The sequence below is a fragment of the Emydura macquarii genome, unplaced genomic scaffold (assembly GCF_026122565.2).
Source record: "Emydura macquarii macquarii isolate MOO-44397 ecotype Brisbane River unplaced genomic scaffold, CSIRO-AGI_Emac_v2 contig_1027, whole genome shotgun sequence".
In the NCBI taxonomy this organism is placed as follows: Eukaryota; Metazoa; Chordata; order Testudines; family Chelidae; genus Emydura; species Emydura macquarii.
The window spans coordinates 168,342-312,520 of NW_027131164.1; the positions used below are offsets into that span (position 1 = coordinate 168,342).

The 144,179-nt window shown below is 41.7% G+C and overlaps 1 protein-coding gene across 2 annotated transcripts; it reads right to left on the bottom strand.

Moving 5' to 3' along the window:
• Positions 1 to 8,059: 8,059 nt before the first annotated feature.
• On the bottom strand, positions 8,060 to 121,022 carry PTCHD4 (patched domain containing 4). 2 transcript variants are annotated; one of them, XM_067544852.1, is made up of 3 exons: positions 120,597 to 121,022; positions 82,157 to 82,637; positions 8,060 to 9,693 (listed from the first exon to the last, which is right to left on the bottom strand). In XM_067544852.1, the coding sequence occupies exons 1-3, from the start codon at positions 121,020 to 121,022 to the stop codon at positions 8,060 to 8,062; spliced, it is 2,541 nt and encodes an 846-aa protein (XP_067400953.1). The 2 variants fall into 2 exon arrangements, with proteins under 2 accessions (XP_067400953.1, XP_067400952.1); XM_067544851.1 differs by having other exon boundaries at positions 120,423 to 121,022.
• Between the last annotated feature and the right edge of the window lie 23,157 nt (positions 121,023 to 144,179).

The following is a 144,179-nucleotide window of genomic DNA, read 5'->3' on the forward strand; positions in this document are numbered from 1 at the left end:
GAACAGATTAGGAGGGCAATTTCAACTGCACGGAATGTAAAAAAATATCAGCGTCTCGTATTCTTCCATGTATTGGATCTGTCTTTCTGAGCTCCCCAGGTGAGTTGTCCTGTTAACATCAGGGATTCAGGAATTGGCTTGCAGGGAACAATTGATGCTATTTTACAGCTGTTTTCAGAATGAGGGATCGCCTCTGCTCGAAACGCTATAGCTGCACTGATGTCACTGTAGTACTTCAGCTAAACAACAAAAGCATCAAGGGCAGAACCTCACTGATCTCTGAAGTGTGAATTTCCTAGCCTGATTAAGACTAGGCACATGCCAACATTAATAAGCACTGGACATTTCTTTCACCTTCAAAATACATTAAATTCAAGAAACAAAGTTAATGAAATTGTGATTTTAGGTCTGCTCAGTTAGAACCCCCCTCCACCCAGCCCCAAATCAGGAAAAGCAAAAATTAAGGTTCTAAAACCTATGTTAATAAAGATGTAGGGCAAAATATTCAAAATTTGGGCCTAAATATATACATTATCACTGCTTTTAATGCTAATAAAAAGGTTTTTTAAAAGAAATGAACTTTCCCCTGCCATGTTTGCAACCAATAGTGTTCTGCTGAATTGTGCAAATACATGAACACCTGAAAGCACAGAAAAACACAAGTTTAGTTTACTAGGTTTTCTTCTCACTGTCTAAACTGATGGAAATTTTAAAATGAACAGACAGCATGAATAGCGAGAAGTAAAACAGATTTTTAACACAAATTGTTGAAAATTTAGCTATTTTGTCTAATCCTACGCTTACTGAAGACAATGATCAGGCCCAGATCTTCAAAAGTATTTAAGTTGGAGTTAAATGCCTAAATACCTTTTGAGGATCTGGACCCCATTGACTAATGGTGCAGGATCAATGCCTAATTGTATATGCCTTTGTTATTTGTAACTTCAGTGGGGAACCGTTTTCAGTTTATGGGAAATAATCTGTTTATCTATTTGTTTATTAGGGTGCTGTATTGGTCGCCATAGTCACATGGTAATATTTTTACTCCCTGATAGATGACACAACAGCAGTACAACTAATAACTGATAGTGACTACACACGGGAGGGTATGTTCATGGGTAACTGATTTTGGGGAAACACTGCAGGTTAAGGTGTTTATGTCCATCTATTTGCATTTGTTTTTTAAAACACATATAATTTTTACCCTTTCTGTGTCTCTCTAATTTTAATTATTTTACCAAATACACTATGTCTTGGAAAGACTGTATTATTCAATAAAAACATCTTATTTAATATTCCAATTCTCCGTTTCTTCAAACAGAAAGACACCTGGTATTAACAGACATTTCAGTTCTATTTTTATCAACAAGTTACCTATCCATATTGAATTTTGCATCAATTAATTATTTCTCTGCATTCCTAAAATAGAATGTAAAGAAAGAGAAAATACAATTCACAATTTTTTTGAAGGCAAATGTGGATCTCAGACTTAGGCAGTGCAGAAAACTGAAATCTCCTCCCGCAAAACCTATCTGATGAAGAGGGAATGTCAGGCATTGGGAGTCGCAAATATGAGTTATGGAGGAATGTGTAGCGGGAGTGGCTGGTATGAAGAGTACTCCAGTGATCCTCAGATGGCCTATGGTCCCTAGGATACAATAGCTGGATAAACTGGGTCCACTGGCTATAGTCAGCCAAAATTTCTGCTGACGTAAATTTGAAGTCAATGCAGCTGTGCCAGCTCACAGCAGCAGAACATTTGGCCCATTGGCTAATCGGATACTTTAACTGCTCAAGTTTTTAATATGCTAAGTAGTCTATTTTTAAAAAATGAGAAGTTACAGCTCCAACTCCCAGAAGAGAATGAAATAAAATTGATCAAATAAATGATATACCATCATCAATGCTAGGCTTATACCAAATGGCTTTTTTTTTTTTTTTTTGGACTGAGGCTTTTCCCCTGTTGAAGACCTTCGTCTTTTACAATTATTCCAATTAAAATTCCCATAGGGAGATTTAAATGGATGTATCCACAGATGCAGTTATGAATGTTTCATAGTTTGTCTCAGATGGCTCATACTAACTAGCTCTCAGCGCTTTTCCTCGGTAGGGCTCAAAACAATATAAAACAGAGGGCAGCATCATTATCCCCATTTTACAGACAGGGAAACTGAGGCATAGAGAGGGGAAATGACATGCCATAGGTCACCCAGGTCGCCTGAATTCCAGCTTAGTATTCTATTCACTAGGCCAGATTTCCCCTTCTTGACCAGCATACGTGTTATTAATTAATTAAGTAATTAATTATCCCACAAGAACCATGCCAAGCTTGTCATTGCTTTTGTATGCACAGGCCCAATAGAAGTCCATCAAGGGTGCATTATAATGCACACCCAGTACTGCAGAGCAGCAATTGCAGATGTCCGTTACAAACATTGAGGATACCATTATAAAGCACTGCCTTGGGCAGACACAGAGGAGTTAAAGTTAAAAAGCCCATTTCTGAGGTGGCATTCCTGCTTTTGTAGTTAAAGTTGTGTCTGCATTTCCATTACAAACCCCTGCTTCCAGAGACTATAAAACTGCTGTAAAAATGTTCTCAGGACAGAAACTTGACCCAAAATGTTCTAGCTGGATACAATTTTTTTTTCAGAAAACTTGAGGAAAAACCCACTGGTTTGTCTCTGAGATATGAAGATGCAGAAAAAATAGATGTTCGGAGGAGCAGGGGGACGGGAGGGAGGAGGGGGGGGGGGGGTTGTGCTTTTTAAAAACAAAACCCTTTTCTGTTTAAAGGGAATTTTGTAGCCTGTTGGACACTGATGTGAGCTAGTTACTTTGGGCCACATTCTGCCCATACATGCATCCACGCATCTCCCATTTACTGTGTACTGTGTACAAGAAAATTTAGCTCATTATTATTATTATTATTACTCTTTGAATTAGCATAGCACCTAGGTGCCCCAGTCATGGACCACATGCTAGGCACTGTCCAAACACACAACAAAAAAGACTGTCTTAGTGTTTTGAAATATGAACTGGAGCATTATGGCAGGGAGAAAGGGATGTGGTAAGGGAAAGAAGCCTAGCTGAAAAGGGAAAATGGCCTCTGGGAGAGGCCAGTAAAAACCTTTGCTTCTCCATTGAGGCGGTAGGGAGTAAATGGGAACACTTCTGTAGACATGTCAGTAGGGGGTCCTGGCTATAGCAAAGGGGAAAACAAAGAGAAAAAGCAACGATGAACTCCAGCACTCCTCACTCCCCCTTGACTACTAGAGTTAGGCTGCACACAGTTAGACTATTGGCCATAGCAGTAGATCTTTACACTGGAGCTAAAATCAGATTGATTCTGTAGTATAGTGGCAGCATTACTGTTCCATGGGGCATGTAAGTTTGGGTCTTGAGTTTGGTTCTTTGCTGCCTACTCCAGGAAGGGTAAGGGGTGTGTGTCATGAACAGGGGCACTCTCATGGGACAGTATGCTTCGCTTCCAGGGTGGGGCAGGGAGACTTTCACAGTGCTTCCTAGAACCTCCTTCTAACTGAGTGAAGTTTCAGAATCAACAAGCTCTAGGAGAAGCTGTATCCAGCCCTGTTTTCTATCAGGAGGGGTGGGATGTATAGGGGCTCTGATGTGGGAAATAGACGACATCTTGAAGGACACACCTAAAAAAAACCACAGACCCCCCCCTTGGTGAAGTGCTAAATGCTTCCTGCGAGCCGCTAAATGCTCTAAGTTCCAGATAACTTCAATGGGAGCTGCAAACACTCGGCATCTTGTACTTACTTTTCAGCACCCAAAAGAGTTCATGATGACGGTGCTTAAAATGGGGATTTACCACATACAAATGTGGCATATTCTGCTCTGCATGCCCAGTTTGATAGTATCCATAGGTACTCCTCTTAACATAGGGCGGAATGCTGGATGCCTTTTCCAAGAGTGTCCAAGATGGAGCAATAATGACATGTTCCTGTTGCAAAGGGACAATAGGCTGCAGAGAGTCCACATCGGATGGAGGACTCTGTCACCCTTGTTCTGCAGTGTTCCTCTATGTAGGACAATTTTGGGTGATGGATGAGCTGAGGGAAGAGGAGAAGATGCTTCTGTGCTCCCCAATTCTTGCGTAGCTCCTCTTTTCAAAATCTTCTTACTTTGGTGAGATGGATAGATCGGGATTTGGCTCCTATTCCCATTATATGAAGGTATTGCAGGACCTAGGTCATACTTCATATGACATTCTTCATACATGTTCTAGTTCATCCTTAAATGTAAATTACCTTCCTATTAATATTTTATTGTTTTGTGTCAGAGCCTTAACATTTTTTCAAAGCATTTGGTTTTGGGTGTGTGAAGACTATATTTCCCCCATCATCATGTTGTCTTTTAATTTCTTGGCACTGCATACCTATCTTTGCTCACTGAGGGCCTAACCTTGGTTGACCTTAGTACACACAGGAACATCAGTGGGACTTAGAAGCACTCAGGACCTTGCTGTGTCTTGAATGCGGGCCACCTAAAAATAATCAATCAGCAAACCCAACAACCTAGCATTATAATTAATAGTAATTTGCTAAAGTGAATAGTTCAGGAATTATACAAAGGGATATTTCAAATGGATTTTGAGTGGTTCCTCCTTAAAGACAATTGGCCAAATCTTTGTTCAATATGGCATAACTCCTCTGAAGTCGATGGAGTTATGCCTGAGTCACACTATGTAATTTAACAAAGAAGAGAATATGATACGGAGATGTAAAAATAGCAGACCAAATGATATAACTACTATACTGCACAAATGAACCTGGATAAGCATAAAAGGTTGGTGGGTAATTTCCTAAAGAGAAATAGTATGGAATAAAAAAGTGAGACCAGTATCCCTGAAAATGGTATCTTGAAAATCTGTTTAGTAGTAATTAATTTATGCATGCAAAATGCCATGCATTCTTACCTATTTTGGCCCTACAAATTGTTACTCTATTGAGTTATAATTTATAAAACAACTAGTTCTGGGCCTCAGATGTTAATCCCTTATTTCTAACCTAAATGATAAAGGATTAGATTAGCTGGAATGGGAAAGGTGCAATGGTTAATTACAAAATGAAAAATGTCCTCATCACAAATCCTTAACAGTTCTGCATAAATGCAGCAAGATGCTAGAGGCTAAAGTCTGATCTTAGCTACACTGGAGAATTTGTTCCTAAGTGTAAATGATGGAAAGACAAATTTCCAATGTTCTCTCCTTTTCTCTTCCACATGGTACCAAGAAATTTTTATGACCAAGCAAAATGTTATTCACTTTGATACAATGAATGCCACTTTGATACAATTAATTCTAAAAGGAGGGAATAATTAGGACTCTCTTCCTGACAACAGGGATGAATGCTAGTAGGTTTCACAAGGAGAGACCAGCATTGGTGGGGGGAGGGTTGCACATCAAAAAATGTTCCCCAAACTTCACAGTTGTGCTTTAGGGGTTCATGTTTAGTGGGGAAAGGTTGCCATGTGCTAGTGAATTTTCCTTTAAAGGGTGGAAACCAGATGTCTAAGGTACAGACTGAAGTCTGTAATGCCTTGCAATTAAAAATGGGTCCAAATCAAAACCCAAAACTGAATATCCCCCACCACGCAAACTATATCTTGGGCTAAAACCAAACCCTGGATCTAGGTGCCCCTGAACTTTGTATCTGGATTCAAACTTTGCAATTTGGAGCCATTTCTTTTTGTACTGTAAGGCCCACAATTCCTCAAGCGTTGTTGCAAGCAAGAATTGCTATTGTTGTAATGGGAGTTTTGTCTATGTATAGAACACAGTGGTTGGGCCAATTTTAACAAGTGGTAATGGAAACCTCAGAAAAACACAGAAGGGAAGGGGAAATTGCATTCCCTGGCAAGAGAAACAGTTAATGAACTTTCAGAGCCAGAGAACAGATGGCTTTTGGTGGGGTAAGTGGAATTTCCCTGGTTCCCCCTAACCATAAATCAGTGCAGGAAGGGAAGAGAGGCATCATGAAACAGAGAGAGAGCTCCTTGTAGACAACCTTCTAGAGAAATATACGACCACACGATCATCAGTCACTGTCTATGCAAATCGACTTTAAGATCTAGAGTAAGCCAACCACAAGCACAAATATGTACAAGAGTAGCACAGTTCTGGAGGTAAACAGCTCAGACATCTTTTAAAGGGATCTGCAAGTAACATACAGTAGACATAACAAACATTCCCTACTGCTATTTTGTTTATATAGTGTCCATGCGGATCCCATATATTCAGGAAGACATCACTCATTGATGAGACAAGCTGGGTGAGGTAATATCTTTTATTGGACCAACTTTTGTCAGTGAGAGAGAAAAGCTTTCAAGCTTACACAGAACTCTTAATCTTGTCTCTCTCACCAATAGAAGTTGGTCCAAGATAATATATTACCTTGCCCATGTTGTCTCTCTAATATCCTAGGACCGACATGGCTACACCAACACTGTATATCACTCATTTATGTGAGGCTAGACTGCATTCAAGAGTCTTTAAAGCAAACCCTTTTAAAACACTATTTAAGATGGGAGATGTATATGGCAGAACTGGGGACAGAATTTGGCCTTAAGTGTTAACTTAAAAACGGGCTCAGTCTCTTTTCGTTCTCTCTTGAGCTTCTAAGCTGTATAGTTTATAAAGCAGGGAAGGTCATTTTGTAATACTTTATGGCATAATTCTAGTGTCATGCAGTAAGTGCAGATTTACTGCCTTCTTCTATTAAATTTCAACAGCCATAACAAAGCTTGATGTTGCAGACATTCAATCAGACACACAAATATTTAGTAATAATAATAATCAACACTCCCTCAAGGAGCTGATCTGGGTCTTTACAGTTGGAGGTTCATTCAGTCTCACTCAAACATTAAAACATTCTTTTTTGCAGATGGCAAAAAGCATATTCTATTGATTGTTTCACTAACGGCGGCACTGAACCCCAGGCCTGTAGCATATTGCAGGGACTAGCAAACAGGTACCTTTGCACCATGAACCAAACATAGAAAGCTAATACAGTGCATTTTCCAGAACTGGTTCAGCCACAGCATGATCACATCACTGTGTCTAACAGTATGTGATCTGTTGTTACATCTAAAGCTCCTGCTTGATTAATATGGCATTTAATGTTAACACTGAGAACTTAGGAATCTAGAGGCTAACGCTGCAGTAATTACCATTGCAGTGTAATGGCTTGTGTTAGTTTTATGAGTGCTGTTAATAGAAGGGGAATTCCAGAATTCACAGGTATCACAATATATTTATATTAATAATGATCAGTTATGGGGTCCTTGATAACCACATTGGGGGAGAGGTCAAATGTCAGTTTTAAAGAAACCAAGCTTTGAGTTCCCAAATGGCCTACAATTATTTCCTCTTCTATATACCCATATATCCAGTACCTGTATTGCATGGCGTTATAGCTTTACCATATGAATTAATGATACTGTTTTAACTGTGGTATATTGTTATACACTGTATATTCAAGTTGGGAAGAACTTTGGCTTAGATTGATTTAAAATATCTACTTCCCAAGTGCATAGGTTTACTTTAACCAACCTGCTTAAGAAAACAAATATGAAAATTATGGCATTTTTACTCTCTCCTATTTTTCTTCTTCATTGTTTCTCATTTGAAACCTTGTTGCTTTTTCCTGGACAATTTTATCAAGTCTTTCTAGCTCACACTATTTTCTTCTTGGTAACGCTTTTTTCCCCCTCTCCCCGCACTTCAGTCTTACATGTGACAGATTGATCAACTGACATTTAGAGCTAGAGATCTGATATTCCAAACCACTTAATGGCCCATAGACTCTTCCTTAGTTGAGAATGAAAATTCAAAGAAAAATGTTTAGATTATTTTCATTTTTGTCACTTTGTTTAAAAGAGTTCACCTTGATGTGTCATGAAATACCCCTTCTTGGTCTTCCTTTTCCTTGTTACACCTGGCCAGCACAAGCAGCTGAGATCTTTGCTCTACTTTCCTTGCATCTCTATGCAACGCATTGTAATATATATTTATATATTTTTTCTAAGCCTTTCAGACTGCTGTTACATGCTCAGGATTCTCCTGAATCTCTATGCATTCAATCTCTTCCCGCTCCTTCCTTTTGGCCCGTTTCTTTTTCTTGTGGTGCTTTTTGGAGGGTGGGAAAAAAGTTAGGAAGACGGGTAAAATAACAAAACAGTGCAGTAATGTGCAACTGCTGGTGAGCAGCAAGCATTTGAACAGTGTGAAGGTCAAGTTTGAAGGCACAAAGAGAAGGGGGACCAATCCAATAAGAAAAGAAATAATATTTTGCAAAATGGCTGTCCCATGCTCTTGAAGGGAGTTTTTTATACACTGAGTTCGGGTGTGCTCAGTTGCTAGTACAAATGTGTAAAGCAGGGGTGCACAGTGATCTATCGCAAAATTCAAAGTGTAGATAAGGCACAGTATAGAAATACAATCCATGTCTACATTCCATAAAGTCATCAAGCCTAGGACACCAAGCTCTATTGAGGTGACACTGAGAATTAACCAGAGGTTTCCCAGAGGATGAATAACCAGGAAAAAGGTCAGTATTAACACCAGCAGGATGCCAAAGCCAGAAATCAGGACAGGCATAGTTATTGATAAACCATAGTGATCCATGAAAACAAAGGTAGGATTGAACACAATGAATTTGATGCTCTGTATTAGAGATAGTGGCCTTAACTTCTCCAGCAATTCCACCACCTCCCTTTGTGTGTTTTCACTAGTCCTGGCCACCAGATACATGCGGGAAGCAATGATGTTGTTCTCATCTCCAGCCTTGGAGAAAATGATGTCATTTTTGAAGTGCTGGAATTCTGTTTTTTTTAAAAAAGAGCTCTGGAGTATACTGATAAAGTCACTTTTGTTGGTGGTGCTGATGTTGCCAACTCTCAGGTACTGATAGTATTGTTCGATCCAGGACACTGTATTGAACCCATGGCTCAGTGTTTTTAAGTCTTCTTGCACAGTGCCATTCCAGTACTCAAGAGGTTCATAGATGTAGAATCCTATCACAGGACTGTAGTTACTGAAATACTTTTGCTGGATGAGGGCATAGGAGACGCTTGGAGACTCACTGGCTAGGAGGTTGATGATGTTGGCCCCATCACTGATCTGTAAGCACCCCATAAAGGAGAAAGAGGCATAAATGAGATACAGTATCACCACAAATGGCTTGACGTAGATGTTAGTAATCCACTCGTTGTAATGCTCTCGTAGAAAATGCTGGATGAAGTGATTCTGGTAGGGGTTGGTCTCATGGTGAGACGTGTGCTGATGGCCATCACTCATCATGGTTTGGAACCACACGGGTTTCCTCTCCAGGTATTCTGCTGAAGGGATTTTACAACAGAAGATACTGTGGTAACGGTTCTGCTCCAATTGTCCAGCGAAGACCAAGCAGGAGCCGAAAAAGGAGAAGATATAGAAGTAGTTCAACAGGATGGAGACACACATGTTCTGGCAGAAAACTTTCACAGCCTCAATGTTGGTGAAAGGGCTGGCACCCATGCCAAAGGCTATGAAGTACAAGGAGCTTGTCATTGTATAGGAAACCATGACATCGGAATAGGTATCTGCTACCCTATCCTTGAATGGAAGGTTCTCCCTGGTTCTGCGCCATCCTGAAAGAAGTTCAAACACTCCTTTGGTTCCATGACCTAAAATAATGACAATAACAATGGATAAACACAGGTTTCCACTTTTCATTCTGCAACATTAATATGAACTTTTGGCAACTACTTTTTACTAAACAGACTTTTTAAAAAACATTTTGATCATATTACTAGTTTTTACATGTAAAATTTTCAGATTTGTGTGTCTAAAGTGTGTCTAAAGCCCAGCACCTCAGATAGAACTTGATCCAATGTCCTTTGCAGTCAATGGAAAGACTCCCATTGACTTCAATGGGCATTGAATTGGGCTCAAAATGAAGCCACTTGTTTATCTGCCTAAATACGGAGTTAGGTTGCCTAACTGGAAGTATTTGAGTTTAAAAATGTTTTCTTAAATGATTAATATACTATATATAAAATTATTTCACTGTGGGAGAAAAGTGGGTCAACTAATATTGGGATTCATTATTTGTATCTTCCTTACTGTAGTCCCCTGCTAGTTCTTTAAAAACTGAAGGATAGATTGTGCTACACTTTCTCATACAAGCAGTAAGTTACTCCTCAAGTAGATGTAAACTAATTGGACTACTCAGTGTGAGTAAGGATGGGACAATCTGGGCCTTAGTGCTAGGTGAGGAGAAGAAATATTGGTATTGCCAAAAATATACAAGTTTGCAATAATTTATGTAATAATGTCCACAGCACTAATACGTGAAAAAGGAACTTTTAAAGTGTTATGCCTGAGTCTTCATACCATATGTAAATTGACATGATGATGAAAGATACATGTGCTAGACCATCATCCCACATCTGTTGTCTTGAAAACATACATTTTCTCCTTGCCTACACCTCTTTCTCTCTCTTGGACATCAGGGCCTGATCCTGTTAGGTAACAGGTGCCCTCAGTTCCCATGGGAGCTGATAGCACTCAGCACAGAGTAGGACGTACTCCGAACCTCACCAAAACAGGTTCTTATTTACTGTTCAATCACGGGCTGCATTTTGGGGTATATTTTGTATTGAACATGGAAGGCCACTCCCAAATGTGCTCCTGGCAGCCTCAATTACTTGGGTTCCAAAGCCATCAAATTATGGCACAGATGGTGTGGTATCAGCTAAGATTTAATTTCTGTTTTTAAATGACATCTTTGATGAAGCAGGTTAGAAAAAGATTTTTTTTCTCTGTGGAAATTTTCATCTTTTTGTTGAAAAATCAAAAACCTGAATGGCAAAAAGTTTTCATTTTTTGGATGAAAAGTGATGAAAATTCTAGCTAAAATTTGGGGGAAAAAAAGTCACTTTTGGAACTTTTGGTTTTCCAGCAGAAAAATGAACACTTTTCAGGGAAAGTAGACACTTCTTGTGAACATTTTGGTTGAGTCAAAAACTCAATTTTCTACTGAAAACAAGTTTTGATGGAAATTTTTTACCAGCAATTTTTAGCTGTCATTGTGGTGAAGAGAATCTTCCACACATAAATTGAATGTGCCAGTCTGAGAGTTTGGAATTAACTCCCATCAGAACTATGTACTATCACAAACCTCACTACCTTCTGTTCCAAGTGCCAGGTGCACGCCTTTGTCCTGCCTTCTCTAGTATAGACATAGAGCAGCGTGTTAGAAAAATAACACACAAAATCAAAACAGTACCAAAACAAAACATTCCTCCGCACATGCAATTGTCCCTTTGGGGAGAGGATGAGAGAGAATCAACCATATGTGACAGATGTGTAGTCATGGCAGAATGCACCACTGGAAAGTGTTCAGTTATGATGGTGAAGAAAGTGCTGTAAGAAATTATATAGAATTGAATACAATCCATATGGTCTCCTTGAGTATGCAAAAACCCTAAAACAATGAATGAGTCATGTTCCAATCTCACACACATTGGTTTCACAGCATTGTCACGCTATTTTAGTGATTATTCAACAAAAAATTTCACTTTGGTCAGAAAGCCACTTTTCATTGAACGTTTTGATGAAAAAATGTTGATTGGTTCAAGTGCTTGCTCATTGCTAACCCGGAGACACTGCACCTTTTCCATAATGTGGCTTCATGTTACAGCACACAAATATTTTTGGACTCTCTTACAACTAGCCATAGAGAAAAGGACGGTAGTTGCAACTCTGTCATGATCCTCCCCCCACTCCAACTTGAAAACCCATGTTCTAAACTGTCTGATGTCTTATATCAAGGCCCTAATCCAGTGGCCACTGATGTCAATCGAAATCCCCGTCATTGATTTCCTGAGGCTTTGAATCAGTAGACCAAAGAGTACTGTAGACCACGGAAGCAGACATACCATTAGACAGAGAAACAAAGGCGGAGATTGGATATCAGTGGAAATAGAATGTTGAGACATATACATATATATATTCATTGAGCATAATAAAGGAATTATATACAGCAAGACAGGAGGTAATGTCCTAGTAATTGTATCAGAAACGTGATGCTAGGGAGACCCACAATTTGTGACTGGATAACAAAGTTTGACAAAAAGTCTGTTGGTTTCATTTTTTTATTTAAATTGTTCGTATCCACACACTACTTATGGTGCCAAAAGCAGACTGTTGACAGCCATTCTGGGCAGAGAAAATTACAGCATAAAATTTCAAGTTCTGTGAATGTTACCCGCTTTACTGGTGTGCACTGCAAATCAGTGCCTTCAGTGATACATAAACATTTGGCCTTACAGAATTTTTCCGTTTAGAAAAAAATCTTTGTTGAAATGCTCCTCTCCTGTGAACTTGGATTTTGGTAACTGGGCAACTTTGCATTCCTGGATAAATTCAGGATAAGCCAGGTCAAATCCACAGGCTACTTATTACACACAAAGTCCATACAGTACCATAGCCAGCAAGCATAGTGGACCAGATTCTCAGGTAGTGAAAATCAGCAAAGCTCCATTGACTTGAATGAGACTTAATCATGTACTTAAAATTAAGCATGAGCACAAGCACTTTGCTGAATCTGGATGGGAGTATTCACATGCTTAGTCTTAGTGGTTTGCTGAATTAGGGCCTTAATGAACAATGGTTAAAAACTCCTTGCAGCTGACTGAGCTGAACATTAGCTTAATGATCATACTTCCCGTAGAGTAAATATAGGGTGAATCATTAACGAGTCATTTAAAAAATCTATCCAATCAGAGACTCAGAATGTTGCTGCCAGCAGTGTGGGAGACAGCAGCGAGATCCTAGTATGAGCATTAGTGTCAAAGTTCACCTTAAAGAAAACTTAGGGAGTAATTAAGGCTCTTGGAGGTGGAGCCACGATGGGGATGAGGAGGAGCTCCATCTGAGGGAGGGAGGTTGGTGATCAAAGTGTCAAAGGCCAAGAGCTGGTGTTAGGGGCTTTCAACAGAAAGACACCCTAGCAACTTCCGCGGCCTTTGGGGACGGGCCCAGTAACTCTAAGGTCTTGCTCACCAGAGGCCCCAGCTACATGCTTAGGAAAAGGGTGGTATGCAGTCTCCCAAGCACAGACCTCCACATGCTGTCTAGTGTGCAGGGGGAAGGTGGGCCATTGTTACCTACACTTCCCACAGTCTGCATTGACTGACTCCCCTCTAGTCCATTCCGGGCTTCCGGCCATGCTGGCTGCCCCCTCTGCAGACAGGCACTACAGGCAGTCACATTATAGTGGGCACATTAGAGGTACTAAGTATAAGAAAAGCCTTCCTCCCCCTCACATCACCCAAACGACGGTAAGCCATAATTGGGCACTCAGTGCACTGCAGACACTATTGCTTTGAACTGTTACACAAAGCAAACACACTGCATTTCCCTTTGACGCATCAAACTATTGTGCCCTTCCTCAGGCATCTCCGCTGCCTGCCAATTCATTGCAGGATCCAGTTCAAATTTCAAAATGGCCATCTTTGCTCTCCATACCACCTTACAGGCCCAGGCTAACCTCTTTCCTCACCCCCAGCCTGTTCTTATCTCCTGTCCTTAGTGGTTCTGAGCACACACAGAATCAGGTTCCCAAACTATATTTATTTCCATCCATTCTGCTCATCTGACAACTTCCTCCTCTCTGTCCTTTCCCACTATTTCTTCCTCCTTTGTGAAGGAGCCTTCTCCACTGCATCTTTGTCCATCTGGAACATCCTTCAAGTTTTCCCTGTCTCGCTGACCACCTTTGCTCTCTTATCTATGATACTTGATTTCCGCTATTAGCCTGATGACTGAATATTCTTAAATTTATTTCCCATATGCTATCTAGCAACTACCATTTCCAAAACACATACTTTGGTCTTATTGCTTTCTGGCTGCTCAACGAGAGCATCATTTATGCTATATAAGAAGAATAAATGAAGCTTGACTTCTTATCAGGTCATATAGCACAGCCAGGAGGCAAATGGATGGGAGACAGCAAAGGCCTTTGTGAAATCCAAACTTTTCTTCTTTTGTGTGAAATCTTTTGCCTTTTCATGGCACAAATTTTGACTTTGTGTGAAATTTTGATGAAATGGCTATTTTTTCATCAAAGGCAAAAACCACTCCCCCAAAATCCTACACTGGCTAATTTCCAGAGCTGTGGTGGTTCAATCAGCCTCTGTTGTTTTTCCGGTAAAATGGCTTCATTGTTCTCCCCCATACTTAGCAAACATTCAATTTTGCTTTTATAATTCACATACGTGAGTGAAAGTTCAGGTGAAAATGAAGGGCATCTGGAATTTGTAATCACATGATTCTCAGCACAAATATTTTACATTCCTCCAGAAAGCTCTTTGCCACCACCAACTTCCAATAGAACATTGAGAGCTCATTTATGGATTCAATCTTGTAAGGTGCTGAGCACTCTGTCCTGATCCACCAAAATACTTAAGCATGCACTTATCTTTTACAGATTCATAGATTCCAGTACCGGAAGGGACTATTGTGATCTCTCTAGTCCAACCTCCTGTATAAGAGAGACCACAAAACGTCCCCAAAACAATTCCTAGACTATATCTTTTAGAAAAACATCCAATCTTGATTTGTAAATTGTCAGTCATGGAGAATCCACTACAACCCTTGGTAAGTTGTTCTAAGGGTTAATTATTCTCACTGTTAAAATTTACAATTCATTTCCAGTCCGAATTTGTCTTGCTTCACCTTCGAACCATTGGATTCTATTTTGGATTCGAATTTGTCTAGATTCAACTTGTAGCCAAAGGTGGCACGTGTGATGATTGTGAGTGGCATGCAGCACTGCTCCTGGCCCCAAGCAGCACAGCGCCACGTGGCAGCCACTCTCCTGTTCCAGACCCGCCCCTCCCTCTTCTACGTGGGCCCAGCAGTGCTCTGGCTGGAGCCGCGCCACTTCTGGAGCAAAGCAGGTAGGGGCGGGGGAGTGGCCGCTGCGTGGCATTGCTTGAGCCAGGGCCAGAGCCAGTGGCACGTTGACATGGCAGTTCAGCCTCCCGTCCTCTTCCTCGCCTTCTCCGCCCCCGTGCTGGGTGCATCTAGGGAGCCGCGGGGACCCCAGGCGTGCAGGAGCCAGGCAGCCTTTCCCCCGCCACTGGGCGGCCTGGGGGAATCTGTCCCTCTCACTCCTGCTCCCTGCCAGAGGGCCACCGGGGATGTCAGTGGGGGCAGCTCCTCAGAGGAGGCCCAGCCAACTCTCCCCCCAGGGTGGCCGCCACCGCACCCACCACCCTCACAGCAGGGAGAGAGGTGAAGAGCAGGAAATGGGCCCACAGACACCCCACTACCACTGCCGCCAAGGGAGAGTAGGAAATAGGCCCACAGACCCTGCTGCAGGGGAGGAGGGCACAAATTCAAATAGTGGCCCTCAGGCTGGACACCCCATAAGCCACTAGCCAGGGCACTGGGCCCAGGGCATATGGGAGAGGGGTGGGGGGTGGGGGGAGACTTGGCACGCCCCTTCCCAAGGTTGTTAAGCCCTCTGTTATACGTTTTCCTGCTAGAGTCTTTAATTGTTAAATATTTGTTCCCCAATTAGGTACATATAGACTGTAATCAAACCACCTTTTCCCTTTGCTTTTTTAAGTTAACTAGTTGCTCTCCTTGAGTCTAACACTATAAGGCATATTTTCTAAACATTTAATCATTCTTCTGGCTCTACTCTGAACCCTCTCCAATTCATCAACCATCCTTCTCAACACCAGAACTGGACACAGTATTCCAGAGGTGGTCACACCAGTGCCAAATAAAGAGGCAAAATAATCTTTCTATTCCTACATGGGAGTCCCCTGTTTATACATCCAAGGATCTTATTTATCCTTTTGGACACAGAATAGCACTGGTAACTCACGGTCAGCTAATTATCCATCACAATCCCCAAATCTTTTTCAGAGTCTCTTCTTCTCTGGATTGAGTCCACCATCAGATAGATTTGATCCACATTCTTTGTTCTGAGATGTATACATTTACCTGTATTCAAATGCCTATTGTTTGCTTAAGCCCACTTTACCAAGTAATCTAGATCACTCTATCAGTGAGCTGTCCTCTTCATTATTTACCACTCCCTCAATTTTCGTGACATCTGCACATTTTTTCAGTGATGATTTTATCTTTTCTTCTATGTCATTAAAAAAAAGTTCAATAGTGTAGGGCCAAAAACCAATCCCTGTGGGACTCCACTAAAAAAACACCCATTCGATGATGATTCCTTGTTTGCAATTTTGTTTTGAGACCCATCAGTTAGTTAGCTTTTAATCCATTTAATGTGTGCTATGTTAATTTTAAATCTTTCTAGTTTTTTAATCAAAATGTCAAATGCCTCACTAGTCTAAGTGTATTCCAACAACACTATTACCTTTATCGACCAAACTTGTAATCTAATAAAAAATATATGGTTAGTTTAACAGGATATGTTGATTGGCATTAATTAAATTACCCTTCTTTGATTCTTTATTAATTGAATCCTGTATCAGCTGCTCCATTACCTTGCCTGGGATCAATGTCAGATTGATAGGACTATAATTACCTGGGTCATCTTGTTTACTCTTTTGAAACATGGGCACAAAATTAGATTTCTTCCAGTTGCTGGGGCTTCCCCAATGTTCCAAGACTTATTCGTATTAATGGTCCAGTAAGATCCTCAATCAATCAGCTCTTTTGAAACTCTTGGATGCAAGTTATCTGGACTTGCTGGTTTAAAAATGTCTAACATTAGTAGCTTCTGTTTAACATCCTCCTGACATACCAGTGGAATGGAAAGAGTATTGTCATATGATTTGACTACATCCTGTTTTTCCCCAAATACAGAACAGAAATATGTATTAAACACTTCTATCTTTTCTGCATTATTATTGATAATTCTGTCATTTCCATTTAGTGATAAACCAATATCATTGTTGTATTCTTTTTGTTCCTAATATACTTTAAAAACTCCTTACTGTCCTTAACTCTGCTAGCCATAGAGTTATCTTTGTGTCCCTTTTCTTCCCTTCCCTTATTCACATTTTTCTTATTACATTCTGCCTCTCAGCTGATTTGGCTCATTGGTCTATAGGCAATTCAAGAATTTATTCTTTTCATGTCCTTTGGTTCCTTGATTTATTCTTGTTCTCAACATCTCGATTTTGTGTTGAGTGCTCATATCTTTCCTCTTTTTACCCCTCCTATTGTTATTAGTTTAACCCCCTCCTGACTACTCTAGATGGTCTGTCCCCAAGAAGATTGGTCCCCCTTCTGCTGAGGTGGAGGCTTTCCAAACTACATAGTCCCCTGTCCCCTTAGAAGGTGGACCAACTTTAGTAATCCTAACGTGGGTGTTTTGCTAATGGGGCTAGATTGCTCAGCAGCTTGGAGGGATGAGCCATGTATTGGCAGATATATGATAATCTATTTTTCAAATCTAATTTCTTATTGCAAGGACAACCCCACCTTCATTCTGTCATTAACCCTAGCCTTGAAGGCCAACTTGTCTCCTTTTTCCACAGGCACCTTAGATCTTCCTCCTACTTCTCCCCATCTACAACTTCTCATCAAAATATGTAAAGCCACACCACCCTAGTTTTCTTCAAGTCCCTTAAAAGCTACTCCTACCATGATCTGAACAAAGCACAACCATCTGTCATTAGCTAGGTTAGCAGCAGCCTGTGACTACTTTGCCCAATGAGATTACTTGTTTATGCAAACATACCCATATTTACTGTTACCTTGTCCCTCACCTCCCACTCTCTCATTTGTCTGTTTTTCCACTTGTTGCCTCTTGACATAATACATAGACTGCATGCTTTGTGGGGCAGAGGACTGTCTTTGCTTTACTCGTTTATACAGCACAAAGCACAATGAGGCCCTGATCCACGATTGAGGTCTCTAGATGCTACTGCAGTATAAATAATAATAATGAATGAAGTGAGATTAAACAGGATGAGAGAAAGAGAGACATTTCTACTAAATCCAGTCTTGTGGGGAGAAATAGAATATGACATTGTAATCTTTTAGATTAAGATCTAGTCTAGACTTGAAAAGATTTGATGATATAGCTAGACAAATATGGCTATACGGGCAAACCTTCCTAGTGGAGATGCAACTTATATTGGCAAGAGTCTTTTCAGCGGTATAGCTTATACCAGTTCTCTGACTGAAATAAGGTGGCAAAATTACTTTTCTGACAATATAGGGCAGTACCCAATTGCATCCACAGGATGGCTTTTGGTGGTATAGAAATGACTTTAAAAATCACATTCTTACTGCTATACCAGCAAAAGATACTTATGCAGACCTGGCTTTAGGGGCTCACTTCACTTTACAATCACCTCCACTACCCATCCCCATTCCATTGACTCCATCCCAGTAGATGCCAGTGGGAGGAGGAAACAAAAAATACTTTCTATATTGTGCATCCTTTTAATACTCCTTTAAGCAATTCACACAGCCCAAGGTGTCAACTGATTTCTAAGTGGCTAACAATTATTTTAGGTTTGCATCATGTAAGACCATTTTCCTCTATTTAAGCATTTGCACACAAGCAGCTCTTGAATACATTTTTGTACGAGTCATACGCCTCTCAGCAGGCATGCCCAGGGTTTTCATCTGATAATAAGAATTTTGTACTTGTAATAGCAATTTTCAGCTCTGTACTGCTTTGTGTAAGTATAAATTCCATAAGCCCATTAAAAAGGTATTAGTATCCTTGTTTTACAGGTGAGGACACCGAGTCAAAAGTTAAGTGACTTGCATACAGTGAGAAAGAGGCACTGATGGGATTAAAGCACAAAACCCATTCTGCCATATAATAGCTACAGGCGGGGGGACTTATTACTTATATCATAGGGTAGTAGTGTGAGATTGGGGCCTCACGGTGCTAATCACTGTACAGATGAATAATAAGATACAGTCCCGGACTTTAAGAGCTGAGCCTTTAAAGGACAGATGAAGGCAGGCAAAAGGAAATATTACTGCTCTCCCACCTCCATTTTACAGTTGGGAAATTGAAGTGACTTGGGCAAGATCACAAACGCAATGGTAAATATGAACCACAATATGCCACAGAGTGAGGAATGGAACCCAGTTCTCCTAGAGGCTCAGGCCTGTGCTTTAACCACAAGTTCAGCCTTCCTTTCTAAGGCGGCCTCCTGCACCCCTGGTTGCCCACTAGCAAGTGCAGTAAAACACCTCAATTTTATGACTGTAACTAAGAAGACATTTTGGACCATATGTACAACTGTAATTGTAAGCGACACTATGTAAAGTTCAGCCAAGACCCAATGATGGCATCCTGCTGAAATCATCATTACACTACAGACACTTTCCTTTCTCTCATTTGAGATTGCCCCAAATCCTCAAATGTATTTAGACTCCTAACTTCCATTGATTTCAATGGAAGTTAGAACCCTAAATACATTTGAGGATTGGGGTCCTTGTGACAACTTCAGGACTGAAAATAAGCAATATTTCTTATAAAAAATTATGACATAGGCTTTCAGATGCATTCCTCTCTTGATGGCGATGCAGGTAAGCTAACACCCACTAAAGCTAATTTATTTTTACAGGCACTCTGAGAAAGGCATTGTCCCCTCTGTGTCTCTCTTTCTTGAAAAGTATGCAGTACAGAATTGCTCTTTTAAGCTGCAAATCCCTATAATAAAAAAACGGCTAATTAAAAAGCTGGCTTCTATAACAGGAGTGTTAAATGAAGTACAGTGAAACATCATCCAGCAGAACTGCACATCTTTACTGAAGGGCACCTCCAGGGAAACCTGTCTCAGGACATTGATTTTGCTGTAGTTTAGCACTCTGGGCAAAAAAAACAAACCCTAAACTCATTTATTCCTAAAAGGTTTTCCTGCTGCCTTAACATACCTGTGCCAAACTACTAGCATTTTGCATGCCTGAACGAATGGTTTCCATCTCCTGCATTGTGTTCCAAGTCTCACAGGAGCCCCATTTTAAAAAAAATATCATGAAATGAATTGCTGTGCACTCTTTGACGAAAGGTGAGCAGTAGGGCTAGTGCTGTCATCTTTTTTTGGTTGTATTTATTTCTATTAGTGTTGATTTTTTCTGAAGTCTTTTAAACACAGCACAATGGGGCCTTGATCCTGATTTAATAATAGCAATAATCAATTCATTATAATCATAATGAATGATATCTGTGTCATATTAACATTTTGAAATATTTAATTCAGATGTTCAAAAGCAAATGTTAAATCAAAATCTTCACAATAAACCCAACTAAGGATTGAATGGGGGGAAAATGCAAGGAATCATCTCTCTTTTTATGTCTTTGCAATTGGCACAAGGCTCTAGACAATAATTTAGCAACTTTGATTTCAGATCTTTCCCTTATTATAACACCTACAGCGTCTTTTTGGAACTGCACGGCAATTGGCACTAGAACAAGCTTTAATGCTGGATTTGAACCAATAGTCTAGTAGCCCCCAGGCAAATATGTTACTAACAGAACCAGGCTGGCATTTTTCTGTGATCAAGCTTAGCTTGGCACTTTTTGTTTTAAAGTCACCTTTTGCAACCTTGTATTTTTGATGTTTTTCTTTTTTGGTCAATGGGTACTAAAATACCTAACAATAAAAATCACTCTAAGTTGGAACAGATCTAAATGTCAAGTATATAGCCAGATGGATTTGTTTAACAATTAACTTGTTACATGATTTACATTTGAATTAATATATACAGTTTGCAAACTGTATAGATCCTTTGAACACCACTTATTTTTCTGCAGTGGCTTAGCAATGATTAAACTCCTTTTTTCTTTTTCTCATCTATGCCTTTTGATTAACTTTGTAAACAAGGATTATACAAATAGAAATCATCATGGAATGATGCAGCTTTAAGTGACATATAGAGAAACGTGAGATGAATTTAGATCAAGTTACTAATGAATAAATTATTTATTCATTTATGCCAAAAACACTGGGTAGATTTGTGAAGCTGATTAAAAGAATGAAGCTGTTATTTACAAAATGGATCTATGACTAGAAAGATCAGGAGGAAGATTGGGAATATGAGGTTACCAATGGGGTCATAAGAAATGGGAGCATTTTAGTCAAGTGTTGAACTGATTTGTCCATGTAAAATAATTTGATGCAATCTCTAAACTTTGATCATAATTGAAGCAGAGGCTTTGGCTATTTACTGTTGTTCAGTTCTAGGAAGAGGAAGGCAAATTTGTGGGATTCAAAGAAAAGCAACAAAAATGATCAAGAGACCGGAGGAAAGATTACAAGGAGCAAGTATGTAGAGCTTGGCTGGAGGATGACTGAAATATTTGTTGGGTGCTGAAAAAGAGAACAGTCCAGACGTTTTTGAAGGGTGCAGTCACAGTGGAAGGGGAAGAATTGTTAGAATTACCCAGAGGGGAAGGGTATAACTAGGACCAATGGCATAAAATTAAGACAAGGGAAATTTTAACTGATATTCAGATTAAGCCTTCCAATAATGAGATCCATTCATCTCTGAAATAATCTCCCAGGAGAGGCTGAGGCTATCCCATTGCTTGAGTAATTTTAAGGTAGACTGACAATGCATTGTAGGGAACAATCTGCCATTGACAGGGAGATAGGTCGGATGACCTAACAGGTCTTTTCCAGCTCTGACTTCTATGGGCCAGATCCTCAGCAGGTGTAAATCAGCATACCTCCTGGGAGGTCAATGGAGCTGTCAATATAAACCAGCTGGACCGAGGTACTCCAGCTGAGGAGACGGCCCTATGACTCTATGAGTGTCTTGTTTTTGTTATTTTCATAATACATCTGTAAGCAGGGTCTGAGCATCCTGCTGAGCTGACTGGAGGGAGATGAACAGGTGTCAGGACCAGACTATATTTGCATGAACACACACCACCTGCTTAACATGATGAGACTGCTTTCCCCAAATGATCCCTTTGGCTGATGTTGAGTTACAGTCCCTTAGACTCTTCCTTCCTCTCACAAAGCCTGATCAAACCCTCCAATATAATATCAACTGCATAAAATGGGCTAGCTTCACTTATACTGCATGGCAAAACTCCTATGGCATTCAGTTGTGCCCAGCACTGGCTTTATAACCATGAGCTGTGTTGGCTTGTGTAAACCCAGCCTCCCCCCTTCCCTCCTTCCGCCCAGCCACACACACACACAGTCAAGTTAGCAGAATTTAGCAGCTCATTAATAGCTCAGTAATATGTATGAAACCTGACCATTAACAGTGTCTCCCAACAGGGGATAATTACGTTTTTGGCAGCACTCTACATCGTATATGAAAACTGTTTCTATTTTCTCTGAGGCCTCCCTCATTAGTGCAGTATCAGACTGGTTAGTTGTCCACCATTCTTATATTTCATTTTGAATGTGCACTTTCCTTCTGAGAAACATAACCCAGGGGGAAAAAGGAGGAGGGGGGAATAAGAGTTGGAGTGGGGATGCTATCACTTAATAGTTTCTCTCTGTATATCACAACAACCTATAACAGAATTTCCTTTGGGTTGGTCCACACACAGATTTTGGACCCGTATAAATATTTTGGTTAGGGGGGTGACTTTTTACTGACATACTATACTGGAACAATCCCTACTGTGGGTGTATTATACCAATATAAAGTATAACAGTATCGCTTTTCCCCCTTCCTGTACAGGAATAGCTATGTCAGTATAAAGCACCTTTACATTGATAGAACTGTTTCCACACTGGGGGGGGGGGTCTGATGTCGTTAAAACAGCATAACTTTCTAGCCGAGGCAAACCTTTAGGTTTAAAAATATTTAAAAATACTGAGAGTTGTGCAAGCTTAACAGTTGATTTGTCTAGGCCAGTGTTTCTCAACCTGGGGGTTTAGAGGGGTCGCAAGTGCAGAGCTGGTATTGGGGGTGGCAAGAGAGGCAATTGTCTGGAGCCACAGGGGCGCCATGAAACTAAGTTACATGCCTCAGCCCCATGGGGGTGGGACTCAGGCTTCAGGGGTACAGTAGTTTGGAAAGGTTAAGAACCACTGGTCTAGGCCTTGTAATGTTTGGGGTTGTTTGGATCTGGAATTTCAGTTCAGGCTCATCATCTCTTTCTTCCATTTAAAGAAACTATCAAGGAGGATATTTCCCCATGTAAAAAACCCTGTACAATGAAAAGAAATGAGGGGAATAAATTGTTAGACTCATAAACTTCTGTACTTTAAGGCCAGAAGGGACCATCATGATCGTCTAGTCTGACCTCCTGCAAATTGCAGGCCACAGAGCCCCACCCTCCCATTCCTGCAGTAAGTACATAACCTCTGGCTGAGTTATTCCACAAATATAGATTTAAATACTTCAAGTTACTGAGAATCCACCAATTAATTTAGTTGAAACCAGCAAGTGATCCATACCCAAGCTGCAGAAGAAGGCAACCCTCCCTGAAAACAATAACAAGCCAAGCTCTTTAAATCTCCTCTCATAAGGCAGGTTCTCCATTCCTCTGATTATCCTAGTAGCCCTTCTCTGCACCTGTTTCAGTTTGAATTCATCTTTCTTAAACACGGCAGACCAAAACTACACACAGTATCCCAAATGCGGTCTCATCAGTGCCTTGTACAATGGGAATAAGAATTCCTTTCTCTACTGGAAATACTTCGCCTGGTGGATCCTAGGATTTCATTAGTCTTTTTCACAGCTTCATCTCACTGGCACCTCATAGTCATCCTGTGATTGATCAATATATCCAGGTCTTTCTCCTCTTCTGTTGCTTCCAACTGGTAAATGCCCAACTTATAGCAAAAACCCTTGTTTTTAGGCCCTACGTGCATCACCTTGCACTTTGCTCTATTACATTTCATCCCATTTTGATTACTCTAATATTCCAGTCCTCTTCCATATTAGTGATACCTCCCAACCACAGATTTTATAAGCACATTTCCACATTTTGTGCCAACATCATTAATGAAAATGTTAAATAAAATCGGTCCCAAGGCCAACCTTGAGGAACTCGACTAGTAACCTCCCACCAGCCTGACACTTCTAGTGTAGTGTAGTGTTCTACACTTTTAGTGTAACCTGCTGTAGTCTCCCCTTTAACCTTTCCATTCTCGTGTTAATCCCCATCTTCTGCAATTTAACTAATAATTTCCCATGTGGAACCATATCAAATGCTTTACTGAAATCCAGATAGATTAGATCTACTGCATTTCCTTTGTCTAATCAGTTATCTTCACAAAGAAAAAGATCAGTTTGGTTTGTCATGACCTACCTTTTGTAAAACCAATTGCATTTCATCCCAATTATTATTTAACTCTATGTCTTTAAGTACTCTTTAAGATTTGTTTTAAGAGCTTGTTCTATAACTGAGGTGAAATTACTAGGTCTGTAGTTTCCCAGATCATTTTTTCCCCTCTATTAAATACAGGTACTATATTTGCAATTCTCCAGTCATAGAATAATGCCCCCAATTTTATGGATTCATTAAAAATCCTTGATATTGGTCTTGCAATTTCATGTGCCAGTTCCTTTAATATTCTTTGATGGAGATTAGTTGGGTCCCCAAATTTGGTCCCATTAAGCTGTTTGAGTTTGGCTTCCACCTCAGATGTGTAATTTCTACTTCCATATCCTTGTTCCCATTAGCCACCTTGCCACTTCCCCCAAGATCTTCATCACTTTTATTAAAAACTGAGGCAAGTATTCATTTAGGTATTGGGCCAGACTTAGATTTATTTTTTAATCTCCACCCCATCCTCAGTGCTTAGTGGTCACACTTCTTTCTTTGTTTAGTTTTTATTAATATGGCTAAAGAACCTTTTACTATTGGTTTTAATTTCCTATGCAAGGTCCAGCTCTGCTTGGCTTTTGGCAGTTCTCACTTTATTCCGGCACTTCCTGACCTCCAAGAGGAAGCTTTCCTTGCTGATCCATCCCTTTTTCCATTCCTTGTAGGATTTCAGCTTTCTCTTAATAACCTGTCTGAGATGCTTGTTCATCCGGTTTCGTCTGCAGCCATTCCCTACAAGTTTTTCCCCTTGTTTGGGATGCAGGCTGCACATAGTTCTGCAACTTTGACTTAAAGTAATTCCAAACTCCTCCACATTCAGCTCCTTGAGTTCTTCAGTCCAGTCAACTTCCCTAACTAATTCCCTTACATTTTTAAAGGATGCCCTTTTGAATTCAGAGACCCTAGTTACAGACCTATTTTTGTTTATCCTTCTGTTTAGTTTAAACTGAATTAACTCATAGAATCATAGAATATTAGGGTTGGAAGGGACCTCAGGAGGTCATCTAGTCCAACGTTCTGCTCAAAGCAGGACAACCCCAATGAAATCTTCCCAGCCAGGGCTTTGTCCAGCTTGGCCTTAGAAACCTCTAAGGATGGAGATTCCACCACCTCCCTAGGTAACCCATTCCAGTGCTTCAATACCCTTCTCATGGTTGCTCGAAACAAGGATTTCCTCTACAACTAGTTCTTCCATGAGGTCCTCGCTACTTACCAATACTAAATCTAAAATGGCATCACCTCTTGTTGGTTAGATGACTATTTGGTGAAGAAATCTGTCAGCTATCACATCCAGGAATATATGGGCCCTCCCATTATTAGTAGTATTTATCCTCCAATCTATATCTGGGAAGTTAAAATCTCCCATAATCACACAATTCCCAGTAGCATTTATTTCATTAAAATATTAAAACAGTCTCTCTCCTTATCCAAACTGGATCCTGGGGTTCTGTAGCAGACACCAAGCACTATCCCAGTGGAGCCTCTATTACCTTTCTTCCCCAAAGCAATTTTGACGCAATCAGATTTTGCTTTATCTATTCCATTACTTCTTATTTCTTTATAGTTTACCGCATCATTAATATGCAATACTATTCCATCACCTTTACCTTTCTTTCTGTCTTTCACGAACAGCACATACTCTTCAATACCAGTATTCCAGTCAGGAATACTATTCCACCATGTTTCCATTATCCCTATAATATCTGATTTCATTTCCTGCACCGGTAATTCTATTTCCTCCATTTTGTTACCCAGGCTCCTTGCATTGGTGTACACACATCTGAGTTGTTTCCTCACCCAGGTTGTAGCCTCACCCAGGTTCCTTGCCTGATTAGGTGCATTCCTTTTACTGCCAGTATTGCCCACTTGACTGTTATTGTCAGTGGCATTGGCACTATCTTTCCTCTTGTTTTCCATTCTCCTATTCTCCGTCATTCCTTTCTCCACTGTTGTATCCTCTTTTACTTGATTTTTCTCCTGCCCAATATTAGAACCACAGTGGAGATTACTCCCCTGAATTCCTAGTTTCAATCTCTTTTAATCAATTGTGCAAAGCTCTGCCCCAGAAGTCTATTTCCCTCCCTTTCAGCTGGAGTCCATCCCATGAGAACAGTCCTCTGCCCATGAATGCTTCCCAGTAGTTAAACATCTCAAAGTCCTCCTTATAGCACTATTGCCTGAACCATTTGTTGATCATCATGACCTCATCTCGCCTTCACTCTCTTCCTCTAGGAACAGTTAGAATCCCACCAAAGATCACCTGAGCCTTCATTTCTTTAAGCATTTTCCCCAATCTGGTGTAGTCTTCCTTGGTGCATTCCAGCAAGAATCTCGCAGTATCATTTGTTTACAGGACAATCAGAAGAATTATTTCCTGCTCTCATTAGGATCCTCTTTGAGCCTCAGGTCCACATCCCATATCTTAGCTCCCAGCAGACAACACAACCTTCTATTCTCTGGATCAGCTTTGGTGACAGGCTTGTGGGTTCTTTCTTAGTAGGGAGTCCCCAGTTGCATAGACCTGCCTCTTCCTGATGCTGGTGCAATTCTCAGATGTTCCCCCTTCTGATCTTCTTCCTGCCTGCAAGTCTTCTTGTTTTCTGTTTCTCACTTGCAATCTTCTGTGAGTCATCCTCTGTCCCCCTCAGATTCCAAACTCTGGCTATCTCCTTTGTCGCTTCCCTTCTTCTGGTAGGACTAGCCACGGTTCTCTTCTTCCTTACCTTCTCATCTTTTGTTAATTCCTGCCTCTCCCCTTCAATTGTTAAAGTTCCAAATGCTTTGACTGTTCTTTCTTTTTCTGTGTGTTTAAAACAGGTTAAAACATATTTAATGATGCTTGATACAATGGGAGTGAGCCAGTGATAATTTGAGGCCAAACTCCTGACTAGAGCTGTATGAATAAAAAGATTTTACAGTTTGCTGGCAATTGTGAAAAATCAAAAGGAAAAAAATTATTTCAGGTTGAACCCAAACCAAAATTTTTCAAAATTCTCAGCAAATCACAAAGGAAGAATACACTTTTTGGGGGTCAAATGAAACATTTCACTCTACCCAAAATGAAATGTTTTGTTTTGATTGTGAGGGTTTTTTTTTATGTTTGTGACTTATTTTTTAAAGAAAATTGAAGGAAATTTTAAAACAAATAATTGTTTTTGAAAAAAACACCTTTCATTTAAAAAACATTAAAACAAAATGTTCGTTTCCAACTCAAACAATTAGGCAAAACAAATACAAGTTCACAAGATGTTTTGGTATTGCCAAATCTACATTTTTTGAACAAAAAAAAGAAAATTCAGTTTAAAAATGTTGCCCCGCTCTACTCCTGAGTACACATAACTGTTTGATGGCATAGCAGTAAAGAAGAATTTTAAAATACATTGGGTCGGAGAACCCACTAGATAGTTAGGGCTTTACTTCTGGGACTATGCTAGGTTCAGAAGAAAGAAAATGTCAATCTGTATAGGAAGCAAGATGTTGATTACTCCTATTAATCATAAACGGATGGCATACTTCACTTTATGTTGCATGTTATGCCAACAAACCCTTGTGAATGTTGTTTAGCAGTGTGTGTTAATTGTATTGAGTTTGTTTTGAAAGTTAATATTAATAAATATGAAACAATCAAACAGCAATTTAGATGTTTGATTGTATTGAGTGGGTGTGGCCTCCCTCAGAAACTGACAGGGAGGAATAGGCCAAGCCTAGCGGGGAAACCAGGGGGTGGGACAGGAAGTATAAAAGGAAGGCCCAGGAGCTTAATCCCCAGCAAATTCCCTGAGAAGAAAGACATCTCTCCTTGCTCTCCTGAGCTGCCTGCAGCCTAGTACCCGGGCAAGCAGACCGGGGCCTAGTACCCGGGCGAGAGAACCAGGGACTGGTTCTAGGAGCCGGCAGGTGAGTAGCTGGTGGCCTGGGGCCCAGATGTACCCCTGAAGCCGAGCACCCCAGAGGATCTGGGGATCCAGCTGGGCCAGGACCTGGAGAAGTTGCCTGACGTGGGCGACGAGAAGGGGCCCTAATGGGTCCAGACTTGGAGGAGTTACCAGAGGCCGATGACGAGGCGAGGCCCTGACCGGGCCGGACCTGGAGGATCTGCTTTACACCGACTTCCCTGACGAGCTGCCTGACTTACTACCCCCCCGACGATATTGAGGGGTTCTGCAACCTGCCCCATGGCGACTACCCCACAAGATCATCTGGGCTGTGGCCCACCAGGTACCCCAGGGAAAGGGGGCAGGAAGTAGCCCAGGGGAGAGAAAAACCCGGTCCAGGAGCTGGGGGACCGGACAATGAGTCAGCGTGTTGTGGTTGGGACCCCGCTGACTCTGTGGTATAGCCCTCTGCCACGGCTAGGGACCTGGGCTGGGATGCAGTGGAGTCAGGTGGGCCTGCGTCCCCCTCCCCCCTTCCCTGACCACCCCGAGAGTGCTTGAACTCTTTGCTGCCCCACCTTTGGGCTTTGAACTCTTTGCTGCCCTGCCTGGGGCCCAATACTGTTTGCTGCCCATGGGGCTCTGAACTGTTTGCTGCCCCACCAGGGACACTGGACTATTTGCTGCCCATTGGGGCGCTGGACTATTTGCTGCCCCGCCAGGGGCACTGGACTATTTCCCTGTCCCGAACTGGGCCAATACCTGCCGAAGCAGGGTAGGGAGTGGGTGTGGCCTCCCTCAGAAACTGACAGGGAGGGACAGCCACCCGCTTTACATTGATATACCACAAACTTGTGTGTTGTTTTTAAAAAGGAAATTTTAAGCTAATCTGCCTTCTAATAGTGTCTATATACTGGTTTATTTTAGATTGATTCTAAAAATACTGTTCATTCATCCAAAGTATGACCTTGTAAATCACAGCTTTCTTTTAATTTTAAGGAACTAAATGATGTTCAGATCTTGTCATGAGTTACCATTATAAGACTGAACCACATATCTACATGGGTTCAATCTACAACGCCTTGAACTGGAAGATTATTATTCCAATAGCATTTTTCATTCATAAGGATCCCACAACACTTTACAAACTTACAATGATACTAAATGCAAAGCACCTCTGTTAAAAGAACATTGAGGTTAAGGTTAAAATCACAAAACTTGGAAATACTAAAATTCAGGTTCTTATTGTAATATTAACTCAATAATACTATACATTCTTTCTATAATATGGTATACATTTTTCAATAAAAACACTGAAATATTCAGGCACATTTAACTAGAAAAACAGAAATAGAAAATATTACATATGTACCAAGCAGCTAAATTAATATTGCTCTTGGAATCTGATTTTAGATACAACCTTATTCTTGCTTTAACATAAATTACATTACATTTCTTTATCTTTAAAATAAAAGGAGAAAAACAGAACACTAGATGTGATTAATATGTTCTCATTTAAAATCTAGGTAAGCATATTCTGTTTTGCTGTTGCAATATTTTATTTAGAAACAGTGTTGTCTGCTCTTGCAATTTAATCAGAAATCTCTTTAAATATGGCATTTTTCTTAAAGCCCCAGAACTCATGATGACAGAATTTTCATGCTCTGCCATCTGAGCAGTGCACAGGTGCTGTGACAGAGGGACAGAATCTGGTCCAGAATATTTTCTATCAATTCATCAAGTACATTGAATATTGAATAATTCAAAGGAGATCACAATCTGTTTGTGGCTATTCTGCTAGCAGAGAAAAAGACTAAGGGTTAGGTTTTTCTTACATAGTACCAGTCCAGTTATTTTGTCATTTCCTAATAGTGATTTCTCAATGAGGTCCAAGAAAGAATTATTTTAAAAAATAAGTTAGGTAGCAACATAATTTTACATGGGTAATTTACATGAGTATGGCATGCTCCCCACCCTAAAAAATTAAAATCTAAGGCAGACCTTATAATCAGATAATCCCTGTAAACAATTATTTCTGCAACCTCAGTTTCATGATTCTTTAATTCTGAAGAAAATAATTTACAGCCATAAAACATGGGGACACCAAAATTGTGAAGGATGTGGATAACTCTGAATCTAAATGAGTGATATCCCTCAAAGGTAGGCTATTTGAGAGGTATGATCATATTCTCGGCATAACTTTTCAGCATTGTAGAAAAAGTAGCACAAGATACATATGCACTCACATCTATATATGGTTGAAAATGTTGAGCCATTGAAGTCAATAGGGCTCTGCTTTTTTACACAGGCTTAGAATGTGGGATATTCTGTTCTGCTCAGACTTTTAGCCTGTGTCCATCACTGTAACAACCTGTATAGAACTTGGAGGGAGGAGCACAGGTAGCAGGAGGGAACAGTTTGGAGGAGGCATCAAGAAGTCAGTCTGTTGGCATATGATTTATGATCAGGCTGCATCTCCACTTTGTGCCCGTTGGTGAACTGATGGAATCATTCCACTCCTAGAAGCACAGACAGCAGCTCCTTTTCTGAGAATACCCCTTTCTGTGCCTGTCAGAGCTCTACTAGCAAATGCTATGGGCTGCTGGTTTTGCTTCAGTGCTGTCCCTAGGCCTCCTTTTGGAGGCAGCTGTGGTTCTAGCTACTCCACAGGTGCCTGTTATGATTTTCTTTACTGTTTCTAATGTCTGTTCTTGGGTCTCTCTGACCATACCCAGACTGCATCATTGTGTGTGAAGTGTCAAGGATTTGTAGGCTTCTGACAGGAATGTGCAGAATCTGGAAAGGTAGTTGGCCATCTTTACAAATTACTGAACTCCATACACATCCTCCAGTGTGGCGATTTCCTTAACAACTCTCCATTTCTCAGGATCTATCTGGAGTCCCTTATCAACTGATGTCTGATATAGAGAACTTCAGTTCTCCTCAGCTTCAGCTTGTCTTCATTCAGCCTAATATTTTGTTCTGAGCACCTGTTCAGGAGTTGTAGCAGCTTGGTACCATGGTCCTGAATTGCCTTCTCCTTGACATTTCCTCCTACAGTAAGAATGTCATCATTGGGAGTCTTTTAGCCTGGAAGTTCTTTTATTGTTTGGTTCATTGTAGAGTGGAACACCTATGCGATGGGGCAGATGCCCACAGGCATTTGTACCCAGCAATATCTGACAAAAGATGTGGCAAAGGTTGTCATATGGCTGGGTGGCTCATCTGGCTTCATGTGCCAGAACCCATTCTTGACATCACAGACAGTGAACATTTTTGCCATAAATAAATCAGGTAGTATGTCCTCAGTTGTGGGTAATGTTGCCAATTGGTTCTTTTTATCATTATTTATTGTGTGATATTATGATTAAGGCTAAGATTTAGTCATGGGTATTTTTAGTAAAAGTCATGGACAGGTCATGGGCAATAAACAAAAATTCACAGCCCGTGACCTGTCCATGACTTTTACTATAAATACCCCTGACTAAATCTTAGCTTCTCCTGGGGCACTGATACTCTGGGGGGCCCTGGGACGCCGATGGCTGGCCCCTGTTTCGGTAGTGGGGTTGACGGCCCCAGGCCATCCCTGCTCTGAGACCCCATGGGACTGCTTTCTTACAGCCTCTAGGACCACTGCTAGGGTGGTCCCCAGGGCCAGCCTCACCGGCTGCTGCTGGAGCGGCCAGTACGGCTGGCCATGAAGCTGTTCCAGCAGTGGATAGTGTGGCTGGCCTGGGGCCACTGCAGCACCCAAGCTGCCTTCCACTTTCAAATTCTCAACCAGTTCCTCCCTATTTCTCAAAATCAAATCCAGAACAGCTTCCCCCCTAGTAGTTTTCTCCACCTTCTGAAATAAAAAAATGTTGCTAATACATTCTAAGAACTTGTTGGATAATCTCTACCCTGCTATGTTATTTTCCCAGTAGATGTTTGGGAAGTTGAAGTCCCCCATCAACATCAAGTCCTGTGCTTTGGATGATTTTGCTAGTTGTTTAAAAAAAGCCTCATCAGCTTCTTCTTCCTGGTAAGGTGGTCTGTAATAGACCTCCTACTATGACATTACCCTTGTTTTTTACCCCTTTTATCCTTACCCAGAAACTTTCAACATGTCTGTCTTCTATTTTAATCTCAACCTCAGTCCAAGTGAATACATCTTTCATACATAAGGCAACACCTGCTCCCTTTCCCCTTCTCTGTCCTTCCTGAGCAAACTGTACCCTTTTATACCAATATTCCAGTGAAATGTATTCTCTCACCAAGTTTCTATGATGCCAGCTATGTCACAGTTGTGTTTATTCACTAGCATTTCTAATTCTTCTTGCTTATTCCCCATGATTCTTGCATTAGTATACAGATATCTAATATACTGACTTGATTTCCCCTCTATGCTCCTTCTTTACTTGCCCTGGTCCCTGCTATAATTGCCCATGCTTCCCCCCCCCCCCCCCCGATTCCACCCTTCTCCCAAGTCTCCATGTTTTTTACTTACCTGTGGGCATTTGTCTTCTGCCCCCATTGAACCTAGTTTAAAGCCCTCCTCACTAAGTTAGCCAGTCTGTATCCAAAGATATTCTTCCCCTTCCTTGATAGGTGAACCCAATATCTGCTCAATAGTCCTTCTTCCCGGAACAGCATCCCATGGTCAAGGAAGCTGAAGTCCTTCTGTTGACACCATCCATACAGCCAGGCATTCACTTCCAGGATGCATCTTTCTCTACCTCAACCCCTACCCTTGACTGGAAGATCTGTTTCTCTAAACAAGCTTTCCTGTAAATTGGAATCCCATGCCTCATAAATGATCCTGTTTCTAACTAGAAAATCTTTAAAGTTACATGTGGATGGCAGAGTTCTCAGCTTTGTAATGCCAAGTGCCTATTCCCTCATCTGCTTCTTGGTTTTGGGTTAAAAAATCCCAGCATCTTTCTGTAGTCTCAGTCTCTATCGTCATGGTACTCATCAAACACTTTTATCAGCTGTTCCAGTGTTTCAGGCATAATTCCTGGCCACAGTGTCTCAGTCACTTTCAGTGAAAGAGTAAAATTAGCTTTACCTTCATTTTCTCAATGTTCAGCTCTGTATATAGATTCTGTTCTTGCTTCCATGTTTGTGCAAGATTTTTTGTTTGGAAATCGAGCATTTCCAGTGATCTGAGTCCTCCATGCTGCTTGCCTGCTCTGTTTCCAGATACTGATTTGTTTTCCTCTTAGTTACTCTCTCTGTTGCTGGAAGTTTGATTAGACTTACCACTGCCATCACAAGGCATGTATCACATGCTGGGTAACAACATAGAGGATGCTAAGTTACTAACAGTAAACGCAATTGCAGTTAACATTCAAACCACATGCACATCAATTGACTTCCTGGTGCCTCCTCCAAACTAGTCCCTCCTACAACTTGTGCTCCAAGTTCCATGCAGGTTGCTACAATTGCCACGGTGTCATGCATACCTATGTCCATATATAGTGAACAGTGGGTTCACTGATGTCTGTTCTGCACAGTTGATTGCGTAGACCAGGGATCGGCAACCTTTTGGAAGTGGTGTGCCACATTTTCCCTCTTCCCTATCCTGCCCCTTGCCCAGGTGATGTGGGCCCAGCGCCCTGGCCAGGAGTCACTCCCAGCCCCAAGCAGCACCACACAATGGCTGCTCCCCTTTTTGGCCCCACTCTTTTCTCCCCACCCATCTCCCACGTGACGTGGGCCCAGCGTCCTGGCCAGAAGCCGCTCCCAGCACCACCAAAAATTATACAACCTTGGCTCCAATGGCAGTGTGAGTGCCACTCAAAATCATCTCATGTGCCACCTTTGGCACGCATGTCATAGGTTGCCGATTCCTGGCATAGACCAATCTAACTCTAACTCTTCTTTCTGCAGACTCCTTCGTAATAGATCACAGAATCATAGAATCATATGACTGGAAGGGACCTCAAGAGGTCTGCACTCAAGACAGGACCAAGCATTAACCAGACCATCCCTGACAGGTATCCGTCCAACCTGCTCTTAAAAATCTCCATGACAGAGATTCCACAGCCTCCTTAGGCAATTTGTTCCAGTGCTTAACAACCCTGACAGTTAGGAAGTTTTTCCTAATGTCTAACGTAAACCAACCATGGTGCAATTTAAGCCCATTTCCTCTTGTCTTGTCTTATCCTCAGAAGTTAACAAGAACGATTTTTCTCTCTCCCTTTTGTAACAACCTTTTATGTACATGAAAACTGTTATTATGTCCCCTCTTAGTCTTCTCTTCCCCAGACTAAACAAACCTAATATTTTCAATCTTCCCTCATAGGTCATATTTTCTAGACCTTTAATCATTTTGGTTGCTCTTCTCAGGATTTTCTCCAATTTGTCCACATTTTTCCTGAACTGGACACAATACTCCAGTTGAGGCTTTTTCAGTGCAGAGAAGATGGAAGAATTACTTATTGTTTTGCATACAACACTCTTGCTAATACATCCCAGAATGAAGTTGCTACAGTGCTACACTGTTGACTCATATTTAGCTTGTGATCCACTATGGCCCCCGGATCCCTTTCTGCAGTATTCCTTCCTAAGATGTCATTTCCCATTTTATATGTGCAATTGATTGTTCCTTCCTAATTGGAGTGCTTTGCATTTGTCCTTTTTGAATCAGTCCCTTCCAGTGCTGTGCTGCATTAGTCTCAGTGTCTGATTCCTGCAAATAGCTCCATAGCCCTCAAGTTTTGAACTCTGGTTTAGTAGCATAAATTAAGGAATGCTAGATTTATTGGGCTAGACCCCACCAGGTGTACATCACTCTGCCATCCAGGATTGACAAGATACCTTGCATTCAGGCCTTGTTCACCCAACTCCTGACACAACCCCTCCGTGCCTAGCCTCAAGTCATCAGATTTCCCTACACTAAAGAAATCCTCAACTGGTACTTCAGGCAGCTTTAAGTCAGTGACAAAGGGGACTTATGAGTGGTTGGTCCATGATTTTCAGAGCTCGAATGAACACTGTGTGCATAGAGGTTTATACTATGGATTCTCCATCAATAAGACTGGTTTGATTCCTTTTTCAGTTTCTGTTGCGGCTGTATTTATTGCAGGGAGGCGCGGGATACAGAGTTACAGGGTGTAGCTCCTATTCCAGGAAATATTCAGGGCAGGTCAGCTGATTTTGGCTGGTTATAGGTTGCTTGTTTCTCTGGAGGCATTCAAAGGCCTCAAGGCATGTGTGACTACACGAATCAAAAGTTGTTATGAACTATTATTATTATCATTATGAGATTTCCCATTTCAGTGCCAATGATCTCCAGAAGAGACATCACTGCATAATGAATGGAACAAGTGCTGATTAATGGGGAATACAATCATTGACTAAGCATATAACACAAGCATTATGGTTACAAACTGCCAAGAAGCAAGTCATTAATTCTCCTACTATCCATTCTGTAGCAAAGTCTTCTCTCCATTTGAGAATAGCAGTGTGATAACGACAGAGTTCATTATAGCTGGAGCCACGTGGCAATACACGGTGTGTTCATGCAGACTTGCCAATAGTCCTGATTTAGGCAGGGCATTCCCAGGTTTTGCACTCTCCCTCCTGGATTCCCATATCTGTCCTCAGTAGAACAGAAAAGAAAAGGCACCACAGTCCTCGGCTCTGGCCACTACAGACTGCTGCTGGGGCTGCTAGAAGCTGCCTATCTTTTTCCCTGGTTTTTGATCACTACCTCCCCAATGGCTTCCACAGGCAGGGAATTGACCAGCTGCCAATGACAGTAACTTTGGTTCACTCCTATGAGGAGAGAGAAGGTGAGGGTGAAGCAAATAGGGGGTGAGGAGAAGAAGTGGTAGCCCTGTAACAGGTGGAAATAGGATAAGGAAGAAAAAGAAGGGGGAACCCTACCCAGATGGTAGAGCCCATTAAACGTGGGACAGGTAAAATAGAAAAGGACACTGTAGAGAGGGATTTAGGAGGAGGGGGTCTGGGTGAGGGGAATACAGCCCACAGAATGGGGCTAGCAGGCCACTAGCCACGCTGTTGTCAACATGACTCAGGAGGGCACAAGTAAGCCACAAAAATGACAAAGGAGTGAGGGGCGGCAGGGAGAGGTTGTGGTGAGGGGAGCATGGTGAGGCCTACTGGGCATCTCCCTAGGGATCAGATAAGCATCTATAGCCTGCATTGCCAACTCTCACAAGTCATGCAATTTTGAAGACTGTGGCGCCCAGAATCTCCAGCCTTTACGACTCAGTCGGAAAGAACAGCCAATCACAGCCGCTGCAGGAGCTGAGAGAAGTTTTGTGGATTGGGGGAGAGGGGGGATGGGTGAGAGGGAGCAGCCAAAATGATGTTCACAATAGGGGAGAGAGACAGGGATCAGAAAGAGTCTAGCAGTACAGGGCAGCCCTGGTCCTTCCTCCCTCCATGCCCTCTTGCAAAAAATGGCTTGAAGCTCCTCTCTGCTCCTCCCCCTTTTCCTCCTCTCTAATGCTGCACCCTAGGCCTGGGAAGGTGGAAAGGAAAACTTCCTGGGAGCTGCTGTCAGGTGGGTATTTATGTGTGTGAAGATCCTGTTGGAGCTGCCAGGCCTGGGAAGAGGGGAAAGGTGGAGCAGAGATGTGCTTGGGGGGAGGGGAAGCAAGGGGAAGATGTGGGGCTGGGAAGAGGCCAAAGGAGGTGCACATTCATTGTGTGGCTGGGTGTGTAGAGTTGATGTGGGACTAGGGCAGATGTCAGGGCTGGGGCACAAATTTAATTTATTAATCTTTTCCCCTTCCTGGGATAGCTGCAGCATTGGGACATAAAGTGGTTCTGTTTCCCACTCCCTTGCACCGCTACTCATGGGCTGGGCATTTTTCTTTCTGTCCCTCGTGTTGAGCCTTCAAGATGAAAGGATGGTATATTAACACAATAATATTACTTTATTAGAATTACACAATAGATAAATGTGAACTTCGAGTATTATTTAACAGCAGAAAAAACATGTTTCTTTTTCTAATTATGTGCATTCATTGATTTGTCAGTCTGGGGGTTTCTCTCCTGTTTCCTTTCTTTTTTCTTTTGGTATTTTCTTGAGATACTGATATTTGAGGGATAAATTGCACCCTTGTCATTTGAAGAAGTGGGGGAGTTGGCAGCCTACCCAACCCTCTACTTAACTGAATAAGACCTACCGCAACCTTGGGTCCAGACGTGTCAATGGGCTTTGGAGCAGGCCCTTCTTCTTCTCTGGATATTGTTCCTGCAAGCAAGTGTATGGGGAATGGGTACAGAAAGTCTTGGCTCCACCTCTCTCACTAGATGGGCAGAGCTGAGGCCTGGCATGAAGAGATGGATGCTGTATCCTCTCAAGGGATTCAGCGACTTACAAGAGATGCTCCCTTGGAACAAGAATGGAGCAGGGGAGGGATTTTGCCTCAGAGAGGTATCTCTGGGCCACAATGTCTCCTGGGGCTAGTCCTGGGGTGCTGCTGCTTATGGTTGTGTGTTTATAGTTTGTTTTTAATGACTATATGATTTCCAATGGTACTTAGGGGCTTAAGGAACCGATGACAGATTTTTAAGATATTTGGGTGTCTAAAGATGCAGGTAAGAGGCTAGTGGGATTTAAAAAAGCATCTATGCGTCTAAAGCCCATTGACATCAAAGGGCGTTAGGTACCTAGTTGTTTTTGAAAATCCCATTAGATGTCTATCTTCAACATTAGATGCCTTTGTAAATCTGGCTCTTAGATACTTTTGGAAATGGGACTTAGGTTCCTAAATCACTGAGGCTTTTTTTTTTTTAAACAATACCCTGTAAGTTTGCCTGAGAACATTTGTCAGAGTAAAAGCTGAGAAGGTGGTAGGAATCCATATGCGGAGTAAAAAAGAAAACACGGAAAAAGCACCCAGTAGTTAATATTTCTATATCCTTCTAGCTGCTGAGTTTCTCACGGGAAACCTGATTGTAATTCAGTACAGGTTTCATCTAACGAAGAACGCCTGCTTCGGGCAGTGATTAACAGTCCATATTGAAAAGTCCACAATGATAATTCTGGGGCAAAAACTAATCAAATGCCACACAATTTTACCTCAGACACTTTTTAAAATAAATGCATTAAGAATGTAGCCTATAACTCTTAGAATATTAGTCAATATGGATTTTAAAGTTAGTATTAAATCTCAAGGGCTCTTTCTGTGCTATAAAGTTACTTATGTAGCCAGTGTTCCTTCTGTAAACTCAGAGACCCTGATTCATTTCTCACTTATATCTGTGTAACTCAGGAATAATTCTGTTGAGGCCAATGGAGTTTCATCCACTGAGGTAATCAGGCCCAGAATGCTGATTTGGAGTTCAGTTAACAAAGAAATATCTGCCATGGAACAGACACATGTGAACTGAGATCTGGGCAGGGGGAATCCCTCAACAATTTCTCAGGTTGACAAAATATGCAATACCTTAATCATAAATTTTGAAGAAGACTCTTTGGCATTGAACATCATATATATTTTTTTGCCAAAGCAAGACAATTACTGTAGAGTGATAAATAAGGATGTGGCATATTTCCAGGAAATGTACCACATGTTAAAGAGAATTGCTACATTGCCATATTTAAGACATAAAAAAGCCTATCTATGCAGATAGGCTAATCACTGCCTTGGAAATCCATTACCTATGGGAAAGTGAAAGTAAAAATAAGAGATATCAGACATAAATAATTCTAACTGTCTTGTATTTTCTTCCTCTCATTAAAATATGCATTTCTATCATTGGGGGAAATTCACTGTTGTATAATGGCCCAGAACAATGACTTTGCACCACCTACTTACCACTTAAACCCTATCTTGAGGGCTTACAGAGGTCTTGCAAGGTGCATAGGCCCTCTGCATAAGGGTAATCAATAATTTTTAATCGTGAAAGATGAGGACTCCAAGTCTTAAGTAAGAAAAGACCTACTTAGTCCTTTACCCTCTGCTCTGACACTGCAGAATTATTCCCTACAGAATAGTCTCTCAAGTCTTCTTTTGAATGTCTAAAATAATGTATCTTTCACTATATATCTCATCACAGTCAACCTAAATTTACCTTTATTTAATTTCACCCCAGCCATTTTATCATGGGTATGGTATAAGAACCTACACAAAACAGAATAGGGATGAGTAATTTCTTTTTAGCTATGAATTACACCTTTTACCTAAACAATTCTCTCTCCTTGTTGTTTACATTCAGAAAACACTTTTGAAAGGTGATTCATTCTGTTTTTTATTTTATTTTTGATTACAGGGAGCCTAGTAGTTTGCAGAGAATGGAGATGAGCTAGTACTTTCGGTCCATGTCAGAACCAATCTCATAGACATAAACAGACTAGTGATTCATGGACTCAGAGATTTTAAGACAATAAGGGACCATTAGATTATCTGGCCTGACCTCCTATATAACATAGGTCATAGAATTTCACCTACTGATTCCTATATTGAACCCAATAACTTTTATTATGCTAAAGCACATCATTTCAAAAGGCATCCAGCCTTGACTTTGAAGAATTCAAGAAATGGAGAATCCATTACTTTCTTTGGTATTTTGTTCCAGTGGTTAATAACGCTCACTATTAAAAATGTGTGCCTTATTTCTAATTAGAATTTATCTGCCCCAATCTTCCAGCCTTTGATTCCTGTTATGCCTTTCCTCCTACATTAAACTGCCCTTTAGACCTGGTATTTTCTCCCCTTGATAGTACTTTCACCTTATATTCAAATCTGTAAAGTTCTGCAAACCAAACTCAGGTAGAATAGGAAAAAAATAATGGCCGTAAATAACTGCAAAATGCTTCTGCTTATCAACTTGATGCAAGTGTAGTCCAATGGGTAGAGTACACCCCTGCTGTGTGACCGTGGGCAACTTATTTCACATCCCTGTGCCTCTGTCTTGATGATTAGACCATAAACTCTTAATGGCAGAGACTGAGTCTTAGTAGGTGCTTTTACAGTGCTTGGCACAATGGGACCATGACCCTGGGGCCTCTACGTTTTAACGTAATGTAAATAATAATTGGTATACTGTGGTAGAGCAAGATCTGTAATGTGTATGGATGAAGATGGTTGCAGACAGGTTTGAAAAACACTCTTAGTTTGAGAGGCGCAACTGTTTCCTTATGGAACAGATGGGACCCACAGAACTCAGAGGGGATACATCAAACCAAAAGCAACATCAAAGTGCTGGCTGAGCTGCATGGGAGTTAGTGTAAGTTATTAATTCTGATGAGCTCTAAAATCACTCTTTATGGTCATCTTAACAATTTGTTCAATAAAGGGAGATGAGAAGGAGAAAGAAGGTGAAGTGGGTGGTTGGTGATGTTAAATATCATCCCTCAATGATCTTGGTGGAGATATGCCAATACCCCTCATTAATGAGTTTGGCAATCAGAACGTTCTCCTTGCTCCCCCAGGGAGACATTTACCTCAATGCAGCATGCTTACACATGCACTGTTTAAGCCCAAACTTATATCAATGAAAGCATCCAATTTTGTCTGGCATGATCTGTTGTTCTTTGTGAGCCCATGCTGCCTACTGATCACCATGCTGTTCTCTCCTACATTATATGCTTTCAGACTGATTCTCTCATTAATTGTGGTAATATTTTTTCCAGTGCTGGGTCCAACGATGTACTCATACACAGCTTCCATTGAGATCAATGGCAGCTGTCAGGACAGATTGATTATGGGATCTGGCCCATTGACTTTCAATTAAATGATGCCATTGCATAGAACTTCATTTTTATTGGGTTTTTTAGAACTATATTTACTCTTAAAATAAAGACTGGCTGTCTTTCTAAAAGATAAGCTGTTAGTTCCATGACAAATTGTTGGAATTGATGCAGGAATTATTGGGTGAAACTGTATGGCCTGTATTGTATATGAGAATAGAATAAATGATTGAAGTGATCAGGCCTTTGGCCTTTAAATGTATTGATTTTCTCTCTTTTAGTTGTCTGGGACCTCAGCTGTTCTCCAAAATGGCTACTTACTGGTTCTCTAAATTCCCCTGCCAGTGGATTATATCTCATAGACTCACATATGCTTAGGTTATCCAGGTATTTGGTCTGCAACCAATTGTCATTCATTCACTCTATTATCCCATTCCTACATAGCTGTCAGCTTTCTCCCTAACGTTTTGTTGAAAATTGAGACAAAGAAACAAGGGCTGAGCCAAACCTCACTGAAGTCAGTGAGTAGAAGTTTTTACATTGACTTCCACTGAGCTTTGGGCCGGGCCCCAAATTACTATTGTTTGTTCTCCTTCCTGATTATGTAGTGATCCTTCCTCTTCCTTATCCTGGATGTAGTGCATTTATAAAACTTCTTGTTTCCTTTGACTCCTTTAACTCATTTCCTTTGACTCACACTATAATATTACCATCTTGCCTCTCTAAACTGGTCTCCACAAAGCTTTCACTGGCACCAGATCCTCAGCTGGTATAAACTGGCATAACTATATGAAAGACAATGGAGCTACGCTAATTAACACCAGCTGAGGATCTGGCCCATCTAGTCATTTTGCTTTGTCATGCTGAAACATGCTACTTCTTGTATAATACTTTGTTGCTTCTCCTTTATTATATGTAGCCCTTCAAGTAGCCACATTATTTCTTACTTGTTCCTTGTGTTTTTCTGTTGCAGTGGAATTGATTTATGTTGTGTATCTTTAATATTATCCCTTGGAAACCTTCCTCTACATTTTTACTCTTAATATTTTATACTTAGGATCCTGCCTACTGGTTCTCAATCTCTGGCAGATTGTCCTTTTGGTGCAACTGAATACTGATAACCCTCTCCTTTGAATTGTACTATACAATCATATGTTAATGATCACTCGCTCCAAGTTTACTCTTCACCTCCAAGCTCTTAATTACTTCCTCCCTATTAGTCAATAACGGCTCCAAAATTGTCTCAGTTCAGCTGCTTGCTCAACTTGTTGAAACAAGTAGTTAGCACCGTTTGGTAATTTTCTTTGATAGACTGAATTTCAATGTATTTTTTCTCCTTACAACTGTCTGTGTAATTGAAATTTCCTGTGACTTAGTCATATCTGATCATCTTTTCAAGTATAAATTGAGCAGCACCTTCATTCTGACTCGGAGGTCTAAAAAGATGTCTTCTTTATTTTGCATTTTGCCTAATGGAAAAATGGCAGCTAGTTTGTAGTCTTTAAGATGGTTTCTGGGCAGAGTTCAAAACTCTAGTAAACTTTTCTGCAAAGATAATGTAGCACTAGATATTTGGAAGAGATTTCAACGCACTGTGCTTATCGGACTGCTGCTCATCTCTGCACTGAGTTACCATGGTATAAAAGACAAATACACTCTTTCTTTTGGGGAGGTAGGATGGTTTAGTGGTTAAAGCAGTGCACTGCCACTTTGATGTAGGTTCAATCACCAGCTCTGACAAAGACTGCCTTTGTGACCTAGGGTCCTGTTTGAAATGGAACTATGTTAACACCAACTAGCTTGTTGCAGTTCATGCTAGCAGGATCTACATGAGGCAGTTGCAGCACAACAGTTTATTGCGCACAGCAACTCATACCCCCTTGGTCCACACTGCTGGCCCATGTAGACAAGCCCTTAATCTCTGTGCAGTAACTGAAGAATATTGGGGGGCTTCAGGTGCATAGTTGCAAGTTTAAATTCTATAAAATCTGTCACACAGAGGGTGAATGTTCTCTTCTTTTTGCGTGCCTCTGTAGGACATTGGACTTCTGGAGCAGGGAGGACATTTTTAAAGGTTGTGGATCTGAGACTGACTTTCAATCAAGGAAAGAGAATTCCCTTGGCCTAGGAAAAGCTGGTGGCAGCCAGAGGAGAACATGAGTTCTAGTCTTTGCTCCTCCTCCTCCAATCGAGCACAATGAATAGACAGTACCATTGTGATTACTCTTGAAGCACTTTTGTATCTAAATAAAAGCAGTTGAAGAATGTACCCACATACAGTTTATGCATACCGTACAAATGCATGAGTAGATTAGCTGTCACTATATGCTCAATAGCATGTAAAAAGTGACAAGCTCTTTTGAATAACTAATGTTCAGAGCCCAATTGCTGAGGTTGCTGGTATGAATTTGCAAACAGAAGTTAGGACGGCCCCTCCCAGCAAACATTACTGATCATCGTCCAAACGTCGTTATTTAGATTGTTAAATCCTTGGGGCAGAACCATTATCATTCTCTATATTGTGTGCAGGGCTAAGCACACTATCCACGAGTAACATGTAATAATGTGGTTAAGAAATATAGTCAAAGATGACACCGGAAGTAAATCTCATGTTCAGAAGACATGAAGGAACTCGCTGCCAGTAGCATTAACAGACAACACTGAGTTCTGCTGCTGAATTTTTGATTGGCCTTCTAAATTAACGTGCTACATTTCGTCTTGTGTTGCTCAGTTTTACACTGACGTGACAGCAGAAATCCATGGATTCACGCCGGCGTAAAACTGGAATAGTGCATTAGCAAATTAGGCCCACTTTTCTCAAAATCCAACTAGGAATTTCCTACTACTTCTGTTTTTCTGGAGCTTACCCTGCAGCTTCCATAATTAAGTAATTGTAGTGCAGTACTGAAATCTCCCTAGATGATTGTCCTTATAATCTTTGTATACATTTTATGCAGTATTATAAAAATTGCCTGTCTTCTAACTGAAATGACTGGAAGCCAAGTTTTTCGATCAATGTTCAGCGAGCATTTTCTTGTGAGTTCAGCAGACATTGACAGCAACTTGCACAGAACAGGAATATCAGGAAGAATAAAAATAAATAGAAAAGTTTAATTCAACAATCTTGGATGTAGTTTGATTTGTAACTGGTGAAAGAGATCTACAGAGGCATTTCTTCTTATTTTCTTTCCAAGGATGAGATGAGAGAAAAGACATAATGTATTTTTTTATCTCTTTGGTCAGCATATGCTTTGCTCTCATTCTATAGCTCAGCAGAAATACAGATTTGTAGCATCTCCTACCATTTGTATATTTAGAATGCATGCATGTCATGGAATTGCTAAAACATTTTTAAAAGAGGATCTATGTAAAACTAATGTCTCCCTATTGGACTTTATAACAGAAAAATACTTCATAAGCAATAAGGAGGACTCATCTAGAAAACATGCATCTTAGGTTTAAATCTCTCTTTTACTGCACATATCAATGGTAATACAGAAGCCCAAGAGGCAAATCATGTTCCATGGTACTGTATCTTGTGATACTGAAATCTACACAACAGACCACTCCTATTCTAGTTCTTATTTCTCTTGTTGAAGTTTTTTTATTGAATGATGTTAAATGATGTTATAATTATGCATAGATTGAAGTAACCTCTTAATATAAGAGATTAAATCACCATATGTGTCATTTTTAACATAATGGAAGTTTAGCTTTCATAAATGACCCAGCAATAATTATTGTTTAATATTTACATTAAAGTGGGGTCTAGAGATCCTGATCAGGATCGGTGCCCCATCACGTTAGGTGATGTACAGACACATATGAAAGCATGGATCCCACCTTGAAGAGTTTACAGTGAATTAAAATCTTGTGCATACATGAAGAAAAATGAAAGCATTTGACCAAGTAAATGAAGCAATTGACATGGAAGAAAAAGGCTATGTCTACATCTATGGTAGTACACAGAGAACAGGCACTACATGTGTAGCTATGTGCCACAGTGAAAGGCTCTGACAGTGGGGAGGGAGGCAGCAGGGAAAGGTTCCTGCAGCTCTACCTTTCTCTGTTGCCTCCCCACTGCCAGAGCCTTTCCCTACAGCCAGAGCCTTTCGTTGCAGCAGGGAAAGGCTCTGGCAATGGGTAGGCAGCATGACTGCTTAAAACAGCAGTGTGGACATGGGAGGCACTGCTTGGGTGTGTAGAGATACCATGTAGGGTATGTGCCCTGGGGGTTCAGGCATGTAGGGCACTCTGTTCTACTCACCTAAGCCATTCCTCACCATCTACTGCTATTTATACCCCTGCTAGCTGGGCATTCAGTGGCTATACTATACATGCCACCATAAGTGAACACGTAACTAAAGAGATCCTTGCATCACAACTGTGAGTTGAATAGGCTCTAAAGAGCATGAAAATCTGCAGAGTTACAGTAGAGAAGGGGTTACCTTATATGCAAATGGCCTAAGCAAAAATCCAACTAAGTTCACAAGGTTCAGCTGCAATATTGGCTCAGTGGTATCAATTCATAGGCTAGAAAATGCATAGGACACCAAGAGCTAGACAATCATCAGTCTGCTTTCAGCCTTATAGAAGATAGTTGAAAAAGAATCGGTCAAGAAATTACAGATACTCCTCAACATTTGTGCATATGACCATATGTGCACAATAAATTAAGTCCTAATAAGACTGAGTACTTCAAGACAATGTGGAGGATTTTATGGGATCTGAAAGGAAAAAGGAGAGTTCAGGATCTGGAATAGAAATGGTCAGAAAATGTAGTATTCCCACAGAAAATTTCAAACTGAAATTTTCTAAAAAATTATTTTTGTTGAAATGTTCTGCAGAAAAAATGGCCTTTTTTTGGAAAAAATTACAAACTGAATATTTTTATTTTTGGCAACTGAAAACCAAAGACTCGTGCCAAAAAAATGCCAAAACCCAGAAAAATTTGGGCTAAAAATTGTGGGTGGTTGAAAGTGAAAAATTTTTTTTTTCCATTTTAGATGAAAAATTCACAAAATTCGCTAGAAAGCAGACACTTTCCACACAACATTTTCATTTAGTTGAAGATGCAATTTTCCATTGAAAAACACTTTCAGCAAAGAAATTTTGACCAGCCCTAGCCTGGAATGAAAAGGAATGACAAACTATAAAAATCACCCGAACGCATTTGTGTGAATAATAGAATGAGGAATGGTTTAAATAGCAAGGTTCACCCAGACTATCCAAACACATTGATGAACAGCAGTTCCATAATTATGGAGCTTCAAAAGTCCTTCCTGCCAAATATCTAGTGCTTCAGCCTGCTTGCAGAAAACCATTCACTGGATAAAGAGTCAAATTTATAGGAAGTTTGCAACCTGAAAATTGAGCACATAATCATTTGTATAAGCATTTCTGTGTATACTACTTTTTGCATATGCAAATTTCATTTGTGAGTGTGGGAAATGATAATACACACAAAACTGCATGTGTAAGAGAACTAGAGAACAAGCAAACCAAGAATCAAGGTCATCTCTTGGACTTTGCCAGTGTACAGTGATGGACCCTAGGTTACACTTACGGTTATTCCTGCAATAACAAGTAATTGAACATCCATGACAAAAGGAAACCTAAAAAAATTTGAAGTAAAAGAAAGCAAAACTAACAAAACCTCTGAGAAAAGAGCTACCTAACTTTGGCGAGATGAAGAGCAGAGCCCAAATACTCTACAGACATCTCTTTCTGAATCTTAAATCTTCATGTGGCATTCAGCTATATAGCTGTGATGAACATTTCAGTTATCCCAAAGGATCAGACATATACAATAGACAAAGTTTGCCTTGCAAAATGTATGCTGGTTTGACCCTGTCTGGCTGGTTATTGTACCAAATTTTGGTGTAAATCTAGTGATGTCAATGGATTCCAAAAAGAGCAATAGTTCCTGCCTTTCTCCACTCCCTCTGACTGCTTGTTTTTAAATTAGCCAACGATGGGATCTAATGAAGAGTGATTTATATTTGCAACCTGAAATTTCTATGTTGTGAATTTTATACTACAGAGTTCCAGAAAAAACATTAGACAAAGAGTGCTACATTTCAACAGAATGATTTTTAAATGTTTAGAACAAGAACACTATTGACTAACCGAATCTAATAATTGTGTAAGAAAAATTCAGTCTGGAGCTGCTGAGTGTTGTAAACTTGGTGATGAACTATGTTCACTTCCATTAGAAAATAAAGGGATTTAAATCTCATTTTGAGTGAAAAAAATGTCAACCCAACCTTAACCCTGGAGCAGTTAGAAATGTTTCCATAATAAACTCTATAGCTGTTAAGAACATCATCCATTCCATTTTGTTAAGTTTACCAGTACAATTGCCAGTAATATACTGCACATCTTAAAATGTGAAGATTGGTCCAAGATCTGCTCTTGGACCCTAATTCAGGAAAGCCTCCATATTCAGGAAAGCACTTAAGCATGTGCGTAAGTAGTCTGATTTAAACACATGCTTAAAGTTAAGCTGAAGTGCTTCCCTGAACAGGGATGGAGTTAAGCCTGTGTTTAAATGCTTCCCTAAATCAAGAGCTAGGTTATGCTGGCCAAAATCCAAATCAAATCTGCTGAAATCAATGGAATTACTCTGGATTTACACCAGTGTAAATGAAAGCAGAATCTGGATGCATGGATCCAGCTTCAATCCCTTGTGTCAATCATTTGTCATCAGAGGGAAAGTCGATACTGCAAAGAAAAACCTGCGGCACCAAATCTCAGAGCTTGGGCTCATGGGGCTTGGGCTCATGGGGCTTGGGCTCATGGGGCTTGGGCTGCGGGGCTAAAAATAGTTGTGTAGAAGTTCAGGCTCAGGCTGGAGCCTAGCATCTCAGACCCTCTCCCTCTTGCCAGGTTGCACAGCTCAGACTCCCACCCAAGCCCAACATCCACACTGCTATCGTTAGCCCCTCAGCCCAAGCCTCACAAGCGCAAGTTGATTGACCTGGGCTTTAGGACTTGGTGCCATAGGTCTTTTATTGCAGTGTAGACATATCCAGAGAAGCTATACCAGGGATGAATTTGGCTCCTGGTCTTTGAAGGGCTGAGACAGATTCACTGTTTTGCTGAAAATGCTTTTTCCTTCACTGTTCCAGTAAAATTAAACACACTGTCACTTTTAATAAGATTTCAAAGAGTTCTTCATGCATTTTTTGGTGAAGGCCAAAGATAAAACATTTATGAGAGCTATCTTAGAGGCCTGAAGTGATTTTCAAACACATCTGAAATACACTTTTTTGGAAGATCACTGGGAATAAAGTCAGCATTCTTGAGTTACATAGTTGGGCTACTGGAAGAATTTCTCTTTTTGCTTTGGAAGTATATTGCATTTAGTGTACTTATAAAATGTTTATTATGTTCTATGCTCTTCTTTTCATTCTTTTGGGACTTTAATAACTTCTTAAGATCTGTCACCTGCCAGATACATCCATTGTTTGTAATGTTACATTGACATACATTTATGCATCTCTTTTTTCAAGGAAAGTATAACAATATTTTGAAATTTAAAACAGCTATTAAAGGTATTTTCGCATTCACAGAAAGTGCTTTCTTTTCTTCTCAGCTCCTCCTCATTCATTAAGATTTCGAAAGAAGACAATTCTTCACTCATATGGACAGAGGAGACATTTGATTGTAAGGTAATTGAGACAGCACTGTCACTAGTTTATGACTTTTCCTTTAAAATCAGAAAAAGTGGGTTTTCTTTTTGACAGCTCAAAAAACTCAGAATGTTATCAATGCAGCAAGTAAATAAACTAGATATTCTCAACTGAAGATGTGATGGTAATGCTATTTGATCAGAAAATATCAAAATGCTAGTATTGTTTAATGCTAGAATAAAGTTCCAGCTAGAAGTAAATCTTTTGCAAATTCATTGTACACAAGATGGAGGTGACATGCTGAAGTACTTCTCATTTTCAATCACTTTCATATATTTTCCTGAATAGAACATAGGGCCAAATTCACCAATTCCTCTTCTTTTTATTATTTATTAATTATTTGTATTATCGTGGCACATTCTAGCCTTGGTCATGGACCAGGACCCCACTAGGCTAGGTGCTGCAAAAACATAACAAAAAGGCAGTCCTTGTCCCAAAGAGCTTACAATCTAAATATAAGACAAGAAACAAGAGATGGATACAGACAGATGGGGAAGTACAAAGAAACAATGACACATTAAATGTGTGTAAGTGGTCCTATCCCTATAGATTTCAGTGGAGTTGTACTTATCCACGCAGGTGGAAAATCTAACCTATAGATTCTTCCTTGTGTCACCAAATGACATGAAATTAATAGATCTGAAGAGCAAACAATCAGATGCTCCCCAGTAGAGTTGACTATTGAGTACCATGACAGGGAGATATGGATGCAGGAACCAAAAATGGTCTATTACAATGCTTGTATAGGCTTTTGCTCTGGGATTTTAGCCCTGGATTTTCAAACTTGGGTGCCTAAAGTTGTGTACATGAACCAGTAAGTAGGAACTTAAACAGTTGCTCTGATTGTTGGCGTTGCAGAACATTCTTTATCTCCACTGGCATTGGTGAGGGCTCAGCACCTTTAAAAATCAGGGTGTTTGTTTTTAACCTGTGTTCACTTCAGTAAAAGAGAATTATTTCCTCAACATAATTCACTGTCAAAAACTTTTGTAAAAATCCAACACAATTATTTTAAAGGTAAAACTTCATAGAATCATAGAAGATTAGGGTTGGAAAGGACCTCAGGAGATCATCTAGTCCAACCTCCTGCTCAAACCAGGACCAACCCCAACTAAATCATTCCAGCCAGGGCTTTGTCAAGCTGCACATTAACTATCTCTCAGGATGGAGATTCCACCACCTCTCTAGATAACCTATTCCAGTGCTTCGCCACCCTCCTAGTGAAAAAGTTTTTCCTAATATCCAACCTAGACCTCCCCCAGTGCAACTTGAGACCATTGTTCCTGGTTCTGTCACCTACTCCCGGTTGAGATGATTTAGTTGAGGTTGGTCCTGCTTTGTGCAGGGGGTTGGACTACATGATCTCCTGAGGTCCCTTCCAACCTTAACCTTCTATGATTCTACGATCTCAATGGTCCCTTTTGGCCTTAAAATCTATGAATAATATCTCTCAGAAAAGCCCATTGTTTCTGCTGCCTTTCATTGGCATCAGCAGGAAACAATCATTTTAAATTCTCTTCTCAGCATATCACCCAAAATAGTAAAACATTATAACCTTCACAAATGCAACAAACACAGGCAAAATTAAATCAAATAAATTCTATCACACCATGCTCTGGTTTTGCATAGTAATGCTTTAGGATGCTAGAATTTATAAGGGCTGTTGTGCAGCTTAGTTAGTGCCATTCCCCCCAGGGATCTTGCTCCAACTATGCCTGATCTCATATTCAGCTACTGGGAAAACTGAAATGTTACAAATGAGACAACATATCTTGCAGAATAGGAGAAACATATTTTTATTGTGTTTTTAAGATTGTTTTGTCTTATTTGATAGGGTAACTATATACACGCCTGCATAGGAAGCTTAAATTATCCATGTCTAGCTGCACTAAATGTGTTAAGTTTATTGCAGTTTGAAAGGAACTGAATTATTTTGCTATCAAGCAGAGCTCAAATTCAGGGATGCCTGGAGTATTATTCCCAGTGGTGACTTTTACAGTGAATTTAAGATTCATAGATTCCAAGGTCAGAAGGGACCATTGTAATCATCTAGTCTGACCTCCTATGTAACACAAGCCATGGAACTTCCCCAGAATAATTCCTAAAGCAGATCTTCTAGCAAAATACTCAATCTTGATTTAAAAAATTGTCTGAGAACTGAGAATTCACCATGACCTTAGTAAGTTGTTCCAGTGGTTAATTACTCTCACTGTTAAAAATTTGCATCTTATTTTGAGTCAGAATTTGTCTAGCTTCAACTTCCAGCCAGTGAAAGATGTTTTTTCTTAAAGAAAACATTAAACAAACAAACAAGTGCAATGGCTGAACATATATTTTGTGTGTGTGTGTGCTTACAAGTGGGAATCCTCATAAGACACCCAGCTGATTAGCTGCAAAGTACATGGCACAAAATAACAGCTTGTCTGTCACCTGCTTTTTCTAAGATGCTTGCTGGTGTCACAAGCCAAAATTAAACCCATCAGAACTTAGAGATCAAGGGCCAGGGTTGCTGACTTTGTAAAATGACATAGCTCCATTATTAACTTCAGTAGAGTGATGTTGATTTATACCATCTGTGCCTCTGGCCTCAAAGGTGCTACTCTAATAGGGTGGAGGATTTATGTCATTCATCATCATGATCATCAGGATTTCGGTTTGGAAGGAGAGTCCGAACGGAACTCAGAATAAGTTTGGCAGGGCAGCAGAATTTTGACTCCCAAATCCCCATAATTTGTTTGGGGAAAAAGCCACATTACCATGTTTTATTTTATTTTTGTTCTTGATCTAGTTCTGCTTTGTTATTTATGTGGCTATCCAAACAGTTTGAGTCAGAAAGCTAGGGGCTAGATTCACAAAGGAACTTGGGTGTGGTGACTCTGAGAATTGCCAAACCTAATTTTCAGGTGTCTAGAAAATCACTGAGATTCACATGGTCTGAGTTCAGCACTTAGGTGCCCTATTTGAATGGGGAGAGACAAGCACCTTAGACTGGGTGCTACAAAAGCCAGGATGCGAGTGGCTCCTCACTTAAAATAGCTAATAGGAATTGCCAAGCTGAGGGTTGAGTCCTAAACCCAGCTTCTTCTTAGAAACAGGTGCCTAAGGGCAAACTGCAGGCAAGTGCCTTCCTCTGATTTGGATTCTCAGCTGCAAATCCCATTTCGCATCTATGCTCCCTCCTATCTTTTAGCCCAATGGAGGGGGTAATCGTCTGGGAGGTGGGAGATCCCCTGCTTCGAGTGCCCCCTCATGTGAGGTGGAGAAAGGATTTGAACTGGGATCTACACTTCTGAGGTGTGTGTTTGAACCACAGGGCCGTGATATAGTCTTGATGGAAGCAGATGGGGTCCCCTCAATCTCTGCTGTTGAAGCTCTTCCACTGTGCATAAGTAACTAACAAAATATCATTGGCATAAGGGGACTGGATCTTCTGACTCTGAGAGGAGTGCTCTAATCATGAGGCACAAAACCATGCGGATGCTCTTTCTTGCTGTCTGCCCCATCTCCACACAATGAGTCTTTCATTGTTTAACCCACATTGCAACAGCTTTAACAGGAGGGGTTGAGGGAGTCCACATCAGAATATCCCAGTGGCTAGGGCAGTCACACAGAATCATAGAAGTGTAGGACTGGAAAGGACATTGCGAGGTCTTCTAGTCCAATCCCCTGCACTCAAGGCAGGACTAAGTATTATCTAGACCATCCCTGACAGGTGTTTGTCTAACTTGCTCTTAAAATTCTCCACTGATGAAGATTACACAACCTCCCCAGGCAAATTATTCCAGTGTTTAACTACCCTGACAGTTAGGCAGTTTTCCCTAATTTCCCAACATAAACTGCCCTTGCTGAATTTAAGCCCATTGCTTCTTGTCCTATCCTCAGAAGTTAAAGAGAACAATTTTTCTCCTTCCTCTTTGTAACAACCTTTTATGTACTTGAAAACTGTCATCATGTCCCCTCTCAGTCTTCTCTTCTCCAGACTAAACAAACCCAATTTTTTCAATCTTCCCTCATAGGTCATGTTTTCTAAACCTTTAAGCATTTTGGTTGCTTTTCTCTGGACTTTCTCCAATTTGTTCACATCTTTCCTGAAATGTGGTGCCCAGAACTAGACACTATACTCCAGTTGAAGCCTAATGAGCGTGGAGTAAAGTGGAAGAATTACTTCTTGTGTCTTGCTTATTTGCTTACAACACTCCTGCTTAATACATCCCAGAATGATGTTTGCTTTTTTTGCAACAGTGTTACACTTGACTCATATTTAGCTTGTGATCCACTATGACCCCCATCTCCCTTTCCACACTACTCCATCCTCGGTAGTCATTTCCCATTTTGTATGTGTGCAACTGATTGTTCCTTCCTAAGTGGAGTACTTTGCATTTGTCCTTATTGAATTTCATCCTATTTACTTCTGACCATTTCTCCAGTTTGTCCAGGTCATTTTGAATTTTAATTCTATCCTCCAAAGCACTTGCAAGCCCTCCCAGTTAGCTATCACCCACAAACTTTGTAAGTGTACTCTCTATGCCAGTATTAAGGTTGTTAAGATTTTGTCATGGTTATTTTTAGTAAAAGTCACGGACAGTTTATGGGCAGTATACAAAAATTCAGGGCGTCTGTGACCTGTCTGCGACTTTACTTAAAATAACTAGGGGGGATGATTTGCGAGGAAAGAATGACAGCTGGAGCCAGATGGGAGGGCTGGCTGCCCAGCAACTGTTCAGTAGCAGCCTGGCACTGGCCCTCAATCAGCTATTTGGCAGGGGAGGAGGACTATCTCCGATCAGCTGTTTGGTGGTGTATGGGGGCTCCGTGACAGAATCACATCCTTAGCCACTATTTAAATCACTGATGAAAATATTGAACAGAACTGGACCCAGAACTGATCCCTGTGGGACCCCACTCGATATGACCTTCCAGCTTGATTGCAAACCTCTGATAACTACTCTCTGGCAATGGTTTTCCAACCAGTTACACACCCACCTTAGAATAGCTCCATCTAGGTTGTATTTCCCTACTTCATTTATGAGAAGGTCATGCAAGACAGTATCAAAAGCCTTACTAAAGACAAGATATACCTATCCACAAAGTATTCGCTTCCCCCTATCCACAAGATTAGTTACCCTGACAAAGAAAGGTATTAACTATTTGTTCTTGACAAATCCATGCTATTACTTTTCACTTTATTGTCTTCTAGATGTTTACAAACTGATTGCTTAATTATTTGCTCCTTTATATTTCTGGGTACTGAAGTTAAATTGACTGGGTTGTAATTCCCCGGATTGTCTTTATTTCCCTTTTTATAGATTGGCACTAGATTTGCCCTTTTCTAGTCCTCTGGAATCTCTCTTGTCTTCCATGACTTTTCAAAGATAATCGCTAATGTCTCAGATATCTCCTCAGTCAACTACTTGAGTATTCTAGGATGTATTTTTTCAGGCCCGGGTGAGTTGAACATGAGAGGCAGCAGATCCCAGTTCAAATCCTTTTTCCCCGTCAGGCAGAAGAGGGATTTGAACTGGAGGTCACCCCCATCCTGCTGAGTACCTGAACCTCTGGCTAAAAGTTAGGAGGAAGGTTCTCATCCCCTGCCCCCCCCTTGCTGTTTTGTGTAAACTTACCTATAGTCATGTGATCTGATAGGTGAAGTCTGAGTACATCTACCGGACTTTGCTCCCCAGGTGAGTTAGGTGGTGGAATGCCCATTTTCTCCATGTATGTGTGTGTCTCTCTGGGGCTTAGGCATCCAGATGCCTGGCATGAGGCTCCAGTGTGCATACTTAGAGGCAGAAACTTAGGGCATGTCTACACTGGATGACTCCCAGCCATTGATGCACCAGCATCGATTGAGCGGTCTGGTGAAGATACGCTCAATCAATTGCCGAGCGCTTCTTCCATCGACACCAGAACAAGAAACACAAACTATGTTGATGGGAGAGTGTCTCCTGTCAACATAGCGTAGTGAAGACAGTGCGGTAACTTGATGCAAGGTACATTGACGTTGGTTACATTGCTTACTTTTGTTACCTAGCGTAACTGATGTACCTTGCATTGAGGGAGTGTGCAATGTAGACCAGACCTTAGATACCTAGGGAATGTTTACTGCAAAAACTTAGGCACTGACTGAGTTTAGCGACCTAAAGAGCTTGGGGGTAGCTGTGTGGTGATTTTGTGAATCTAAGTGAGGCCTGATTCTGCGATTTAGGCCTGAAAGTGGCAGTTAGGGACCTAAGTCCTTTTGTGACTTACAGCTATTACTGAACTGAACCCAAGATGGCATTTACAAGCCAAGATGGCATTTACAAAAAAAAAAGGCAAAGGTGGTGATTATGCTTTGAACTGAGTCAGGCCTATTGTCATGTTCTTTTCTTGTAATGTTAGCAAATAGGATTTGCCCTCCCTGACTGTGCTAGAGGGACCAAGACTTCTGATACATTTTTCCATTGGAAGCTGAATATATTTAGGACCACATCTGGAAGTTTGTCTTGCTTTCTTGTACATTGTATGGCATAGGAATATTATCTCATAAGCCTGAGTGCTACCACAATCTTACAGTATAATCATAGATATACTAGCTGAATAATGGCCTGGCCTTTGCCAGATTATCTAGTCTATGTCCCTGCTAATAACAACCACGGTTAAAACATGGGGCAGAAATGTGTTCATCCAAACAAGATAGAAAACATACAAGCAAAAGGTAGACAGTTGGAATGCAATGAATGCTCTTTATTATACTGGGCAAAATCCATTCACTGTTATCTTGTCCTTCCCCTAAGGCTCTCAGAGTGTTGTATCCATGTGTCATCATATAGGCCTCTAGTCAGTAATGAACTTAAGTATATGCTAAATTCCATTCCTATTCAGGAAAGCACTTAAGGAATACTTAACTTTAAGCATGTGCTCTTGTTCCCTTGACTTCGATGTTTTCAGTTACCCATGTGCTTAAATGGTTTGCTTGAATAGGGATGCTTTCCTCTATGAAAGCCATACTTAGGGCCTGATCCAACACCTGCTGAGATCAATAGGAGCCTTTCAATTGATGTCAATTGGTTCAGGTACTTTGACTGTAAGCTACTTGGGGACAAGATTGTCTTTATTAATATATATATATATATTATATTATATTATATTATATTATATTATATTATATTATATTATATTATATTATATGTTGACCTACACAGTGGGGCCCTGATTCATGACAGAGGTTACCAGGCGATAGCACAATAAAAATAATAATATAATAATAACAAAATACAAGTTATACAAACTTCATTCATAGAGTCATAGGGTGAAATCCTGACTCCACTGACTCTATCTGACTCCCTGTGTAATACAGGTTATGTTTGTATTGCGGACAGTGTTTTAGTCTCTCTCCTCCCTTCCTAGGTCACACACAGAGATGCACATGTACCCACTCCCCCTTCCATAAAAGCCCAGGTATTCTCTGTTTCCAGCATTGCTTCTGTTGGGTGTGATTGATGCAGAGCACAGAAGCAAGAGTCAACTATGTCACACCAAGCAGAATGTACCCTTTGGTTTCCCTCACTGTGTAAATGATGTCCGGGTCATGTTGCAAATTGAAAAAGCACAAACCGTTTTAATGGGTGATAAAACAAAACAGCACCAGCCAGAGATGAAGGTCTGAGTGGTTTTTCCTTCCTTTTTCACAGAAATGGTTTTAAAAAAAAAAAAAAAAAAAAAAAAAACTTCACTACTTTCTCTTTATGTGCAAAACTTCTTGCACAGCACAGATGGTGACTCAGAACCTAAATTACCACATTCCTGTACATGACCCAGGATAATTAGGACAAAAGCAATGAGTCTCTTGTCTCTGGAAGGCATAATGCGTGACACGACTTCTCCCACGCCATAAGGAGAGGCATCACAGGCCAACTGTAGCGGTAAGGATGGGTCAAAATGTGTCAGAACCTCTGAATTTAGCAATGCGTGTTTAGCCTTGTTAAATGCAACATCACAGGCTTCAGTCCACTTCCATATCCTGTTTTGACAGAGGAGTACATGTAGTGGTTTTGTAGTGTTGTTAACTGTGAAATAAATTTTCCATAATAGTTCAATAGCCATAAAAAAGAGCGAAGCTGGCTCATGTTTTTAGAAGGCTGAGCTTCCACAATAGCCTTGACTTTTTCAGGAGTCTTAGGAAGGCCAGTAGCATCAATGACATGTCCCAAATATTCAACAGAGGGCTGGAAAAATTCACATTTGTCTTTGTGGACTCATAGGCCATACTCTTCCGATCTTTGCAGGGAAGCATCCAAGTTCTTAAAGTGATCTTCCTCATTCTTGCCAGTGACCAGGATGTTGTCAAGATAGCACTGGACTCCTAGGAAGCCACTCAAGATCTGGTCCATAGCCCTTTGGAACAAGGGCTATTCCGAAGGGCAAGCGACAGTATCGGTACAGCCCTTTATGCGTCATGATAGTCAACAGCTCTTGGGACTTCTCATTGACATGCATCAGTAAACACGCTTGACACAGATGAATCTTGCTGAGCTTTTGTCCACCAGCCAAATCAGTGAAGAAGTCATTGATGTGGGGAATAGAGTATTGCTCTGCAAGGTTAATGGTAACCTTGAAATCCCCATAAATCTGAATGGAGCCATCTTTCTTCAATACTGGAATGATTGTTGCTGTCCATTGGCTGTGGGTAACTGGTACTAGGACTCCATTCTTGACCAGGTGCTCCAGGTCAGCTTCAACTTTTTGCCTGATGGCATATAGCCCAGTTCTAGCTTTCAGACATTTTGGTTGGCTGTGAGGCTTAATGTTCAATTTCACAATGATTCCTTTCATACTTCTCAGGTCCTCTTCAAAAACAGCAGCATATTTCTTTAATACAGCTGCCAGACCTATTTCTCCCTTAGCCTTCATGTGCACTTCTGCCCAATTCAGCCGGATCTTCTTAAGCCAGGACCTTCCAATTAAGGCAGGGTAATTGCTTTCCACCACAAACAATGGCAATTTAGCAGTCTGTCCATTGAGCTCCACTTTAACGTCAGTAGTACTCAATGTAGGTACAGCTTCCTCAATGTATGTCTTCAGAACAATTTTCGTCGGCTTAAGTGGAAGATGATTTAGCTTCTCCTTATACATGGTGTCTGAAACCAGTGAAACTGCTGCTCCTGTGTCCAGTTCCATGTGTACAGGTTTACCTTCCATCAGCGGGGTTACCCAGTATTCATGTGAGCCATGGACAAGATGTGGAGTGGCACTTCTTCTTCTGACTGGGTGTCACTTTGATCATCCTGAGCCTTTTTGGTCAGCCATACAGCAGGCTTCTTTTTCTCCTGCTTTGCCTGTTCTGTTTGACTCTTCTTTCTTCTGTTTGCAGGCATGCTCAATGTGTCCCTTTTTGCCACATTGTCGACACACTAGGTCTTTACACCAGCATTCTGATGCATGGTGACCAGGCTTTCCACTGCGGTAACATTCCCGGCCACCCACTGTCTTGTTGATAGGTTCTTGTGACATCTTATGCACTCTGATTGATGCACTTAGTTGTTGTGCTTCCTTTTCTGCCAGTTCCATGGAAATTGCAATTTCAATGGCCTTCTGCAAGGTGAGCTTGGCCTCTCTCAACAGGCGCTTCTGTATTGCTTCACTGTGCAGACCACACATTAATCTATCACTCAGGGTGTCATTTAACACATCATCAAATTCACAGCGCTCAGCAAGCTTCTAAAGAGCTACTACATATTGGGCAATTGTTTCACCTTCTTCTAGATTCCTTTTGTGGAACCTAAATCCCTCTGCAATTACCAGTGGTTTTGGGGGAAAATGTGCCTCCAGAATTTTCACAATGTCACTGAAAGATTTTGTGCCTGGCTTATCAGGTTGCATTAAGCTGTGCCGCAAACTAAATGTTTTAGCACCCACAACGCTTAAGAAAGTTGCCACCTTATTATCATCTCAATTCCATTTGCAACAACAAAAAAACTCAAAACGCTCAGTATATGAGCTCCATTGCGCCACAGTTTCATAAAAATGTCCCAGGGGCCCAATGAGTGTAGCCATTGCTGCCTTTCTTTTTCTTTACTTTTAGTGTCTTTTATTCATTCACACACAATTACTAATAATTTCCTTTCACTAGCACTGCTTTCTTCCTCTCCTGTCCCAATCTGTCCGCTTTAGTTATGGTTTCTGCCGTGAGCAGGAACAGCACAGCCACCCAGAACAGTAAAAGGTTTTTCTTTCATTTCACTTTTGCTTTTTCGCCAGTGGCAGTACCAGCACAGGTCCGTCATCCTCGTTGTCACTTTGTTATGTTTGGATACTTGGAAGTTACTTGCACTCAGAGAGAAAACAGCCTTCAGGAACACAGGGCGATGTAAACACACACAGACTGAGTTTATTCTCGGCTTTAAGACCAGACAGAACTGGCTGAGCTACCCCATAATAGTCTAGCTCTGTTAGGTACGGCAAGCCAGGCAGGACACAAAATACACAGCACTGGTGGTTGTTACTTTTATGCAGTATTCTACTCTCTAAGGCTAGTCATTTATCCTAAATTATAAGAATCTGCCCCAAAATCTGTATTCAGTATTAAACATACCTGTATAGCATAGCTCTAACATGAAACAGAGCATATTGAATTAAAAGCTCTTTAAAGAGGTTCCCCACCCTGCCCATCTCCTGCTCTTTCAGATGTTTGTATTTTAAGAGCCACTTTATTTCATGAGCCTCAGTATTTAATTATTCTTGCTTTTATATTTGCGTACAGTATATGGGAGAGTTTTTTAAAACTGCCCAGCAGACTTGGGACACAAGTCAAGGAGATGTGCTCCTAAATCCTTTAGACACCTTTGAAAGTCTCTCCATATGTGGCCAAGTCATACCCTCTGATGCAGGTGAGTGGGCAGTTCCCCATAGAAACTTTATGAACCTAGCCAAGGTGAAAACTAAACATCTAGCAAGAAATCTTGATCCACCCTAAAACATGCTGCTTCTACATGGGAGCAGAGGTTTCCCGATGCACTGGACCAGTGTAGCTCCTCTATAGAAGCATGGTCAGATAGCAGGACATCAAGCATGGCTGAGTACAGATAAAGCTTGCTGCACTGGGTGCAGTGATGAGCCACGGGGTGGGGCATGATACTGCAGCTGTAGATTGCTTCATCTCTACAACTATTTGGGGGCTAACCCAGTCAATTAGAAAAGTTTATTGGTTTATCAAAAGTATACAAGTTCAAATCTTTTCCCCTAAATTCATACCAAGGTCTATTTGGACACAAAACATCATACTAGGTAATTAACTAGGTTTTACTTTGTTAATAGATACATGAGCAGTGCAACAAGACTTTTCCTACATTTTGACTTGCATTTCTCCAAAAATATATAGGATATCTATTATATTTTTTAAATGATGTTAGATTTTTTGCTGTAATTACTGAAACGCAGAACACAGAAACATGGATGGAATTTAGCTTAATTTGCTTGTTATTATCAAAGCAATACCCTGCATTCCCCATCCCATTTGGAATGGAAAGTAATAATAATACTTTTTTTTCTAAATCAAGTAACTATTGTGACTCAGTAAAACAGTTCAAGAGACACTCACCTTAAATTTGTTTCTGGAGTTACAGGTATTTATGGGTCTGTTTAAATATCAGGAAATTAGGATTAAGATCACTTTTTAAAATCAGGCCAACAGATCAGATGGTCTAGATGGCCTCTTATTATCTGTGAAATGTTATATTTTTAAAACCAAAATCTCATGATACCAGCAAAGTTTATATGGCTGAATGAGTTGTGGCATTTGAAACAACTTCCTTAGAGGAGGTGATAAACTAATTGAATGATAATCTGGCAAAATGTTGAGAAAAATCTATTTTATTTATCATACCATGCCTGTCCCCATGATAATATACTTATTTAATTTAATTTAATGTTTTTCATAATATACTTACTGAATTAGAGTGTAATAACCCTATTTCCGTGTAATTAAAGTTTTTGTTATGAGATTTTATATTAGCTACGTGTAGGAAACAATGTAACTTCAGTTCTTATAGTGAAATCTATTATGTATGAAAAAACAAGGGTAATAATTAATTGTTCAGTCATGTAGTTGACCTTCCAGTTTTGTGAAATAGCGATAATTAGAAAATAAAGATAAATGGAGTGTAATTAGATTATAGTTCCAACATAATTACAGTGTAATTACAGTAACTGTTTTATAAAGTGTAACTCTTTTCCAGTCTCAGGGACTTTACATTTTCTTCATTAGGAGCTAGATTTTATGGTATAGGAAGAATTTCTGGAAATGAAAAGTAACTCATGAGGAATAACTATAAATTAATTTATTTACATAGAAGTAGATTCAGAATGTATATTTTATTTTATTTTCCTGTAGTTGTTTTATTTTCAAGGCTCCCTTTGATCTCTATTTATTCCACCCCTACCCCCCATTTTCTCCACACTAGATGAATGTTCCATTTAAGTTCAAGTAGATATTATTGGCGAAGCAGTTTAAAGCTGCTTATTCGTGCTTGTTCTATTCCAAGCTCGGTTTTCAGATCAAAGAATATTTGTTCAGTATTTTTCCAACGTTTAACCTTCATACTTATTCAGCCAAAAATTTTTAAAGGCGAAAATCTATTTTGAAGTAATCTCTATTTAAATGGTAGATTCAGAGTTTTTGCTTACTTAACACTGAACAGTGCAGGAGCCAAGTTGGATAAAGCCTTATTAAAAGTCATTCAAACACTGTCGCTGCATACATCGATACCAGATGGGCTTTCAGCATTTAAGACAAAAGATATGAAGAGCTCTTCACAAGAGAATGACAAAACCCAGTAACAGCTGTGTCAAACTGCCTGGTGGTGTTTGGGGAAGAAGGGCCGTATTTTCTGGTGTAAAAGTGCTTTAGAACTGTAATATTTATTAAGCAAGCAATCAGGAGTCAGTTTAATTGGAGAGAAACCCCACACATTTATTAACCAAGCAAGCACTCAGCTCAGTCTAATCCTGCTCAGGACTCTGGAAGCATCTAGCTCATTCTGACTATGCTCCGAAATTTAAGAAAGAGATCAGCATACTCCTTCCTATGCTAGCAACTTCATGCCTAGCCCTTATATCTTACTTTTTAATGACTTTAATTCCCCTAAAATGACAGATTTAACTTTGAAATAACATAGCACAGAGTGGTCAACAGATCTTGAAATGATTTTCAAAGGCATATGTATAGGCATTCTATTTTATTTCAGAGCTGGTTTCCCTAGGACACCACCACTAGCATGTCAAGAGTCAAGGCTGATTATGCTGCGGCTTTAGTTGGGTGTTATTTGAACAGGGTGATGTGGTGCTGAACATAAGAACCTAGAACTGAAGGGACCTCCTGGTTCATCAAGTTCAGTCTCCTACTATCTAAGCGATCCTGTCATAATCCCATTAGTTAGCTGCAATATATTAGAGGTAGGTATTGATATAGTATACTATTACTGCTATTATTTTACTGGGGATACTAAGGCTTGTAGCAACTGACATTGATACCTATGCTCTTGTTCCTGTATCTTTTCACTGAGCAATGGCATTTTCATCTTGTGTCCTGTAGCAACTGGTGGGTGGGATGTTGCAGGTGTTTCAAGGAAACCTCTGGCCTTCCACTTCCGCAACATGATCATGGCTTTGCTATGGGGATGGTGCCTCTTGCTGGCTTCCAGCTCTTATCACAAATTGGGCACGTTTGGATGGGGAAATGGCAGGTCAAGGGCTCCACTCAACTTGTGCACGAGCTAGCATCTGAAGGGAACCATTGTACAGCAACTGAGTGCTCTCCTGTGTGTTCCAAAAGACATTATTATACTGGCTGCTGTCCTGTGAAGGCATAGTACGGCCAGCTCCCCCGGGGAGTGATGTACCTCCTCCCATTCCAAAGTGGCGCTTACTCTTGAAGCTATAATAAAGCCCTTCTTAGGGCTAGCTAGTCAGTTATCGCTGAGTTTGGTTGTGGATTGAGGATTTTGTAATGAACTATGGTATTATCATCACTGATATTTACACAGATAACTGCATGAACAGCATGTTTTATAAAGTTAGTTCCAACCTCCCCTCCCCAGAGAGTTTGGGAGCCCCTTCTCCACTTCCCGGGCAGAACACTGCCCTCTGCTCCACATCTATGTTAAATCAGTTAGCTAACAGACAGTGTAGTATGGGTTAGCAACTAGGCCTTGGGACTAGGACCCAGGCGATCTAGGTTTTATTACCAGCTCTGCTATTTGACATTGGGCGAGTCAATTCTTGGTGCCTCAGTTTCCATTCCCTTCCTTTGTCTTGCCTGTCTATTTGAACTGTTAATTCTTCAGGGCAGAGATTGTCTCCTACTGTGCATTTATACAGCGCCTAGCACAATAGGGCCTTAACTTTGTACTGTAATACAAATAATAAGAATACAGAACAATAGCATGTGCACCAGGATGAAATTGCACTAATTCACTGGCTTGTACCAGTGATGAATTTGGTCCACTGGGTTTTAGTTTCTATCATTTACAAAGGGTCAGTTGAAAAAGTTTCTGAAAAAAAGGATCACACAAAGTCCAACAGAGATTCCTCTCTGTTGACAAGCAATATATGTCTCATCACAAGCCAATATCTTTTCTGACATAGACATATATAGAGACCTCTTAGCCATGCATTCAAAAATATAAGGGCGAGAATCTCAGAGGGTTTATGGCCCACATCTATAATCCTGTCAGCACCACAATGCTAAGTCTATCAAGATGCAGACACCGCAGGGCAAAAGTGGTGTGTGCAGCATCAAAACACTCACAGAACCTAGGATTCAGTCCAAAGCCGAGTGAAGTCAGTGAAGGTCCCAGCTGTAGTCATTTCACTACTTGTTAGTGGAATAGAGCTATGCTGCTGGTACTGAGGGACAAATAATATCCAAGGGCCATGTCATACCTTCGGGAGATGTACATGTAACACTCATTAAGTCAATGACAATGGCACCTGTGTTTCCAATGACAGAATTTGACCCCCAGGAATTAGATTAATACAGAGCTGACATGTCATCTCATCAAGGTCATTTTACCAATGCAGTATTGTTCCCTGCAGTACAGCAGATGGCATCAGAAACTGCAGAACTAGGAAGGAGTTGTCATGGTGCGGGGGGAGGAGGGGCTGAAGTTCTGCCCCAGCTGGTTCTACTGCTTCTCCATCCTGGGGAACTGGAACCTTTAAGAGGTCACTCCCATAATAGATCTCTGCTCCTCCAGATGGTGAGGGACAGTGGGAAAGAAGAAGAGGCAAGCAGGATGCTTATTAGTGAGGGTTGAGAGTAGGAATATGTGGAGAGAGGGCTGGTATGCCCCTGTCCGTGCTGTTTTTGCCTGCTGACTGGACACTGCTGCATCTCCTATGGGAGCAGCTGAGGCTTTAGTTGTCATTTAGAAGATTATTTGTGTTTGACTGTTTAAAGAACAGGATTAGCAAGTACAAAGAGGCAACAAGGAGTGTATGGATTATGATTCAACAATATCACCTCATCTGGTGATTATCTGCACACACAGCATTTCTCCTGGAACATACTGTACAGAGGAATTTACAAAAACGCCACCTCTAATAAGAAAGGGTAATGGGACACACTATTACCCTGGGCTCTTTGGCAAGGAAAGGGAATATTTTCAAAGTGGCGGGTGCAGTTTGGAACCACAAGGTATCTACTAATGCAAATGGGAGTTGTGCAGCTAAAGCGCCACCCTGTGCTTTGAAAGTAGGGGATTCTTCAAACTGTGCCTGTGGAATGAGACAGACCCTTCCTATTGCACCAAAATTTATACTTCACATCTCTCTTCCTTTAGTGCTAACCCTTTGTGCTTCCCTTCCTTTACAATCAGCCTTTATTATCTCCTTGCTATAAGCAAGACTATAACCTTCTAATATGCCCTGAGTAAGGAGCGATGCATAGTTGCCCCATATCAGGATCAGAGCAAGAACAAATTGTAATTCAGAGTGTTACAGGAATACTAGATAAAAGATATATGTACGTATGTGTATGTTGTAGTTACTAATTAATATCAAGTGTGCCACCTACTGACACACAAGAATATGTAACATTGTTCAGAAAATAGAAGGGTCCAATAAAGTTGTTGTTATGTACGTTAAATGGCTTCCTAATTGTCGCTTTTAACACAGGCATGTTCCTTTTCTCACACAGACAGAGTGGTGGAGAGAAGGGGATGAAGAAAGACTGAGACAGAGCAAGGAAAAAGAGATCATGCTAAAGGCAAGTGTAGACAGAGGAAGAAAGTCTGAATGATAAAAAAAAAATGCCTTCAAGAGGGAGTGGTTGTGGAGTGGAAAAATATAGAAACATTTTAGAAGAGCTGAAAAGTAGGTTGAAGGAAACATGGCACAGAAGGATTAGGAGGAAGATGAAGCAGATTGGCTTTGAAGAGACTGAATTTGAAATGGCAGCAAAGTGTTAATGCCTGAGAGGTGGTTCCTGGTGTGAGAATGAGCAAAGAGGATAGGCTGGAGAGGATGGAGGAGGAGAGGATGGGCTGGAGGCAGATTTGGGAATCAACTGCATTATAGCTGAAATCATTAGCAAGGATGAATTTACACAAGACAATGTACCAAAACCAGAAGCCTGAGGGATATAAGGCATATAAGGTGAGGCAGTAGGGAGGAGGATTCTCCAAAAGAGATGGGAGAAGGAATATTCAGCTACTCAAGAAGGAAATACCTAATTGTGGAAGCCAAGAAGCAAAGAAGTGGAGGAGTGAATGATGAAATGTATTAAAGGCAGCAGAGATAATTAGCGAAGCTGAACTGTGATTTAGCTAGGAGGAGGTCATGAGTGACTAAAGGTGGCTTAAAAACCATAAGAAATTTTCACAAAAAGACCGCAGAAATGTTTTTGCATTCCATTTTTCATCAAAATCATTGCTCTCTGGGTGAAGACAGATTGACTAAAAGCAGCAAGGGTTCTGGAAGGTGTTATATCTCCAAATGATCTGGATATATTCTTGCTTGTTATTCGGAAACGAAGTGCACAGAAATGGTTTTGGTCAATGTGAGTTGTCATACAGAAAAAGGGAGGGGCCAGTTGTGAGTTGAACACACTAAAAAAATATTGTTTTAGGTCCTGTGCTGTTCTGCCTGCAGTTGTCAAATTCTCTGGCTACAGCCTTTGAATTGATCATAAATTCAAATCCTGATTATCTAATATGTGGAATATGTTGAAAAGCATGTGCCACTGAATCCACTGCCTATCATGCTGACCAATATTATGTCATGTATTCCCCTGTCTGTCTGTTATCTGTTATCTGACACTTAAATTGTAAGATCTTTGCAGGCAGGGACTGTCTATTTGTTCTGTGTTTTTACAGCACCTAACACAACACAGTCTTGGTCCATGAGTGGGGCTCCCAGGAGCTACAATAATACAAATAAATAAATAAATAAATAATGGGATGGACTTGCTATCCCCTCCCCACTGCACATCCCCTTTCTGTCGGCCAGCTCAAGGGAAAAACCTTGAACCAGGAAGTGGCCAGGCATTGTTTGGAAGCAGCAGCATCATGGCAAGCCAGGAGCCACAGGAAAGCTGAAGATGTGATTCCTGAGGAATTTTTTTCTATGGAGCCATGCGTGTAACCAGGCTGTGGTTGGCAGACATTCCAGTGAGACGCAGGTCTGTGTAGGATTTATGGGGTAGCAGCAGTGTCTGGGCAAGGAGCCAGTGTGGAGGGGCCCCAATGAGAGACACTTACAGAGCCTAGCCTGAAAACCTGCAAGTTCCTATTTGCTTGTATAGAGGTGGGGCTGGAGAGGGCACCCCAGACACTAGGCCTGAAGAGCCTGACTCTTGGTTGGACTGCCCCAGGGACCCACTAGTGCTCACTTTGAACTGTAATTATTTAAGCCTCTGTACCTAGGGCATCTGCAACCTCTCTCTTTCCTGCCAGCCCGAGTAAAATGCCCTTTAATTTAGCCATGTGCCTGAGTGGACCCACATGGCTAGTGCCTACAAGGTCTAACTAGCAGCTGAAGCACCTACAGTGCTTGCCTCTGAGTGGCAGTACACCAAGCACACTAGGGCACCCTAGAGGTTTGGGTTACTCCATTACTGAGCAGCCCCAATATTTACAATAATAATGTGCTCCAGTTTAACCCCAGGTGACCCTGCCTTTTAACTCCTGCCATGGCTGCATTCTTCACCACATCCAGAAAGCCAAAATACCCAAAGTCTTGTCATCTACTATACCACAGTCTGAAGGGAATTATAATGATGAATGGATTTACTGTATCACTGAAAAAGTCATGGAGAAATGAGGAGGCCAGAGAACTGGGGAGAAAGAGGGAAAACGAATGTGATGAGGATTTAAAAAAGAGAGTATTTACCGACCCCATAAATCGAACTTTAATGTCTAGAGAAAGTGTAGGGTATAATAGTAAGATGATGGTGGGGGGAGGAGAAGCATTAGCCTGCTAGAAGATAAGGGAATTGAGTAAAATTCATCCCTATGTGGATAGCCAACACAGGGTCTATATCCCACTCAAGTCCTCTAACCAGGCATAAGTAATGCATAGGTCTTTTGTTGGCTCTCTGCACAGGGGTGAATTTCACCCACCATAATCTACAAATAGCATGGGTTTATCAAAGAGAAATCATGCTAAACATGATGGCTTTTTTGATGCAATTACAAAATTAAGAGAACAAAGTAGATAATAATGTCAGATGCAACGTCTTGATTTGACTAAAGCACACAATGAGATATCTTGCATAACCTTACTGCAATGGTGAGTGCAAATTGGTTTGGGTGTGTGTCACAAAGAGTGAAATCCGGCTGAAGGAAAAGGGATAATCGAACGCCAGTGACTCACACTCACAGTGGTTAATTACTGCTATTGTTTATACACAGTAGCACTGAAAGTGTACCCAGAATTGTAGATCAGGAAGGCTGTGCCAGATAAACCACAATTGCTCTGGAGGGCTTACATGCTAGAAGCCCCACAGGAAAATGGAGCAAAATAATATGGAAGTGGTCACTGGAGTTGGAATGCATCCCAGAACAGTTGGGATTTAAAGAATCTTCTAGAGGAGAGGGTGGGAGTTTCTTGTACATTGCTGGGAAGCTTTTCCAGGGCAACATTGAATAACAAGCGCTTTGTATCTGCAGAGTATTGTACAAACATTAGCTTACTTTAACACTCACTGGAACCCTTGGAGGAGAAGAGGAATTGCCCAAGGGGGATTAAATAGGAAAAATAGTATGAAATTGAGCAGAGGAAAATTTAGGCTGCGTATCACTGCAGCACAAGTAAAGCTATTCGTCTGACCCCTCACTGAGAGGAAAGAGAACATTACCCTTCTGTTTTCCATAATCAAAAGATTCATAGAGTCATAGATTTTAAGGCCAGAAGGAATCATATGATCATGTAATCTGATGTCTGGTATAACGCAGGCCAAAGAACCTCACCCGGTAATTTCGGCATCAAACACATAACTTCTGTTTGACCTATAGCATATCTTTAGAAAGACATTCAGTCTTATTCTGAAGACGTCAAGTGACAGAAATCCACCATACCCTGAGGTAAATTGTTCTAATGGTTAGTTACCCTCACAATTAAAAATTGGCACTTTACTTCTAGTTGAATTTGTTTAGCTTCAGCTTCCCATCATTGGACCTTGTTATGCCTTTTTGTGCTAAATCGAAGAGCTGTCAACTATCAGAAATCTTGTCCTGCTGTGGGTACTTGTAGTCTGCAATCAAATCATCTCATGGATAAACTGAGTAGATTAAAGCTGTATGGCATATTTTCCACACCTCAAATAATTTTTGTAGTCCTTTTCTGAACCCTTTCCAGTTTGTCTATCTTTTTGTAGTATGGACACCAGAACTAGACATAGTATTTCAGTAAAGGTTTCACCAATGCCATATACAGAGCTAATACCACTTCCCTACTCTTCAGGGGTTGTATTCGCCCCCATACTTACAGCATCACATCGCACTGAAAGCTCATGTTCTTATGGTTATCTACCATGACCCCTACATCGTTTTCAGAGTCACTGTTTTCCAGGATACAGTTCCCCATCTTATAAGGATGACCTACATCTATGACCTACATTGTTCCTACATCTATGATCTAGCATGTTAAAACACATGTTGTCCAAACGAGCCATATCAAGTAATCCAGGTCAACCTGTAGAGATGACCTCTCCCCATTATTATTTACCACTCAACCAATTTTTGTGTCATCTCTAAATATTACAAGCAATGATTTTATATTTTCTGCGAGATTCTTGATAAAGATATTGAATAGCACGTCTAAGAGCAGATTTCTGAAGGACCCCAGCAGAAAAATCGCCACTGGATGATTATTCCCCATTTATAATTATCGTTTTTAATCTTTTTAATAGGGGCTTCATTGATTTTGTATAGCGCTAATATTTTTATCAGAATGTCATGCAGCCCTAAGCCATATTTTACAGAAGTTTAAGTATATTATGTCAATACACTTACTTTTATCATAAAATTTTGGATCTCATTGAAAGTATCAGATTTGTCTGACAAGATTTATTTTCCGTAAAACCACAGTGATTGGCATTGATTATCCAACCATCTTTTAATTCTTTACTGAATGCATCCCATATCCATCTTTCCATGGTTTTGCCTAGGATTGATATCAGGCTAACCAGCGTACAGATTCCCAGGTCATCTCCTTTACCCTTTCTAAATATGCTCACAGCACTGGCTTTTTCCAGTCCTCTGCAACATCCCCAGAGTTGTTAAAAATCAGCATTGATGGTTCAGAGAGCTCTTTGGCCAATTCCTTTCATACTCCTGGGTGCGCATTATCTGGTCCTGCAGACTTAGAAATGTTGAAATGTAATAGTTGCTGTTTAACATCCTCCCTAATTACTGGTGGAATCAAAAGTATTTCATTATCACTGTAAGATGTGAATAAATCATCCTGCTTCTTTTCGCATACTGAATAGAAATATTTATCCAGTACATTTTCTACATCATGAGTGAGCCTGTTATCATCCTTGTCTTCTATCAGCTGTATTCTATTGCTGGGATTTTGTTTGTTCCTGATATATTAAAAAAAATCCTTCATATTGTCCTTAATGTACCATCAGGAGAGCAAAAGCCTAACAATAGTCCTCAAATGGCTAAATCAACTCTCAGTTCTCAAGGAATTCAAAATGAAGTCCCTGAGGTACAGTATAAGCTACAGTGGAAACTGGAGTATTTTTAATATTGGAAGATCCTCACAGGGTCATTCTCCAGTCCCACCAACAGTACTTGAACATAGAAATCCACACCACTGCCATTGTCCCTTCCTGTCCTTCAGCCTGGATTTAGTCCCTGCCTGACTCATTATTCCATATTGACCAGGAGAGCTCCCTTTCCTTCTTCTTTTCGGCCTCCAAGATTCAGAATGAGAGATTCTGGCATCATCTTGATGTAATCAGGTCTCTTAAATTCTTCTTCAACAGATCATATACTTCAAGCAATCAAATCCACATTTCATAGCCTATACATTTTAGATTTTTTCTAATGAGTTTATCACCATATTATTTAATGCTGGGATTGTAAAGATAATGCTGATTGAAATTTTTAACTCAAAACTTTTTTTCTTTTTTTACAAAACCTGGACTTTTAAAAAACTAATATTTTTGTGGAAATGTGATTATTCCCCCTGAACTTGTTCAATGGAAAAAAGCAGCTTTTGTTTTCAGTATTTCATTTTTTTGTCCCTCCCCCCATTCCCACTTTCTCTCTCCCTTTTTCCTGTTCCCCTTTCCTTTTTTCCATGGGAAAAAGGTACAGGGGAATTGAGAAAAAGTAAAAACCTGAATAGCCAGTAACCAAAAAAAATTTTTTTTTAAATTTTTTAATAAAAAAATTGAAGCATTTCAAATATTTTTCACAAAACACACTATTTTTGTTAAAATAACTCTAGTCAAAGGAGCTCAAGGAAGTTATGGGTTAGGTCCATAAAAGAAGTTAGGTGTTGCAATTTGCAACAATGCAACTCCTAACATTTAGGTGCCATGTGGAATTCACAGCTCGGAGTTAGGCCTCTAGCTCCTTATACAATGCAGGGGGAGATATAGCCACCTAAACGAGCCAATCAGAAATGCCAAGAAGAGGGGTGGGTCCCAAGTCATGTCTGTCACAGTGCCTGAGGTGCCTGAGTCTGAGATGGAAGGAGACCCCTACTTCCACTTGGGATTCACAGTCATAAACTGTCTCCTGGATGTAGGTGCCTAAAGTGCTGCTGCTGCATGCTGTGAGCATTCCTACCAGTTTCAACTCCTTGGGCAAGATAGGTGGGGGAACTCACAGGGAACTTTAAAGGTGGAAACTCAGACACTAAAGGACTTTAGGTTCCTACAGTGTGGGTGGCAGCCTCAGCAGGGTTTTTGAGGATCTTAGTGGTGTCTAAATGTTGGATTTAGTCACCTATGTCCTTTTTATGGATCTAGTCCTAGGTGCCCAACTCCACTGACTTTCCATGGTAGTCAGATATCTAACTCAGTTGCCCAGCTCTGTTGAGCAGAGGGTTGGACTAGATGGTCCTGAGGTCCCTTCCAACTCTAATATTCTATGATTCTATCTTTGAAAATTCCAACTTAACTGCCTCGGAGACCCATGAGATGGTACAGAAAAACTCTAGGTGTGCCCAATAGACAGTCTCTAGGTTTGCCTGTCCTTCAGTGGCAAGTCTTATACTGCAACAGCTGGAGTTCTGGTCCTTCAAAGCCAACTCTACCATGGCTGTGTCCTGGATTGAGTGGAGTGGGTAAGCACTACAGGAGCTGTAATGCGGTATTCTCTATTCACATTTATAGGATACTCCAGAACAGATTAGTCAATTTGCAGCTGTGGCTCTGAGGAACAGTATCTTCTCTTAGCCTAGCAAAGCCATTGTGCACTGCTAATTAGTGTCCATTGGGCCAGACTTCTGAATGGATCAGGTACACAGAGGGAGCTTTACCCTACCTTTAACTCAGACATGGATGTCATCTTGAGCTGTTAGTTATCTCCAATGGATTGGACTAATTGTTGAAAAGTTTAATTAATTTCATAAAGTTTAAGGCCAGAGGGGACCATCAGATCATCCAGTGTGTCCTCCTGTATATTGCAGGCCATTAAAGATTACCCCATTGCCCCTGTATTAAGCCCAATAACTTGTGTTTGGCTAAAGCATATCTTTCAGAAAGGCATCCAGTTTTGAGATAAATTTAGGCTAAGACTCTTCTGTGGAAGAATATGACTGGCGATTCATGCTTAATTGTGCCAGTAAGGGAAACTTTAGAGTCAGCTGACTAGTCAGTCTGCCTATAGAAGTAATCAATGGAGGCCCATGATCCACACTGGTAAATGAAAAGGTCATGTATAAATCTGATTTACAGGTAAGGAGAATCGATCTCTTTCGTCCCCAATTTCTATTATTCTTATTTTCAGGATATTTCCAGGCCAAATACTCCCATTTTAAATATGAAAATGTGCAGTATGTCCCCCATACAGTACAATACCAAATAGTAATAAATTTTGCGTTATGCCATCAATTAAAGAAGCCAAAGGTAACCTTATCTTTTCACATGTTCATTGAGTAAACTCTGAGGAAATGGAGCAGTAGTTAAAATAAAATGTCTTAGGGGACTGAATTGTTTAGATGAGTGTTGTTCAAGCACACAGGGGCCACGAAGGACAATCGGTGCAGTTACAAGGCATTGAAAAATGTTATTACAAATCTAAAGTAAAGAAATAACTTTACTAAAGAAAAACCCAGAATAACTTCTTGGTGGCCAAAGCCTTCAAAGTGAATGAAGTCAACTATAGTGGTTGTATTATATATCTTATTGTTATTATATCATACTATCATTTTTTTACTCTTTTCTAGTAAATATAAAGGGGGGTCACACATTTTTTTAACTTCAAATAAGGATTCATCAACTTGAAAAGGCTGATAAACACGGGCTTAGGTGACTGGTAAAGCCTTCACACTCTTTACCTCTAGGTCACTGATTTTAATCCAGGGTAGATTAATAGTAAGAAAAGGTCATTACAATCTGGTGACTCTTTGGTGATTTATGTGAAAAGCTGGTGGTCTCTGTTCATGTCCCAATGGACAGGCAATCACACTGCATACTGCATACCACCATCACAAATGGCACCAATGGAGACCTTGGCAGGCATTCTCTCCATAAAGCCGAGAACTGGATGGGCATTGGCAATAAGATGCAATGACAACATGCCATGAGATGGCGCCTTTCATTCTCAAGGCTTCCAAAACCATTTACAGTCTGAAAAACTGTATGTGGGGATCATTTCACGCACCACAGAAATGCAGACACCTCTCTGTGACACACAGCAGGTATTTAACAGAGCATGACATTACTGCACAACAATTTAAGCCAGGTAGTGCATAAGGATACTGCATCCAACTGAAAATGCAGGGGGATTTGAGGTAGACAGAGTGCAATTGTCCACACTGGTATTTGGCCAGGACACTGAGGGCAACAGCTGCTGCTTTTGCAAAAAAAAGAAATGGTTCAGATCTGACTAAGAAGGAGAACTATGACTTTTTGAATCATCCATGGCATTTCCTGCAGCACCTAAGAAACCCAGCCAACTACCAATAACACCTGACCGTGCTTAGGTTACAAAATCTACCAGGATTGCAGCACAGTGTTTCATGACGGCAGTAGTCAAGTATTTTTGCTTAGAAACAGAGAGACTTATAACACAGAGCTACCACAGCAATATGGAGGGACAGGGGAAGAATCACTGAGTATTGCAGATGGATAGTACCACTGGCAACCATCCATGGCAGGTCAACTGAATGCACTTGGAGCCAGATTGGCTTCAGTATACACTATATTAACGCAGGCTGTTATCCCACCAGAGAGGGGATGCCAATGCCTGGGAAAGAAATGGAGTGAAAAAAAGGTTGGAAATGGAAAGATTAATTAGAAAAATCCCACTGGCTTGTGGTTGAGCAGGGAAAGGATGTCATAGAATCGTAAAGTTTAAAGCCAGAAGGGACCACTAGATTATCTAGTCTGACCTCTTGCATGGCTCAGGCCACCAACAGCGGCCAATACCCACACACAAATCCAACAACTGAAAAGAGCCCAAAGTATTCTAACCCAGAGCAGACTAGACTGTTGGGTGCCACAGGCTAAGACTAGGAGGGCCAAGGTGCACCAGTGTCTGAGGCCCCCGCAATGGCAGGGAAATGATTAAGTGAGATATACCCAGTTAATCATGGCAAGTGATCCGCACCAGTGCTGCAGAGGAAGGGAAAACAAAAAAACAAAAAATATAGAATACTCCAATTTCAAGGAATGTATTTGTAGGTAGTTTTGTACTTGTAATACATTTTTAGTGATGTTCTATAACGCTGCACACAGTTTTGGACACTACATTTGAACAGACAGCATAGCAGATTGGACCAGTGGTTCATCTAGTCCTGTATTCTGTTTCTGACGGTGTGCAACACCTGATGCTTCTGAGGAAGTTATGAAACCTCACCCCAAAGTGGACAACTGTGTAAAAACCTGCCCACCATGGAAGTTTTTTCCTATCCATTTTAGAAGCTGGCTTATACCCTGAAGCATGAGTTGATACCCCTTCCTAACTCCTAACTAGTGGATTTTATTTTTGTAATCTTATCCAATACAAAGAAGCATGTTTTCATTATCTGTGTAAATGCCCTATCCCTTTTTGATTTCTGCTAAGCTTGTGACCTAATGGTATATTGTGGCAGTGAGTTCCACAGGCTAGTTCCTTTTATTATTAATACATTTCCTGCCTGTCAATTTAATCAAAATCCCAGGGCAGAAAGCACAAAGCCTCTGCTTTCCTTGTATAAGAACTAGGGACAGTCACAGTCTCTGTGCTTGATGGAGTACACACCTATTAACTCCAAGCATCTCCAAGGGGCACAATTTACCTGAGAGGACACAACTGACCTCGTGCAAAGCTGCACATTTGCTCCATGTGCTGAGGAGCAGAGGACATGATCTCTTGAGGCACAATCCCCCCCCGGCACTTCCCTTTGGGGATGAAAGTGCAGTTCTGCACTGCCCCAACAGACGAAAGAAGCTAGATGCCACACTACTAATCTGGATGGAGTGAAGAAGAAAGTATGAAATATGATAAAAGGGGTTGTAAAGTAAGATTTGTATGTCAAGGTTAAACAAAATGGGTTGTGTACAGTCCACATATCTGACTGCAAATACATACAGAGATGTTGTAAAGAGAACAGGGAACAATTAATCTCTTGAGTCAAGCCAGACAGATCCTGAAATTATGCAGGCAGAAGCTGCAGCAGGGAAAATATTAGGAAACATTATAAATGTAAGGTCATTTAGGCACCGGAACAAGCTGTCAATGCAGTTTGTGGAATCACCAGCATTGAAGCTATTCAATGCTGGATTTGACATCCCTCTATTAGGAATGCTGTACACAGAGCTAAATCATTCCTGCCATGATGCAATTCTCTTCTACCCCAAATGAGCCCATGTTAAATGTGATGTTTAACAGAGTGACACACTTTGTAGCTTAAAGCAACATGCAGTAGTAGTATAACTAGTAAAGCATCCTAACTAGCACAGTCATGCCAAAGAACATTTCCAGCAGAGGAGAAAAAGTATCTGAGTAACCTAAGCAGACAACAGTGATAAACGCCTGCATAACAAAGCAATCTTGACATTCAAATCAGAATCTTTATAGCTTTATTAAAGAATATAAAGAATTGTAAACTAAAATCCTTTCTTTTGGATTCTGATTTTCTTCACCACAAGACGTTATGTTCTTCTTTCATTAGAATTATGGGACTATATTATCAAAGGACTCCCAATCATGTACCTACCAAGTCTGAGGCAGCTCAAGTGTGAGTGGATATATGCACACACAACTCAGATGAGGAAGGTTGTTTAATATGCAGAACTGAGTGTCAGGAGACCTTGGTTCCATACATGACTTTGCCACTGATTTTCTGGATGGCCTTGAGTGAATCACAAAAGGGCTGAGCCAGCTCTTCTTGGCAAGAGTAGTTTAGTGTGGAACTCACAAGCAATAAGCCCAGACAATAAATAACATCTTTCATGTAGTGCCTTTCATTATGAAGGATTCCAAAGCACTTTGCAAACTAATATACTATACAGAGAGATCACTACATTTGCCACTAAAAAGCAGCTGCTGGAAAGTCAGTGGGAGTTTGCCGCCTGACCGCCCTTTGTAAATCTGTCCCTCAAATTCACTTCACTGAGTGCAGTAACTGTACTAAGTGCTGTGGATCTCCAAGGTGATTAAAAGAGCAAGGACTTCTCCACTAAGGCTGCAGAGGACGAGCAGAGCTGGCTTGCAGTTGCTAAGAACTGAACTAGACTCCACAGCTCTAGTATCCTTGTCTGTGGGAGTGAGAACGCCCAAGTGACCTGTGTAGCAGTGTACCCTCCAGACACGCGTGTCACGGGATCCTCCAGTCCCTGCTCTCTCTCTCTCTCTCTCTCTCTCTCTCTCTCTCTCTCTCTCTCTCTCCTCGCCCAGGAGCCACTGACTGTGACTGCTCCAGGACTGCCTGCAGAGAGTGACTGCATGGTATGCTGGGTTGCAGAATGTCACGGGCAGACTCCCCATATCCTGCCCAAATCCACAGTCATTCTTATGTGCTGCAGGCTGCAGCCTGCTTTCAGTTAGCCTACATAAGCCATACTAATAAATTTAGGACCAGATTTTGATACTGTTTAATCCTGTTGAAGAGCACCTGACTATACAAGTAGTCACACTCAATCAATGGGTGAAGTCAATAACAAAACTCTGCCACTAATGGGGCTGGTATTTCACCCAATAGAGCTACTTGTGGAGTAAAGAATTCCTATACATGAGTAAGGTTATCATAGCTTGGCCCTCAGTCATAGAGTTTATTGTAAATAAAGCATTAAGGTGTTAACATTTTAATATAACATTTGGTGGGGAAATGCAAAGAAATAATTTTATTCAGGACCATGTAAGAAGCCATAAATGTTGTTTTTTAAGACATTTTATTTTTCCAAACAAAAATGGCTGTTTTTGTAATTAACCATACAAAAATTTGTCTTTTGTTTTACATTCCTATCTGAAAACATATCTTTGTCTAAACACAACTTTCATACTTCAAAAAATCTGAGGACTGTGCTCAAAAATCAAAACTTTGAAGAGTGGAAATTGCTACGTTTTCAAGCTCCCACATTATCTGACTCTTGAGCAAACCATACAAAACCCCACAAGATTTTTGCACCCATCTTTGCAAGCTTCTGAACAAATGCATAAATTTTGAATATAGATGTTTTCTAATATTGGGACCAATGCTTTTCACGGCCTCAATGGAAATCTTGATTACGGAGATTCAGAGCTATGGCATTTAAAATAACAACTACAATTAATTCTTAAGGAATGGAATGAATCACAGAGCTTGATTATATGAGGACGGGCCTCTTATTTCTGTGGGTGCCCTCTATAGATGCTAGAGCACCTAGAAGATGATCATATATGAAATTCAAGCTGAGTTTGTTTGGATTCTGCATCAAGAGGACAAAAACAAAGTGGTCGGTACTTCTTGCAATAGTATTTATAAGTTTTGGTTGTGATCAGAAAATCTCTTGCTTGAAACAAAGTGAAGAAATACTGTGCAATTTTAGGTATAGATAAACTACAAATCATATGCACTTTAGCCTTCAGATTTACAGTTGAGATTTAAAATGTTCTTCAAGGCCTCTTTTGTACTAGGATTTTTTTCCTAATACTTCACATCACACCTCTATTGGTGGCAGCACAAATCTAGACAAGGCTCCCACCAGATTTTAATAACTGTGTAGCATGGACCTACTTGGAGAAAGATTAGGCAACAAGATGTTTAAAACAATAGCAGCTTCCTGGAGTTGTGGCTACACTTGTGCTCCCCTTTTGCTTTCACTGGAGGAGCTAAGCTAATGATAGCAATGGAGGGAAATTTTAGGGGGGGGATCCCTCTAGTTTAGACACAACCTTTGTTATACATATCCCCAGATTTCTTCCTCTGCCCTCATGCATGGAGTAATGGAAGCTTATGGTATACCACTCTATAAAGCTTTTGTGCCTCTTCCTTCTATTCATTATTATATATTTTTTTTGTATTATAGTAGCCTAGAGGCCCAGCTGAGATCAGGGCCCCATTTTGGTAGGTGTCATACAAACAGATAGTAAGAAATGGCCTCTGCCCCGGAGCTCTTACAAGCTACATGAATGAGACATATGAAGGGTGAGAAGCAAAACATTCTTTCCATCCAGTTTTGTGATGGCTGAGCAGTACAGGTATTTATCTAGAAGCCCCCAAGTCAGGGATTCAAGTCTCACTCACTCTTACATAGAAAGGCCCTCTGCAAATGGATACCTGATCCACTGGGTTGAAAAAGTCCAAAATGGTCAGACCTACTACTAGCCACGTGACTCCACTGTGTGCCATTGGCTATGGAAACTGACGTGCCTTAACTGCGTCAGCCTGATGAACTGAATGCAGCTCAGCATGGCCTTTGGCATCTCCCTAAGAAACAGTGTCACTTCATAATACATTGAGTGTAATTACGCTGTTGTTATATTGCAGTTACATCTAGTAATAGGTTTTTTATACCGATAATTGCCACTAATCCATATAACAATAAAGTTCACTATATGACTGAGAATAAGTATCTTGTAAAATAATGTAGTTAATATTTGTGAATTTCAAAAATATAGGACCAAATCCTGAGCTGGTGTAAATTTGTATAGCTCTATTCATGGCAATCTGGTCCATGTGCATTAAGAACAAGAGGGAGGCAATAATGACTAAATCATGTCATTAACCATTTGGTTATATTAATATGTGATAATTACATGTGGAAAAGCATACCAATGGTATGCATACAACAATTTTAAAATTGTGTTTTGAGTTATGAACCTAAATCTTAAAAGGAAAATGTGAAAATCTAACTGAACATTGTTTAGGCACACAACGGGTACCCAGTATTTCAACTATCTAGCCTTAAATATCCATCCACCGGGGATATTCTGTTGCAACAGTCCGTAAAGAAATCACCTTCATGACAAGCTGTACTCTAGATTTGTAGAAAATATATAAAATCAGAGATAATCCAGAATCCTTACTAATGGGATAATTCTTCTTGTGCCTCAGCCGCAAATATTCAATGTTCAGTCAGATTTCTAATAGCCACCTACAGAGCTGGTAATTGAATGTCTCAAAAGTCAAGTCATAATCACATCCAAGGCAGAACTGTCCCCAGTTCTGGTTTCATGAAGCTGTGTGTTTCTGGTAGTTACAGCAGTTAACAAAACCCAATGGGGGAAAAAAAGGGTTCTCACTCTGGGGAAGCTCTGTCCAATAAAACCCAGTGTTGTAGTGGTGCCTTTTTATAGGGGGAGCTGATGGTGACCTCTGTATTTAGGTTGCCTACCATTTTCCATGACAAGAGCCTTGCCATACATTTTGAGAAGATCTAATGTATCTGTTGTTTGCAGCAGGACTTTAAAATTCAGGAGGCAGAAAACCCTCAGGCTAGAGAAGCACCTTTTCTTTGTCCCATGAAATTCCATTCAGGTTTGGCTGAATTATAAACAGTTACAAATCACCGTCTCCCTTCTCTCGTTTACATGTTTCAGGGAAATCATGCCAGAATATGAGCAGACTAAAGAGCCAGGCCTATGCTGCCTTCAAAGAAGCAGCAGTAGATACTGCACAGAGAACACCTCGGAGCTGTCAGAGCCACTGTAGTGGCAGGAAGCGGTATGGGGAAGAGAGTCAGGCCACACTGGCTTCTTCCACCAGACCTGTCCTATGGCTCCAACATCCAGTTTCCTTCTCTGAGGGCATCAGTTAGGGCAGGAGCTGCCCACCTCCAGAGGGGTGAAGAAGAGAGCCAGCAGGGCCAGCCCTTCATATTCACCTCTTGGACCCAACATTTAGGCTCAGTGGCCCATTCCCCTCTCCAGGAAAGCACCAAAGCACAGGCAGGACTAATGCTCTAATGCAGACACAGAGCTCCATGGAACCACAATTTGGGACCCTGTTCTATCTAAGAGACCATACGGGACCAGATGTAAATGGTTAGAGCTCAGGAGAGTGAACTGGAATTGCTGGGTTCTGTTCAAAGCTCTGCCATGGCTTCATTATACGCCCAATTCTGCATGGTCCTCGGCATTTGATGAAAAGTGTTTTGTGTCATCATCTGGCACTGGGAATAGAGGGCACTTGACTGCAAGATCAGGACCCACGTGACCTTGGGTAAAACACGCTTCTTTTCTGTCAGCTTATCCCTCTGTAAAACTGGTACAAAAAAACTTACCTACTACAGCTCTCAGGGACACATGAGCAGTCATCTAATCGTGTCTACAAACCACTTGGAGATTATTGGGTGAAATATACATAAAAAGGTTATTTATTTATTTCCCACAAATCCAAAGCAAGTACAATGTAATCCTATGGAATATTTCCTTGCAATTTCAAAGAGAGCCTTGTCTGGAAGAGGTGAGCATCAAACACTGCAAATAAACATAAAATTACATTTCATTTCACCTCTGGCTAGCAACCTAACAGAGTTCTGTCTTCCACCCTCACTGGTAAACTGAGGCACCCCAATACATTTGTAACACAAATTCATTCCAGATTTTGTCCCCCTCTCATGGCTGGATCACATAAAGCAATCTATGAGCCTGCTACAGTCCAAGGTAATGGATGTGGAGCCTAAAGCTCAAACAGTCTCTTGGTTTTAGATCCAGAGGGCTACAAAGCAACTCAAGCTCCTGCATGTGCCATCATTTGTGTTAGGACCCCTATGGCAGGCCCTCTGCCAGGACTGAACCTGGGAACGGTAAATCAAAAAACATGAATGCAGGACCAAAAAACTCTGCAGCCATGGATGAGGAGATTGGCAGAACAGTAGTAAATTGGGAGGGGAGGTGCCTTTCAACCCCCTGTGGATGCACCGTGGGGGTAGCTGGTGGTAAGGAGTAACTGGCGGGGCAGATTGGTCCCACCCTCTGCCATATGCCTCTTGATTTTGAGTGCAGACATCCAAACAGCTTAAAATGTGCTATCAGCAGTTCTTATCTTCTGCCCTCTCTAGCAGCAGTGCCCATCAGCCTCTGCACCTTGTTCCCACCACCAGCTCAGCCTCCCACCCTCCCTCGACAGACAATCTCAGACATGATTGTCCATCTCACAGCTCTGCACCTTCTGTGCTGGTCCACTCCTGGCTCCCATCCCCGTCCCAATTCTACACTCTCTCCTCCCAAAAGTCTACTCTGATTTCCCTGTCAGGCAGCCTGCCCTCCCTTTCTCACCCCCACCCCCAGTCATTCTCCTGATCCGCCTCACTTCAGCACTCCCCAGTCTGCCTGACACTCCCCAGCTCCCACTTAGGATCCTTCTCTTTCCTCTTTCAGCACTTTCTGCTGTCCTCATCCTTCCGCAAGATGACATGGGAAGACCTTTGTCTCTATATTGCAGGGCTACACCCGTGCTGCACAGCAGTTGGGCGACCAGGAAGAAACACACGCTTCACCGCCAACTGGCTCCCCTTAGTCTGTGCTGTGTCCACATGTGGACTTTCACCCTGGGGAGCACTGGATTCTCAGCTACCATCAGAGTGGGCACAGCTTAAGAAACTAAGTGGAAGAGAATGGAATAGAACATTCTGCCCACAGGCAAGATTTCCTTCAGATTCAAAAGTCAGCATGGAGTCTTTCAAGATGTCCTGCTCTCCTTCCACTGAGACCTAGGATGAGGGGGGAACACAGATGTCCAAATGCACTGTGTTGTGAAACTACAATGTTTCTCCTTGTTGATTGCACAGAGAAATGATGTGGCAGCATCTTTGTGGATACTGCTTTATCGCCTCTTCAGTATACCTTCCTACCCTGAGATCTTGCAATCAAACAGTTAAACTAATGCCGTGGAGATGTGCTTAAAATACCAAGCTAAACCAAATAATTTCCTTCAAAAATGGGTCCAGACATTTGCTCTTTAGCTGAAATTTCTGGCTCCATCGGGCAGCCCAAGCAAATCATTGCAGACGGTCTCTAAACTTCACAAGCCAAGAGATTATGCTCTCCAGACACTAACAGGCCCTTTGCTTACAAGCATTCAAACACCAGGGCTGTAATCACCTTTCTGAGATAAAGCCCATCAAACCATTCCTCCATCTGCACACAACTGGAAGAGAGAGTCTCACCAAAGAGGATGCTACATATAATTTTTTTTGCCCCTCCCCACAGTTGCATCTTGCCCTTCCTACTGGCTCTCCATCAAAGACAATTCAACAAATATCCATTTTCTATGCTGAGCTGACTTGTTTTCAGTAACAATTTCTCCTTTGTTTTGTAACAGGGATCAATATAATTGCTGCTCTCCTATTGGCTGTGGTGCCAACAAAGTCATTCACTCTTCTTTTGTCTGTTTTGTTTGTTACTTTGTTTTGTTTGGGATTTCAATTTAATATAATTGTTTTGGCAAGGGATGGATCAGTTTAACAAGACGGAAAGGACCTAGATTCTCACTGAAGGTAAAATCTGCACTTTATCCCCTGGGATGTAATTTACAATCCTGTCATTAAATTGTGTTAATCCCATTATTATGAAGATAAATAATTACCCATTGCGAAGAAGGGGATTCCCAACAGTGTAGAGTTATATTTTCCGTCAGTAATGAAAAATATCCCTGCCGCAGTGATGCTGGAGATGCAGATAGTAAGCACTCCCAGTAGTCCCAGGAAAGGTTTGCCACGCAGGCAGTCCTTCATGGAGCTTGAGAGGGTAGCAATCAGTAGAATGAGCATCAGGCTCACCAAGATCTTGCCCCTGGCCAGGATACTGGTCTTGTGGAAGTCCTTCCACAGACTGAAGGATGCCAGCGAGTAGAGCTGCAGATCTTGGTGATCCAGCTGCAGCTTGCGCATCAGTTTACAGAACTCGCTCTCCCATTTTTCACCGATGAGGTCCTGGACGGCAGAGCCATAGGTTTGGAGGTAGTAGGTGATCTGGATGGCTCTAGCCGACTTCACTCGCTGGTCCTTGCTGTTTGGAACCTCCATGACTCCACCAAGCTGGTGTCCAATAAAACTGCTCCTTCCATCCTGAGGAGAAAAGTGAAAGAGAAGCATGTGGTTATTCAGAGTAAGATGTGTTCAGGGTACATAGTTTTCCCTGGGTTTTATAAATATACACACTGAGGGCCTGCTCCAAAGCCCATTGAAGTCAGCAGGAGGCTCTTCACTGGGCTTTGGGTCAGGCCCCTGCTTGCTGCAACGACTCTGTTATTTCATCATAGCAGACTCATTTGCCACTCGTGCTGCAGGTAAGGAGCTGCCAGAATATTCATCACAGACCCAGATGTTTGAGGAGTAAAATGTAACACGCGAGCTCCTCACTCACAGAGGCTGATAAATTTTAAAACTACCAACAACAACACAATGTCCAGTCACTGGAGTATGACAAATTTGAAAAGATCAATTTCTGGAACATTGTCCGGCCACTCTGAAATTGCTCTTAAAGAAAAAAAGAGAGAAATGTTTACGGAAACTTAGGGCCCGATTCTGATCTCAGTTATCCAGATGTACATCTGGAGTGACTCCACTGAGTTTAGTACCATTACTCTAGTTTTACACTGCTGTAATTGAGCTCAAGATCTGTGAATTGATTTACATCAGTGCAACACAGATCAGAATCTCTACCTTAACCCTTAATGTTAGGTAATTCTTTGTGTGTTTTGAAAGTATGGGCCTTATCCTGGTCTCTTATTCCAGTGTAAATCAGGAGGTCAATGGAGTCACGCTACTGTAAAACTTGGGTAAGTGGGATCAGAATCAGGCCCCATGTATTTAAAAGACTGAGTTATTTCATATACAGTCATCCTGCCAAGCTCATATGCTGCCATTCTTATCATCAAAGAGTTCTGGAAGATCTCTAGCAGGGAGTTATTGCAAAGAACCCTGTTCCTGCATAATGGCAAATTTCCATTGCCTTCAGTGAGGACTGGATCCAGTCCTAAATCCAGACTCAGGATGCATCAGCAGGGTGGATTTAAAATGGTCCCACAATTAATAATCTAGTTTGGGGTAGTCAATTATTTTTGTGATGGTCCAAATTTCTTGGTCATGGTATAGTCAAGATCCAGATTCTAGAGAAAATAATAAAAAACAACAACAATAATGATAATAATAAATAAATTTAAAAAGCGTCTGGTGATCTGGATTTGGCCCACGGTCCACCTATTGACTACCCCGATCTAGTTCATCAAGAAGACTCTAAACTTCTACCCGGTAACAAACAATAACACTTTTTTAAAAGTGCCTACACTTTTATAAACTCGAGAGATTTTTAATTTTATTTCTATTGTATCTAAAACAAATCTAAAAACCTAAAGCAACGCAGACATAAGTCATGTTAGAATTATAGCAGTCAAAACTGCAAGCTGTATAACTATTATCTGGATGCTTCAGAGCATGAACTAATCAATAGCTTAGCTCAGGACGCTACCCCCTTCCACTCACCTATGTAGCAGTAAATGGCCAGGTACATTATGGGGGATTTTCAGCTTCTAAAGCATCCAATATAAGCCACATCCAGAAGCAGTTGGGCTACATATAGGAATCACTGAGTGAAATTCTATGGGCTGTTCCATGCAGGAAGTCAGACTAGATGAGCATAATGGTTCTTTGTGTCCCTTAAAAAAATCAGTCAATCAATCGATGAATCCACGAAGCAAGAGAGCAGACTTTCTGAAGCGAAGGTGTGTTCCAAGATGGCTGCTCCTACATTCAATAAATATCAGGAATTCAGCGCTAAAGCTGGAACTCAGTCACATACTCACCTTGCTGTGCCTGTGGTCTGCAGAGGATGTAGTCCCCCAGCAGAGAACCTTCTAACAGTACATGGTCATGTGGCAGGGACTCAAATTGCAATTGTGTGCCAGCTTCTAAATTCACCCAAAACTATTATTACAAATGTGATGTGAGCAGTGACGGTGGGGCACAAAGGGGTGAGTTAAGGCAGCTAGTTCAGTCTTGACTCTGAATATCCTTGTTTGTATAAATTCAGATCCGACGTTTAATGCTATTTTAATTCTTTCTTTCTTCCTTTCTTTCTTTCTTTGATACTCAACATTAACAAACAACCACATTGGATACGTTTCCGAAGTGATATTTAAGGATTTAGCAATGCAGATTTCATTAACATCAGATGGGATGGCACATTTAAAATCTCCCTTCCACCTCTTAAAAATGTAGGGACAAATGTCATACTTGCTCAATATATATGCGATGTTGATATGCAAATGTTTTCTGTCACTGCAGGACATTCCAGCAGCACAGCCTAGAACAGCTACCGAAGACAATGTATTGTAATTCAGATTCTATTGATTTACTATGCGGCTCGCACTGCAAGGTTACTGGAAACTTTTGGACAGCCATCTTTCAGTGAAAGGTAGCATTTCGAAGGAAGAAACAGAGCAGGCACAAATAAATCACACTGAACAGTATCTAGCATAAAATAGAAGATAATGGCTATTTGATACATTAATGTACTGTAGGGCTTCCCAGTCCATATGTCATCAAAATATATATAGATCCTTCAGATGGAATTATAGAAATCAGAGATGGTGAATGTCTTTAAGGTCATCTTGTCCACCTCCTCCTTGACAAAGCAAGACTGTTTCATAGGGAATCAAGTATTTGCCCCATCTACTTTTAAAGGATGCAAACAATGAGGCTTTGCCCTTGGGAAATGGATCCACATTCTAATATACTTCATTATTTTTATTTATTTGTATTCTGATACTGCCTAGATGCTCCAGGTGAGCGTAAGATCAGGGTTCCATAGAGTAAGAGACAGTCACTGCTCTGACAAGCTTACAGTCTCAGACAAAAGGCGGGTGGAGAGGTGGAAGGCAATACTGTTATCCCCATTTTACAGATGGGGAACGGAGGCAGAAAGATAAAGTGACATGCCCAAATTTATAGAGGTAGTCTCTGGCAAAGATAGGTCTTGAACCCAGATCTCTCGAATCTCATGCCAGTTCTTTAAAGAGCCACTGCTATTATATATTTCTGACATGCACCTACATTACGCTATTCCTAATTTCATACCAACTGTTTCTAGTTTCAGACTATAATTCCCCTGCATAGATTATTTTACATTTATCAGGACACATTTAATTGCTATTTCTTTCCCATATTTCCAATGAAAATAAAAAATACTTAGTGATTGGGTAGCACTTTTCACCGGGGGATCTCAAAGTGCTTTATAGAGGGAGATAAGTATTATTCACCGTGCTTTGCTGATGAGGAAAGAGACACAGGTGCAAAGTGTCTTTCCCATGGTCACTGCCAGGGCTGGAAACAGAACCCAGGTCTCCTGACTCTCAGGCCAGGGAAAGAGAAACAAGTTCAGTATCTCTTTTATAATTTTATTAAAAAGACTAAGCAAGCAGTTCTAGAACAAGCAAAATAGGTCACTAACTAATCTAACCTAATTTACAATGGTATAATGCAATAGTCAAATTAAGGTTTAATTAAAACACAATCAATAAATCAATGGTTCAATTTATCTATCTCACCAATTACTACAATTAGTAACAAAATTAAATTATGGAAAACAATTATTTTAAGGTCTCACAGGAAGGCTAAGGGGAGAAGCGGTTCCCTTTGATTTAATCATTTAGCTAGGAGTCTCGTTAACGGCTGATGCTATTCCTTGCCTTAGCTCTGGGGAAGCATGGCTCTGAAAATGATTTCCTGGCAACTTCTGCCTCTGGGTGCTTTGTCCCATTAAGCTCACTATTCACAGAAATCACATGAAGCTTTTGTTTATCTAGTCTATTTCCTCTCCTCAATTTTACACAATGAATGCCTCTTTCTGGCTCTCTGGCATAGACAGAATTATTTCTAGAGTTCCACACTTTTAGCGGTTTTAGAATCACAGTGCTTTAACACAGAGTTTTCCTTCTGTTCAGAGAATACTTAGGGGTTTTAGTGTTTACTTTGGGAAGCAGCTAGGGATTAACAAAGACACACAACACACTAATGGGCATTTTAGTGATCTGAGCTTCCTCACCCTGCTCTACAAAGGGATTTTCACATCTTCCTCTCAAAGTTTTAAGATCATGTGACTGGTCTTGGAACCAGCTTGATATTTACCATTGTCTTTATTAATAAGATGTAGTTTGGAGCTGTTGCACATGGAGTGAGGAAAAGTTCAGGTTTTTCCTCTCTCTTTGTTGTAGGTGTCAGGTTTGGCTTAGCCAGTGGTCAGTCTTCTGCTTCTCCTTCCTTAGATGGCTGGTCCAGGGAAGAGAACAGAACACAGCTTCAGGTGTCATGTTGATGCGAAAGAATTCCCTCCGTGCCTTCCTTCTTGCCCAGTTGACATCTTCTGTAGGGATCAGTGACTCCTCTACTCTGCCCCAGGGGACACTCTTGTCTGGTTAGGGGTGCCAGCATGTTGACTATACTTCAATGTGGGCCAATGACTTGGCATCTGGATCTTGCAGTCATACTGAAGATTCCAGGTTAGAACGTAAAAACGAGAAATGCTTCAGAAATAACTTTGCAACTTTTATCTCGTCAGTCGATGTTTTTATCCCCCACTCTTGTGTTTCTATAACTGAATCAGTATTTCTCCCTGAGGAGCAGATACTATTACATACCTAGTTTAAATTCCCACATACACTGAGATTTGGAGCTTGATCTGGCAGAGCACAGCTACGGTGGGTTCCATGTGTAAACCCAACATATAAAAGCGATGAGTGACACAAGAAGCCCAGGGACCCTCAATCCTGCATTAATGACATTGTTGCTGCCCAGACACCAAGTGCTAAATTCACAAAGAAACTTAGGCATGGCACTGGCTACATCTAACTTTTAGGCACCTAGAAAAATCACGGGGAGCCAAATAGCCTGGGTTAGGTGCCTAAGCTCCCTATACAATGAATGGGGAGAGAAGGCACCTGAGAATGGGATTCACAAAAGCCAACATGCTACGCGACTTCCTGCCCAAGCCAGCCAATAGGAGATGCCAGCCTGAGGGGTGTATCCTAAGCCCCATTCTCTCAGGGAGTTTGGGTCTCAAATCCAGGCTGCAGAGAGGTGCCTCCTTCTGCTTGGGATTCTCAGCTGCAAACTCTCTCTTGGCACTAGGCACCTGTGCCATTTTTGCAATAAGCTGGGGAGTGGTTAAGGAAAGCAGCAACGGCTCTTTAATAACTGATCCCAGTGGCTCAGGTATTCAGCTGGGATGTGAGCCACCGCTGCTTCCAAGTCCCCCCTCCTCCACAGGCAAAAGGGATTTGAACAGGGATCTGCCACCTCTCGGGTGAGTGCTCTAAGAACTGTGTAGTAGCAGAACTGAGTAGTGCTCCTCTACTCCCAGTTGCATGGGCTAGCCCTCAGCTTACAGAGTCATTTCTCATGCTTGTGCTCTCTCTCTGGCCCAATGACTTTTTACACTATTTATCCACAGTGGAACAGCTGTAAGAGAGGAGGCTGAGGAAGTCTCCAGACTGGAATGCCGAATAGCTCCGCAGTTAGAATACTGAGACGTAGCAGACACCTACTCAAGTTCCGTCTCGGAAGGAGGACGTGAACCAGGGATCTCCCACCCTCCAAGCGAGTACACTAAGCACTAGGATAAAAGTTAGGAAGGAGGTCCAGCTGCTGTGTGTCATTTTGCATGTGGGGCCCAGTGTGGTAGGTGAGCTTGGAGCACGTTTACCAGATGAAGCCTTGTAGGCAAGTTAGACAGAAGAACACAGAACTTCCCCGGGTTGGTGCATTGCCTGGGACTGAAGCATCTTGAAGCCTAGAGTGGAGCTGCAGTGTGCACATGGTCAGAGGCAGATGCCAAGGGAACCTTTATTGCAAAACCTTAAGCACTGAGTGAGTTTCAGAACCTGCATGGCTCGGCAGCAACTGAGACGGGATTTGTGAATCCCAATGGGGCCTGATTCTGGGATTTAGGCATCTAATTGGTTGGTGCTTAAATCTTTTTTGTGAATCTATCCCCAAGTTACCCCTGCTTAATGGAGGTGTAAGGCCGAAGAGGAGGGCATGTAACCAAGTCTCATTGGCTTGCCCAGTATCATGCTTACACCCCAGTGACACCTGCCCCTCTATGGCCCCAAACTCTAGAAATTAAAGGAGAGCCTAAGCAAAGGGCTCACTGTGGAAATCCACATCTGGGTGCTCATGTCTTCTCACAGCTGCCTATGGAATCTGGATGGACAATTCCCATTCAAATCTCAGCCCTGGTACCTCCATTCAAGCTTGCAGTCCCAGGCTGCCTGCTGCGGCATTTTGGTCAGCACACCGGGGATTAACTGAGGACTTCCCAAGTTAAAAAGCACAAGCCACTGCAGTTTGAGCTAAAGCACCCGGGCTCCCTAGCTAGTCCTGTAACAGACTCAAATCCTCTGAGGATGGAGCAATCAGGGGAACTTATATCACACACACACACTCAGAAGCGGATAAGACTAGGATCAAGATCTCTGTGTTTTCTTAAAGATGCAGCATTACAGTTTGAAGCACGGGACAGCACCTAAGCCAGCAGCCCTAACTTCTGGTGATCAATATCAGCTTGCCCTACTCCTCAACCAATGGAAGTCCCCCCAGGTGTACTATGGTCACTTTCTGCCTTTACCAAGTCTGTTTTGCCTTCCCCCTTGTCAGATAACACCAGCCTCCACAGGTTTCCATCTCAAGGAAATGCCAGAAGATTCAACCTATTTTCAAGCAAATTAAAAAAAAAAATCAATCTTGTCTACAATCTTTTTGTCATCCATGTTACTGAAACCAGGAGGTTGCAAGATGTTCAAGACTCACTTCAGTTTCCTGACAGAAAGAAGAGAACCCCTTGTATTCTCCTTTCAGATCATTCTGATTCTAGACATATTCTTGAACCTTTGTAAGCCCTCTGGATTTTTTTTAAAGTACCAACCAGAGTGAAAGATAATTACCAGGGAGCATCAATGACAGGAAGAGAGAAAGCATGTGATTCTGGTTTCAGTCCATTTTCTCTTAATGACTTTTTAAAAATCTTACAAAAGGTAGTCAGGATTGTCTGATAAATACGTTAAGTGATAAATATTCTAATGAGATTAATGAAGTTATTTCTATCACCATGACAAAGATATTCATGCTCCACCAAATTAAGCTATTGTTTAGTGTTAGACTAACATCCACAAAAGAAGAAAATACAGAGTTAAGGTGAAGTCACTGGTTTTAGCCCATTCCAATTACTATTCAGTTCCAATTCCATTCAAAACTAGAGCTAACAGACCCATTTTCACCCATCATTTGAAACAGCTTTATTTTTAGGCTTCAACTGTTGTTTCCCTCCCCCTCCCACCCCTTTTAGCCTAACCATCCAAATTTTTGGGTGCTTATCCAAACTGAACTGAATCTCCAAACCTCCTGTGGGTCACAGAACATCACCACAGGCCTCCTAAGCGTCTATCCATATTACAAAGCCAACCATGATTATGTAACCTGTTTGTGACATGACCATTTTTCAAGCAGCACTGTTTGATCTAATGTCCATACAGCAGCTTTCCTGCCATTGAAACCACGTGGCTGCCCCCACACTGCCTACCTATATTTGTATCAGTGTGTTCTAGGAAAATCTGCATCTATTCTGTTTTGCCTCAGCAGGGGATGGAGTGTTCACAGGGGATGCACACAGGGCAGCATCAGCAGCACAAAGCTATGCATTCAGAGGTAGCCTGCCACACAGAGCTGGGAGGTCAAACCAGTTACACAGGCACAGCTGGCGCCCCCTGCCTCAGAGTCCCTCCCTGAGATTGGCCTTCTCAGCTTTCCAGACATCAGCCTGTGCTGGAGATGTGGCTTAGCCTTAGGGCCAAGTGATAAACATACATAGCCAAAAATGTATCCCATTCTGGAGTAGCAAAATTCCAACTAAGGAGGCCCAACCAAACAAATAGGTTCTTCTCCCATTCATAGCTTTTCTTCAGCATGCTTTCTGGGCCCTGTTCCCTTTGAGACTCTTTCCCCTGTTCTGGTATAGTCCCCAAGCTGGTTCCACTGGAGCATCTGGTCTCCTGCAGACCCTAGCTCAGGGCCTTCCATGAGAGCCTACCTGCTCCCTGTGGTTCTGTACCCAGACTGATCTCTCTCAGTCCTCGTATAAGACTCAGGTGTTCATTAAGCTATCACCTGACCCTCCTTAGTCCAGCCCCCTCAAGCTGGAACCAGCTATTTAATTATGGAACAGATGTGGCTGACCCCATCTCCAGCACAGGCTGATGTCTGGAAAGCTAATCCATACAGCAGGCCTCTGGCTCAACTAAGCAGCTACAGAGACTAGCCAGGCAAAAACCATGTCTAGCGCGAACCATGCCACTAACTGGTTACAAACTTAGGGGAGGACTGGAGTGTGGACAGGCCCTAACAGAGCACCTTCTCATGGTACCTCCTAAACACTGCGGGTTGAGTTTCACTGGACTGAGTACCCTGGTAAATAAAAGGTGAAGAGCAAAAAAGTTTGATCCAGATCCAAACTTTCCCAAAGTTTGGGGGTGTTTAAATCAAGGGTTTTGGTTTGGTCCATTACCGAGACAGGAAATAGCTTCGAAGTTCAGATCCAGATACAAATTACCTCCAAATTCACAAGTCTTCATATCCGGGGTTTGGGTTGAGGCCAATCAAAGTTTCAAAGTTTTCCAGTGGACAAAGTGGACAATTTTTCATGGAAGTTTTTCAACTAACTCTATTCATCTCTGGTGGCCAAAGTTGGAATTACAAAGCTGAAGAAGAGACCTAAGCCATTGAAACAAATGGCAGTTGTGTTGCTAAATCCACTAGTCAGCTTTGAAAAAAATCTCAGCCAGGAATTGTATGTGCTCAGACAAGGATGATTTGTTAAAAAAGTAAAATAAAACAAAAACAACGGGAGTCCTGTAGCACTTTAAAGACTAACAAATTTCTGCAGGCATACACTTTCGTGGGCTGCAACCCACTTCATCAGATGCATCTGAAATAAAACAAGTGCTATCAGACACAAGCTCATGTTGCGAGCATTGTCTCTAGGAGCAGTAAGAAGAGTGCCATTAGAATGAGAATCCATCTGTGTGCAGGTTCAAAGCTGTGACCTGAGAAGTGGAACTGTCCCTGCAGCTCATAGTACTAAAAGGCACGGTCACTAGGCAAGGGAAACGGCTTTGCAAGGTAGGTGCACTGTTAAAGTAGTAAGAGGTCAGACCCAACAGAGCCTTGAGACAAGGATAGAGCCTCCCCTCAATTGTACTGCAGCCACTCTCAGGAACCCCGAGTCAGAAGACAATGCAGTTCCTCTAGCCTGGTGTGAAAAGAACAAGAGAACCCTCCTCGTTCCTGAGATCTTTCCCTCTTTTACAAACTCAGACCAGACATGAGAAACACCAAGGAATGCTTCACCTGGTCCTCCATCAAATGACCTGTCCTCATTAGTCCTCTCATTGCAGCTTTAACTGAATACCCTTCCCCAACTCTCCCCCTTTTTGTTGCCCCTCTCTTCTGTTCTTAGCTGAAATTAGATTGTAAACTCTTATGGGTATGGACTATAGCCAAGATTGTCCAAAATGATTAGTGATTCTGGGTGTCTCAGGCTTTAGATGCCTAGGTTGAAACACATTAGAGGGGCCTGAATTTCAGAAAGTTCTGAGCTACCTGCCCTCAGAAAAATAATGTCCCTTTAAATAAAGTTTCTTACACTTTCCTCTGAAATAATTGGTGCTGGTCACCGTTTGAGCCACGGTACTGGACTAGATGGACCCCGGGTCTGATCGAATATGGCAATTCCTATGTTACCAGTGGTAGGAGCAGAGGTTCATTCACATATAGTATGCAAATGAGCATGGTTGGGTGATTAAAAGAAACTGGGTGTCAAAATGCACAGGTTCCATTTCCACCCCTGATATTGATAAGCAGAGACCCTGGCTTTGGTTCTCCACTCTGTGACGCCAACATAACTCCACGGGCGTTACAGAGCAGAAGATCAGGCCCCTTCTCTTTATCTTTGCCCGTGAAGCACCAGGCACATTTATGACACTTTAGAAATAATCACCACAAAGTGTTGTGTGCTCCCCCCCCAGGCACACGCACACTCACTTGTCTCTGAGGGATGAGCAGAGCTATGCTCAGTGGATCAGGTGTGTTTTGAGGAGGGATTCGAGAGGGGAGAGGATAGTTGCTGAGTGTCTAACAGGGAGGGAGTCCTGCAAGGGGTGGCATGGTAAAGGGGGCACAGAGGAGAATGCAAAAGGAGACAGTGTGGAAGAGGGAACATGCCTGGGTTAGTGGGGGGAGGAGGAAGCAGGGAGCAAGGGCTGCAATAATGGTTCCTTCTGAGACAGTTGAGGAGGTGGAGAGGGAGGTGATGAAAGTTGTAGGGATGGCCATTAAGTTGCTTTTACACCCTCCTGAAAATAAAAGGAAACTCTCTCTCCTTGCTGCTGCTGCTGTGCTGGGGAGAAGATTGGTATCACACCAGCACACTCCTGCTAAAGAGCTAACTGCAGTGCAGATACTGCTCGCTCTCTCTCCCCTCCCCCAACCGCTTATGGTTCGCTTCTCTCCACCTCCCAGAAGCTGCTGGAGCCCAATTCCCCAGGAAGCTGGTACCAAATGCAGTTTCAATAAGAGCCAGGTTAGCCACTTCTGTCTGTTTTACTGAGCCCTCGCCCCTAGGGGAGGACTCTAAGGTAGCTAGCTTAAAGTTGCAGTATCTTCAGACCTTTTCCTGTCCATGAGTGGCGTATACTTCCCTATTGCCTGTAATTTATTGGCTCACAGACCTCTGGCTTCCAGACCATGAACATCCTATGTCCCACCCCTTCCTAGCAATGATATCCCTGACGTGCCTTGGTGGAGAGGGTGGGGCAATCCCTGTTGCTGGTGGAGAGCGTTGCAGGCACAGCACCTGGTCAGGGATTCACTATGCTGGCCTGAAACTGGCCAACATGTAAGGGGATCTGCAGGGTTGGCTGAAGTCATGGGGCTCAAACGGCTCAGAAATCCTGTAAAAGGCCTGGGGAGAAGCAGGATCTCTGTTTGCAGCTCCATAGCCTCTCTGCCAGATACACGGGTGAATTTCATCTGGCAGAGGTCCCCTTGCTTTGTGGGACTGGGAGCGTAAACGATTCAACCAGCAGGTAGTGCTATGTGTAACATACTTATTTAAGCTAACCTCAGAGACACCCATTCCTAGCAGTAGATTAAAAGATTATATTGAACACATCCGGTGTATCTCTCTCTGGGAAGGAAGCTCTGTAGCCAGTCTATATCTGGTATAGGAGCCTGACCTGCTAGTAGCAGCCTTGCAACCTACCGTGTAGGGTGTACATGACAGTGTGTGTACCCCCACTATACTTGTTGCATAGGCCTGAATCCACGCAGGAGGGTGTTGGAAAAGGATCTAAGCAGAAGCTTTACAGTGGACCAAAGAATGGGACAGAGTGGATTTAGGGATAATATAGTTTTCCTTATTTTAATGAAGTTTCTTCAGACGGTGTTATAAGCAAGTGACGTTTTCTGTGATTCTTTAGCAGGGTGAGTGGATTGCCGTAAGGACATTCCCTCCATCACAACATCCACATACTTTCATACTCCTCAGGTAACAAGACATTTTCAGAGAAATACCATGGTGTTTGTGCAATTTTTTTTATTCCTGTGCATCCACATCCTTATTACACAGTGTGTGCAAAACCATGAAAACCCAGCTCCCAGCTACACCAAAGCCCCAAAATAAAAAGGTTTATCCTCCCACCCGCCTACATGAGTAACTCCTAATGATGTCCACAGGACTTTGTTTATTTTGTGACAAGTATAGAATTGAGACTCTAAAAGGGGTAGTTACAATATGGGACTGTTTGGCCCATGGAAGATGGTGCTTTAAAACTATATTTATATAAATGATATGTAATTAATGTGCATTTACACAACTATTGCCTGTGCCACAGGTTAGGAATCTGTGGGGATGGTAGAATTGTTTCTGATAAAGTCTGACTTTCATCTGCAACTCAAATTAAATGTAAAAAAAAGAAGTTCGGAATAGTTCAGTTTTTTAAAGAAAAGGAAAGTTAAAAGGACTCCGTCAAATAGCTGCTGAGGAATATGAAATGTGGATAAGGCCTGATTCGCCACTGCCTGCACTTTGTGTGGTAACTTACACCAGTTGAAAATGAGTATAAAACATTGGCTGTCCTGAAAAACACTTGGAAGAACACAGTGTCCCATGTCACTTTGGTCAAGGAAAGTTTGGTAAGGGAGGAAGACAGACTTCCTGGTAAAAGCCTAAATATATTAGCTTTGGCCAAATTCCCTGTAACTGTCCCTTTGACCAAGGTCTACCTGAAGTGTGAGGATTTCAAGATGTTGTGGGCGTTAGGAATCTATTCCCTGCTGATGTTTTAATAGGTAATAATATTTTAGCAATCTCTAAGCAGACAAATATTATAACCTGCAGCCAGAAAGAGTATGGCTTTGCCTCACCTGGTTTGTCTATAAACAGCAGGGAGAGCAGCAATTGCAGGAGGGGCGGAAAGCTCTCAGCCCTTTGTCAGCTGAAAGTAGCAGTTTGGAGACTTCATTGCTTCGCCAGAGTCTATTCTGAACTTAAACGAGATTCAGAAGGAGTTTGCTGAGGCTCCACAGGCCCATCATTCCCTAGAGGAGAGGAATGCAGCTTAGAATGATACCCTGTCTGCGGAAGGAAAGGGTAGTTTTTTTTATAGAAGGAGGTCTGTTGTACAGAGAGGCTCCCACAAGGAAAAAGGGGCACCCTGGTGAGGTTTGCTTGTGCCTGATAAGTACAGGACAGAGTTACTACAGGTTTGTCCCTTTTCTGGGCACGTAGGAATGGAGAGAACCTGTGACAGGATCTAACAGAATTTCTATTGGCCTCACATGTTTGGGGCAGTAAAGAATTACGGTAAGAGTTGCGTCTTATGTCAAAAGCCTCAGAGGTTAAAGGGACCCTCCAATGCACCTTTGCAGCCATTGTTAATCATTAAAGAGCTGTTTGCTGAAGTGTCTGTAGATATTGTTAGACCCCCTACCCAGAGCTTCCAGAAATTGGAAGACATATACACTGGTTGTGGTGGATTCTGCCACCAGGTACCATGAAGCCAACTAGCTAATACAGATGCTGAAATTGTGGCTACTGCCCTAATTACTATTTTTAGCAGAGTAGGTTTTCCCAGGGAAATCTTGTCAGACCATGGCACAAATGCCATATCTGTGGTTTTCAAAAAGATAAGTGAAGTGAGGAAAATAAAGGCTACCCCTTCTCATCCAGAAACTACCAGTCAGGGTCAGGTAGGAGGATTCACTAGACCATTGAAGGCTCTGCTGAGATGTGTTTTACCTGACAAGAAAATGACTGGGATGTGTTGCTCCCTTATTTGTTATTTGAATATAGGAGTGTACCTCAAGAGTCTATAGGTTTTGTCCCATTTGATCTCCTTTATGAGAGACAACCCCTAGCTTTATTGAAGGCTCTTGGGAGGGTAGTATGGAATGGTCAGGACAGCCTGTAGGGCAGTATGTCACTCATTTTAAAGAGAATTTAAAGGCTATAATGGATTTAATGAAGCAGAACCTTGAAAGGAGTTGGGTTTCACAGAACACTTGGTACGACAGGCTCACTGGATCTTTTGGTATAGGTGACCTGGTATTAGTATCGATTCCAGTGAGGAAGAACAAGATGCAGCACTGGTGGGAAGGGCCTTTCGAGGCAATAGAGTGAATGAGGTTAAGGATACTGGAAAATTCCCTTAGATGCTGATGTTCAGGAAAAGTCAGCTTTCATAGCGGATTCTGGCCTATATGAGATTAAGTTATGCTTTTTGGATAAATTAATGTAGGGGCAACCTTTCAAAGGCTTGTCAATGAGGTGCTGCATTGTTTAAAGACCTTCACCAGGGCCTAGGTAGATGACTTGGCTATTTTTATTGACTCTTGGCAACACCACCTGAACCACGTGAGAATTATATTGCAGAGGCTTAAAGAAGCCAGCCTCACCGTCAAGGTGTCCAAAGGCAGTCAGGGGCCACAGAGTTATCTTTGTTAGGACACAGGGTGAGCAGTGGGTTTGTCCACCCTGACTCTTTAAAAATAGAAGTCATTGGGAGTTGGCCAGACCCACAAACCAAGAAGCGGGACCAACCCTTTATCAGTCTGGTCAGTTATTACCAGAGGTTTGTAAAGGGGTTTAGCAGCATTCTGACCAGAACAGACCTTACAAAAAAGAAAAAGCCAGATGGGGTGATATGGAGGAGGGCCTGTGCGAAAGGCTTCCAGGACATAAAAGAGGCTTTGTTTAAAGAGCCAGTTTTAGTCAGCCCCAACTGCAGCCTTATCTGTCTAATAGAAAATTTAACTTTCTAATTGACCTCTCCCCACAAATACAGTTGCAGTGAGCCAAAGGGATCAATTCCAGACTATTACGCTAGAGCTTAGCTCTACAGGAGTATGACATGGAAATATTCCATTTCAAGCAAAAAAAGAAAATGTAGTAGCAAATCCCTTATCAAGAATAGGGAACTCTGAGGTGTATTCAGGAAGGTTGGTAACATACCCCTTCCTACACCATTTTTCTGTGTGTGGGGGGGGTGATGCTGACAGATCAAGGACCAGCTCATGTCAAGGTCCCCTTGTCTCACTTGAACATGGAAAATATATAGCGGGAATCAGTCTGGCTCATCAGTGTATTGGTAAAATAGGTATCAATTCTAAGACTATTTAGACTTCATTGAATGTGTGTGAGCTGCTGCATGCATTAATCTCATTTATGGCATCTGCACTCCCTATTTTAAGGTAATATTTAAGCATTTGTATTGAAAGCTTCTGTGACTGTGTAAGTCACCAGCAAGGAAAGAGACATTTATTAGTGTAAAGTGCTAGTCTCCAACACAAGGTGTTACAACCTGGCCAACCCCAGATGAACTACTGTGAAATGTTAAAGAGGACAAAAGATTGTGTTGTTCTGTTTCCTTCCCCACCCCATGAAGATGAGTCATGCAAGTGGATTCCTCCCATCAACTGAGTTTGCAGCTCAAAGCATGTAGTGGGGAGGGAATAAAAAGCCTTAATAAGAAGGAGCTCTCTCTATGTTGCTTGAAGGCAGGGGCAAGGTTTATTAGACATAAGCAAGAGAACCCCACTGCTTAGCTTTATCCCCTAAAGGACATATAGAGCTTACTTATTATGGAAGCATCTATTATGGTTAGAAACTTAAGATTGTGACTCATTTGTGTATGTTTACCTGCTTTATTCTTGTAAATAACTCTTATCGCCTTTTCCTATTTAATAAATCTGTATATAGTTTACGATAGGATTGGCTACAGGCATTGTCTTTGGTGTGAGACCTAAAGTACAATTGACCTGGGATAAGTGACTGGTTCTTTGGAACTGGAAGTAACCTGAATATTGCTGTAATTCTTTCTGTAAAGGACAATCTATCATGTAGGTAGGCTCACATGGGTGACAAGACAGACCAGAGCACCCAATGGGACAGTCTGTGATTTCATGTACAGGCTGTTAAGTGTCTGAGGAGTTTACACTTGATACTTGGTTGGTGAAATCTATGTATAGAACTCACAACAACTTTGGGGCTTGTGTCCTGCTTCATAACAGTGTGCCCTGAGGTTGGTACTCATGCTCTTGGGCCACTGCAGGACAGCTTGACACTTAGTTCCATCAGAAATCTCTTTCTTGTGATGTCAAAATCTCCCTAGATCTCTAGTTGCCAAGAGTTAATGCTAAACAAGATCCAAATTTCTAATATAAAACCTCCTTTCAAGACTTCCTGAAATACCATAAAGGACTAAAAAGGCATAGCCCCATTTTTTAAACTTTTCAATTTGTCTTTGAACCCCAGATGAAGTAATTGGAGGGGAAGGTAAAGGAAATGTAGAAATGTTTATTTACTTATTAAAGATCTCTCTTTTTTAATTATTATAAATAAGTAAACTTGATTTAATTGAAAGGTTTCCTTGCAGTTGAGGGAAGCCAAACACAAGCCCAAGAACCAGGAAAAAAAACTGACTAGAAAGAAAAGGGAAATTGACCCATCTGGTTTTATTACTCAGTCCCAGTGAAATGTAAGAGTAAACAAAAGGAGCATAAGTGATGAAGAATACATTAAATTAATAAAAATCATTTCAAGTCTGCCAATCTAAGGTACCAATAATACAGATGCGTTTTATGTTGACACATGTCCCCTCAATTTTCACTTAGCTCTGCTCTTTCTGGTTTCTTTTGGGACCTGAAACAGAAATACTGAAATATCGTGATAATGCTTTATCAAAAAGGTGAGAAAAAAAAGAAAATACCAAGAGTCAGGCAGGAGAGCCGATACAGCAAGATTTCCAGAACAAAGAGATTGAGGTTAACCTTCAGCTAAGCATTGGAAAGTGCAGATGCTTAACCAAATCCAATCCCTGAACCCTCACTATATACCCTATTATCCTACACTTTTTGCAGGGAGCCATCTTTTTCATGTTACCTCAAAAGCAGCAACAGGCAATGGGCAAGGCAGCTATAATTAAGTCTGTTAACACTTCCAGCAGAATATCCCTTTTTCTAGGGTATAATTAGTCAGCTGATAATTTTCTTTTTTTTCTTTTGGTCTCAAACTTGGCATAGCAGTACAGAGTCTATGCCCAGGAGTATTTCCCCCTCCCCACACACATTGGTTTTTAATGAGTTGGCCACTTTATAATCAGACGGCCAAAAAATGTTTAGTTTCAGATGCTTGTTTTCACTTTTCTAACGTTAGTGTATACCTTGAACTCTTTTTTGGCACTGAAATAGCCAAGTTATGGGTTCTTAGAAAGGTAACCAAGGCCCAATCCTGCAGTTGAATCACTACAGATGCTCACACAAAGCCCTCTTGAATTCAGTGAAGTCTGTGTGCATGCAAAAGTCCCCCATCTGGCTCTGATTTCAGGCTTGGGGCTTTGGCTTGTACATAACCTCCTTTCAGATCACTTTTAAACACACATCCTCTGTTATAAAGCCAACTATTAGCATTGTGCCTAAGGTTTGAAAGGGGTGTTGCATATCATTCTTGTATTATGTAGTTGTGTTTGTAACTAGGTTTGTAACTGTGTTTGTAAAAGGTTAAAAGGGACCAATGTGATTATTTAGTCTGATCTCCTGCACAACAGAGGCCACAGAACCTCACCCAGCCTCTCCTGTAATAGATCCCTAACCTATGACTGAGTTATTGAAGTCCTCAAATCATGGTTTAAAGATTTCAAGGTACAGAGAATCCACCAGCAAATAACCCGTGCCCCATGCTACAGAGGAAGGCAAAAAAAAAACAAAAAAAAAAACGTAGGGCCTCTGCCAATCTGCCCTATGGGAAAATTCCTTCCCGACCCCAAATATGGTGATCAGCTAAATCCTGAGCATGTGGGCAAGACTCATCAGCTAGACACCCAAGAAAGAATTCTCTGTAGTAACTCAGAACCCACCCCATCAACTGTTCCATCACAGGTCATTGGCATATTTACCAATAATAGTCAAAGATCAGTTAGTTAATTGCCAAATTAGGCTGTTCCATCATACCATCCCCTCCATAAATTTATCAAACTCAGTTTTGAAGCCAGCTATGTTTTTTGCCCCCATGGTTCCTCTTGGAAGGCTATTCCAGAACTTCATTCCTCTGATGGTTAGAAACGTGCATCTAATTTCAAGTCTAAACTTCCTGATGGCTAGTTTATATCCATTTGCTCTTGTGTCCACATTGGCTCTGAACTTAAACAATTCCTGGCCCTCCCTGGTATTTATCCCTCTGATGTATTTATAGAGAGCAATCATATCTCCCCTCAATCTTCTTTTGGTTAGGTTAAACAAGCCAAGCTCTTTGAGTCTCCTCTCATAAGGCAGGTTTTCCATTCCACGGATCATCCTAGTTGCCCTTCTCTGCACCTGTTCCAGTTTGAATTCATCTTTCTTATGGGGGATCAGAACTGCACATAATATTCCAGATGAGTTCTCACTAGCGCCTTGTATAACAGTTCTAACACCTCCCTGTCTCTACTGGAAATACGTCGTCTGATGCATCCTAGGACTGCATTAGATTTTTTCACAGCCACATCACATTGGCGGCTCTTAGTCATCCTGTAATCAACCAATACATTCAGGTCCTTCTCCTCTGTCACTTCCAACTTATAGCTAAAATTCTTGTTATTAATCCCTAAATGCATGACTTTGCACTTTCCACTATTAAATTTGATCTTATTTCTATTACTCCAATTATGAGGTCACCCAGATCTTCTTGTATGATATCCTGATCCTTCTCTATCTTGGCAATACCTCCCAACTTTGTGTCATCTGCAACCTTTATTAGCATATTCCCACTTTTTGTGCCAAGGTCAGTAATAAAAAGGTTAAATAAGATCGATCCCAAGAATGATCCCTGAGGAACTCCACCAGTAACCTTCCTCCAGCCTGACAGTTCAGTATGACCTGTTGTAATCTCCCCTTTAATCAGTTCCTTATCCACCTTTCAATTTTCATATTAATCCCCATCTTTTCCAATTTAACTAATAATTTCCCATGTGGAACTATATCAAATGCCTTACTGATATCGAAGTAAATTAGATCCACCGCATTCCCTTTGTCTACAAAATCTGTTATCTTCTCAAAAAAGGAGATCAGGTTGGTCTGGCATGATCTATCTTTTGTAAACCTATGTTGTAGTTTGTCCCAATTACCATTAATCTCGATGTCCTTAACTATCTTCTCTTTCAAAATGTTTTCCAAGACCTTGCATACTACTGAGGTCAAGCTAACAGGCCTGTAGTTACCCGGATCACTTTTTTCCCCTTTCTTAAAAATAGGAATTATGTTAGCAATTGTTCAGTCATACGGTACAACTCCTGAGTTTACAGATTTAATATTTACAGTTTAAAGTTTAATATTCTTGGATAGATATTATTAGGGACCCCCAATTTAGTTCCATTAACTATTCGAGTTTGGCTTCTACCTTGGATGTGGTAATTTCTACCTCTAGATCCTCATTCCCATTAGCCACCCTGCCACTATCCCCAAGCTCTTCATTAGCCTCATTAAAAATGGAGACAAAGTAATCCCCACATGTGAATTTCTCAGTTTCCCCATCTTCTCTCTGGATCAAATCCTGCCCTCCAAAGGAGTTTTGCCATTCACTTTAATAGGGCAGGATTTCACCCTCTATCTTTCCTTCAGAGTGCTCTTTGGAGCAGGGACCATCTTTAGTTTTGTGTCTCAACACTGAACACATTTTTGGTGATGAATGGTGAATAACATTTGTTTTATCAGAGATGGGCCCCAGATGGAAAAGTGTGGAGTGGACCTATATACTTTCCTAAAGTTTATTAAATGTTCGAAACTGGAAGTTTCATTTCAGCCCATCTCTAAGGGCCAATGCTCCATAGGACTCAGTGCCCAAAGGGTGAAATTCACTCCTGTAAAACAGCCTGCATAAGACCTATGCTCCACTTAGGAGAGGAAAGGTTTTCTAGTGGTAGGGCACTACCACAGGACACAGGAGACCTGGCTTCAACACCTACTCTTCCACAGTCTTCCTGAGTGACATTGGGCAAACCACATAGGGCCAGATTGTCAAAAGGGTTTAGGCACCTAACTCCCAATGATATCAATGGGAGTTAGGCACCTACCTACCTTTGAGGATTTGGGCCTTCATTTCTCAGTGCCTCAGTTCTCCATGTGTAAAAATGGGGATGAAACAGGGGAGACAGCTCCCCTTGTGTTGAGATGGGGAGCTACACCAATCTTATGTCACCATACCCAATATTGAGTTTGTCAAGTCCTTGTTCTGACCCAAGCTGTCCTGGCTGGATCCTCAGTAGTCTCCGGCCCTGTAAAGATGGGGGGAGGCAGAAGTTCTGTGTCTCTAGCAGGGGCTAATTAGCTAGGTCTCCTGGGTTTTAGACCTTCTTCTCCAAAAGTCCCTGGCTGCAATAAGGAGAACCTAGGCTCACTCATTCCCCAGGTTCCAGCTCTGGGCCCTTCTTTTGAATAGCCAGCTGCAGCCTTTCTCAGTCCCCTGCTGCTCCCTTAGCTACTTCCTACCTCTCTTGCTCTGCAGGATTCCCCAGCCTCTTGTCCTGCTTCTCCTTCCTTGGAATGTTGGTTTGCCTGGCAATTTCTCACCAGCCTACTGGAGGGATCCTCTCTCTACAGCCCCTCTATCATTCTGCTAGCCAACCTGCTCATCTGTCTTGCAGCCCTTTTATCCTGCCAATCAGCTCAACCTACTGAGTTCTGGGATGTGGGCGGGAAGTTGCCTCATTAACATTTTAACTGCCAAACCAATATGTGGTGTTTAAACCCCATACAGAGGATAATAGCACTTCCTTATCCCACAGGGTTGTTGGGAGAAGAAAGACAGAGACTGTGAGGTGCTCAGATACTGTGGTGATGGGGTCATAAAAATTCCTAGGTTAGACACTTAGGTCCTACTTAAGACCATAGGCTCTGCACAGGAGTGAATTTCATCGAGTGTGATTTTTAAAACATAGTACTCATGACCCCAGATGTAGAGCCACATTGTATTTATTAGACTGCACCATGTCAAATGTACCACTTCCAGTGGTCCCCACTGAGTCCTTGCAACACTGTTATGTTTTGGTTGGCCGACCGCTTTTGTGTTGGTAAAGGTGAGGGCAACTGACCATTGCTCTGCCACTTCTGTTTTTTGCTTGTGGTCATAGATTTCATTTTAAACTCAGGTTCCTGAACGCTGGGGCATTTTATATTTCTCGTGCTTAAATCTAAATAAATATTGTTTAAAATGGGTTGGCTCTTACCTCTATGAGCACCAGAGCATAGACTTCACTAGAAATGCTCAAGGCAAAGTGGAGACGTATTTTTCACTGTGGCTAGTTCTCTGAAAACATCCACTCAATGTGCAGTGGCAGTAAAAAAAGCTAACAATGTTGGGAATCATTAGGAAAGGGAATAGATAATAAGACAGAAAATATCAAATTGCCTCTTTATAAATCCATGCTATGTCCACATCTTGAATATTGCATGCAGATCTGGTCACCCCATCTCAAAAAGATATATTGGAATTGCAAAAGGTACAGAAAAGGGCAACTAAAATGATTAGGGGTATAGAAAAGCTTCCTTATGAAGAGAGATTAATAAGACTGAGACTTTTCAGCTTGAAAAGAGACAACTAAGGGGGGATATGATAGAAGTGTATAAAATCATGACTGGTGTGGAGAAAGTAAATAAGGAAATGTTATTTACTCCTGCTCATAACTCAAACTATGGGTCACCAAATGAAATTAATAGGCAGCAGGTTTAAAATGAACAAAAAGAAGTATTTCTTCACACAGCACACAGATAACCTGCCAGAGGACATTGTGAAGGCCAAGACTATAATGGGGTTCAAAAAAGAACTAGATAGCCACTGATGGATTTATCCTTCATGAAGTTATTAGCCAGGATAGGTGGGGATTGCTGTTCGCCAGAGGCTGCAAATGGCTGCCGGGATGGATCACTTGATGATCACATGTTCTATTCATTCCCTCTGAAGCACCTGGCATTGGCCACTTTCAGAAGACAGGATACACAGCTAGATGGACCATTGGTCTGACCCAGTATGGCTGTTCATACGTTCTTAATATTTTTGTCATTATTTATTTATTTGCAATGCAATAGCAGTTAGAAGCCCCTGTCACGGACCAGGATCCTGTTGTGCTAGGCGCAGAATGAAAAGATGGTCCCCCACATCAAAGAGCTTACAATCTATGTAAATCCCTCTGTACTGCCAGTTAGATAAGGTATTCTTCAGTTCTTGTCCTCAAATACTGTTGTGTGGGGGTGCTGTGAAACATCTGCACCATTCCACCCCGCAGGCACCTGTGTTTCAAGGATGGAGGATAGGATTCCTATAAATACCAGGACATTTTGCCCTTTATTTATTTTTTTTTATTTTGCCCTTTCATATAAATGCACAGTTGTTATTAGCTTCAAGATGAGATTCTGAGTTGGATATGCCTGTTCATCCTGGACAAGATTTTCAGAAGTAGGTGCCAGAAATTAGTCTCTTATATCTTTATCTTAAATAAACATAGCAAAACACTGTTGTGGTTAAGAGTGAGTTCAGGCTTTCCTTATGAATTTAGATATTTATGATTTACATCTCAGATGAATGTGATATACAAGCCACTAGCTTGGACCCAAATAATGCAAATAATATTTTGCACTTATCTCGTGCTTCCGGCTAGATGTCTAAACACATTCTACAAATCAACATGATAGTGTTACTTTTGTACAAAAAATAAAATTAAAAGTTATTTGCAAAATTATATGAAGTGCAAAATATTAATAATTCATATAGATATAATCTGATTTCAGATGGATTTGTTACCAAGCAATAGGCAGAATTGGCCTATTTTAAAGAAAGAACATTTTGCAGGGAGTTTGACCTTGATGTAAACTAACAATTTTTATATTTTGAAAAAATAAATAATAAGACAAAATAATCAGCGAAGCAGCCCACAAGCACATGTATGGGAGAGCAGGCCACACAGCAGAGGGCTGAGTGTCTGCTTTTGATCTGATGAGGTTCACTGCATAATCCCACGGCGTCACCGTTTCAGCAAGCTGCCAAAATCCAGCAATGTGTTTTTCAATAACGTGTCTTTTAACTCCTTTTCCTGCTGTGAAGGCTAAATCCTCATTCAGATGAACATATCAGTTAGATCCTTTACAATGGTCTCATGACAATTTCAGTGCAAGCCCTCAAAGACCCTGGTATAAATTCATGGCGACACAAGTCTGCAGTGGTGAAAGGAGATCTAAGCAACATCATAGTATTTCTGTAAAGAATGACATTTGGTGACCTGTTACCAAATCAATCTCAATACAAATCTCTGGATATTCCATTGTTACCAAGAGCTGATTAATTCTGAGCTATTCTACTCAGTAAGCCAATGTGAATTGTTGTTTTAAAGTTCTCCAAATTCACCAGAATGTCAAGTGCAGAGGAACTTTGTGTGTATGTAGGGGGTGGGGGAAAGCGAGATTTAACATGAAGTTCATGTTTGAGAAAACTTCCTAACTCACTCTCCAGGAGAACAAAGTCCTCCCTTTCGGCCTGATCTAAAGCCTTTGATGACAACTTCTGTTTACTTTGATGGCTTTGGATTAGGCCCTTTCTGCATAGAACATGAAGAGTATGGAATGGGCAGCAGCAGCATAAGCTTCCCTACTCTGTTTTGCCACCATCCCTCCTCCCTGACCTCACCTGACCCTGACCCAACCACCTCAAAGTGTGACAAGGAAATTCTATCTCAATTATTTTTTCCCATAATGACACCTCTTGCTATGGCACCCTCAATGTCTTTGCCCATGCAACGTTTCGTCTGTCTGCTGAAACTGCCATCTACCCTGCCAATTAGTTCTAGTTGTAAAGGTGGATTTGGCAATGTGGACATTTGTTAGTGTAGAATTGGGCTGAGAGCACAACTCATTTCACATTTGTGGTGTATTGAGGACTGTGTGGGAATTGCAAGCTATCACTTTAAGGCTATGCCTATGGTACAAGGAAGGGATCCGATTCCCCTGCTCATGTACACATACAAATGCTAGCTCTCATCAAGCTGGCGTGAGTATAATTAGCAGTGTAGTCCTGGTAGCACACGCAGTGGCAGTGGACGCACAGCTTAGCCATGCCGAGTACAAAACTTCCTGAAACAGGTGAGCACATAACAGGCATAGCTCAGGTGTCTCCACAGCCTGTGCTACTGTGTCTACCCTGCTATTTATATTTCTGTTAGATCACAAGTCTGTGTATTCAAGTAGGGGAATCATACCCTTAGCTCGTACTGTATATGTAACCTAAGAAGAGGGGGTAGGGGTGCTGGTCCTGCTTGCAGGCTAGGGGGTGCTGTATCAAAGCATGCAACTGGAAAGCAACAGTTTAGAACAAGGTAGGGTGAGTTGTGGCTCACTGCCTGGGAAAGCAGCCTGTTTTCTCTCTCTCTATTTCTGGGTTCTTATGTGTTATCTTTTGATGTCCAAGAAATAAAGTAGAGTTACTTTGCAATCTTCCAGCAAGAGTATTTATGTTTCTCTGTTTTTATGTTATGAACATAATATAGCAAACATCTATCTAGCATTATTGACCTGGACTGCATTTGAACTGGAATCATTGGACAACCAGGATGGAAGCCAGTGGAAGTATTTAAGCTGGGACTAGTTTGAATATTTTTAACCAACTTGATCAATGTTTATCTTTAAGATTCACATGACACATCTCCCAGGCATATTCAGGGGCTCAGTGATGAGTAAAAAGAGATCATCAGGGTAGTAAATAGCACTAAGACTGTGATTTTTTGGGGAGCTGATTTGCTAGAGTTCGCAGTTTCAATGAACAATTTTCTACAGATCTATTCACCAAATTCATGTAGAAGTGTTAAAATATAATTACATGGTAAAACAATTTCAACACAAGACCACATAAAAACCAAGTTCTTGTCAAAATAGCTACATTGTGATCACATGAGACTACAACAAGAGATCCGTTTCATTCTAGGTCGATATTGGTGTTTATTAAATTAAAAGCACCAGTCTAGGCTCCATGGATTCTATGATAGGTTAGCTTATGAGATCAGGGTCCCATTGTGGTAAGCACTGCACAGACACTCAGTAAGAGGCACCCAGCCCCAAAGTTCTCACATTCTAAACAGACAAAGGATGGAAGAAGAAACAGAAAAGTTAAGTGGTCTAGGTCCACTGCATTCCTGTGTGAGAGTCCAAAATAGAACCAAGGACTCTTCACCATACTCCCATGCCTATCCACTGGACTACAGCATCTGGGTATTAATATAGATTCTCTGTTTGGCCTACATCAAGTCATGTAAACTTCCTGCCTTGGTTTCTCTACCTGAATAATTAGGATACTCCTAGTCTGCATCCCAGCAGGGTTGTGAGGAGTAACTCATTAATGTTTGGTGAGAGCTCTGTCAGTGCAAACACTCACCCGTGTGCAGACAAAGCCCTTCAATGAATGTTGTTGTTTTCTGTCCAGGTTTCTAATCACTCCATGCTCCTTTGTATAAGCTCTCTGGCCCAGCTGGTGTTCACAACTCCTCCCATTTTAATGTCATCTGTGAATTTCATTAATGTGCTATTCACTTCCACTTCCAGATAATTAATGAAGATGTTAAATAAGACCAGACTGAAACTGATCCCTTTGGTGCCCCGTCAGATGCCTCCCACAGACTTGATCCATTGCCCTTTATCATGATTCTTTGTTCAGTCTTTTATCCAGTTTCCAATCCACATGACAGGCTTCCTATGCAATTTGAATTAATTTTTCAATTAGGATTTCCTCACAGTCCTGTACTGGCTAGGGAATGGACTTGGTAGGCCTTTTATGTCTCTGATTTCTTTGGTGATCTGATAAAAAAACAGGAGATGGTCAACGAAAACAGGAAAAATCTGGAGTTTCTAGGATTGGATTTATCAAGCTTTGCTACAACATTCCTCCTTCAAGTTAGGAGAATGCATTCAGGCCCTCCCAAAGAAATCTTCTTACATTAGTTTTTTAAAGAGTTGCTTTGTTTTCAAAGTAAACAAGTGTGGCCAATTCCTGACTCCTTGGAGGTTCTCTCCCAAATGTTGCATTCACAGATTAATTTTGCACCCATATTCTGGCAGGCTACAAACCCTCAATGCAACCCCACCTACTTATTCAGGATGATTAATGTACTCTGCCAGGAGCAGGAGTAATCAGCGTAAGGGAAGGGTGCATATGGATTACAGGCAGATTAGGAAGGTTCATACACCACATCTTCTGACCCCCAGACCACGCTCTAGGGCCACTCTCCACAGCTCAGTACATGCAATGACTGCTGTTCATCAACTTCATGGGGTTTGTGGGACCCCTGCTGAATACATGTTTCCCCCCACATAGGTACAGAAAAGAGTCAGGTGGAATTGGCCCCATGGACAGGACAATTTAAGGATGCAGGCCAAGATCGACTTCACCTCGAATGGTCCCTTGAAATACGTGTTAACTACTTTTGGCAAACAATCTGTAAGTTTCCGAGATCTGAAGATCTGTGTAAGATCGAAAGCTTGTCTCTCTCACCAATTGAAGTTGGGCCAATAAAAGATATTACCTTACCCACCTTGTTTCTCAGATCCTCAAAGGTATTTATCTGTGTAACTCCCTTTGAAATGAATTGATCAAGCTTTGCCACTCTACAAAGTTGGGAGAACGTATTCTCCTCAGCCATATTTCATTGCACAGGTTTCAGCAAAAGCAAAGTCCTCAGATGCCCATCCTCGGCCATTCTCTGACCTTGCTACAACCTATTTGACCAGCAGCAGAAAATGTGTTCCCTGTTCCACATCTGTTTTCCTTGTTTTAGCCCTGAGATTGGGGTCGCCACAAGGAAGCCAGACTCACATTTAAGAATCATGGTTCTAAGTAAATACAGGGCTGGTAAAAAATGACAGAAGACTCATCTCAGCCATTCTTTTTCAATGAAGCTGCTGTGACAAGAACATTGCACCTATGCAATTATAATGTTTGGAATTTTCATACCAGTTTTTACCTTCTAGGATTCCCTCCCTCAGATCAAGAAAATGCACAAGAAGAGAAAAGGTGGTAAAAGTCATAATGAAACAAACCTAATTCTCCTAGGAGAAGTATTACCTTGTCTCTATAGTTACTTTTCCTTTGAAACTGAAACACAATCCAATAGCAGAGCACAGTGGGGCATCCTAAACTTGGAAAACCCGTGAATTTTAACTTTTTAGTCTAAATCTAAAGCTTAATGCTTGAGCTAATCTTGGAGCCTGGGGAAAGGATGGGCAGGGGAGACATTTGTAAATAATCTGAAGTGTTCTTGTCTCTTTGCTGGTATCCCAGCTTCTGATAAATGATAAATGATAAATCTGTTGTACTCCAACTGATTGACTAGTTCTTACATGATAGATAGAGAATAAGTAACATACAGGAAAATTAATGCTAGTGAAGGAATAAATACTACTGGTGAAACATTAATACTCCTGAAGAACACACAAATACTGCTAACAAGAAACAACTTTTCCATATGGACATGAAAGCATGGTGTAAACAAACACTCTTGGGGATATTTCATATTCATGACACTTTTGCCTTCTGTGAACATCCTTCGGAACAAAATGTCACTTAGCAGAATGTTTGTGAATGAAGGAATTTGAGGATATAAGCAAAGACAATTATGAGTCGTATTAGCAAAAATATAAATGAATATTATGTGCTGCTTCTGCTCAGCTCTCCTTTGATAAAGAATTTAATTAATAGGTCATGACTTATTCTAAGAAACCATTCTGAAAAATGAAGACATGCTACTGACTAACTGCCATTAATACCTCATTGCTAATTGACAAGTTGAGGTTGTTTGGGGTGCAGGAAAGGGTGCTTTAGGGTGAAGACGCCGGCATTCTCACATCTGGGGAGGTTGGATAATGAGAATGAAATGACATTAACAGCTTCTTTCATCTCAAAGGGGATTACAAAGTGCTTTACCAACATAACTTCATATAGAAACTATATTGAGGGATCCCAATGTACAACAGGAAATGCAGCCACCTTTTTGGGGAAAACAGTAATAATATCCAAGTGATAGCAGCAAGGTCCAGAGGCCAGGATGCTGGAACACAGGCAAGAGTCCCAGGTTCTATTCTTAGCTCCAGTGTGTTTTCTGGTTATACTGTACATTCTTTAGGGCAGTTTTGTCTCTTACTATGTGTTTGTATAGCGCCTAGCATAATGGGACCTTTAGGCACCACTGTAATTAGAGCTGGACAGAGGATGGAAATTCTGTTGACCGAAGGATTTTGAAATTTGGCTTCATTTTAATCAGAACATTTCAAAATTCCTCCCAAGGAAAATTCTGGAAAAAAAGTTCAATCCATCAAAATGTTTCAATTTAGACTTTTTAAAAAAGTATTCTATCATCAGATATAATAGGAACCCTAATTTCAAAACTCTAAGTGAGAAAGTCATTGGAAATAAAAAATGACAACGTTTCATTCAGAAAATGTTCAGTTGGGATGTTTTGACATTGTCAGAACTTTTTTTTTTTTTTTTGGGGGGGGGGGGGAGGGGGAGGCAGGTTCTGGTAAAACGAAATTTAGGCATAATTGACAGGAAAAGTTTCAAGTTCAACGGAATTGCATTTTCTGACAGAAAATGTTTTTGCCCAAGTACTTCTGGCCCGCTCTAACCATAATATAAATACAGTTTTACCTGTCTTCACTGTTCCAGCCAATGCCCTTCCCAATTACAGCCTCTATGCTCTATAACATTAGACCCTGCAAAATACATATTTGTACGTTGCTGTTTTTGTATCCATCTTATACACATGCATTTTCTCGTTCTCATTTGTATTTGTGAAGCATTACAGAGAAATTGGGCTGCCTGTCTTTGTTAATCTCCATTCTGAGAACAAATACGTTTCTGTTTGTAATTCAGGCAACTGACAAGTGGGCTGCACAGCCTCAGTGTGAGTGGATCTGCGAGCCAACCCTGCTGAGCCACTCCTGAGCAGGTTTCTCGACAGCATGTGTTCTCTGAGGTCCCATTCTGAGATGAGATGTAAAACCGATGTCCTGACATGTTAGTGTCATTAAAGACCTCCAAGCTCTAATCCTGTTCACCAATGTCCTAATCCAGAATTAATTTGAGAGTCATTCATGCCTTGTAGACATTGGCCTGCACTGGGGTCAGTGCAGAGACACCCCCCCTCAGGAACACTTCCAAGAGAGATTCTGCCTCCCAGAGTCCCTTAGAGCTCAGACAGGGCATTTCCCCTGCTACCTCCCTTCATAGCATTCTGAATTCAACCCCTCCCCTCACCACCATGCCTACTCAGATGCTTCTTCCTTGTCCCTGATCCAAATGGTGTGAGCCTTGCACCCTAGAGTGCAATAGGAGGGAGAACAAGGGAACTGCAATAGTGTCTGGCTGCTGTGCAGAGACATAAAGGGATCAAGAGGCTTCTTAGTTTTAGAGTTTAAGGTTAGAAGGAACCAATCAATCATCGACTCTGACCTCCTGTATCTCACAGCCCACCAATACCACCATCCTGGCAAATGACCCATCCATTTGTACCCTCCCCATCCACTTAAACTCCTCCTTTCATTTCTGTTACACATAGCATCTTCTTCACTTCGTGTCCTAAACTGTTGTGTAGCTTTTTGCTATCTGTTGTTTAAAACCAAAGCTGTTTTTCAGCCTGGAAGGTGCAACCTTTCTGCAGCACACAGGGTAATATTCACTGTTTGCACAATCGGGGGGTACAGAGCTAATGCATCTTTTGTTCTTAGATTAGTAGTTTTAAAATGCCCAGCACACATCTTAGAGAGATAGCTGGGTCAGGTAATATATCTTTTATTGGCCCAACTCAAAGCAGCACCAGACCCTGCCAGAACCTGCAAACATATCTCCACTGCTACAATAATCAACAACCCCCCAACACACCTTTCAAGATCCATGGGTCCTACGCATGCCCGTCACAACATGGGCGTGCCGCCTCCAGTGCACTAAGTGCCCCAACAGCAACCATGTGGGTGAAACCAGACAATCACGACGCTCTCGAATGAACTCACACAGGAAAATGATAAAAGAGAAAAACACTGTCATTGGTGGGCGAACACTTTTCACAACACACAATAACTCTACATCTGACTTATCCTCAAAGGAAATCTACACCACACTTTCAAAAGACGAGCCTGGGAGCTTGAATTCATAACTGTGCTAGGCACTAAAAGCCATGGACTGAACAGAGACACTGGATTTATGGTTTAATACAACCATCTGTAACCCACTGACAACCCGCCCTCCCCAGCTGCTTCACCCTCCCTTCCTTTTCTCCTGTGATTGGAAGGGCTTTAACAGACCACTTCACCTCGAATGGCCCCTTGAAATATGTGTTAACTACTTATGCTAAACAGTCTGCCCCAACTTGTATTTAGCAGCCACATGCTGAGGGCATGTCTACCCTGCCTCGGCGGCAGGGATCGATGCAGTAGTATTGATCGAGAGGGTCTGGGAGGGTGTATCCCATCGATGCAGCACTGTGAAGGCACCGCGGTATGTCAACATAAGTACATCGACGGGAGATAGGCAAGCTGCATAACATAGCTTGTGTATCTCCCTTCAACCACCGCCGCTGGTGCAGGCCAGCCCTGAGTTGGTTTCCCAGATCTGAAGAAGAGCGCTGTGTAAGCTCGTCTCTCCCTCCAACGGAGGTTGGGCCACTAAAAGATAGTACCTCACCCACCTTGTCTCTCTAATATCCTGAGAGCAACATGGCTACAACAACACTGCACACAGCACACATCTTATCTATTTCATTTTCTTATTTCTTGATTAAGCAAGATATGCAAGACCTCACATGCACACACAGAGTATAAAGTGTAATCAGAAATATAAGACTATTTATATGAATATTCATTTGTTTTCTAGCTTCCTGCTCCCAGCTGCCCCTTATCCCCTCATCACACGCACCACACACCCAAGTATCAGCTAATGTCCATTTTTCATGCTTGGGGTCAACTCTTTTTATTCTTGGTCTGAGCTGCCAAAGCACCTTTCCTCTGGCTGGGAAGTTCAGACATGCAGCCTCCAGTAAGACTCATCATTAATGTCCTATTGATTTACCAGCAACGTGTTTTTTTAATTAGTTGTCAATCCTACCACCAGAGAGCAAATACATCAACTCCACAGTGTGTCCCACCTCCACTGGTCCAAAAGAGGGAATCCTGGAGCTTTCAATCTTCTGCATGGCAACACCATGCACTGCTGCTCCAGTATGACTAACCCAGAAACCACTATACAGGACTTTGAAAAGGATTTGAAATACTGCTATATACCACATCCATGCTTACACAGTAACACGCCTGCATTTCTTTGTAAGTAGGCAGAAGGATTCGTTCTGACTATGGTTTTACCTTCCCAACAACTTACCAGAGCACATACCTTTTATGCTTAAAGACAGGGTGAGGAGAGCTATCACTCTGAGAGTAACTGTGCTACTGACATGATGGAAAGTTAGTACAGAAGTAACTAGGCAAATGCCTGTGTTAGGAATGCCCATCTTGAAACAACCTTTTGCAGAATCCTGAGCAGGACTTGTATCTGAGTGTTTACTAAACATTATAAACAGGTGTCTACTGTCTGTGGAGGAGGAGCTAGAGCAGGGATCTAGTCGTGTGTTGCACATCTTTCTATCTCCAGCCCCTGGTTCAAATCCAGCCCAGACCTGTAGTTTTTGTGTAACACTCATTATTGCAGCATATTATTAATAATACCTAGCTCCTATATGGCACTTTTCATCCGTAGCTCTCAAAGCAGGTCACTATCATTATTTCCATTTTACAGAGGGGAAACTGAGGCGCAGAGCAGTGAAGTGACTTACCCAAAGTCACTCAGCAGGTAGGGGAAGAGCTGGGATAAGAACCCAGAACTCCTGAGTCCGAGTCCAAGTCCAATGCTTTATTTACTAGGTCACACCACCTCCCCACTACAGAGGCTGCCTGCCACAAAGAGATTATTGTCAAAAGAAACAATACAATGGGTGGGAAGGGAAACTGAGGCCTAAAGAAGTGAAGTAATTTGCCCAAGGTCACATAAGTCAGTGGCAGAGATGGAACTTGAACCCCAGTCTCCAAGGCCAGTTCCCAAACCCCTAGAGTACACATCCTTACACTTCCTGATGTTATATTGTTTGTCATGACCAGTAAAACCTTTGAAACAAGTTTCTTACATACCTGCGAAGCACATAGTGTATTTAACAAACAATAATAAGGTTGAGTAACTATTGTCATCATATAATTGGCACTAAGTAGCATCCTGGCTGATGGACTCAGAGAAGCCAAGGACCGAGTGGACGTGAAGACTAAAAAATTCCCGAAAGGTAGTCCTTCCAGAACAGGGCTAAAGTGTTCCACCACCTCTTGCATTACGACAACCTTTGTTGTGACTAAACAGAGAATTTTTCACAGTTGCCAATCTAACAACTAATTTGAACTTGAAAGGGAAAGAAATGAGCCATATATACATGGAACAGGTGAAATCTGGCCATGGCAGGAAGTCAATGAAATTTACCCTAAAGATACGATTGAAACAACATGTTTGCAACAAAACTGTTCTGCCTGGGAAAAGGTATGGCTAAAAGAGCACTCTGGAAACTATCCTCCACTCTGTGTGTTTCTCTCTAGCACAACAGTGCAACTTTATTTTCTACAGCTCCTTTCACATAATCTCTGAGGAGAGACACTGAATGCAACCAAGACACAGGAACCCTCTGTATCCAGTACATAGTGTTATGAGTGGTAAAACCGCTGGCTAAATCACTAATCACTGTCAGTGTCAGTGTCACAATGCCACACACTCCCCTCCCCTCTTGAATTCGGGTGACCAGATAGCAGATATAAAACAAAGCCGCAAATATTGGGACTGTCCCTATAAAATCAGGACATCTGCACCTACACTGAATCTGGTTAAAATACTAAAATTATGGGCCTAATTCTTGGGTCCACTTCAGTGTCTTAATCAACTTCCTAAGGATTCCCTATGCATAAAGGGGAACCCTGAATGGTGTTGTAGAAACTCTATGGCATCGTAGAGCCTCTGTGGCATCTCTCCTGCAGGTCCCTGGTATAGATGGCATCACTGGGAGAAAGGGGGCATGGCTGGAGCATCCCTTCATGCCAGCAATGTCCAGCTGCTGGAACAGCTGCTTGGAGCCTAACTTGGAGCAGCCCCAGGATTGAAGGAGCACAATATTACCTGTGATCCATCCTTTCTCAGTTGCTCCACATCAGATCTCTGTCACAGCTGAGGATTTGGCCCTCTCTCTCTCTTTCTCTCTTTTCAGGCAAGGAGTTGGATTAATTGACCCGAGATTAAGAGGCCCAGTCTAATCTACGATCCTGTGATGCTTTGAAACAAGATGGAGAATTTCATCTTTGTATTTGTGTTGTTGCACAGCCTGACTCCTATTCCAACCACCTCCCTCCTCCCCCCAAAATGCTTAGCTTATTACCTGAATCCAGCAGTAAGACCGCATGACCATTTGGCACTATTACACTGGAGAATTTGGTAACATCTACCGGCAAAGCCAGAACTAACCTGCCGCAGACACCACCGCCACCAAACTCAACTTCCCTCACATGCCAGCAGGCGGTTTTACACTGTCGGAAGCATGGAAACTCTCAGCCTCTTTGTCCTAATGCTGGAATGGTTAAAATTAGTGCTGCAAACATGCGGAAAAACAGCTTGAAGCAAACGCTTCACCTCCCACTTTCATGACTTTGCTAGAAGCGTGTGCTCCGAACAGAGCCCTGGCATTGATCCAAAAGGATAGATTAAAACTGTCCCCTGCCTCTGCCCTTCCTCTTCTGAGCCCAGGGTCCCCTCCCCATTCAGATTTTGTTGTGATGATTTGATTTATACAGCAAGTGCCACAAGTCTCAAAGCACTTTACAGAATTCTAAGTCAGCTGAGCCTGAGGGTACCAGGTGCAGTACGCAGCCCAGGGGAATTGTTGGGAGGGATAGTGCCTGAGGGAAGCCCAATGTTTGGAGCTCCCAGGCATACGGGAGAAGCCTGCAAGCTGCACCACTGCTTAGGATGGAGCAACATGTTCATCTCTTTTTGCCTAGTGAACCATCTTCTCTCCATCCCTTCATGGTGGCTTGTGCCCTGGGAATCACAGGGAATCTTTGGGAAATGGCAGGCAAGGGAGACTCCTTGTACAAATCGGAACTGAGCTCTTTTGACAATATGGCAATTAGTGTTGCCACAGGAGCTGCTGAGTATTTGGAAATCTGGCCCCACCGTGGCACCAGTAGCATTTTGAAACAGTTTGGGGATGTGAAGTGAACACTTAGAGCAATGGAGGAGGTAGGGAGGGTGAATGGAATCTCCCATACAAAAACACTCCAGACTCCAGTGAAATTGCAGTCATCAGAACAGCTGCTTTACTGGGAACTAATCTAGTCTAGCATTCAGGAACAACTAATGCATAACTGAGGGCAGGGTTACCAAAAATCTGTTTAATGAGGAACCATGTGACCAGTGCCAAGTAGTTAAGTGATGTGTAAGAAATTCTAAGGGATGCTCTTTTGATAGAGAAATTGGCAAATAAAATTAAAAGAAAACAAAGCACAACAAATAACACTCTGTGCTTGTACTTCTATCCAGTTTCATATTTTATTTCATTTGAAATATTCTCAGACACTTTTAATTGCTCCTTCTTCTAATTGGGAAAGGAAATTAACTGGGACAATGGTTGCTTACTGGGGGAATCAGGGGATCCATGTTTGATTTCCTGCTCTATCACAGAGTTCCTGTGTGAGCTTGGGCAACTCACTTATATCCAGATCATCCAAGGTATTTAGGCACCTAGCTCCCATTGAAATCAGACAGGTGCCTAAATACCTTTGAGGACGTGGGCTTTAGTCTCTTGGTGCATCAGTTCCCCATCTGTAAAATGAGGATAACGGCACTGAAGTGCCCCACATTCTTTAACATATTTATTCTCATTGCAGCACTTCTGGCAGATAGGACAGTGCCCCCATTTTATATAGAAAAATCCCAGCTCTTTTGTTGTAGCTTCCAGGCTGCCAGAGAACAATTGTCTCAACAATTTTACCCAGCTGCTTCCCGAACAGCTGGTTCACTGAGCTTGAGCAAAATCCTGCTCAAATTACTGACACAAAACTTCCACTCAAATCAATGGATTTAGCAGGAGTTGACTCATTGTCAGCCCTTAGCTCAGTCTGAAAAAGCAAGGCCAGCTGGAGGCTAAATTAATGATTAGAAAGAGATGGAAATGTGTACTGCTCACAAGGACCTGTTTGTGAGAAATTACGGGGACCACTGCAGACCTCTGACAAAACCAAACCCTGCTTGTATCTGAGTAAGATCATCATTCAAGTTCCTGGGCAAAGTCGGGCTGACACACATTTCTTGGCAGTGACAGGACAGAGACACTGGGGACATCTTTCCAGTTCACAGATAAGTGGTATAGTCCTTACAAGTGATTTAGCCAATCTGAGGACTTTTTAAAAACTCAGAACCATATCTGGTACTCAATTCTCAGGGAAGAGTCCAATGTCCTTCCTCCCTTTGACTTCAGCTTCTTTGGCTGCAGTGGACGTTTACATGAGTAGGAGCCTGGGCTGTCAGTGCAAAAGTGGAGCAGGAGCTGGTACACAGTGAGGGATTTTATTCTCTGTTCTGTATTTGGTGATCTGGGACACACCACAACCTGCTTGCTTTACTGTATCATTTAAAAAGCAACAAAAACCAGACCTCTGCCAAGGGGATAGATAATCACAAATGGACTGGGCCCTGGGGGGCATTGTTTTCCCACCCTGAACATCCAGGCAGTGATTTAGCTAAGTGAATAGAGCGTACAAAGTGTTTGTTTGTAAGCATACACTGACCACTCAAGAATTATTGTCACAGGGCTAGATTGTCCCAGCCCTTCCTCAAATGTGCAGAGGAACCCATGGTAACAAGGATACCACTGGTCCCAAATCAGCCCTGCTCACATTGTGACTCTGGCCATGGGAAGAGGGGGAAGCAGGGGCTACTTGGCCAATACTCACACACTGCAAGCCAGTGAATAGGGAGGGTATGAAGAAGGCATAGGGAGTAGGAGCTGACTCTTCTCCCGTCCTACCGGCCTGCCAAAGTAGCTGGGAACCCAGTGGAGGAATAAGCTGCTCTATGAAAAGGGGTGAAGTACCTACTAGAGCACAACGAAAGGAATTATGACTCTCTGAGTCCACCACCTCCCTGGTTTGCTCCTGGGATGGCACAGCTGTGCACCACCCCCCACACAGGGTAGGCTGGAGGGTTACAAACCTGCCGGTGGTAAGAAAGAGAACAAGCACTGACAAACTGCACTTCTGCGGGAGCATGAACTTCGCCCACCAAAGACGGTTTAAAGCTTTCTCAGAAACACTGGGAACGCTTTTCTTCCTCAGAAGTAGTTAGGTCCAAGTGGCTTTCTCAAAGTTTCAGTAGCACAAATAATAATTACTTACAATAATTAATTCATTTTATTCTAATACAATCACTCAGGGATTCTGATTTCCCACAGCCATGTATTGATGAGTGGATAGAAAGTGCCTGCCTTGGCTAAGTTTAAAGCTAGAGACTAAAGAGCATAAATTCCTTGGCTTGAGAAATGCTGAGCACCTGGCAACTTTCACTGGGAGTCGCAGGTGCATGGCAGGTACTAAGCATCTCACAGAATCAGGCCTTTAGGCTCTGGTAAAGTCCTTACCTGTGTCGAAAAACCATCCATTAGTTGTATTTAGTTCAGTCTCTAGCAGATGTCATTTTTAAATGTATTTACATATTTATTTTTAGAGCAAGGACTCTGGGCACCTTTAGGGAAAAAGAGACGGCAGATCATCCTGAACTCCTCTGCTGGGCTTGGTTAGATGTCCCGAGGGTTCTTTCAGAGCAGCACTTATCCAAATCAGGACAATGTTTCAACGTCATGCAGCCCTAATTCAACTCAGGCAGCCACAGCTCTCCTGTTAAGAAATGTATGGGGGGCTTTTCACAGAGGGGCCCGTGAACCAAATCCTTAGATTGCCACTTAGTTTTTACACCCAATGAGGCAAATCTACATCTCCCTTTCAGACTGCAAGCTCATTGGGGCAGGAACGTGTATAGTTATGGATCAATAAGAAATAAGTAAGGGCAGAGTAATAACTTCATGATCTGTCCAGTAGTTACAAAATCTCTACCATCCTCTACACCCCAGAATATGTGTCTTCTAACAAAAGGTGGAAACAAAAATCCGCCAGAAGCCCCAATGTTTTAGAAGAAAGACCATGACATTTTCTTCCCTTTTGTGGGATTACACCTGACCCAGAAGTATCTATATACTAGGTAATTCTGTTAAATTTGACGATGTAACTCCTGCAAATAATACAATGCTGGCTGGAAGAGTCATGTTTGCAGCAATCCCTGAAACTTCTCTCACCAGCCTCCTGAACACTTTATGTCTCATTTGCTCTTAGCAGATAAATTCCACTAATCTGCAGCCAGCCCAGAAAACCCACAAGAAGTGAAACCACTGAGTGGGGGAAGTAGCATTAAAACGGTCATGTGTTTTGTGCTGAATTGTGTATTTTACTTCAGTTGGCAAGACTGAAATTTATTTAGCCTTTTGCCTTGTTTTGCTTTTGCTGGAAGCCTCTTGTTGATGGGATTCATCCAGTACTCCAGCCAATCAGTCAGTGGCAGAGCTAATTATTTTCACACTGGGATAAGATGTCCACCCCCTCCTATGCATGCAGGTAAAGAAAAAGAAGCAAAGCCAGGATTCCTGGAATCACTACTATACAAATCCTCTGCTGCTTTTACCACACAGAGTCAGTGAGAGACAAGAGCTTATTACGTATTTGAGGAAACCCCTCTCTGGCCATGTTCAAGGTAAATCATGCCATCTGGGAGTGTAAATAGATAATAATGATACATTTTCACCCCAGCTCTCAATGATCAATCCCCACAAATTGTTATAGATCCCCCCAGCCCACCCCACCCCTGCTCGGAGGTATTAATCCTCCAAGATACTATGGCAGGGTCTCATGCTGGATCCAATGCTCTCCTTGATTTAATGCTTCTCATCATTAGTTCCCCCTCAACCCACAGCCTCATCCCCCCTGAAAAAAAGAAGAAAAAAAAAAAGGAAATGCATCAGTTTTAATGCTTCACCCTGAGCCCACTGCATATTTTTTTCCCCTCTTTGCTGTTTAGGACAAGAAATGAAGTGCTGCCTCTTTAATTGGCAAAAGCATGCAGTAAGAGCATACCTTTAATTTAGTGTTGGGATAGCTCACTTGCACCCTGGCTGTTGTCTTATTGGAGAGGGCAGCCTGCCTCAGATCCTCTAGCACTGAAATAATATCATCCAGCACGCATTTCTTATCCTGATTTCTCAACACACACAGATGGGAAAAAGTATAATTATAGCCTTTGTGGTTCACCTTCATTTCCAGCACGGTTCGGTGGAGCTGCAGGATCACATCAGCCTGATGCAAAATATTGCCTCCAGGTTTGGAGAGGAGGATCGCCCTGCCATACCTCCCCGGGGTGTGCAAGTCCGAATAGAGCTGGCTTTTGGACTGCTCGAGCGGGAAGAGGCTGCTGGCTAAGCTCCTCTCGATCTTGGCCAGGCTGTGACTGGGGGCGACCAGCGTCTCCAGGTCCGTTTCCGACTGGAAGCGGTTGAGCAGGCTGAAGCCGAAGATGAGGGTCAGGACTGCGGGCACGGTGAGGAAAAACACCGGATGCCTGCTCACGAACAAGCCCAGCTTGTAGAAGAACGACTGGAGCCCTCTGTGGATCACCTGCCGCAGCATCCTCCACCAGATCCGGCTTGCAGATGCTCCCGGGCGCCTGAGAAAGCACATGTGACATGTGTGGCTCCTTGCCCCCTTCCTGCCAGTTTCCCTTCCCCCCCCCCTCACTCCACTACCCCTTTGCAAGACTGCAGCAAGTTGCAGCAAGGCGGCCAAATATTGATCAGTGGGGCGCGCGGCGCGTGTGTGACGGGCAACGGGGAGTGGGGGGGGGGCAGGGTGGGTCCTGGGTTATTCGTCCCCTCTCTGCCCCGCAGCTAAGAAGCGTCGCCCCCCTTCCTGGCCCCCTCGTCGCCCCGGAGGCTCTGGCATCGTGTCGGGCTCGGTCCTCGCTCTGCAGTGCTGGAGCGCTCCCTCCCCCCCCCTCCGCCCCTGTGCGCTGTGTTCGCGCGAAGCTGCCCAAGGGGGGAGCCGCTCGGTTCTGCGGGATGGACGGGCTGGGCTGCAGCCGTGTGCCCCGGCGTTGTAACGGGAGAAGGTGCGGGGCGGTGGACATTGCTGGGGTGTGTGTATTTGTAGAGCGGTTTCCAGCAGGGTCACACAAGTCCGGGGACTGGCGTGCGGATGGGAGAGAGACAAGAGACTGATCACAGGGAAATGACTGATCCACGGGAATGGGACACCCCCCCCGGCCTGTGAGCCCCTGCTCGCCTCCTCTGGGGACTCTCGCTCGGGCGGCGAATGTTAACACGTGAATATAGCACGACCCACCCCGGGCAGATGCACGCCGCGGGGCTTGCAGAGATGCAGGGAGTCCCTGCCCGGGAGCTGCAGCTGCGGGCGGGCTGGCTTGACTTCTGCTTGGGACAGGAGTGTTTCCAAGCGAAGGATAGTTTCTCTCATCCCCTTCCCTGCTGCTTCTCTAGCCGGAGCCTTTCTTTTAGAGGAAATGGGGGGAGGAGGGGAGGTTAAAGGGGATTTGGGTTCCTATTTTGTTAAGTGATTGTGTGTATATCTATTCTGCTCCCTAATCGTTAGGCCAGGTTAAACCCAGTCCCAGCCCTGCCCTGTCCCTCAACACCCTGCATTAGGACTCTGCCACATCAGTTGCTTTGTTTCCAACCTGGGGGGTGGGGGGTGTTAACAGAGAGTATATTTCTTCCCACCTTCTGCGCAATAATGTAAATTTAGCTTCCCAAGCAGGGACTGCCCCAAAGATCAGCTGAGGAAAGCTACAATTCCCAGGGTGGGAGATATGCAGAGGGGACTAGAGCAGTGTTTCTCAACCTTTTTGGTACCAGGGACCGCTTGCTGCCTTCCTCAACTGTGTCAGGGAAATGTCAGGGACCTGTGCGACAAACATTTGAACTAGACGCAGAGGTTGGCAACCTTAACAAAGGGCTGTGCCCAATCTTCCCCCTTTGCCCCTCTCCCAGTGTCTGCAGCGGGGGGCAGTGTGCAGCCCCTGTTCTGGAGATAGTGGTGGTCTGGAGCCCGGTCCAGAGGCAATGTCGAGGGCAGGGATGGCACAGCTCCGGCCAGGGCGCCGCGTGCCACTCAAAATCGGCGCACATGCCACTTTTGGCATGCGTGCTGCAGCTTGCTGACCCCTGAACTAGAGGATCCATCATGTAACAAACACATTTCCTAAAACTAGGCAGTAATTACCAGCCCCTAAATGAATAATAACCCAACTGAGGCTACAGTAAGGACAATACTCCAGAAAAAGTCCTCCAAAATATATCCACAAACAATATGTCACATCAGAGTAGAGGATTCTTTTGTGTTGTTTCTGAGGACAAAAGGAAAGTACGGAAGACCCAGGTGGTTGTTTGCAGGACAGCAGCTCTTTGGCTCATCATCTGAGTGGAAGTTTCTAAGCAGGAGGAATTGTTCTCTGCAGGATGCTTTAGCCAGGATGCTTGGGACGGCAGGCTCAGTGTTATCAGTAGTGATAGCACCTTGCAGAAAAGCAAGAAAAGAAGAAGGATTTCCCCTCTACTATCATTTAAACCACAGGTTTATTAATCTCTAATTTAAGTCTTAAGGGGGAAAAACAAACAAAGCTCTGGGTACCTGCGTAAAGGTGTAATACCTTAAAAATTCCCATATAGACTCTATAGCCCATTTTTGTCAAACAAAAACTGATTCACCCTGGTGAGATTGTGAAAAGGTTAGGATGTTGTGAGCTGCTTTCATAACAAGCTAATGTTGCAACATAAGGAGATCAGGAAAAAAACAGAAAGCTTGAGCCCACGGGTTAACAGATTTGATTCACACCAAGATTTACTAGCAAGAGGCTGGACAGAGCTTCCTCACTCATCCAAATAATTTATCACAGACCTTGCAGAGAAGAGGTGTCACTAAATTATCCCTAAGTGCTCAGGAGACTTGCAGTGGCAGATCTTGAATGGCATTATAGCAGTCAATCGCTTTGTGAACCACAAGCATCCCCCACCCCCAGGTGTCTGCACAGTGCCCCTTTTGTTAGGTCTCGGATAGGGTGTTTCATTTTTTCCTCCATTTCCCCCATTTGATTCCTCTTTTTGATTTTTTTGTAGCAGCTATTCAGTGGCTTGGGACTGGTTTTCTCCAGGCACTGGTTTATTTTGGCAGTGACAAACAACACTTGCACATGGCCTGTTTCTTACTTGACCAATTTTTTACCTGGGCAGGCTAAACTGGCTGTTTGGAAATCTCACAAGCACAGAGTGGAGGGCAGAGGGGAGGGGTGTGCTGGGGTTGTTCTGCACACTGATTGTGGCCTGGCTGCACAGTGACTACTCCCTTTTATAAACTGATTTTTAATCTGGATGTGTTTCAGTTGACCTGATAGGTTAATAATATTTTGGGTGAATCTGGCGATTGTGATGCCTTAGTGATCTATGTGCAATGTTTGCTCAGGATGGGTTTCTCTTTATATATTCCTTTCTGTGCGTATGTTGTAATGCATCGTAGTTAATATTTTATAACACTCTGTATATGTTTTATATGCAATTTTATGGTGTATAAAGGTATTTTTGACATCCCTAAATTCTCTCTTTCTCACATGAACAGACATGCACTTACTTCACACATACACACACACTTACTTTTCAACCTGATCAGACACACAAAAAGGAGGTTTCTCAAGATCTTTGCGAGGACAACAAAGGTATTCTTTTTAGGTCTATATCCAACAACATATATCATGGACATGAAGCTATTGTGGTTTTGAAGGAACCATGACCTCTAACACTGACAAGTGATGAAAGGGCAGGAATACAGACCCAAATTTCCAAAACCAGGTGCCTAAAGTTAGCTTCCTTAATCCATATTTAGGTACGTAAATACAAATGGCCTGATTTTGAGAAGAACTTATCAATGGCAGTTGCAGGTGATCAGTATCTTTAAAAATCAGGCTGTTTTTAGATCGGTGCCTAAATATGAATTTAAGAGCCTATGTTCAGGCACCTGCATTTGTAGATACTGGGCATAGTCCTTACAGGAAATGGTCTAACATGGATACTCAGACAAAAAAAAAATCGCTATTTTAGATTTGCTAAATGTAAGGCCTTGTCTATGTTGGGAATTAGCCTCAATTTCAGCCATCAGAGTAGCTGTACCATTGCAAATGTTGAGTGCCGGAAAGAAAAGGAAGTTTGTCCCTATCTTGGTTCCAGGCAGGGTTAATCTCCACCAGTGCAAAATGCAGCTTTCCTTGTCTCTTCTCTGATGCAGCTATACCAACAACCGAAATCAGGGCTAATGCCCACTGTGGACAAGGTCTAAATTTAAAGGTCCTAGTGTGATCTTTTGAACTTACGCACAAATTTGACCTCCCGCATGTCATCCTCTATCTCCATGTTATTGCAGAAGTGGGCACATAATGATGTGGGGGCCTTGATCTAGTAGGCCCTTCTGGCCTTCTCTATGAAATAGAGGAAGGGTTCACACCAGAGTACGTTTTACTACCAATTTCATAGTACCATGTTTCCTGCAATGAGGGAAAGGTGAACACACGCGCGTGCCCTTTTCACCGTGCATGGGTTGTATCTTTGATAACTGTTGTATTTCACAGTGTTTTGCATATGGCAGTACGTTGTCGGAAGCTGTCAGCCACCTCTGAATGAGGCATAGAAGTGCCTTTCATTCCGAGGCGTTCATGGTAAAAAACCCTTTATGTAGAGGGACTTTTTGACCCTGATGATACTTTGCCCTGCATCTCAGGTAGTCATTTACAGCAGCACAAAGTCAGAGCAAAAAAGGTGTAAAATGCCCCAATTGGGTAGTATTTTACACTGATTTTGCATGTGTGGAACATGTAAGGCAAGATTAGGGCCCTTTTGAATCTAGACATAACACATATAATATGATTTCCTGACTTGATTCACCAGAGACATATTGCAATGAATATTGCCTGTACAGGGAACAGTGCTGTTCAGCATATTCATAAATGATCTAGACAAAGGGATGAGCAGTGAGATGGCAAAGTTTGCAGGAGATACAAAATTACTCAAGTAATTACTTAATTAATCAACTCCAATTGCTTTGGACTTAACTAAGAATTACCAAGGGTTCTCACAAAACTGGGTGATGGCGACAAAATGGCAGAAGAAATTCATTGTTCATAAATGCAAGCAGTAAAAAAAAAAAGCTAACAATTTTAGGAACCATTAGGAAAGGAATAGATAATAAGACAGAAAATATCATAATGCCACTATATAAATCCATGGTACACCCATCCCTTGAATACTACATCCAGTTCTGGTCACCCCATCTCGTAAAAGTTCTATTAATATTGGAAACTGTAGAGGGAAGGGTAACAAAAATGATCAAGGGTATGGAACACCTTCCATAGGAGGAGAGATTAAAAAGACTGAGACTGTTCCTCTTGGAAATGAGATGACTAAGGGGGAATATGATAGAGGTCTATGAAATTATCAATGATGTAGAGAAAGTGAATAAGGAAGTGTTATTTACCCCTTCACACATAGCACAAGAATTGGGGGTCAATCAATGAAATTAATAGGCAGAAGGTTTAAAACAAAGAAAAGGACATTTTTCTTCATACAAAACACAGTCAACTTGTGAAACTCATTGCCTGGCATGTTGTGAAGGCCAAAAGTATAGCTGGGTTAAAAAAAATGATATAAGTTCATGGAGGATAGGTCTATCAATGGCTATTAGCCAAAATGGCTAATCCTCTGACTGTCAGATCCTGGACTAGATGATAGGGTATGGATCACTCAATAATTGCCCCGTACTGACCCATCTTTGTAAAACTGGTTGAGATGTATGGATGAATATTGTTATTTAAGTGGTCAGTATCATTGTTAAGAATTTCTGATTCCTTGAATCAACGGAGGTCATGGAATTATGATTCAGTCAACACAGAGGAAAGTCTGAGAGGGTCTTTTGGAAAATGATTTAGGATGCTATGTTGCATTTTCAGAAGTGAGTCGGGTAACTTGGGCCAGATTTTTAAAGGTAGATATGTGTCCTGTGGGATTTTCAAAAGAATCTAAGTGCCTAACTCTAACGGAGGTTAGGTGTTTAGGCATTTTTGAAACTCTCACTAATAAAATAAAATAATACTGAGCTCTTTTATAGCACTAGGCACCTATCTGCATCGCTAAATGCATTTACAAATCTGAGCTTTGGGGCCTATGTCTCACTAATGCTCCTAAGTGACTAAGACAATTTTGAAAATGGGATTTAGGCTCCTAAATCACTTAGGTATTTTTTGAAAATGTTATCTCATGTTATTCATTTTGGCCGGATCACCCTCTATGTGCATTTTCTATCCCGTTTTTGGAATTCACCTTCCCTGCCCATTTCTTTCCTTACTTAAAGACACATTACTCACTTTAGTCACAGAGCGCTATGAAAATACCTACTGTACACTGGATAACTAATATATTTTACTAGTGTTTGTACATTTCATCCAGAAGAAAATGTTCCCCCTGGAAATACAGTTTTCACTGTTATTTGAAAAGTCAGCCTCGCAGAGTGAAATCATGGTTGTCTGTGAATTTGCCATATCTACAATATAAAACCAATTTTTCCTGGGGAAATGAGCCTCACGGTGCCTTAACCATTTCAGAATGCCATCGGAATCCCATCAAGACAAATGCATTTTTTCTTGACCAAACTGGCTTCAATATGTTGGGATCCTAAAGGTTATGCATCCAAGCTGCTGTTCTGCTTTTCAACACCACGCATTTTATGAGAAAAAAAGAGGTGAACATGAAACAAAAATTTCTTTAAAAAATGTGATTTTGCTCAGGTTCCATAAAATGCGGAGAATATTCACACAGCCTCAGTGAATCAGTCGTAATGAAAATCGAAGACACATGGTGCTCATGTAATGGGAAATTATGGCCAAAAGAGAAATAGCAGCAGCATCATGCTGGCTACATCTGCTCCTTAGTACTCAAAGGGTTCTTTTGTCAAAAGCAAGCAGATGACACCCTCTTCCTAATCTTGCCTTTCTGGGTCATGTTGCTGAAGCTGAGCTGGTCTCAGGATACTAGAGAGACAAGGTGGGTGAGGTGATATCTTTTATTGGACCAACTTCTGTTGGTGAGAGAGATAAGCTTTCAAGCTTACATGTAAAATATTAAATAAAAGATCAAATAAAATTGTCATTAAAAGATATTACCTCACCCACCTTGTCTTTCTGAGTCACATTATTAAGAAATTGGTAGCAAAGCAGACTCCAGCAACAGCTGATCTAAAGTAGTGTTCAACATCCTTCCTAATCAGTCTTCTGATCAGGGAAGAGCAAGCAATGTTGCTGGTAATGCAGATGGATTATTATTTAACATTTTTCTTGTGGTGTGGCCAAGAGGCCTCCATCAGATCAGATCCTCATTGTGCTAGTGCTGTACACACATACTGTAAATGACAATCCTTGTCCCTCAAAGAGTGTGTATTCTGGAAGGCAAGACATAGCAGTTGAAGGAGACACACTAAGGAAAGACAGAATAACAAAAACAACAGGACTTTTTCATGGGTTCATGAAAGCCAGCAGGGGCCTTTAGGTCATCTCATCTGACCTCCTGAATGACACAAGCCATATAATTTCACCCAGTAACTCCTGTACTGAGTCTAATAAATTGAGTTTCACTAAAGAATGTCTTCCAGAAAGACATCCAATTCTGATTTTAGCACATACCAGCTATATAAAATAACAGAATCCCTAGACAATTGGATGCAGTCATCACAACTTGCCACAGCCTGGCAAATTATTAGCTGGCAGTTTCCTTACTGCAGAGGTGAGTTTTGAGAAGAGATAGGGTGACCAAATATCCCAATTTTATAGGGATAGTCCCAACATTCAGAGCTTTTTCTTATTTAAGTACCCATTAGCCCTGACCCCCTGTCCTGATTTTTCACACTTATCTGGTCACCCTAAGGAAAGACTTGGAGGAGGACAATGCATTGTTGGCCTTACAGATGGATTAGGTTTCCTTACACATAAGAAGAGGACAAATGTCTATACTGATAATAATAAAGCTATCATCTACCTACAGTACTTGGAAGGCAGGGGAAAGACATAGACAGTGTGCGAATCTTTCCTTTGGGGGGGGCTACAGAGTGCCAGAAGATCCCTAGAAGTGGAGGGGCCACCGAGGCCCGGACCATGGCCCGGCCCCCAGTGAGAACCCGCCTCCATTCCACCTCTTCCTCCAAGGCCCTGCCCTCACTTCACTGCCCAGCCCTGGCCTTACGCTCTGCCACAGGGCTTCTCACTGCCCCCCTGGGTTTCTTACTGCCCCCTTCCCACCCACCCCAGGCTCCTTACTGCCCTGTCCCCATGGGTCATTGCTGCCCCACCATGCTCTCCAGGGCTCAGACCTGTCCTTTGCCTCTGCTTACACCCCGTGAGGCCCTGGGAGGGGAAGGAGAGAGGCCTGTGCTGTAGCTGGAGATGGCAGGGTGGCTCTGGCCTGCGGCTGCCCAGGGAGCTCGCATTAAGCCGGACTTGACCCTCAGGAGGTAGGAGCTCGGTGCCGCCACTGCTTTCCCTTGCATCGAGGAGCGCTGGGCTTCAACCAAGTCTGGGAAGTGCCTCCTCCATGGGTCAGCGCTGAGGTAGCTAGGCACTGGCCCCCTGGCTGTGCTGGCAGCTGCATTGATACCGCCGCCCCAACTTCCTGCCCCGGGCTCTCTGCCCGGCCAAGCACAATTCTGTGGACAGCCTGCGGACAGGCAGAGCTGGAGTGTTGTGCCTGTGGACAGGCAGGCGGGAAGAGAAGGAATGGGGGCAGAGCCTCAGGGAAGCTATAGTTATCAATTGACACTCAGCTCTGTCTCTCACAAATCTTTATCAGCGCCAACATGGAAGCTAGGAAAGAGGGATGGTCCATTGTTTCGGGGACTATCCTAGCACCTTGGAGACTGGGTTCAATACCCAGCTGGGTCACAGATTTTCTGTGTGATTTTGGGCAAGTCACTTAGCCTCTTTCTGCCTTTGCTCCCCATAAGTAAAATGGGATAATCCCTACCAGCAGTGGTTGTGAGGGTAAGTTTATTAAAGATTGTGAGGCACTCAGATACTCTGGTAATGGGGCCATGCCAGTAAATAAAATAGCATAGATACTGCAGTGATGGGTGCTTGAAAATATGCATAGTTAGAGACATGGCTCATCACACACTAATTCCCATCAGTGTAGAAAAATCATAGAGAAGATGGAAAGAAGCTTGCTTATTATCTATGGAATACATGATAGAGGGGTAAAAAAGTTTTACTAGTGTGAGTCACATTACTCACGCATCATGATGCCACAAGTGAATTATACAAGGCATCACAAATGACAAAAAGCGTATATGGCTTTAGAGGTCAATATTAATAATATGAAGTGCTTCCAAATGTGAGTAAGGGGTCACTGTCCTATTGAAACCAGTGATGCAATATGTTCCCTATGGTTAATACCAATCAATGGCATCAGTGGCATCGTCTAATGAATTAATCAAGATGTTAATGAAATTTGCTGAGGATACTAAATCAGGAAGGTTTGTAAATATGAGCGAGGCCAAAGATGTAATACAAAGGTACCTAAAGATGTTAGAAATATTGCCAGAAAATAACAACAGGAGATTCTATATGGAAAAATGCTACTAAATTTGGAAATAAAATATGCAAAATACAGATCTACAAAGCAATGTATGATAGTGCATAGCAGATTAGACATGAGTTTGAAAGGAGATTTGGCAGCAGCAAAAGGCAATGCAATGTTGGGTTGCTTACACAGAGATCTCTTATCATGAAACAGTGAAGTAATAGCCCCTCTCTATATTTCTGATGTATCTACACCTGGAAAAGTGTGTTCAGTTGTGGGTATCATTTTATCAGAAAGATACTAGAAAATTGTAGAGAGTTTAGCAAGAATGATCACTGGGCTGGATGGCCTGGGTCATCTTTAATGATTAAAAGGGCTGGAAAAAAGTAGAGTTTGGCTCTAAGTGATGTCTTAAAGGCCAGACTGCCATATGCATATTCACAATGATAGTACCATAAATAGCATCACTAAATTCAGTGTGACTACTCAACGAGATTGAGGATATCAGAGTCTGGTTTCTGAGTGGACAAGACTGTGAGCAGCAAGGAGGAAGAGAAGTTATTTAGGGTGGCCAGAAGGGGTGTAACTAGAGGCCTGTCTACATGAGAAAGTTGCATCAATTTAACTTGGGCCTGGTCTACACTACATGACTAGGTCAATATAAGCTGCCTTGCATTGACCTTTCTGTAGAAGTGTCTTCACTTAAATTTGGCTCCCACTGACATAAGTGCCTCCCTATGCTGATTTAGTAACAACACGTCTCCGAGCAGCATAGAGTCATGGTCGATGTAACTTAGTTGATGCAGTATCATTGTAGATACTGCATTGCTTACATCAACTGATACTGGCTTTCAGGAATCATCCCACAATACTCCACACTGACAATACAACTGACACAAGCGCTCCTGGTGAGAACGCACAACATGGACCGAAAGAGCCAAATGTGCACACACACAAGCGATTTAATAACTGCCGTGGCTGTATGCCAACGTAAGTTAGGTTGATGTAATTCTGTAGAATAAACATGCCTTAGTGTGTGATTTTAAAACAGACACAATTAAACTGGTGCAAAAAGGCTGTGTTGACACTTGTCTTAAATTATGCTTACTTTTTGGCTTAGTTTAAATTCATCAGGAGTAGGTTTAATCTAAACTAATAATATAAGCCACTTTTAAAATTAAATATGAGCACCCACAAGGCCTTTTGCAAAGTTTAACTCAACTGGTATAAAAAACATTTATGTTAAACCAGTGCATCTTCCTTGTGTAGATAAGATCTAAGGGTACTGGACTGAAATTAAGTACGGGAAAAAATAGGGTGAATGAGGAAAAGCTTCCTAACAATGAGTTCTTTTAGGAAGTGGACTAGTCTTCTTTGGAAAGTGATGGGACCCCTGTTATGAAGACATTTTCGGAGTAGATTGGAATGATGGTATTTCTTACCTGTTAAGCCTGAAGGTGTTTATTATTTGGGGTACCAGCAAATTTAAAGAAAAATTTGCAAAGCTTTATAAATCTAATACATTGTGTTTACTGATTTAGCTGTTATCAATCACATTAGGCGCACAGGTAATGACTGGTACTATTACTACAACGTGGGGTTCTTCTCTTTAATGACTTTTCCCTTCAGCAAACATTCTTAAACCAGGAGAATTTACACCAGATTGCCGTGAATTGGGGCAGAACCATTGAAATCAGCAGAACTATGCTCATTTTCTGCCATTTGAGGATTGTCTCTCCCAGCTCAGGGTCAGATACTTAAGACTTTTTCTGTGCCCGCTGCACCGCCTCAACGTTACAAAAGTGCTACAATCTTCTTGTCACTGCAAAATTATGCTGAAAATTATTGATGAAATTCAATAAAGAAAAGTGTAAAGTACTCCACTTAGGAAGGAAAAATCAAACTGGGGAATAATGATCTAGGTCAGTGGTTCCCAACACATGGCCCAGGGGCCAAATGTGGCTCGTGGGGTCTTTCAAAGTGACCCGCTGCTCCCCTCCCGCTGGCTGCAGAAGGGAGCTGCTGCCTAAGGACCCAGGCGGAGCGTGGTGCCATGGGGCTGCAAGACCAAGGGGATGGGAGATCAGCACTGCCCTCCCCTGGTTCCAGCAGGGAGCATGGCAAAGTGCTGTGCCTGGGTCTCTAAGCGGAGTGTTGCTGGAGTCCCCTGCTGGATCCTGAGGGAGGGGAGCACTGATCTCCTGATCTCCCTGGCTGTAGAAGGGAGCCACTTCCTAGGGACCCAGGTGGAGCGCACAGGGTTACAGGACGCATGTGGTTTCCCTCCTGCAGCCAGGGGCACAGGAGATCAGCACGGAGGCAGCCTCCTTGCTAAACTTCTGTCTGGCTGCAGTGCGGGGTAGGGGGGTCAGAGCAGCCAGGATCCACCATGCTTGAGGAGAGGGGCAGGCCACCCACCGTGACTTAGCTGCCAGACCATGTGTTCCGTGTGTAGCAACAGTCACTCATATACACTAGTGCTTTGTCTGTGAGTGTGTGACGTACTATGAGTAATTTGTAGGTGTAAAATCGTGAATGTAAAAATGAGCACAGTAGCATCAAAATGTTTACTTTAAATATGTAGTGATTTGTAGTCCTTAATGGTGTATACGGCAATGCAGTGTTTATGAATTGATAGACTGGTGGCCCTTCAGGGTTGTAAAAACTATATTTGTGGCCCTCGAGTCAAAAAGGTTGGGAACCACGGAGCTAGGTAATAGTGCTGCTGAAAAGGTCTGGGGATTAAAGTGGATTACAAAATAAATATAAGTCAACAATGTGATGTAATTGCAAAACCGGCTAATATTTTGGGGTGTATTAACAGAAAAGTTGTATGCAAGACATGGGAGGTAATTGTCCCACACTATTCAGCACTGGTGAGGCCTCAGCTGGAATAATGTGTCCAATTCTGGGCATCACACGTTAGAAAAAACGTGGACAAATCGGAGAGATTCCAGAGGCGAACAACAAAAATGATAAAAAAATCAAACAAAGCCTCTCCTGTGTCAAGTGTCTCTTATTGCTTCTGTAAAAATGAAAACACATCTCTTCAGCTGTTGTTATTGTGCCATACCAATGGTGAACGCTCATTTTTTCCCGATGCATCTTTATTTTCATTTCCCTGCATATTCTGAAAATAGAAGAATGCTGCACTCCCAAAACAAGGTTTTCTATAATAACACACTCTTTGATGCAAAGCTACAGAATTGTAAATTCAGACTGGTTATAGTTGTGTTTGCTACAGGTCCCATCCAAAGCCTTTGGAAGTCAATTGGAACCTTTCCATTTACTTCAATGGGCTTTAGATAAGGCACTATGACAGTATAGTATTATGTTTTTTAAAGCCTATAAACCCAAATAACGGTGGGAGAGAAAGGTGTGGTGTAGTGGTCTGAGCAAAGGAATGACTGTCAGGAAGTCCTTAGTTTTAATTGTATCTCTGCTATTGTCATGGCTGGAAGTTTATCCTGTTTGTCTTGGCTTCTGTATGTGTAAACTCAAGATGCTACTTGTTTACCTAATTCAGTGCAGGGGATGGAACTCAGTATTAATTCATGTTTGTTCAAGATAAAAATTCCATACAGCAAAACCTGCACAAAACACTACTTTTATGAGGCACACACATGTCTTAAGATACTGCCCAAAGTGTCTCAAGAACAATTCTGCTTCTTCTTCATTAGAAGGCTCCCTGCTGCCTCTATTAAAAGACCATTTATTGTCTATCCCTTGCGATGATGCCTAAGAAAGGCTTCACTGTATAAATGCTAAGCTCTTTTTTGTCAGGGCTGAGTGCAATGTTTTTGCTCTTAAATCAAGAGAACAGTGTGGACAATGATGAGAAGCAGTGCAGGAAAGTCAGATTCAGGGCTTACTTTTTTGGGACTGGTGTTTACTAGAGAGAAACAGCTCTTGCTCTCTTAGTGGAATCACAGGTTCTCCGATGACTAGAAGAGAATAGGTTAGTTTCAGAAAAGGGAAAAACAAACAATATGGATACGTATGAATCTGCATCCAGGTCTGCAGTTATGCTGCACCCTCCAAAACCCACTAAACTCATTTCCTTGAGTCATTTATACCGGGGAAAACACTGGAGAATACATCATAAAGGACAAATCTAAATTGACAGGAGTACGGGCAAGACCAGCTACAAATATAAGTCTCTTCCATCTCTAGCTTCTCACACACACACACCAACAACAAACAAAATGCCAACCAAAAGCCTATTTTTAAAGAAGACTATTAAGATTGCAAAATCAAGCACTCAAAAGTTAGGAAATGCCAGAACTTAGATTGCTTGTGCAACCTTAATTCAGTTCCCTTATGCCTACTCATTATGCTATAGTCTAATTACAGCGGGCAGACTTTAAATAATACATGGCCTCATCCATGGAATGGTGAGGATAAAAAGAAATATTGAATAACTATCAATTCAGTTAACACAGTACATAACATGGACAAAGTAGGGGTCTTGTGCGAAAAATAGCATATGATAATGTAATTAAAGACTGTATCATGATCACTGCTCCAGAACACATTTCAGGCACTTTTTTCATCTTGCAGCACTTCCAGCATTTGTGTTCCAGCATCTCTTGAGTGCTGCAGTCCTCCCCTGATCACAATGCACACATACAAAGGGTCCAAAGGAAAGTTGCACAGGCAAACTTAATTCTGTCATTTCCTAACTTGTGAGCATTTGACTTTGCAACCTTCATAATATTCTTTTAACATAATTTCTGTGAGTGATTTCATAGGTTTTAAAAAAGCAAACTGAAAAAGCACAAATTCCACCACGTGGCCTCATATTAACACCATCATGGGTCATCCATAGAGTTGGAATCTTTAAATTCAACTCACAGGCCTCTGCCTCTTGAGCTAACAGATTAATTGATAGCAATAGTAAGTTATCATCTTCTGTGTGGACCAGTACTAGAAGGAGATGGGGAACTTTGCCAGTGGGTTTCACAGACATTAGCAGACAGCAGAGGAATGATGAGACTCAGGAAACTTAGGTTCCATTCCAGCCTATTTTTGAGGGGAATGGGCTCTACTGTACGCATTCCCCCCTTTGTGAATCGGTGAATTCTCAACAGTCCAGGGAGTTTGGCAGATGATCACTAAGGTGACTTGATCCTCCAGTCAAGCCCCAGATCCCAGACCTCCAAATGTCAAGCCATTGTCTTGTGGGCTTGCATGACCTGATCACCACAGAAAGGGTAGGGGGGAGAAAGACATGAAGGAGTACTTATAAAAGAGGTGTATCAGTACTTAGTTTTGTAGAATCATTGAGATGTAGGGCCATGAGGGACCTTGAAGTTATTGAGTCCAGCCCCCTGCACTATAGCAGGACCAAGTAAACCTAGATCATCTCTGACAGGCATTTGTTCAAACTGTTTTTAGAAACCTCCAGTGATGAGGATTCCACAGCCTCCCTTGGAAGCCTATTCCAGAGTTTAACTACCATTATAGTTGAAAAGCTTTTTCCTAATATCTAACCTAAATCTCCCTTACTGCAGATTATTTCTTTTCCTATCTTCAGCTGACATGGAGAACAACTCATCACTGTCCTCTATATAACGGCCCTTAACATATTTGAAGACTTATCAGGTTCCCCCCTCTGTCTTCTCTTTTCAAGACAAAACATGCCCAGTTTTTTAACCATTCCTCGTAGGTCAGGTTTTCTAAAACTTTTATAATTTTTTTTGCTCTCTTCTGGACTCTCTCCAATTTTTCTACATCTTTCCTAAAATATGGCACACAGAATTGGACACAGTATTCCAGCTGAGGTCTTACCAGTGCCAAGTAGAGCAGGACAAATACCTCCCATGTCCGTGTCTCACATATCACACCCTTGTTAATACACTGCAGAATATTAGTCTTTTTTGTAGCTGCATCACCTTTTTGACTCACATTTAATTTGTGATCCACTATGACTCCCAGATCCTTTTCAGTAGTACTTACACCAAGCCAGTTATTTCCCATTTTGTTGCTGTGCATTTGATTTTTCATTCCTAAGTGAAGTACTTTACACTTGTATTTCTTTAACTTCATCCTACTGAATTCAGACCAATTCTCCAATTTGTCAAGATAGTTTTGAATTCTAATCCTGTCCTCCACAGTGTTTGCAACCCTCCTAGCTTGATGTCATCTATATATTTTATAAGGATACTCTCCACTCTATTATCCAAGTCATTAATGAAAATTTGAATAGTATCAGACCCAGAGCTGACCCCTGCGAGACTCCTCCAAGTTTGACAGTGAACCATTGATAATTATTCTTTGAGTACAGTGTTTCCACAAGTTGTACACCCAAGTTATGGCAATTTCATCTAGACCACATTTCCCTAGTTTGATTATGAGAACGTTATATGGGACTGTGTCAAAAGTCTTACTGAAACCAAGATATATCAAATCTACTGCTTCCTCCCCAATCACTAGGCCAGTAAACTTGTCAGAGAAGGAAATTAGGTTGGCTTGGCATGATTTGTTCTTGACAAATCCATGCTGGCCATTCCTTATAACCCTATTATCTTCCAGGTGCTTACAAATTGATTGTTTAATAATTTGTTCCAGTATTGTTCCAAGTATCAAAGTTAGATTGACGGGTCTATAATTCCAGGGGTCCACTTTGTTCCCCTTTTTAAAGATAGTTACTTTATTTAATGTCTCTAGTCTTCTGGGACCTCACCCGTCCACCAGAAGCTCTCAAAGATAATTGCTAACAGTTCTGAGATGGCTTCAGCTAGTTCCTTAAGTGACCTAGGATGAATTTCATCAGGCCCTCCCAACTTGAATATCTCTATCTTATCTAAATATTCTTTTACCTGTTCTTTCCATTCTTTGGCATGCATTCTTTGCCCCTTGTTAATATTATTTGTGTTGAGTGTCTTGTCACCATTAACCTTTTTAGCAAAAACTGAAGCAAAATAGGCATTAAACACCTCAGCTTTCTTGATGTCATCGATTATTAGCTCTTCTTCCCCACTAAGTAGAGGACTTACACTTTCCTTCATCATGCTCTTACTCCTAATGTATTTAAAGAACCTCTTCTTATTGCTTTTTATGTCCCTTGCTAGGTGTAACTTGTTTTGTGCCTTAGTCTTTGTGATTTTGTTCCTATGTGTGTGTGATATTCTTTTGCACTCCTACTTAGCAATTTGTCCATTTTTCCTTATTTTGGAAGATTCCTTCTTGATTTTTTAAGTCATGAAAGAGCTCCTGATGGAGCCACATTGGCCCCTCATTATTCTTCATCTTTCCTTTGCATTGGAATAATTTGCAGCTTTGCCTTTAATATTGTTGCCTTGAGAAACTGACAGCTCTCCTGAACTCCTTTTTCCTTTAGATTTTCTTCCCATGGTTCCTTACCTATCAGTTCTTTGAGTTTGTTAGTCTATTTTTTGAAATCCTTTGTCCTTATTCTGCTGTTCTCACTCCTTTCATACCTTAAAATAATAAAGTCTATCATTTCATGACCACTCTGACCCATCATCTACACCCAAAATCTTTAGTCCCATTTCCCCATAAGTTCTCTTACCTCCCAGGCAAGTCCCAAGTGTCCTAGTGGACAGGTCCCAGCCTGTGCCCAGCTCTCCCTAAACTCAATACCTTTTACCCAGGGTTATTTCCTCTGCTACTTTCTGGAGTTGCTTTTTTCCTTGGAATTCCTTGAGCATCCCGGTCTTCTTGGGTGCTACCTCATCCTCCTCTCTCTGGAATGAGCTGGGTCTCGCTTATACAGATCCAGTACCCTGCCTTCTCCCAGCAGCCTCTGAGGGGAGTGGTTAACTGGAGTCAGTTGCCTGGGTTTTTTCCTCCCCTTCCCCTGTGCAATGTAGCAGTTCAAACTGTAACAGCCTCCCTTCTGCCCCCTCCCCTCCAACTCACCCTTCCCCGGCCCAGTTTCTTTCCCGCCCCAGGTTCCTTGTCCTGCTCTCATTCTCTTCACCTCGCCTGCCACAGTCTCCACACAAACTTCTTATCCCAGTCCCAATCTCTTTACCTAGCTGGTCCGAATATCACCCCTCCTGACTCCCCATCCCAGTGCCAGTGTCTCCCCACTCCCAGTTCTCTTACCCTGCCATTTCCACTTCCCCTCTACCTCCAGCTCCTTGTCCCAGTCTCTTTGCCCAGTATACCCTAATCCCAGCTCCCAGACCTAGTTTCCCTGTTCCGCATAAGACAGCCTACAGTACTGGTTTCCACATCCCTCCCCCCAGGCTCATTGGCCTCTCTGAATTTGAATCAGGCAACTTCTGCCTCCACAGTGCCTGGGCCCAGCAGGGGTCATCGAGATGAGACAGTCTCATTGCTCTCAGTTCAGGTGCCTGGACCAGGGTCTGGCTCCACCTGCAGCAGCTCAGAGCTGCAATTGCAGGGAAAGTCCTGCTCAGTCACAGACAGGATCATTCCCCGTGTGGACAGAATCTTAAAAAGAATTTAGCTTCTAAGATCTAATGGCTTGTCTAAACAAACACTTACTGTGCAGCAAGCTGGGACGTAAATCTACCCCACACTAGCCTGCCACGCACTAAGCATCTATGCAGACCCGGCTGTGTGGACACTAGTGCACTTTGATCTATCTCACTTTGAAATGAGAGTAGATTAAAGAATGCTAGGGGCCTTTTAGTATGCCGCAGCAGAGCCCCCAGAGACAGTTAGTGCATGTCAGGCTAGTGCAGTGTGGATTTACAACCTTGCTTGCCCTGCAGTAAGTGTTGAGACAAGCCTTAAGAAGTCTCTTCTGAGCATGTGAAAACTGCAATTTTTCATAGGCTTATAACTTGGCCAAATTTGGGCAGATTTTCTCAGGACTGGCAACAGGCATTTCCCTGACACAAAGGACACCACCCTGGCAAATTTCAACTCCCTGCTCCAAAGCAAGAGGGCAGCAGAGCTTTTTAATGAAAAGGTCACCAGAGCTTTTTAACACAGGCAAAACAACCTATTTTCCCCAGCCTTGTTCTTTCTCAAAAATGGCTGAACTGCTTTGGCTGAAATTTCCCCAAACTTTACAGTACTTATCTGTGTATTACTTCTGTGAGAGAGGGAAATGCTATTATCCCCATTTTACCGATGGGAAACTAAAGCACAAAAAACCAAAGTGTCTTGCCTAAGGTCACACAGAAAGTCAGCAACACAGAATTGAACTCATATTTCCAGAGTCCAAGAGCAGGGTTTTAACCATCACACCATGTCCTCTTTCCCTCTGTTTGATTATAGCCCTCTCCCTAATTCTTTCCTTGTCACTTGTCTTTTAACTTCTTTTCAGAGCAGGGACTGTCTTACTTAACAGGTGTTAGTAGATCTTCTAATACACTGGAGCCTGATTTTGATTGGGAGTCACTTGGCACTACCATAAATTTATGATTATTATTGACAATAATTTGCATTTATATAGTATCTTCCAGGTGATAGCCCTGGCATGCTTTACAAACATTAATTTATTATACCTTGCATCACTCCTGTGAGATAACTATTAAAAAAGAAGGGACAATTGAAAAGGACTGAGACAAAGTTAAGAAAGTATGAAGAACTGATCCGGTGGAACAATGAGAGCCCATTATTTTTTCATTAAAAAAGTGTAGTCAATAGACCTATACCCATTTACACCAGCTAGGGATCTGGTTCCTAGGCTACAAATTGCTGTCTAAATGGAATCCATTAGCCCATTTTTCAGAGATGCTGAGTACCCACAACTCCTATTGATTTCAGTGTGAGATTTGGGTGCTCAACACTTCTGAAAATCAGACCCTACCTGTATTATAAAAATGATACCGGGGTGAAGGCTAAGGTTTGTTAGATAACAGCTTGTACTAATTTATTAATTTAGTGTCATTGATCATGATGGAAATTTCTTAGCCTATCCTCTAGGCTGGACAACAGAGACCTTCTATTGATCAGATGTACAATGTTCAAGTGACTATATATGCTCTACAGAAAACAAAAGTTGGATAGACCAATAAATGAAGAAATCTTGTCTATGTATTTACATCAGACTCATCATAGTATTGGATACTTCCTCAAAAATTACTGAACACGTTCACATAAGAAAATCACATGTAAACAACATGCAAAAATATTGTATAATATATGCCCTGAAAGAATTCTTCAAAGAAAACAGGAGCTCATTAGAAATCTGGAATTAAAGATGGGCAGAGCCCAGAGGTGAGTTGAGTTTGGTACTGCAAAGCTTCTTTAGCTGAGTTTTGGTTTTGTAAATCCAAAAAAGGTGTGCTACTTTGGATCCAGATCCCAGTTTATTTGAAAGTTGTTTGATTTGAAACAGAGATGGGCAAAACCCTAGGAGGATATGGTAATGCAAAACTCAGTCTAGTTTTTATTTTCAAAATCAAAACCCACACCAGAGCTGATTCAGACCCATTATATCTGAATCCAAAAGTTCATTAGGAGGGATAAGAAAGGGGGGAAATAAATTTTTTTTTTTAACCCATACATTTTAGCCTACCATGATGTAAAGGTAGAATGATAAAAAAAAGTCAGATTGGGTTGGTTAAAAAAATATGCTTTGAAGTTTAAATAAAATGTAGGTGGTTAAGCAAATGTACTGAGGTCTTGAAAAGTCAATTCAGGAGGTAAGGGGCATCTAGCAAGACAAGTTTGGAGAGGATAGTAAGCTTAAAATGTGGATAAGAGAGAAAAAGAAGGTTTCTGGGAAGCAAGACCTCTAAAATTTTAAAGAACCATTACAAACTGGTTCTAGCAGACAAAGGCCTGATAAATGTATAGTGACCTAATATACCAATGTTATATTGAAAAAGGGGGCCCTGTAAATCTTGTTTCCTCCATGCCAAAGCAAAGAGTCAATCTCAGAGTACCCTGGAATGGTTCTTAGCTGAAGTAAAAATTGGCAATAATATCACTTGTTTGTTAGGGGCTATAAAAAGGTGAGGTCTTCGATGGTTTATTACTATTATTCTGCCTGTCCAGATGGGAGCATCCCAGTCTAGTTCATTTGTGAGTATTTTGATCAAATACTCATGAATGTGGGTTACTATACAGATGTAGTAACTGTTTATATTTTAGGCATTTTAGACACCTTTAGAGCAGCTATACAAATATCATTTGGCCTTTGGATTTAATAAAGGAATTTATGTTTGAATTGGTGTCAGGGTAACACCACGTATTAATAATAATAATAATTGCAACACATAAAATCCAAATTCACACACATGCATACTCGTAATTACACAAAGGGAGCTGAACAATGTCTGAACAAAGTCTATATATCCAGAGCTAATGGGATATATGGCAATCTGGAGGATTTATGCCTTTTCCCCTCGATAATGCTGTTTTGGGCTAAGGGACATTTAAAAAAAAATCAATGTGCAGCTTTATTGTTAACTTTGTTAAAACAATGTACACTGTTACCGTCTCTTTTCATTTATTCTTGCGGAGCAGCCTTGTTGTATGCTGGCTTATAAACAGGGTTTTTTTTTTTTTATATTTCATATCTTATAGCTTAATACTATTCCTTTGCTGCTGGAAGCTTGAGCAGTAAACCAGGTCTGGCAATCCAGTCTAACGGACTCGATTTTCATCTTCCCAGAGGAATACTTATCTAGGAGGATCATTTAGATAAATGTAATTCAAGTCTGTTTCCACACAGCTGAGAAGAGTCATAAATGGAATTTACCTGAGTACAGCACCAGAAACTTGGTTAATAATTGTCAAGGTTGCCCTTTAGAAACATAGGAATCCTCACACTGGGGCAGAGCCCTGGTCCATGGAAGCAAATATCCTGTTTCCAGCAATGATCACTCCCAAGCATTTCAGAGGAAGGTGTAAAGAAACTCTGTAATGGACCATCCTGGAATGGAAGGTTGTTCCCAACCTCTGTCAGTTCATGGTTGGCTGGAGCTGTTAAAACATGCATAGAACATTATAGAGTGTGTCCACACTGCATTCCAATCACAGGGCTAGCTTTATTATCTAGGTTGCTCAGGTACTGGACCTAGTCACATAAGTAATTACCTGGAGTTTATGGCAGACTTGCACACCCTATACTGAAGCAGATGCTGCCTTGTCTTCAAGAGTTCTGAAGGCCCTCCAATATGAAATTGCAGAACTACTAGATCTATCATTTAAATCCATCTCTGTACTAGATGACGGGACTATAGCTAAGTTAACACCGATTTTTTAAAAAGGTTCCAGAGATAATTCTGGCAATTACAGTCCAATAAGCCTACCTTAAGTACCAGGCAAATTGGTTGAAACTATGGTAAACTACAGAATTATCAGACTCAGAGATGAACTTGATATTTTGGGGAAGAGTCAACATGGCTTTTGTAAAGGGAAATCATGGCTCAGCAATCTATTAAAATTCTTTAAGGGGGTCAATAAACATGTGGACAAGGGTGATCCAGTGGATAAAGTGAATTTGGACATTCAGAGAGCCTTTGACAAGGCCCTCACCACAGGCTCTTACGCAAAGTAATCATGGAATAAGAGGGAAGATCCCCTCATGGATCAGTAACTGGTAAAAAGACAGGAAACAAAGGGTAGAAATAATGGGTCACTTTTTCTCAATGGATAGAGATAAAGAGCAGAGTCCCCCAATGATCTGTTCTGGGACCAGTGCTGTTCAACATATTCAACAATGATCTGGGAAAAGGGGTAAAAAGTGAGCTGGCAAAGTTTGTAGACAATACAAAATTACTCAAGATAGTGTAGTTCAAAGCTAACTGTGAAGAGTGACAAAGGGATATCACAAAACTGGGTGACTAGGCAACAAAATGGCAGAGGAAACAATGCTGAGAAATGGAAAGAAATGCACATTGTAAAACATAATCCCAATTATACATACAAAGTGATGGGGTCTAAATTAGCTGGTACCACTCAAGAAGGACATCTTGGAGTCATTGTAGATAGTTCTTTGAAAACATCATCCGAATGTGCCACAACAGTCAAAATAACTAACAGAATATTAGGAACAGGATAGATAATAAGACAGAAAATATCATAATGCCACTCTTATAAATCCATGGTACTCCATTCCCTTAATACTGCATGCAGTTCTAGTCACCCCATTTTAAAAAATATATTAGAATTAGAAATGGTACAGGGAAGAGTAACACAAAAGATTCGAGGTATGGAACAGCTTCCATATGAGGTGAGATTAAAAATACTGGGACTGTTCAGCTCAGAAAAGAGATGACTAAGGGGGATGGGATATGATAGAAGTCTATAAAATCATGAATGATGTGGAGAAAATGAATAAGGAAGTGTTATTTAACCCTTCACATAATACGAGAACCAGGGGACATCTGATGAAATTAATAGGCAATAGGTTTAAATCAAACAAAAGGAATTATTCACATAATGTACAGTCAACCGGTGGATCTCATTGCCAAGGGATGTTGTGAAGGCCAAAAGTATAACTGGGTTCAAACAGAATTAGACAACTTCATGTAGGTTAGGTCCATCAATGGCTATTAGCCAAGATGGTCAGGAACACAGCCCCATGCTCTGGGTGTCCCTAAAGTTCCAATTGCCAGAAACTGGAACTGAATTACAGGGACCTTGATAGGTCGTGTAGTCCTGTCCCCTGCACTGAGGCAGAATTAAGTATTATCTAGACCGTCCCTGACAGGTGTTTTTCTAACTTATTCCTAAAAACCTCCAAAGACAGAGATTCCACAACCTCCCTTGTAATTTGTTCCAGTGCTTAACTACCCTTACACTTAGGAAGTTTTTCCTAATGTCAAATGTAAATCTTCCTTGCTTGCAAGTTAAGCACATTACTCCTTGTCCTGTCCTCCGTGGTTAAGGAGAACAATTTATCACCCACCCAATTTTTTCAATCTTTTCTCATAGGTCATGTTTTCTAGACCTTTAATAATATTTGTTCCTCTCCTCTGGACTTTCTCCAATTTATGCACATCTGTCTCAAATGTGGTGCACAGAAATGGACATAATACTCCAGTTGAGGCCTTATCAGTGCTGAGAAGAGTGGAAGAATTACTTCTCGTCTTGCTTTCAACGCTCCTGCCAATATACATCAGAATGATGTTTGCATTTTTTCCAACAGAATTACATTGTTTACTCATACTTAGTTTGTGATCTATAATAACCCCCAGATCCTTTTCTCATAGACTCATAGACCGGAAGGGACCAATATGATCATCTACTCTGACCTCGTGCACAATGCAGGCCACAGAACCTCACTCATCCACTCCTGTAATAAACCGCTAACCTTTGACTC

What these genes read in the sequence shown, in the direction of transcription:
- PTCHD4 (XM_067544851.1), bottom strand. Translation starts at nt 121,022, where the DNA reads ATGTGCTTTCTCAGGCGCCCGGGAGCATCTGCAAGCCGGATCTGGTGG. An exon ending in ATCCCAACACTAAATTAAAG is followed by an intron (nt 82,638 to 120,422) that starts GTATGCTCTTAC and finishes TTTTCTCCTCAG; the next exon opens with GATGGAAGGAGCAGTTTTAT. An exon ending in AATCCCCTTCTTCGCAATGG is followed by an intron (nt 9,694 to 82,156) that starts GTAATTATTTAT and finishes TCATTATTTTAG; the next exon opens with GTCATGGAACCAAAGGAGTG.